At 41.8% G+C, this 139688-nt stretch overlaps 3 protein-coding genes and 1 long non-coding RNA gene across 16 annotated transcripts; 2 read left to right on the top strand and 2 right to left on the bottom strand.

The window, feature by feature from the left end:
• Positions 1-58066: 58066 nt before the first annotated feature.
• Positions 58067-91158, bottom strand: PTDSS1 (phosphatidylserine synthase 1). 6 transcript variants are annotated; one of them, XM_026060146.1, is made up of 13 exons: positions 90926-91158; positions 85730-85821; positions 84139-84183; positions 81773-81897; positions 78415-78573; positions 74798-74949; positions 72626-72767; positions 71659-71771; positions 69905-69970; positions 64644-64743; positions 63399-63467; positions 62774-62861; positions 58067-61445 (listed from the first exon to the last, which is right to left on the bottom strand). In XM_026060146.1, exons 1-13 carry the CDS (start codon positions 91102-91104, stop codon positions 61333-61335), a joined length of 1443 nt encoding a protein of 480 aa, XP_025915931.1. In that variant the 5' UTR covers positions 91105-91158; the 3' UTR covers positions 58067-61332. The 6 variants fall into 6 exon arrangements, with proteins under 6 accessions (XP_025915931.1, XP_025915932.1, XP_025915933.1 ...); XM_026060147.1 differs by having other exon boundaries at positions 58067-61442; XM_026060148.1 differs by having other exon boundaries at positions 62792-62861.
• A 144-nt stretch (positions 91159-91302) lies between these two features.
• On the top strand, positions 91303-116085 carry MTERF3 (mitochondrial transcription termination factor 3). 6 transcript variants are annotated; one of them, XM_026060096.1, is made up of 13 exons: positions 91613-91679; positions 92018-92096; positions 92306-92369; positions 94604-94756; positions 95776-95965; positions 101819-101966; positions 103017-103088; positions 105892-106053; positions 108244-108917; positions 109631-111566; positions 112883-112954; positions 114631-114797; positions 115845-116085. In XM_026060096.1, the coding sequence occupies exons 2-9, from the start codon at positions 92094-92096 to the stop codon at positions 108436-108438; spliced, it is 987 nt and encodes a 328-aa protein (XP_025915881.1). In that variant the 5' UTR covers positions 91613-91679; positions 92018-92093; the 3' UTR covers positions 108439-108917; positions 109631-111566; positions 112883-112954; positions 114631-114797; positions 115845-116085. The 6 variants fall into 6 exon arrangements, with proteins under 6 accessions (XP_025915883.1, XP_025915878.1, XP_025915884.1 ...); XM_026060098.1 differs by lacking the exon at positions 91613-91679 and adding an exon at positions 91303-91468 and having other exon boundaries at positions 92018-92369; XM_026060093.1 differs by lacking the exon at positions 91613-91679 and adding an exon at positions 91386-91468 and having other exon boundaries at positions 92021-92369.
• On the bottom strand, positions 102914-108592 carry LOC112963233. Its single transcript, XR_003252546.1, has 4 exons — positions 108506-108592; positions 106538-107767; positions 106208-106366; positions 102914-103068 (listed from the first exon to the last, which is right to left on the bottom strand). It is a non-coding gene; the product is annotated as an uncharacterized LOC112963233 (long non-coding RNA).
• On the top strand, positions 111483-116085 carry LOC112963232 (cytochrome b-c1 complex subunit 7). Of its 3 annotated transcripts, XM_026060102.1 has the most exons (5): positions 111547-111566; positions 112883-112954; positions 113185-113433; positions 114631-114797; positions 115845-116085. In XM_026060102.1, the coding sequence occupies exons 3-5, from the start codon at positions 113424-113426 to the stop codon at positions 115920-115922; spliced, it is 255 nt and encodes an 84-aa protein (XP_025915887.1). In that variant the 5' UTR covers positions 111547-111566; positions 112883-112954; positions 113185-113423; the 3' UTR covers positions 115923-116085. The 3 variants fall into 3 exon arrangements, with proteins under 3 accessions (XP_025915886.1, XP_025915885.1, XP_025915887.1); XM_026060101.1 differs by lacking the exon at positions 113185-113433 and having other exon boundaries at positions 111483-111566; XM_026060100.1 differs by lacking the exon at positions 113185-113433 and having other exon boundaries at positions 111533-111587.
• Positions 116086-139688: the final 23603 nt, after the last annotated feature.

Here is a 139688-nt window from a genome sequence, read left to right as displayed (position 1 = left end):
CCCCCCCCCCCAGTGGAAAACGTGAGCAGCGCCGCGGGCCGACCGAGCGAGGGCTGGCCCCGCGGAAAAGCAGGAACCTGGAAAGCCTCTCTCGCTTTAAGCAAAATCTGGCCTCTGCCGGGTGTTTTTACCGTTCTGCCGCCGGATTTCGCGTCTTTGCTCCTTCCCACCCTCYTGAGTTAGCCTGGAAGGCAGTATCAAGTGTTGGAAAAACAGGAGGGGGGAGGTTAAAAACGATACGGGGAGGGGGGCAATTTGGGATCCTCGATTGGCTTTCTGCCCCCAGTTCAGTTTTTTGGACTTTTCTCTGTCACCATGAGGAATAGGAACTTTTAGAGATGAGGGGGTGGTGAGCAAAGGAGAGCTGAGATTTGCACCTAGTTATATGGATCCAGCAGCTATGTCTTCAAGATAAATATTGCAAGAATTGACAGCACCAAGAATGTGTGCTCCAGAAACCAAAACAAGAAGTCTTGCTATGACTAGTCCATGGTATTTCTCTACTGGGGAAAATGGTGGTATTGCAGTCCTCAGAAGTCTCAGCCTGACACACTCGGCTATGCCAGCGTGTTTCCACCGCTCAGTGTGTCCATATATTACATCAGTCATTGGATATGTGAAAGCAATAACTGGGAAAGCAAAGTGTATCTATCAGTCGCACTCACAAATTACCACTTGTCTTTTAATTCAGAAAGCTGCCGGCTGCATTTTGTAGCCTGAGTCAAATGGTCACAGTGACCATAATGGTCTCTTTTGTTTTAACAAAGCCCATCCATCTTAGCGGACCACCTCCAGAGGAAGCAAGAAAAGCCCCAGGAGATTCCCCGTGCAGATGTTTGCACAACCCTAGCCTTGCTTGCCCCATGTTTTGCAGAGTGCTTCAGTCTACAGATAATCTTGGGATCCCATCCACCTTCAGTTCCCACTCTAGTTGCCTTCTTATCAAAAAAGGCATGCTGTATAAAAAAAAATAATAATAATTWAAAAAAATTAATTCAGCATACGCAATCTCTCGCCCCACTCATCGCCTTCCCAGTCCGTCCCAGTCAGCATGCATCCCTGGAGATCCCTGCACAGTCCCGACACAGGCGCAGCAGCTCTGCACTGTGACATGGCAGGGCCCCTTTCCCCAAAGGGTGGTGGCAGGGACTGGAGCATTCTCACTGTGTGCGACCCGGTCCCGGGAACATGATACCTCTCAACAGTTACCATGTTGCCATTTCCACATCCACCTTCCGGACATGCCCTGTCAATGATTTTTAGGCTGCATTCCCTGCTGAAATCTTACCAGATTTTCAATGATCTGCTTCTCGTGAGTGTTACGTGATGATCAGGGAGTTCTCCCCAGAAATGGACTGTTTAATATATTTGTTCTCCTTAAAGTGCACTTTAGGAGTTTAGCCCATATTTAGGACACAGTTTTGCATATCTTCTACCTTGGCAGGTGGCTGGATTGCAATCTGACTGAGCAATAATTTCAGCACTGTTTGATGCAGGTGGGTAAAATGCAGTGAAGTAAAGGGAGGAAAACTCCAGTTGGGCCATATCCATGGACATCTCATTGGCAAGAAGTCTGACAGGCGTTTGTGGGGTTAGGGGAGTTAAAGAGTGCTGCAACTTGCTCAAAGTCAAAGCAGAAACCAGAAATAGCATTCATTATGCTGGCAGGATTCTTAATAGCAGAAAAACAGAATGCAACATCAGAAACAAATAATATAGAAGAGCAAATGGAAAGACAGAAAAGCTAAGTACCAGAAGTATCTTAAGCTTTGTCAGAGACCATGGGGTAGGTGATTTACTATAGAGGGAATTTTTTTAGCATTCAGACCTTGCAGGCACATGCCTTCAATAAATAAACTAAGCTCATTTCTTCATTCTTGTTAAAATCCATGATTACCAGGGATTTATGCACTCAGTGAAATCTGTCACAGACCAAAACATAACCCACCACCAGCTAAGGCAAAGCGTTCCTCAGGTAAAGACAACCTCTGCTAATGGACTTCTCGCAGACTCCTGGTGCCCATACAGGGCTAAGTCCAGSCAAAGCTGCAAATGCCTACCTGTATCCTTACATCTACTTAGGTGCAATCCCTCCTACGCCAAGCATGAATCTCTACACGCGCTAACACTAGGAGAATCAGGACTGAAGACCAGAAGCCAGATAGATGATATGGAAAGGTAAAAATGAGTATGAGGGGTGAAGACAAGAAAAGAAATAGTTCTCATAGGTCACAAGAATGACAAAAGATTGTGCCAGGACCTATTTGCTGCCTCCGCACACTCCTGATGCCCTCCAGCCAGGAGCACCACACTGCAGTAGGAGCCTTCCCATGCATGGCCCCATAGAGAGCAGCTGTTCTACACCTGCTCCTCTTGTCACCCTGATTTTATAGGAATGGAGGCAAGTGGGAGGCCCAGCACGAAACTGAAACAAAGTGTTTTTCACCCAGAGGAATTACATGATAAGAACTACAATCAGAGGGTAATCAGAGACGGGCGATGTGACAAAGCTGCCAGGAGAAAGCTGCAGGTGTGGGATCAGACTGTCAGGCAGGAATCACCACACTGCCTCTGTGCCCGACCAAGCCCCCAGTCCTCCGACAGGCACCAGCCATCCCATCACAGCCCCAGGGTCCCCACGGATCAGGCTGGAGTGGGATTAAGATGGCCAGTGCACAAAGGGCTGAACTTCASCAAAGGCCTTTTTTTAAAAAATGTGCTGTAACCTGGAAGGACTAGGGAGGACCTTGAGTGTAGGATGCGTGATCTGGTTATTAACTGCAGAAAAGCCCAAACTAGAACCCAAATGTCCATCAAATCTGAAAGTCCTGCTCTGGGTCTCTCTTAAGGGGGCAATTAACCTCCTGGATTTGAAGCCTGCTCCTGGCTCTACCTCACCGGCACTGGCACAGCACAACTTCACATAAATGCAAATATTTCTAAACCAAGCAGGCRGAGCTTTGAAGGACCCTTTCAGTGGGATGTGCCATAGAGTTACAGGCATTTTGGGGAAGAGTCGTAGTCAGAAAGAGGTGGGAGCTATACAAAAGACAGAAAAGTTTGGAAGTCTTGGCAAAAAGACCTAAGACAATGGCTGTTAAGTTGCGGTTAAGGATAAATGTGCTTAACAAGTTCCCAAGCACTTCCCTAGCATTCATTTTTATGTGGCCAAGTCCTGCAGGTGTCTTGCACAATCGCAAGGGATAAGGCAAGAGATCAACACAAGGAGGAGAGCTCCTAATAATGCAGTTTCTCCATTAAGATTTGGCCAATAATTCAAGGTGAGATTAAGAGCACTTGGCCCAAGGCATCTGTGAACACGGCAGAACTGTACACCTCATGCCRCAGTCAAGTGGGTGGTGAGATGGTGTTGGCTGCAGCTGACATTTGCTGTATAAGTGATCAGTGACTGTATTTGTGCCCAGTTTGGGATAGCCTTGGCATCGCATTCAGAAGTAATAAGAGATGATAAAGTTTCCTCAATAACTTGTTCAAAGAAGAGCAGAACCTGTGAAAAAAAATAAAGTAGCTGACGTTGAATCTGTTTGAAAACATGCAGGTGATGATCTGAAATAAACTTGTTGAAATATGTTGGTAGGACGGTTCAGTGCTAGTATTATTACTACATCCTCAAACTACTGGTGTTTATGCTTCTAACCTAACAACAATAAAACTACCCATCTCTTCTAAAAAAAATCTTGCTAAATATTTGCAAGTACAGTCATGTTCATTTCCATATTCTAACCTGAATTCCGGGATGTGGTAGGATGGGATTGTTGTTCCTGGGACCATTTAAACAGCAGTCTTCTGAAACGTGGGAGATGTGGCATAAATTTTTGGTAACATGTCACTGAAAGATTCTTTTTTGGGTCTGTTCTTAACAGTGAAATTGTATAAACAGGCAACTTTATCCAAAAGCCTATGCCCTGGGACATCTTTGTTTCTTTTTGCTTCAAAGGCTACTTCTGCTACACAGCTTCTGATCATAGACTTATGTAGGTTACTTATTTTTCATTTTACCTATGTATTTTGGCTAGTTAAAATATATAGAATTTGTCTGTCCAGAACGGGATCCTCCCCAATAGCTGAAATGATGGCATGTCAGAAGTTGGTAACACCATCAAGCATCAAGTGCTTGTGCTTGTTGTGGTGGGTGGCACTGGGGTCGTAGGACTGAGTGCTCTGCTTTACACAAACACAGCAGAGCGTCTGAGCTTGGCCTGTGTCTTAGCTATGCCACCAATGCAGCAGGGGAATATAGTAAACAGAGATGGAGGGTGCAAGACAACAAAGAATTAAAATTTGATAGCATGGAAAGCAATGCTAGGACAAACCAGCTGCCTAACCATTGCCTCCCACTCTCTCTTTCACAGGCTCCCTGGAAAAGAGGAGTTGTAAGGAGGGAACTGAGGGAGGACAGCAAAGAGCACGCTTTCCTCCACTGGATGAGGAGTAGCACGGGAGAAAATAGGTGATAAAGGCTGTCATTGCTGGCAGAGCACAAGCAGCGATCTCAGTGCTGCATACAAGATGATGGACAGGATAAAACCAGGCCAGGAGCAGCCAGAAAATGAAACTAATTTGTTTGTTGTTTTAGAACAGAAGGAGCAAGTAGTAATACAAAGAGATGCAAAGATAAACATAGGCTTTTGGGCTTTGCTATCAGGAAGAAAAAAGTTGGAGGGTTGAATGCTTCAGGTGAGATTGCTGAGATTTTGAAATAATGTCCGACATGGCATAAATTGCATTAATAGGTTTTCCAGAAGGTTTACATTCAGAGAGTTGTGAGACCTATGTAGAGGGGGACATCTGAACCATTCACGCATCCAGATTTGAAGATCGCATTAAAATCCTGATTTGGCAGTGCTTCTAGTGCAGGTCTAATTCCCTGCCATTCAGCAAGTCACTGAAATGTTTAAATATAAAATAAATATGTGCTTAAAGTGCCTTGCTTATTGGAGGTCTCTTTTCCAGGTGGGATTCCTACCAAACAAGAAAAGCAAAGCAGATTGGCCAGTGACACAATGCTGACAGCTAGGGACACCAAAAAATTATGAAACTTTGAAAAGAAATTTTATATTCCTGACTGTGGCTCTGAATATTAACTTTTGTAGGAACTTAAGTGTGTCAGTTTGTGCTGGCCTCCTGAATATTGTATAATTTACCTACGTTCTGCCTAAATTCTGCCATTCTAGCCATGGCCATTACACTGTCTTTCTTATTAGCACAAAAAAATGTACCTTTAAAATACAAAAGATAAAGAATTATCTCTGCAAGTTTCATTTAGAGCCATAGCTCAATATTTGCCTGAGAAATTTGCATACCTGGAACCATCTCATACATGACAATCCCTGCAAATGAAATGCATCGTTGATTTAGTTTATTATCCCAAAAGATAGTATCATGGTTAAGGTTTGTATGCAGTACATCAGGAGAAAAATACAGAAGGGCTGAACTGGAATAGATTTTAATTCTGCCAGCTATACTGTTGAAGTTAATGAAAGTCGGTTAGACCTACATTTGGCTGCTGCTGCTAACTGAATAATACAAGTAATAACAGAGGCATCTATTCAATTCCTGATGAACATGAGTAATTTCCATTATCTTAAAATGTGTAGGAGTTATGAATTATGGGTGCAGAGATTGCCCAACACTTTTTCATTATTATATCTTGTTGTCAGTTGCTTATACATTTGCCAAAGTTTAATGCATCAAGCTGAAATTTCCTATGCTGGGTATCAGCCTCGGGCTGACTTTGTTTTTGTTTTGTTTTATTTTTGTTTTGCAAGTTTAATCTAAATGGTGCATCTCTGTCCAAGAGCAAGGTTAGGGGAAAGTATGTTATTTTGTCTACAGTAAGCCAAATTCTTTAAAACATTTCTTTGAGAAGATGTAGGACCTCCATGCACAGAAGCAAAGAATAAAAATTTGGCAAAAGGAGCCAACCAAACACCAGAAATTTACTTTTCAACACACTTGTGAAATTACTCCCAAATCTGGACCATGTATAAGCACTGCTGTCTTTGCAGTTTGTACATGCTCGGTAGAGACTTGTTAAATTCTGACATCTAAAAATCCCGTCAACGTCGGGCATGTTCCAGCTCAGAGCCGCAGAAATTTCTCTGTGGTTGGTCTCCAAATACAAGGGCTTGTTGCAGATTTCCTCTCAGCGCTTGCAAGACAAGGTCTGCTGTGTGTGCCTATGCAGTGAGGAGGGAGAGAAGGGAATTCAATTTAAATATAGAGGAATAAAGAGAGCAACAGTGGTAAGAAGAGTTGAGTAAGGAGGAATAAATGGATCAGGGTACAGGAGAGCATTGGCACAGGTGGAGCAAGCACGAGGGCTGCGGGGCTGCACAGGAGGAGGAGGGCGCAGGGGATGGAGACGGTGGAGGCAGAGCCATGGCAGGTGGGAGCCCTGGGCGCAGGAGGAGAGGAAAGCGGAGCAGCGCAGCAGCTCGGGCACCAAGGGCCGAGAGGCAGCCTTGCCAAGGATGGGGCCGAAGAGCCCATTGTTGTACAGCTGCCCTCCCTGCTAGACCTCCAACGTACCTCCCCGGCCCTCAGACTCCACGTTCCTCCGCTGCCAGCAAAGCGCTGTGGGAAGATATCTGTCTCAACAGTCTGCCCTGGTTGATCAGCATAAGTATTAGGCTGCGTAGTGAAAGATAATGCTGTCAGTGAGATCCAGGCAGCATTTTGTTGCAGAAGTTGAAAGCTATGGAGACAAAGACATAGAAGATTGTAATTAAAGATGGTATCATAAGGCATTAGCTTCAAGGACAACCTTAACTCCGATGCTTCTCAACGCTGAGCACTTTGCTTTGTAGCTTAAATGTTCTTTCAGCAAAGGTCTTCTTAATGCTACTGTTTAAATATAATGCACAATATGTCACACGTCAGGTAACAGATTTCTATTACCTGGCCCCGGAAATCTTTACCTATATGAGTAGTGCTTGCTCTATGAAAAATTTACTGGAATTAATTGACGCCACTTATCACCTGCTAACATATGTGAGTAAATAGATATTGCAGGATTTTGCCCATATAATATACCAGGCATGCTGAAGTTAGTCTAGATTTGTGTATAATTAATGAAAGCATTTTAATATGGAATCCGCTACCTGTTGCCTGCTCATACTTGGTGATGTTTATTGTTCAGATATAAATATATAAATATATTGAAAATAAACATATATTCCAACAGCAACTGGACATCTGTCTATGTCAAGCCTCATCGCAGCTATTTTAGGTTTTTGCATTTCTGTTTTTATGTCTGTTGACATTGTTTTGACCTTCTCATGATGGAACTGGATCCAGAGCCAAAAGAATAAAATAAAAAATGTATACATGTTTCAGTATATTTATTCCAGTCTCAAGATATACATACTGTGAGCATCAAAACAAATTAGTCTGCTGTACAGGGAGAGTCAGTGGTCTGATGATTTCTAAGCAAAACTGAAGCTAGACTTTTCATGCTAAAAAAGAAGTTTCCTTTTCAATCTTCAAGCTTTTCTTTTTTGTATGTGTAATTGCAAATTCATCAGGTACATAGAAGAGGTTGCTTATTAGGGGTGAGATGAAATACTCATATTACCRATGTATTTAAGTGTTTGTGGAGGCAGTCCCTGAGGGAAGTCTGACRCCCAGAAGAGATGAAGAGCCACCACCTACTGCCACGAGACACTGTGGTGTGGGGCATCCTCTTACCAGGTGCCATGGGAGACTGGAGCATTTCTGATTTGGGGTTTCTGAAATCAAAGGATAGCACACACATCTCGATAATGACCAACTTTCTAATGATAGTAAAATGGAAATTATGTGGTACTGCAAGCAAAGGACAAATTCTGAATGAGAGAAAATGAGTTCAAAGCATGTGATTAAATAGTGGTAGGCTTAAGGTCTTAATTCTCCTCTCACACTATGCAGAGCAGGAGTAACTCATTTGTAGTCAGTGAAGCTACAGAGATGTAAAATGGCATTGGAGGAGAATCAGAACATTGTTCTCAGCAAAACTCACTGATAAGACATTAATTACCAAAGAGAAAATGCCATCAAAAGGATTTTAAATGCTTTGCAGAGCTCAGGAGACAAACTCGTTAAATACTRTGTCGTACAGGGAATTAGTTTCAAATTTGTGAATGCAGAGAAGGCAAATGCTGAACTACAGATAAATGGATGATCATTTTGAAAGCCTATTTGGGAAGGCCTACTTTCTTTAGGAAAGGGAGCCAACCCCACACATTACATCCAGAGATGTGAAAGTTCCAGAAAAAATAAATCACCCTGAACCTTGGTCCATCTTACACACTGAATCCTAGCCAACTGCAGTTGTTTAAGGTTTGTAAAAGTTCACTGGACTCTATTTCCTGCCCAGCCTGTCCCCCCTTCCTCCTCTCCACTCCCAACTCTTGTCTTAGGTCAAACTGGGCTTGGAAACAGAAAAACTAAAATACCACTACAACAGCCTCACATGCAGTCTTCCTAACTGGACATGTAATTAAAGTGCTAGAAATCTTACTGAAAAAACGGGACAAAATCCCAGCTTCAGGCAAGCCAATGATAAAACTCTCATTTGACCTTTCCAACGGCAGGATTTAACCCTCATTGTCAGGATAATCCCTGGCTAGTTTTGCAGACCCCAGTTACTGAGATAGGATGACCAAGTATTATTTGAAGCATGTGCTATCTTTTTGAACAAAAGCTGAAGAGCCCCTTCATTAACCCTTCATTAAATCCAGCGTGGGGGAGATGAAGCGTATTAATAGGCAAGAAAGATGCAATACGCAGAGGAGCTATCAGTGAGCAAAGGATACCATCAGCATTGCTCCAGGCTGGGAGGGTGCCATGGTCTGTGGAAGAAACCCTAGCCTGCGATCCCTTTTCCATTTCGTCCTGCTCATGCTCCCCTATGGACTTCCCACTGTTTCTCATTCACACTTTCTCTCTCACGCTTATGCCTGTTGAACAGCTTCCCTGGAGTCTGAACAGCCCCTTTCAGGTAGCCTGCTCGATGCTCAGGTTTTTTTGGGTTATTAGGGGCCAGGTACCTCACTGAGAACTGAAAGCACAATGCCATTGTGTGGGCGTTCACAAGGGAGGTACCGCTGCCACAGGACCCGCTGCGTGGTGTGTTTGCACCATACCGCTGACTGTGGGGCATGTCCAACCATGACATGTCCATGTGTCTTCCTAGGTGACCCTCATGCATGTGGGGGGCCAAGGAGAGGGAGCCTCTAATACACCTCCTCTTCTGCAGCTCTGTGGAGTTGCAGCCGGGTCAGCCTCACCTCACAAAAACAAAGAGTTGGCAATATCTATTTTCCTTCAAATCCTGGAAGAGTCTGACCAGGCTCTTCCTCCCCCATCGGAATCTCTTAGCAAGTCAACTGTAAACAGGTACGTCAGATCACTAGTTTTCCACTCTTTTGCCACATTGCTTTGCTTGTGGGAGCATGTTCAGGGAGACGAGGTGGTTCTGCCTCATGTGTCGCCTGGTTTCCACCTGATGGGCACAGACAAAAGCACTGTGGCAAGACAGCGTGAGACAGGGCTCTCAGATCTGATGTCTGTATCCGTTATGTGTTGTAACATGCAAAGCAGGACAAGAAGATGCTCTTGTCACATAAGCCATCAAATAGCCTGTGTGCATATCACTTGACTTAGAGCAGAAGCAAGGTGGGGCACATATCCCTCTCATGTGACCAGGACAATATGTCCCTGACATCCAACCTGTGTGCAACACTATCCTGTGATCTGATGGGGTGACTACGTTCCTGTCACAGGATATGGTGTGAAGAGGAATGTCCTTTCAAATGCCCCCTACATCCTAGTTTTTTTCTTTTGTTGAAACCTGGCTACTTGAAGCAGGAGAAGGTTCAGACTATGGTATTGACATTATCAGATACTGATCACACTTTGGGAATGGTGGCAGAAGCTCAAAAGAATTATTCATATTCTCTTGAGCTGCCAAAGGGGAGGTCCGCTGCAGAAGGGCAGGAATGGTTCCCTGACTCATGAGAGGATGGGTCTGCCAGGACAGCAATGGACTCAGCTGAAGGACTTGCCTTGTCATCCCTGTCAAGCCCTGGGCACCTGCAGTTTGGATTCCTAGGTGTCAGGAAGCTTAACATGTACATATCACTAGTTGTGATAACAGTTTCACTCCTCAAAATAGGGACAACTTGTGCATAGGCCAGACACTGTCCTGATTATGTCTCTCAATGGATGGTGCCATAGCCTCATGGACATCACTTCTAACTTGAGTGGCACAGCAAGGCTGTCACCTTCCCATTGCACATTGGCCTGGATCCTCTCCTGCTATCAGATACTTAGAAGACTTCAGGACTCTCTTGTCCTATGTAGTCTTTGCTTTTCTACAGTTTGGATATACTTGTTTGGAGAGTTGTGGCTGTCAATCCTGTAGTATAATTCTGGACAATAGTGCGGATGATACAACCAGCAATTCTTTGGATCTGTTCTCCAACCGAGGAGATCAAGCCAAATCAGCTCTTTGTGACCACAGAGACTGTGTGTGCAGAATCATCAAAGGTGCAGAATCTTAGACACAAAACAGAGAATGACCTACAGGGTGACCAGCAGCACAATTTGAGGAGGACAGAAGATTTGGTTGTTCAGTTACAATGGTAAGGTTAAGTGTGACTGTCCCTATGTCAGACTATGTTGCTCACAGAGGTGGCACCTTACCAGGTTTACCAACCACAGTTGGTTAAGACTGTAGGTGGTTGCGAAGTGCATGCCATTAGCCAGAGAGCTGCACAGCAGGAGGTCTTTTAATGCAGGGGACCTTTGACAACCTGGGGTATGTGCTGACCTGACCTGTGCTATGTGTGATTCCACTGGAGGCAGCAAGAATGCACAATTACAGATTGRGGATGAATCCAGAGAAAGTATAAGTCAGAGGATCAGCCCAACAGTTCTGGGCAAGGTCAGAAGTCAAGACACATAATCAAAGGTCAGGAGAAGGCTTAGAAAGAGTAGCAATGGATTTATATCATTAAAAGTTGGATTAATTGCAAACACTGCCTGGAGTGGTCAGTCATCGTGCTAACCCTACTCTCCAAGGCTAGCTGAGAGAACTTCCTTAGCTGGCAACAGGGCTCAGATGGGGAGAGCACTGGTGGAAGGAACATTTTTTCTGTGAGCAGTATTCTTTCATTTCAATTCTACATGGGCTTTTTTAGTAATAAATTTATACTAAATCCAGGAAAATCTCAGAGATTTGCTTTCACACTATTTGCAAAGACATCTTTTCAAAACAGGCTGAAAAGTGGATTAGCAGTATGGAATAAAAAAGAATTAAAACAGCCAACATCAATGTCATGGCTGCGCTTCTGCAGTGTCCCATCGCTGGGCATCAGCTTGCTGGAATTGTGTCCGTTCCAGTGTTTTGTTAAAATACTGCATTGGGAACAGTAATTAAACAGATTCTGATGATGGTTTTTAACACATGCCAGCTGGCTCCCATCCAGTGTCAAAGCAGAAACATTGTGCAAACTCATGGTCAGTGATGACTTTGATCTTTGAAGGGCTTTGTAGTAGCAGAAGGAGATGGGAGGATAGGAGGGAGGGAGAAGGGTGCAGGCAGTGAGGAGAAAAAAGAGTAACATGCAGTAGAGTGGAAATTATCTCCTACACCTTGAAAAAGGCAGTGGGTGCTTTCTTCCTTCCCCTCTTTCTTCTTGTGGGGCAGTAGACACAATCATAAATATTGTCATAAAGGCCTAGTTTTGTTAATGGGAACCCACATGAGTAACAGAAACTCCTTGAGCATTCCCATGTGTGTGCCATTGGGATCGCTCTGTGAGTGACTTTCCTTGCAAGCTTGCTTGTAGGATCAGGCCCTGCCAGCATATTAATGTGCAATAGACACAGAACCATGTCGGAGTCCTTCAGGACAGAATGCAGGACCATGGCGAAGAAGCAGCCTTATGAGGCTGAGAAACATGAACACGTGTACTATCACAAATATCTGCTTAGATATTGTCTGAAATGTTAGAACAGCTCTTTAGGCACAAAAAAAAGATGTTGCTTCTGTCCCTTAAGATTCTCAGTTTAGATATCAAGGACTAGGGACAATGGACAACCAAGACTGGCATGAACGAGCAGTGGGGAATGTTTCTATAGTTCTGAACGTAGTTAGTTTAAATTCAGTATGAATTTTCCATGTTAAAWGTTAGCAACAGGCATGAGGAAGGAGAATAGCATTGCCTTTTTTAAGCCCTAGAGATATCCACATGGTTTAGGTAGATGACTTTGCTGATATTCCCAGGTGGAATCCTAGCTGCCTCTTGGTTGGCAATGAAGAAACATTCCCATCTTGTGCTGGAAGACCCTGGACCACTGATGCATGATCTTTCAAGTGAAGCTCACTTCAGAGAGCTCAGCTAGTTTTAATCTTTAATATTCTGATGAAATTCTTCACAAAAGTAGGATTGGCTTGGCAGTACAAGCTACAATGCTTCTGTAGTAGCATAGGAAAGCTGGAAAATGTCTTCACGTTAAAAAAAATCTTTATTTCCTTTCCAAATTCTTCACTAATGTGAGGTGGTGACACTTCTGATTTTTCCCTCTTTTGTCTTTTGTGTAATAAACAACATTTTAAATTCATTAACTTCCAGCTCAAAGAAGGACACATTTAGCAGCCCAGGGGTTTTGGTGTGACTCCTAAGAATTTCAGAGAAGAATGAAGTCCTTAATGAGTTTTCTTGTGCTTTTGCATACACAAAAGTTGCTGTCAGTGAGAATAACCTTTATTTCAGTTCAAGGGCTCCAGCACACAACTCAGTTAAGTAACTAACCTTGCATCAGCTGAGCTGCCATAGATGTCAATAATCATCTATGTGCACTCCTCACCTGCCCTAATTGCAAGGTAAAGCAACTCAACATGAACTCTAATGAGACAGTTTCAAGCTAAAGCATTTTATTCCAGAACTGAATGCCAGTAGCTCAGTTTTATATCTGAGCCACAAGAAARCAATAAGCTTGAAAAGATAAGTGTAATGTTTACAAGATATCACCTACCTGCTCTGAGAAGAGACCTTGTCCGCACAAAACTAGAATGTAGCTACAAGCAGTTTGTGAATCAGTCTTGTGATTCCTGTCAGTCAGAGCCTGTGTGGACGTATTTGTTTTACAACTGCCTAATAGCAAATAAATTGACACAGATCAGCTGTAAAGCAATTTAAGTGTGTGCAGCATAGTTCATCTGTTTAATTAAAATCATATTAATTAATGCAATTTTTATGTTTATGCAAACATATTACAAAGCTCTTCTGATAGTCCACCTTGAGCTCTGGCAGTAAAAATTGCCATGGAATTGAATCCCCCAGTAACAGTTGGAAACACAAGAAGTGCCATGCACAGAAAAAGGATCCTGGCAGCTACCTCCACCATGGGTTTATTGTAGGATAATTTCCCATGCACTTCTCTGATGTGCCTCACATACTCTAGAATACCCTTGCTTCTCGAATTTGTTTGGATGCAGAGATTCACAGAAGTGCTAAAGGGAAGACAACAGGAAATCAGAACTTTTTCTTCAGAATAACAGAGATCCTCCCACACATTCCCACTTGGTCTCCTTGTTGGCTTGCAAGAAAGAGGCCTGAAAGCTCAGCAAGCCTAACTAAACACACACGCCCTCCGTTGTTATTGCAGCTCTATGACAAAATCCTTGTTCATAAAATCTGGAAGCAAAGAACAACCATCTGCTCAACTCCAATCAGCTACCATGTCTGGTCATTAGTATACCAGCAGAGCTAGCTTGAGCACAGGCAAAGTTAGCGGCTGCCTTGGAAGTCAGGCTGCGGGGCCAGCAAAAGGCTCATTTTGCTGGTGCTGGAGGAGGAGGGAGTTGGCTGTGCAAGCTGAGGTCAAGCAGGGCTTCCCGCAGAGCCGACTCCTGCTGCCRCAGGAAGAGTCAAAGTGGGTCAGGCAGGCACTGCTGGAAGAGCAGCCTCTTCGCCCAGCGCTCCCAATGCCCGCCCTGCTCTTGCTCCAGCAGCAGCAGGAGCTGACTGGCTCCAGGCACAGGACAGAGCCATCAAATTGTGCCCACCTCCACAGGGAGCCGGGAGCCAGGTGTGCAGCCCAGACAAAGGAGCAGTTCTGCTGCAGGCTGTCCCTCACTGCCTCCCAGGTGGCTGTCCTGGCACAGCGTCTCCCCACGTGGTCCCAGGATGCTGCTTCCAACACTGTGGAAAACTACCAATGCTGCAAGGTTGCACTGTAGCTAAGATATTTGTCTCCTGCATTTTTAATTGGATTTCTCCCAGGTGAATAGACACATGGACACACACAGCGTAATGTTAAATAACTACTTTACAAGTCATGGATTAACCACATCTTTCACAGACATGTGCAGAATTTACAGCTTTTACAATAACAACAGGAGCTGATGATAAATATTACATCCTATGATGGGCTTCTGCTCTAATTACAGTAACATGGCTGCCATCATTGGCACTTTCTGAACATGTTCTTTTATGAATGACCCTCCACCTAAAAATAAAGTGATCTCATCCTACATCTAGAGACACCAATGGTAGCTTCCATTAACTTGAATGAGTGTGGGGCTGCAAGCTGCTAAGTTCATAACAGCTGCATGGGAAGGCATTTATAGTCATTTATCCATCCAGAGCTGTTTTACTACAGCAAAATGTATTTTTGTTAGGTAAAGATAACAAAGCAGAAGATCTTGGTTGGGAACAAGGACCTATTTACTGTAAGTGCAAAAAGGAAACRAGGTCAAGATTACTTTTTTACAGTCATGTGAAGTGAAGTCAGTTTGCTCCTGGCCAGGTGTGGTAGAGGAAGGGGGGAAGGGCCATTTATTGAACAGGGGTGCGAAGTCAGCTGTGCTGCTCTCAGCCGAGGTGAAATGCCACCCATGAGAGCATGGAAAGCTTGCATGGGGTGTCAGAGACTGCACAGAGCGCAAGGCAGAAGTAGGGGAGCAACAGGTACACATACTTAAAAACACTTTTGCCTCAAGACCCTGGCAGCAGACTGGGAGCCCCAGCCTCCAGCCTCTGCTTGATCACAAGTCTCTAGTGTAAGGCTGGGCCTTTGGCTGCACATGGAGAAAGCACTGAACTCAACCACTGAAGAGGGAGAGGCTACCATCTAGTAGGAGCAATTCAAGCACGCAGTAAATGTAGCCATGCTCAGGCTTTGCTGTAGGCCTGGATACTCAGGGCACTTAAAAATGTTGTCAAGGATACCTAGGGACTTGCCTTTGCATCCCAACAGACATTAGGCCAGAGCAAGACAAAACCCAATGGGAGTAAGATGTCATTACAATCTTTCCTTACTTAAGCATTATTTTCCGAAAGATGCCTACATGACATGATGAAACCAGAGTCTGTGTTTTCCTTGGAAACATGGATACCCAGATTACTGCAACCCTTATTCTGCTGAAGTGCTTCTCTGTCCATGTAAATGATGAAAGAGAGTTCCTAAGAGATTTTTCAGTCAAAGCTTAAACAGATTTTGCTCTTTTGGTTGAGTTTGGTGGCTTGCAAGAAGTTATTCCTCCCTTAATGRGCCCCTGGGGATCCAGTTGTGTATTTTTTCAAGATCTGTGATGCACATATGTATCTACCTGGCATCCACCCAAATCTTTTCAAAGATAAAATGTGAGATGAACATCTGGTTCGCACTATTACAATCTTTATTAAACCCTAATTTCTTCTCCAGAATAGCACCATCTGCCAGAGCTCAAGCCCCTGTTTTCTAACATGAATTTTTCTCCAGGAGTACACAAGGAAATAAATCTTAAACAGTTACAGTGTCCAGAATTTCCTGAGATGAAAAAGAACAGTGACAGTAGTAGACCCAAGAGCTTATTTGCTTCAAGAATCCTACATTATTATTTAACTCAGGAAGAATCTGTATTATGAAGGATACTAGGAATATCCCTTCACTTTCAGAAGAATTCACTTAAGCATTTTGATAAATCCATTGCTGAAGGGTTTGATGCCTTTTCAGCAGCTTAGAGCACTATGTCTTCAAGTCTTGGTAATCATGGTGCAGATTTTGTAAAATATCCCTTGCTACACACAAAATTTTCAGAGAAAAGAGAGAGCTTGTCATAGATACATAGAAAGATAATTTAATCTTCGCTCTAGTTCAGTCCCTGTCTTTATGATGTCTGTTCTTATGCCCATTAGTATCCAAAAGTCAGAAGAGAAAATACCTCTAAGTCAGCCACATGCAGGAAGGATGGAGTCCTTTCAGGGAAACTGATTCCCAGCCTTTTGCATGGTCTGTGCACAGTCCTGAGTAACTCATTTCTTTTACATGACATTTGGAGATTCACCCCACTCTACTCAGGAGCTTGAGTGTCTAAAAGAATTAYAGTCTCTTGGTCTCTAAGGTCCTTATTCCTACCCGTTACTAAAGCAAATCTAAATAAATGCTATTAAGAGACTAATTTAAATTTACTGTCTCTTGGTGTTCTCCCATCACATCAGTACAAAGCTCTGTGAACATTACCCTCTGCCTGAGAAACACCTTATAACTATTGCCTACATAGGGCTTTGTAAAGTGCAGAGTCCTTAATATTCCTATTTAAAGAAGGGGCTACTTGACYCAAGTCTAGTTGCAGCGTTCAGTGGCAGAGTTGCATGACTGCAAGCTCCTTGCAGTTAGTCATGCCTGTAGAAGGTAGGGCTGAATGAACACATTTAGCCTAATTTCAAACCCCCTCAGGTAGTGGCAGCTGAAAAGCCTTACGCAGAATGTGCTGTTGCTTGGCTCAATGTTGTTCTTAGGCTACAAGAGAAGAAGGAAGACAAAGACGCTTCTCACAAATCAGCGACTGCAGTGAACCAGTTCCCTGCTTCGTGGCTGGTGCGGGCTGGTTGCTGCAGCATGCTGGCCAGGTCCGAATTGYTATACTGCACTCACGTCTGGGCCAGGCGAGCTGCTGAGGGGCAGTCTCTCTCCATGGCAGGGAGTACAGGCTCTTTTCATCTGAAAAAACCTCCAAACCCTGAATTTATACCTGCCGAATGGCTGGTGTAGATGACAGGAGAGAAAACCAATGAACTCTGTGACCACCACACAATGACGTTTTCCTCTGCGGCGATGTCAGAGAGCAGCATCCTCCTGCCCCCAGCTCTCTGCAATGGCAAAATGTAGCTGCATTCACATTCATAAATTCTTGCTGTAAAATGTATTTTTCTGCCTCTGAATTGTGCTATTGATAGTGTGACAGCCCAGGCATCGTTCGGACTGTGGAGTAGCACCACATGAAAATACAGCCACTGAGGCTGGGCCTCATGCCATTCTTGATGAACCTGCTCTTTTGAGGTGCCCTCCACATATTGTGAGTGATGCGATGAGGCCTGTAATCTGGCACTGCCTTCATATATCTTACAAGAATTTTCTGGGGTTTATGATCATGACAACAACCAAAAGGAATAAAGAAAAAATACCCCTCCAGGATACAACTCCCCAGTGAAACTGTTAGAGAATATTCTACATACTATACTTCAAAAGTTATGCATTTCTAGTCCAGGCCTACTCTTTGAAGAACATTAGAAAAATGTACCAAATAGTGGCAACCTACTGGATGAGCAGTATGCCTTTTTAATGGAAATCAGATTAATCCCAAATGTTCTGTATCCAACATAACCATGCTTTAAAAAGTGCTGGAGAGAGAGAAATTGTTCAGAGGATTTTCATTAAAGCTATGACCTAGTGAGTGGAGGTTCTCATCTGTATTAGCTTTGCAATAAATTTCCAAAGAATGAGGGATAAGCAGGTAGTGACTGAGATTAGAGAGAGTGGTCTGACATAAGGGAGCCATAAGTGTCTGCTCACCCCACTGTGGCCTTGGGAAGGTACCTGTGACGCAGCTCTGACCTTAGGGAAGCTGGAGGTTTTCCTGCAGAAGTTCCCCAAATCTATGCACCTGGAAAGAGGAATGGATGAACATCCCATAGAAATGGATGCCGGCAAGGAGGATCCAAAGGAGACTCAGGCGGTCCATGGCCCAGCAAAGAATGACCTTTTCTTAGAGATTTATGGATTTCAGAAGTGTTTGCTTATGCAATCTTCACTTCCCCTCTCTAGCACCAACACCAGACYTTGAATGTCTTTAAGAGAGACACCAGGTAGCTCCTCTCCTGACAGACAAGGGAGGAAGATGTACAGACACCATAGAGAAATAGAGGCTTCAGGCTCATTTTTCCCATTCCTCTGACCTTGGTGCTGCTTCTCCACACAACTGGTTCCTCTGTGTAGGTACAGAGCATTCCTACCAGTGGTTTTAGTTACACCATCTGGAAATGGGGCCAAAACTACTGTGGGCACAATGCTGGGGTATCTTCTCCAGCCGTGCCTATTGCATAAAAGTCCTGCTGCTGCTGCGGAGAAGCATCCTTGCAGAGCAGCTGAGGGCTTCTGGCAGTACAGGCCAAAAGAGCTGGGTTGCAACATTATATCTGGTGTTAAAACTGAAAAAAGAGGGAGTGGGAAAATTTGCTTCAAGATGGCAGGAGATTACTGAAGACCAGCTTGGTCGTTAGCTTTCTTGCCAAAGGCAGTGGCGTCCAGTCTTACGGCTGGCCTTGTGCTTGGTGGCAGCTGTCCCAGGGAGCCCCGGACTAGGCAGCTACTGCTCTGACAATTGCTCAGCTGGGTGCTTTGCAGAGAGGGAGGTCAGAGGTGGAGGTCACCTGTGTCACCCTCCAGGTCAGAGATCAATCCCATGGCATTACTTAGAAAAGAAGAGTGAATATGTAACCCCAGTGATGCAGCCAAAATTCCTTCTGTCCATTAAACAAGCTGAAATAGGCATCCAAAGCCATCTGAGCCGCCGTGTCTAAGAACTGCCTGCACAATATGGTTGTGTGGCTACTACCATCTGATGAATTTGCACCACAGTTTTAGATACCCCAAGTGTGAAAAATGCAATACAAAGCCAAAGTCCTCAGGATTTATTTCACAGCAATCTTAACATTATGTGGCTCCTGCATTCAGGCAAGACAGGTGCTAGAAGGTGAAATCAAGGTGCGGGGCGTTTTGTCACATGAACAACACTTTCAGCTAGAAGCATTTTTTTTCAGAACCTATGGCCAAGCACATGCACAGACTGATGAAACCTGAAGTGACAAACTGTAAATGTGTTCACTGAGTCATTTGTGCGAGCCACTTCCATATACAGAGCCAGGAGATTAGGGGAACTTGCTGCACTGTATAATTCCAAAGGGGTATGAGAAGTTTTAGCCTATTGCCTCAGGATGATTCGGTTACTCTATAAAGCGTGTAGCAATTCTAAATCAAAATTTTTCACTAGGTGCAGCATGCTGCATGGGAACATCTGGCAATTTACAGAAGAAAACCTTGTGGCATTCAATGCACAAGTATCTCTTTTCTACAATCTATTTATTTTCATTTTATGGAAGAGAGACCCTATTTCCTGAATTTTYAGACTGTCTTCCTAACATGACTGAATTACCACGATTGCCAGACAACAATGTCAAAAGGTCCTAAAAGCACTTTCTAAAAGCATGTTCTGATTTTATAGTGAATTCCTGTTGCATGTTGAAGATTTTGTAAACACTTTAAATAACATGCTTTTAATCTAATCAGAAAAGTAAACAGAGTTTGCTTTTAGCTATTCAATGTATTTGAGCCACAAGCATTTTTCCAAATGAGAGGCTATGGGGGTTTGTAATGCAACTCAATCCAAACACCGAGAATATAAAATCACACTTGTTCAAACAGGGTTAGAAAGTTTATTCTAGCAGAGTTTCCAAGGATTTCAAAGAGAAAATAGCATTTTTTTTTTCATTTAGGGAGGTGGAAAATATGTGATACATGGACAGTGATTGTACTGCATAAGATCCCAAAGGTACCATGCAGTCCACATTCACGCTGTGTAGCAGGTCAGACATGCCATTCATTTTTCACAATCTCTCAGCCTTCTGCTGCTCTCTCTAGTTCTGCCTTTGCTCAACAATCACTTTCACTGTATTTTATTAATACAGACTGGAAGCCAACAAGGAAATAAAGCCTATTTCTGGCGTACAATATTTGATGAAAAACATAACTACTCCTTGCTTCCTCGTGTAGGCTTTTTGCAGGCAGTATATAACAAATGATGATAAGGAGAGGTTTCTTTATTCTGAAATTTGGTTTATAGCCACACAGTAAGGCACAAAACCTCAGCCCTTACTTGAGCAATAGTTCTTGCTCCCATGGATGTGCCACTGAGAAGAAGGACGCTTTCCACCCAAACTCTTCCTGCACTTTTTTTTCCTTGCTGGCCCTCCCAATGCCTTCTGCAAATCTCTCAAGCATCTTCCTTTTGCCAGGATTTGCCAGCAAAACTTCCTACCCAGTCCTGGAAACATCCAAAAGCATGGGGCAACAACCACCCTTCAGCTGCTTTCAGCTGCATGGCAATCCAGGGTCGCAGCCGTCCTCTCCCCTGCCGTGGCGTGGAGACCAAGCCAGCGTGGTGCTCATCCTGCGGCCAGGGACTCTCACTGTGAACTTGAGGGAGGTATCAGAGTGTCACGGAAAAGGACAGCGAAAACCTACGAGGACTCAAAATACTAGGCAACCCAGAGAAGTCACCGCAGCCTCCCCTAAAATTATTTTCTAGGTAACGTGGTCTGAGTTTTCTTTAATAATAAAGCCAGAGTTGTTGCTAGGAGCTGTTAATATTTAGACCCAGTCTGTGGTTAGCAGATCAGTTTGTGAGCACGCACCAATTTCTTAAAATGTAGTTGTTATTCATAAGTATTCATTGAATTGCTTGGACAGATGATTTTCAGATTACGGGTTGTGCACAAATTTTTTTGTTTCAGCTACTCACTATTCATTACTCGCTTTGTGTGATTGGCAATTTAAGTGACACAGTGTCATTTCTGATCCCGGATTAGATGGCTGAAGTATTCTAAAGAGAAGAGGAGAGAATGGCATATAGAAAACAATGCATTTCTGCTGTGAAGACACATTTGTTCTACAGTTCATGAAACTTCCAAAAGATTTTTCTAGGCATCAACAATTGTCCAAATACTGTCAAAATGTCAGTAATATAATTCTGCAGTTCATAGCAAACTGAATTCTGGGTATTAAAAAAGTATCAAAAAAGTAGATTTCTTGTACCATTTAACTAGCTTTATGTGAGTCCATATATGTGTGTGTTTGTTTAGGGGGTGCGTGCAGATGCACAAATACAAAAAGAAAATATTTACCTTGTGCAAATACTGTATGCACTAACAGTTTCTAGGCTTCTGCTGTGAAAATGCTTCATTTTGCAACCCTTTTGCAGAGTTTGAAGAAATGTTCAGTGTCACCAACTACCATAAAAAATCTCTGAATGCGCCCTTGATTTAGTGTTCTGTTAGTGGCCAAAACTCCTAGTCATAATAAGTCAGAAAGCTGGATTTTTATTTGTCATTGATTTCCTTAATGTCTGCATTCAAAATCAAATAACGTTCAGGCATTGTGATGGTACCTAATTCCTTCTTTCTGCTTTAGTTCAGGATATTGTGGTGCTCAAGGAAGTTTGGATAATAAGAGYGAAAATTTATGTTCTCATTTAAAGTTATTACTGTCAACAGAAACCCTAAAAGAAAATAAAAATATCCATTCACACAGGTATTTCCAAAAACAGTGATACTGACACCAGACATTTGAGTTCAGTGCTGCAATTTATGAGTATTTCCAGGGTTATCCCTGCCCGCTGGCCGCTCCTCGGCTCTTCCCCGTGAGTGCTGGGCAGTGGTGGCCCCAGGCAGCTTTGCCGGTGCTGAAAAAGCAAAATTTGCCGATGAGTCTTCGTGCCAGCCCGTCCCAACAGCGCTGCCCTGAGCGCTTTGGGGTGGCCCAGGCCWTTGGCTCAAACTCGCGCGGGAGGGAAGGGGGCCGGTGAGCCGAGGAGCGCTGAGCTGCGGAGCCAGCCCCCGAGCACCCTGGCCTCGGCGGGACGTCGCCCCGACTTYGTTCCCGCGCTGCTCTGCCCACCCACTGAAAGCAGTTGTGCTACCTCGCTGCTGTCACATTAACAGGAATAAAAGTTGAAATAAACAACGCGGCCACAAAACAAAGTTAGGTTTTGGGTGTGCTTGCTTCTGAGGGTTCCTTTTCCCCTTCTTTGATGATTTAATAATCACATTCATCTGATCAAACGTGGAAGAGTTTGTTTAAAAGCRGCAGGGAAAATGAATGACTCCACAGGAAAATTTCAATACGGAAGAGTTATTGAATATTTTTGTCAGAGGGCTGGAAAGATTGCCCCATATGACTTGCAAGATTATATTGCGAGAACACTACATATAAGGGTARTATTAGGCAATAATCGTATTTTTAGCAACCTTTTAAGCAATTTAGCAGCTGGAAGTGAGGAAAGGGAATCGATACCATGTGACTCACTGTAGGATTTGCTTTGTAGGCCACAGTTTGGGATGCTCTCTGTCACCAGTAGCTATTTCTGCACCACCCTCCAGTGCCACACCATGAATCATTTGGCAGCAACGCGTAGTACATGCTCATCAGTGCCTATCATTATCACAACCTCCTTAGAAATCTAGCTGTAATGGTAAAGCTTTTGCAATAGCATTCTGAGATTGCATCTCAACCTAGAAAATAGCCTTGTCTGTAAATCTAATGACAAGGACTTTCTTAAAGAGAACTATTTCTCATTTGGCATGGCATCCTAATGATGCTGGGGGTGACGCCATGAAGTCTGTGGCCCCAAACAATGATGATGGAGTGAATTAAACCAGGTAAGTTCTCCTGCTGTAAGCCCTCTTGCAGCTTTTAAATCCTTCTTGCTTGGTTACTTTTATTCAAGTAAGAGCAATCTAAACTCACGAAAAAATTACTGAGCATTTTGGAAACAGATTTCCAAACCTTACAGCCAGCTGATACAGCCAGTTATTTACAAAATATTGAAGCAATGCGATTCTCACTGTTTTTGTTGAGAAATGGAGGCCTTGGATAATTATGGAATTTATTTTTATCTTACCCAAACCATCAGCACTCAATGCCCAGTTGCTAACAGTGCTGCCAGTGAAGCCGGCCCTGCTGTGGGGGCCTGCAACCAAGAGCTGCAGACAAGTCCAGGAGCCAAATTCATCTCTTCTCCCCTCAAACCCATCATGCCAGCCTCCTCCAGCTCCTGTTTCTGCTGTGCCCCCTCCCACGCATGTCCCCCATCATATATCCGGCCAGACACCCTTGCACAGCAGCGGGGGTCTTTGCCAGCTTTGGGGAAGCCCTGGTGAGAGGAGGGGCAATGCAGGAGCTACGTCCCGCCGCCCGCCCCAGCATCGCCTGCGCACCCACAGCCTGCATGTGCCTCTAGTCACGGCAGAGCAGCTGTCATACAGTAAATTGACGTGATGACAGGAAAGGAGGGCCAGTGGAGACAGGGCTTTCGGGCTCCAGCAGATGTTCAGGCTGCTTATGCACAAGGTCCAGCCTGCTACCATGACATGACAAATTACCACTCTGGCTCGTTTTTTATAGTCTGCAAATATTATACCCCTTACATTCAGCTATTGCTCATGTATTTTTTAGATGAAAGCCCTGGTATGGTAGGGATTGTACCACAGTGAGAGCAATTAAAATGAATGAAATTCTCCTCTTTTGCAGCTAGATATTACGATATATATGGTACACACCACTGTGGCCTCCAACCAAGCCCTGACACAATAGATCAGTTGTGGACAGCGACAGCTAGTTAGGAACAGCGTGAAAGCTTTTAATTCCTGCCTTTTATCATTTTATTTCATTGCCTTGTCATTATTGAAGCATCATTTTATTGGTAAATTTTGGAAAGCAGTAAATAACACTGTATTAAAGTGGTATGAGTTAAACATTGATAATGTGGGTGGGCTACAATCTTAAATACCTCTGCAGACAATAGACAGAGGCAGGCAATGGGCACTGTGATGTTTGCATTTTTTTGTTTAAACTGCTGCAGGTTGTGTAGTTCATTTGCAATTAAAATAGCAAAGACAAAACGGCCCCAGGAATACAATGATTTTTGACTGTGGCAGTGAAAGACAAGAATGTTGTAATTTCAGCGAGTGTTACTCACAATCTCTTAGTTATCAAATGAACCACGCTATTTAAGGGTAACTAATGAATAAAATACGAATAAAGATTAAACTACAAAGGCTAAAAAGGATTATTTAGAGCATTTCCATTATGCAGAGTCCTGCCATTAATATATAGACACCCATGAACACTTACATAACTACAGCTTATTTTTAATGGTCTTCCGTCTCACTTTGTTAACAGGCTGACAAAATGTAATTTAGAACTGTAAGCTGTGAGCCCCACATGGAGAAGAAAAGCCTATAATTCACATCGTGCTCTGGCTTTTAAGGCTTAGGAGATGCTGGTGATTGTATGGCAGAATGCAGTTTGCAGGGCAATATCCATTTACATGCCATTCTAAACCTTCAGGCTACGAGAAGCACTGCAGAGTGCATCATCAAAAAAGAAAAAAAAAGCCACTTTAGTCACAATTGAACTGACATGATGGCAAATTAATTCATAAGGTAAGAGGAAGACAAGAAACCCTGGTTCCATCAGAGGGGCTATATACCCACTGACTTTGGCAGGTCTCAGACTTCACTTCACATCACTRAATGGTCATTCCAGGATTTCTACTTGTTCCATCATTATAAAACTGCGGTAAGGGGGCAAAGGATCAGATCCAGTGTTTCCCAGACACAGAGAAAGGCAAGCAGAGCAGACATTAAAAAAAAATAACTGTTTTGTGACTATTAGCAAATCAAGGTTATTAGTTAAAGTTTGTTTTCTCCTCACCCAGCCTGAGGTTAATAATTATTAAGCCTGTTTTGAGAAAGGTAGGGCTAGGGCTTGACCTATGTTAAGCATGCATGTCATAAGTAATTAGCCAGAATTGTATCTGATGTGCTCCCTAGGGACTCAGTTTGGGTGGCAAGCCATTGAGGTGCAGCTGGAACACCATAGTGATTTTATACACCTCTAATTTGCATTACTGCAGCTATTTTCTGGTCGGAGGCACTTCTTGTCCATTAACATTGTTAGCTGTTCCCTGAGGGAACCCTTCATACCACGTGTGCTCTTAGGCTCTAAGTGTGTCTGCAGCCTAACGGCAGGACCCAGGGCAGGTCGCAAACAGAAACAGCCACAAAGACTTCTTCTGAAGTTTAACAAACAGCAAAGGCCTCGATAAGGGTATTTAGTGCTCCAATTCCTTCCCTCCACAGCTGATCCCCATGGCTGCCTCCGTAATCACATTTCTCTTTTATGCTGTTTCCAGGCGAAGGACTCCACAGAAATCCAGTAATTGATATGAAAGACAGTCCAAGACCCAGAGGAGAGTGGGATGGGACTGCAGACATCACCTTCCCACGCACTTCACCCCAAATGCATGACACCCTCARAGAAATCCAGTATAATGCCAAGCTTTGCTCTCACTCCTCTAGCTCCGGTTTGAGGAGGTTTCCATAGCGGCAGTGAGCTGGGAGCAGTAGGTTGAGGACATCAGGACAAGGCGGCTGCCAGCAAGGAGAAGAGCCTGCCCCCACCCAAGGGTGAGGGCTAACACTGCTGCTGAGACTGGGGAGCACAACTGGAGAGTGGCTGGAGTGTCTTGTCATCTCCCTCTCAGTTAGTCCCTTCACGAGTGATTTCTCTCTGAGACTATAGTGGGGCCTTGGCTCCTTGCTTGCAACAGTTTGTTGCATTCATCTCCAATTTCGCAGCCACACTTCTTTTCTCTGAATTTCTGTATATAAAAATATGTCTTTCTATTCCAGGTTTTGCAAATGTTGGTTTTATTCAAGGATTGTAAGGAAAAGTGAGTGAATATAAAAGTAAGATGAAGGCAGAAGAGATGACCACACTTTATGCACAGTCAACATCATCTGCCATCAGAGGTAGAGCTGCTGCACTGCATCCTAATATCCAACCTCCTCAGCTGAGCTGTCAATGGAGACCCATAGCGGCATGTAAGTCTGGGTCTTGATGTTGTCTCTGGGGAAGATCTCAGACATTGTCCCCCTTGTCCACTTCCTGAATCTCCTAAGGAACAGAGCAGGCCTCTGGCTCAAAACAAGCCCTTTCTTTACCAAAAATCCAGAGCCTGGGCTGCTGGGACATCCTTTGCTTTWTGGACCATCAGCACTGGCCAGCACCTGACTGGTGAAAGATCAAGATGGTGCAGGGCCCACCTTGAGGCAGGACCCCTTCCTCCCTCTTCAGCCCGCTTCACAGGCGTTCTCAGATGGGCAGTTTGTTTTATGCAGACTTGGTAGTGACTGCTTTAGTCAACATCTTCCTCCTGTCCACTGTGACTGTTTCCTGGGAGGTCATAGGCATGATTATAGGCCCTTTGTTTGATCTCCCAGGCCTGCCTACCACCTAGTGATTCTCAAGCAGGCATAGGTGACCCATGCATGCCTGAGGCTTGGCTGCATCTCTAACTGCAGCCAAGTGCAGCTATCACTGATGCGCTGTGATGGAGACATTAGATATACCTCATTGGTTCATACTGCTGAGGTGGTGAGGGCAGTACATAGGTCTCCTTTGCTGGAGTCTTTCTTAGAGAAACAGCCATTTAGAAGATACTTGGTGATCCCACAGCTTTGCCAAATCAATAACTAAGAAAGTATAGCCCAYCTCTGCAGGTAAATATTTGAAAAGGCCTGCTAACTGTGGTAGTAGGCTAAAGAGAGAGAGTAACAGCCTTAGGGTATGGGCAAATTGCTAGAGTATTCAGAAGAATCTTGGTGGATTAGTGTGGAAGAGGGATGGGCACCCACACTACCTACAGGGGCTTCTGGAGCTCCAGGAGCTCTGAGTATTCTGACTACTCCAGGAGTACTCTTCACCTGAAGATATACTCAAGATTTTCCTAGGAGTGCACTACTTGGGTCATCCTAAACCTTGTCTAGTTCATTCAGGGAGCCAACTCAGGGGTTTGCTCTTAAGAGATGATGTGAGAGTTGCCGAGCTGACTCTTCCTGCGTTCCTGCTGCCAGTGGGTAACATGGGGATCTCTACAGGACTGACCCTCCCTTTGATCCACCATTGCTAGAGAGAAGACAGTAGGCTGATGGCTCTTTAGTGTTGTTAATGCAATAGTATGTTGTTGTATCTATGTGGATCACAACCATCATTCTGTTACTAAGATACAGTGTATGAAAAAGTGGCTGTGAGAACAAGCCACTTCAGCTGTGACCATTGCTGACTTCATTCTTCAGTCTTTGCTATAAAGGATAAAGCCTACCTATCCCAGCTTTTTCTGATCCTCAGCTTATCATCTTTACTGAGGGGAGTTGAGTCTTGAAGACATTTGTAATAGAGAGTGTTGTGTAGAGCCTTACCTTTCAGTTTTGGGGTCTCAATCTCTGACTAGAAGCTGAAGATCTTGATGGAGATGGGTGAAAAAAAAAACATTCCTAGTGGAAAGACTGGAAGCCCCAGATTTAAACCATGACAAGCAAAGGAAATAATTCACTGCAGACTTAAACTTAAAGAGGCCGGGCAGTGTTCTGGTACTGCAGTCCCACTGCAGACAATTCAAAGGGCTCTGTTAGGAAAGAGACATCAGGCAAAAAAAGTCCAGGGAACCTGAAGTCACATTTTACTCAGAAATGGCACCAAATTGCATTCATTGGGATAAGCCATACTGGCTGACATGAAGCTTGTCATTTGGAAGCTCAGGGAACACAACAGAGTAAACACGTATCAAGAGCATTACAAAGGGCATGATGCCAACCGCGTAGGCTGCTGGTGTGCACCAGCTCAGAGGACTGCTGGCTTGAAGAAATGGAGGATGATGCAAGACAGGTTGAATGAACTACTGGCCTTAAAGAAAATGGAACACCTCTTGTACTGAAGCTGGAAGAAAGTGCATGACGGCCTTGCTCAGACTGTGTAAGGATGTCACCTTGGGTGGGCATGTTTGCTGGGAAATGGTGTCAGCTTCTCCAAATCCAGAGAGAGAGGGAGGAAACACTGCTGAGACAGCTATTCTGCCTGAGATTTCAGACACAGCCGTAGCCAGTTGATAGCATTGTGCCTGAGAACATGACATGACATGACATTACATAACAGCTAATGAACTTACTCCCAGATGACAACAGGGAAAAGTTGCAGGTCCAAGCAATAATGGGAGACTGCACATAGCAGCAGCACTTGGGCAGCTGCTCCCTGCCATTTGACTAGGGGCATGGATCATATGAGAAATGCAAATTCTCAAGGGGAGGATGAGACAAGAAATTCCTTAGCGCACTGATAATTCCAGGGCATCTCAGTGAAACATGGTGAATTACAAGGTTGTTGTATGTGCTTGGACTTCTGTTGTGCTAATAAAAACGTTAGTGGCTTTTCACTTAAGCTGGGCTGGGAAAGGAAGATGATCATATGGCTACAAGATTCATGCAGGAGGTAATTGCTGTGGTGTGCAATGGGTCATGCTACACAATGATAAGTAGTTAAGCCTCAGACTCAACAGAAGCAGATTTCTGCTGMTTCTGTTGCTTTAAGTGGTTTCTAAGCAACACTTCTACAAACTGCCTATATTTTTATATATGTATATATAAATACATATACATATCAACACTTCTGCAATCTGCCTATATTTTTATATATATATAAATACATATATGCATCACTCCAGCACAGGATGACAAACTGTGCAAAAGTCACAGGTAGAGTGGCTGTGGCCTAGGCACTTCAACAGAGAGTGATTGGACAAGGCAAAGCAAAAGGAACATGCCAAGAGATGCTGGGGACTCCACTCGTTTTAAAAGGGCTCTTAGGAAGGTGATTGTCAGTGTTGTTTGTGAAAACAAGCTTGCTCATTAAAAGTTTGATGCTGCTGTTAATGGGTAAAACTAAAATTTCTTTCCTGTCTATTGAAGTTTGTAGAAGTAACATGGGTTAGCTGATGTAGGGAGGTCATCCTCGTAATATGGTAATACCCTACCCTTGTTAGATAAATTCAGTTTAGGGATTGTCTAAGCAACACGCTACAAAGGGACACATATTCTTGTTATTGAACATTTCTGTTGTTTGGGTAGTACTAAACAGGAAAATTGTTTAGATTTTCTAAGCAAAAAGTTGCGAAGAAAATCAGAAAACTTGTTGCTGCTTTTAGATTTTCCTGTGGCTCTTAGAAACTCTTGAAAGTCATAGAAAATCATAATATTAATTAGTAATATTTAATATTTACCAGCTGATAAAGAATAGCAATGCATTAAGCATGCTGTTCAATAGTGTTCTGCTGCTGCTTTGAATTCTCTTAATATAACATGCCCGTAGAGTTTTGAAGTAAACTGATCTTAAAGAAATGTCTCTTGGTGCCCTGCAGTGGATGGAGCTTTTGCTATGAAGGCTTGATCCAAAGCCCAGAGATACCAATGGAAACAACCCTGTATGCTGTTAATGAATTTTGGAACTGCCAAGGCACTGACTGGAACAGGCACCTTTATTCAGAACAAGAATAATTCTGCTGTGGTAGGACCTACTGGACAGTGTCATTCATTTAATTTCACTTTTGTCTCATTATTTTTAATGGGAGAGTGCTCTATTAAATATCAGATGACAGATCAATGATTTGTAAATTCTGTGTGCAGCAGAGAGCCTTCTGCTCATTTCTTGCATGAAGCATTTGTCGAAGCTTCAACTGTTTATTTATTTCCTACAAAACCTGTAGACTGGAAATTCAGATTTTTAAATTGAACATAACTCTTCCAAAACAGCAGGATAGCCACAATATTCCACACAAAACCATCTGTAGCAATAAAAATGCAACATAAGACCCAGTCCTTTTCATTTTCTAAACCCTCAGCTTTGCAATAGGGATATTCTTCACTAACCTCTTGCTTACTGGAATTGTGAGTCCAGATGGGTCAGTCACACTGGTTTAATTTGCTTCTTAGAATATGAAAAAAACTCCACTACAGGAGATACCTAGTCATCAAGCTGTCAAAGAAGGACTTTTCCATGGCATGACAGCCGCTGCTTTGTTCTGTCAATCTGGATTTTTAACCTCTTTTCTTATTACAGGCTGGATACCAAAGAATGGGGATTATTTTGGTGCTCTACAGACAAACAGGTTTCGAGGATATTTGGTTTTAAATTTCCCTTTCCTTCATGTCTTCTTATTTCTCAGAGGCCACAGGCAGTGAGGGCTTGGTGACTTGCTCTCTGGTGCCAGACCTCACAAACGAGAGCAAGCTCAGGCTGTCCTAGGCAGCCAGAACGTGTGAGATGTCTCTTCTTGTAAGGTCTGGACCCCAGCTGAGGTGTCCTCATAGCACACGCTTGAAGCTTCACAGAGTGTAGATGGCAAGTGAGTCTCCTTTTGGGAACAGACTTGGACTTGAGTCCATGAACATACCCCGAGTCCAGTTCTTTAGGCTTCCAGTAGGCAATTCTACCTTGGATTTCATCAGGGATTTGTCCTGAGCCTCTGCAGGGTCATTTCCTTGGTCATTTCCTTGAATTTATACATGCTAGTGTCAGGACTGTGGCTAGAGGCAAATAATTGATTCTTTGATGTCCTTACAAGCTAACAAAAAAAAATCATTGCAAATGCAGTTGAAAAAGAATTTTCTATCTCCTGTCAGCTTCCACCTTTTTATGCTAGATGATTCTGGYTTCAAATCTTTTTCCTGAAAATGCCCCAAAAAAACTTATCCCTTAAAATCAGGTAACTTGGTAAGAAATGAATGCGTAGTTGCAGCTTAAAATAAATGATTGTTCTAATAATGGAAATCTTAGCATTAGCTCATTTTTTATTTCCAAAAAAACAAGTTAAATCAAAGAAGGGAATACAGTCACTTTTCTAACACACAAAATACAGGAACTGATTTCTCTCTCCTTCTTACCCAGGTGGTGTTCTCCTGGATGAGTACAGTATCAATAAGCAGAAGACCTAACTTACAGGTTCTGATGCAACCAGGTCCGGAACTGTTGCTGTCAGTAGGAACGCTGCCATTCACTTCAGTGTGCCTAGGATCTGACTTTTAGACGTGTATTTTCCTTTAAAGTAATTGCACGACAGTTAATTGTTTGTGTGTGTAGGTATGGGTATGTGGACCAGATGCACAGATTTGCGGACCCAAGAGAATTTCATTGCTTTCAAAGGATGTGATGTAAAATTCAGTATGCTAAATTTATTTCTTCCCATGCAACTGTGTACAATCAGTTCTAATAGGAACTAGACACTTCCTGCACGTCTGTTTTTTAATGGAATCTAGTTTTATAAGGGCCATATTTAGCTTTGAATTCTCTTAACTGTTAACTCTATTATCATTTTAAGGAAGTCATTAACTGTTCACTAAACACTCTTCCTATAGTGGTTTTACAACGCATGCATGTTGAAATGGGGTTCTCTGTGGACTAAACAGCCCTTCATAGTAAAAGAATTAGTGTGTGCATATGTAACTAGAATAAATGAGGAGAACCTCTAAAAATATATGGCACAATTAGCAAATTATTTCTGCTTGTCAGCCTTCCAACAGCTCCTAACACAAATTCATATATTTAAACAATTTCCTTTGTACAATTGATCCTGGGATTATTGCTCATGCCTCCCAGAAATTATATTTTCAGTTACATTTTCATTTCAGTTTGAAGGAGAGAGATGATTTTTGTATTGTGACAGGTTTAGCATTTGCAGCTGAAGCAGTTTTCTTCGTTGCATCATTCTGGACTAGCTCCTACATTTCACCTCACCCTGTTCTGTTGTGTTTTCCATATACAAAATGGAACCATCAACTTTCAGCTCAAACGGTCGCTTTTAAGATTAAGGGGAAATAAGGAAGATGATAGGTGAAGTCTCCATGAAGAAACTCACTGCACTTCCTCTTCTGAAAACAAACTGGAGGCTGCCTCTGGCAAACAGGAGTTTTGTTTAAAGGTAAGTGTACAGCAAAGACCATAATCCTTGTACCTGCCACAGTCCTGTTCTATGAAGTCTGCATAGGGTTTACATGGTAGTTTTAAATCCAAAAAATATACTACAGAAATGAACAGTCTGTACCTCCTATTAGATAATGGTATTGTTCTGTGCTAAACTGCAGGTTAGCTTTTTGCTGTACTTCTTACGCACTTATCACCATTACATTCTTCATTTACCTACATTCACTTTCTTTGCAAAATCCAAAAAGGAGCAATTATTATTTTCCAAAGTATATATTTTCTTCCTGTGGTTTGTGGTCCTTCCTCCCTCCAGTTTAGATTCCTGGAAGTATGTTAGTGCTCATCCAAATGATTTCAGGCATTCCAAAGTCAGAAAAACTTCCCTTTCCTACTCTGCAGGACTCAGCCATTTGAGGTGGATGAGTATTAGCAAGAACTGCACACAAGCTCAGATAATCCATCTATTCTATTGGCCTTTTCTGTGGGCTTCTCCTCAAAGCTTAGTGATATATCAGTGACAAAGGTAAACTGCAGAAATGAGAAATCCAGTGAGGAAAAGAATTCTTCACTTTATGCTCTTGAGAATGTTGCCGTTTGGGCTGGGTTTTTTGTTTGATTCTGTCACATGGAAGGCAAGAATGGATAGGGTCATATCCAGATTTTGTGCAGTAGCACAATGCTGAGATGTGGGCGCATAAATAAGACTCAATATTCCAGTTGGCTGGCAGCATGTATTTCAAAGAAAGAAATAATGGGATGGGTGGAGGGGGTGAAACCTTGAAAATGTGTATACTTAAAACACACTAGTAATGAGCCTTGTGCAGGTATTCACAGGAAGTGTTTGTTAGAACGTGTGTCTACATATGGAGCAGGAAAGGAAGGAGAAAAAGAAGAGAAACATGAGCAAACACATAAACTGAGGAGAGCAGCTCACCAGGACCAAGTTTTAACAGTACTTACAGTCAGCACCAGGGTCTCCCAGTTCATCCCGGGATGCTCAAGGCACTATGACCTCAGTCTGGCTGCTCCCCCACGCTGTGCCCAGCAAAAAGTTTTGGGGCAGTGAAAAGGAGGTGACAAGTCTGGTCTTTAGTCTGGCCAAAGGACACCTCATGAATTCCCAGGCTGCGTGAAACCAAGGGGTCACACCACATCCTTCCTCCGAAAAGGGCAAATCCCAGGAGGCTGATAACTAGGAAAATACAGAGCAAAACATGTAGAAACTTTCTAGAGACTTTTTCCTTCATCTGCATTTTCAGGAAGCGTGACCAAATTCTCAAGGTTTTTAGCCTAACATTTGGCATCCATTTAAAAAATATTTATTTTCAACATCTACATAAACAAGATCATGTTTTTTTCCCCTTCTGAAAGGAAAAAAAAAAAGGCTGATGTATTTCCAGGAACCTAACAAAGAGTAAGAGTGCTCACAAACCTTTTTGAGTAATTTGGCCCCTCTCCAGCAAATATGTGTCTGTTGCCCATAAAGTTTTGGCTGTGCTCAGGTGCTTGTAGGATTTGTGCCTTTATGAGTGAAAACAAGAGTAATTATTTGATCCCAACATGCCTCAAAACAAATATTCCTGGAGGATTAATGTAAGAACAATGAAAAGGAAGTTCCTCAATTATTACAGAAAGTAATGGAAAAACTGCCTTTCAAAAAAATCCCATCTACGTTTTTGGAAATAGTCAGGGCTTAATTTTTCAAAAATTCAAATACATTTTCTTTTGCTGCTTAGCAAATACATCCCCCTTATGTAGCAAGTAAAATTTCAGAAATGGAAATGTGTGCTCCAGACATTTGATCTAACTCGCACAGAAAGGCCGTTGTCTGTACATTAGTCTTTTAGTGACATCCATGGAGACCTCATTCACAGCTAGGACTCCGCTGAACACGGCCTTGCATAAACTCACTGAAACACACAGAGCCAATTTACTTTTAAGAGCAGAAGTATACAAGTAGTTATTATTATATATCACAAAAAGGATGTAGAAAGTACCATATTGATTAAGGAGCAGTTTACCTCTATTACGTGCAGGAATAAATGACTACTCAGAGTACAGGGCAAGGGCAACCTGAAACTAGTTTTCTTGATGAAGAATTTTGAGTATAAACCCCAAAGTCTGGTGTCTGGGGTGAAGGTCCCTGTCCTGAAGAGGAAGCTCTGTGCACTGACATGGCAATAGATGCAGAAAATCAGACTGTCTTGTCAGGGCTCCTGGAGAGATTCATCGGACCACAGGGACAAAAGTGCTGTTAAATAACTTTTACACACTGGAAAGTGCGTGCGTCACGTGGCAGAGCTGGCATGCACCACTTGAATTTCCAAAAGAAATGTGACAAAACTCCTCACGACAGCCTTAAGGAAACTAAATAATTGGTTATAAGAAAAGAAACAAAATACAACTTTTTGCAACAGAGGAAGGTCACCTATGGACTTTTGCAGTTTGTGCTGGGACCTGCATTGTTAAATATACTCATAATGGCCTAGACAAGGAGGTGAGCAGCAAGGTGAGAACATTTTCTGATGATAATAAGTTATTCAGGACAGTAAGGACAAGGGCCAACTGTGAAGGACAGCAGAAGGATCTCACAAGACTGGGTGATGATGGCAATAAAATGGTGGATGAAATTCAATAGAGATAAAAATAAAGCAATGAACAAGGGATGAAAAATCTTAACCTCTTTAAAAAAAGATGGGCTCTGAGCTAATGACACTACACAKGAACTGGCTGCTTTGGGGTTATGACAGCCAGTTCTGTGAAAATTTCAGTTCAATTTTCAGTAGTGGTCTGAAAGTAATTAAGGAATTATGGAAGGAAGGAATTAAGAACAAGACAGAAAACATCGCTGTAGAACTCCCTGTTTTGCCCAAATGCTGCACCCTGGCGCAGTCCTTGCCCCTTCATTGCCAGAAGGCCCCAGGGAACCAGCAGAGGTCCAGGGGAGCCCAGTCCAGGGGAGGGAAGACGGGGAGCAGAGTTCTTGCAGGGGACAGCCCTGTGGTGTCCTCAGAGGGGACAGTCCCAGCCAAGCAGCCTGAGCCTCCTCAGTGTGCCAAGCGGTGTGGAAGGGCTAGCCAGGGATCACCGCAACCAGGGGGATACAAGCAAAGCGCACAAGGCTGCCCTGCAGGCACACAGGAGAAGGGAGTTCACCATGCAGCAAGGACGTGCCTGTGGGACTCCCGGCCAGAGAGCGTGTGGGCGTGAAAAGCCTCCCTCTCTCACAAGGAGGCTGGACAAGTTAATGGGGTAGAGGTCCTCAGAGAACAACTAAATCCACAGCAACCACATCCCACTCAGGAGGTTTCTGACAAAATAGCAGGATGCTGGGAGAGGCTGACTGCAGGTTAGCACCATATATGCCTGCCCTGTTCTTTTCTTCTCTAGGCTTCTACTTACAGCCACTGGCAGGGATGGTTAGATGAACCTTCTGTTCTTATGTTCTGTAAGGTGCTGTGAACCCAAAGATTACAGAAAAAGACACTCCACATACACCAGGGTAGAGCTTTAAATTTCAGCCTGGTGCATAAAGCACATGATATAAGCTCTTGAACGTAAATCTCCTAGTAGTAATGCTGGTAGCTTTGGATTGCCAATGGAGTGAAGAACACTGCTGTCTTATGTATAGCTACATTCTAAATGGATTTATTTCAGTTTATCTTTTAATTAAATTAGTATATGTAAGCTACAAAAATAAACACTTCCTGGGGACTCAAAAGAGCTGCGCTGGATGGAATGACATTCTTTGGTTTTGAATCAGATCTCACAGTTAGTGAGAAAGTATGATTAAGAAAGACTAAAACATCTGGAAAACAGCTGATGATGATGTCCCCTCAAGGGACATAATCAAAATATCCTGAAAGAATATTTTTGTTGCAGAAGCAAGGCCAATATTGCGCACAGAGAGAAAAGTGAACTTTCTTGGGAAAATTTAAAAAAAAAAGTCCTTATCCAAAAGGCTTTTTTTATCCCTCTCCATTAAAAAAAATAAATGGAAGCAGGAATTCCTCCTTTTTCGGACAATGAAAATAAATGCTTACTAATATGTCCATATTTAGACAGGCCAGCATACTTGGTGGATAGAGTCACTCATTTGGCATCAAAGGCTCCTTTGTTTGCAGAGGCAAAAATAGAATTCAAACAACCCTCATGGACACTTCTGYCTTCAAGCGTGACATGGTTGTAATACAAAATCATGAGTGATTCAAAAGCCCTTTGAAGTCAATGGCAAGAACCGGCTCTTTAAAAAGTCACTGGAGACACTGATTCTAGAATGGGTTGCAGGGTCTTTGTCAGCCAAGTCCTTCTGGGTTCAGCCCCAGAACTTTGCTTCTGGGTTGTGCAGGAGCTCAAACTATAGTCAACAGCTTTGTGGCGGGAGGGTGTTCATTAGCGTTGCTTTTTAATTGGACAGAGAGATAGCTGCACAGCAAGGCTGTAGCTCCTGTTCATGAAGGATGAGTGACCTGCCATTGTTGTCTTTAAGGCCTGAACTCATTTCCTGCCTGGCAGAGCCAGAGACTTATTTTTGTTAGGCAGTTCAGTGATATCAGCTGTTCCTAATACAGGGCTTGGCTCTGCCTCTCACAGCCACGTGCTGAATGAAGACAGCGTAGACAGTGTGCCTGGGCTGAAGGAAGGACCCAAGGCAGCACCATCCCCCCAGCACCTTTCCTCTTGCAGACAACTGTGCTACCTGCAGGTCCCATATCTGGCAGTGCCTCTGCTGTGCTGCTTCCTATCTTTTTGGACAATGCACACTCCCAGGGAAGAGCTGGGGGTAGGGGTGAGAAGCTGCAGATGTCATTGGTTCTTCTGTGGAGTATGGAAGAGCATTCAGGTGGCAGAAAGTAGCATTGGTTTCTAGCACAGTTGAGCCCAGAATGAGGAACAGAATTAATCATTGCTTGAGGTCAGTCTGAGGCAGGAAGAGCTGGCCAGGGCAGGGCAGGGCAGAAGTAGGACTTGAGGTCTCAGGAACCATGTCAGCATCACGTTGTGCTCAGAAAGGCTTCTTGGAAAAGAAAAGCTTCTCAGCAAGACCTGCTTGTCAGCAGCAATGACATGGGTCTGCTGACCCTGTGCTACCCTGACATGGTTGTGCCATTTCCCATTTGCTCTGTCAGTACTACCTCAGGTATTTGTGCGTTATCTGCTCTCTGTAGGGTATAGACGTCCCCTCAAAGTTTTGATCCCAGATTTTCTGTCAATCCACCTTTTGCATCATTTCAGCCATCTGCATTATCATCTGATATTGAGATGTCAGAGAGAGAAGCAATACTCAAAGAGCTATTTGTGCTCAAGTTCTCCTCCAAGACCTGTTCTGTAAAGCACAGATTTGATAGTACTGACTTGTAGAAAATCTCTCAGATCAGGGATGATGCTGGACAGCTTAACAATGAAGAGAATGAAAACCCTATATTTAGAAAGAGAGCCGAAAGGAAAACAATCTAGGTAATTTGAAAACTACCCCCCCCACAAAGTCTGGTTTTGGAATGGTGTGTACAATTTAAAATTCATTTGCAGGGAAAGGTAATTACAAGCATGRAAGTACTGGGAAAATGGAATAAAATGCTAGATGTGCAGATTTTTATTTAATAAGTAGTTGATCACATGGACGATGGAAATTTTGTGGATGACAGATCTCATCTATCTAGACTTCAGTGAAGCAACCAATGTGAGGACACAAGGGGAATTATTTGTTGAAATGGAGAAGACGGGGATCTCAATAAGARTTGCAAAGAAAATGAAACAGGTAATGGAAAAGCATGAATGGTAAATTATGAGATTAGAGGATAATTTTAGTAGAATTCCACAAGGGTCAAACTGAGGACTGATTTTTTGGGGGAGGGGGGTCGGGGGGATATCTTGGTTAATGGTCTTGACAGAAAACATAAAAGTGGCTTAAAAAGGTCTACTTGTGACATACAGCTACAGAACATTGTCAGGTTGGAAAGGAATATTGCACGGGAAGAACAAAGTCACTTTGAAGACCACAGGTGAAAGATGGGAATTACAGAAATCAAAAGGAAAGGTGGAAATTCAGGCATTTAGGGTCAGAAATGAGGATTCCTACAATAAACTAGGAATTAGAGGAACAGAGGAAGGAAAAGATGCAGGTGTCTCAGTTATAGACAGGCTATAAATCCCAATGCAATACGCCAAACAATGCAGTAAATACTGAGGTATTTCCAGTAGAAATGAGAATTCTTGGTACCATCTTTCAAGGCACAGGTAAGATGCAACCTAGAGATACATGTTCAGTTCTGGCTACCAAAGGATAAACTGAGGCTGGAAAAAGGGCAAAGGGCAACAAGCCATGTCTAACCTGTCAGAGCTGGGAGGACTTCCAGTTCCTGGGCTTAGATTCGTGTGCCAGTCACATCCCGCCCCCTCAGCGAGGCAGAAGCTGGCAGCACACACTGCTCCTGCCTCTGCCTTGGATTTTGGCGCAGTGAAACCGCGGAGCGTAGTCAGTGAGAGATGGGGCACAGCTGGGCAGCTCCTTCATCTGGGTGATGAGAGGAGTTACACCTCAAGAGTATCTTGCAGAGCATTCCCACCTCTCCAGCTTTCTGGCTGCCTCAGTCTCTTCTTATGAGACAGGACCAAATTGGCCTGGCCTCTCAAGCCTACCAAAGCAGAGCCTGAGTGAGTGCTGTCTACAAACTGCTTTCCAGACATCCAAAGGCAGTGAGGTTCTGGTGCAGCTCCCTAGTCACAGGAATGGGGACAAAAGGAGCTGATGATTTCTAAGACAGAGCTTGATTCTTTTAATAAAGGAGTTTAATGAGTTGGTAGACCACATCTTAGTGACCTGGGAGCCCCATGCCCCTAGGAAGCTGTAGTCTTCACATTTTCCCATCAGTACAGCACCAGTCGTGTTCCCAGAGGACTGCTGGCAGCATTAAACAGCCAGTTCCTGGAGTGTTCTGCAGAGATACACAAATGCTAGCCAGTGCTATTATCAGATATTTATCTTTGATAAATATCAACATCTTTGATGACGTTTAGTCAATCATTCCTCACATTATGGCAGCAAAAGATTCTTTTTTTTATTCTTGAACTTGAGTACGGCCTAGTTCTGCTCTATTTCTAGGATATTTTTCTCCACTTCTTTTACATTTTCAAGAAGGAAACCAATGAATCAAACGGCTTTAAAAAAACATTTTTTTAGCATGATATTTTTCTAGTATGTCTTGTGGGCAGTAGTTCCTATTACCAGCCTCTTGTGCTTGTCTCTGGGGCATATTTTTCCCCTCATAGCTATATTAAGTTAATACAATCATACCATTACTTGCAGTGTTTCCCAGGTGAGTCAGGTAGTTTCAGTGGGATCTCACAAGTAGGCATGCTCAGCTGCCACAATTTCTGGCACATTAAAAATACCACATTCCAAAGCATTGGGAGCAATTAACTCCACAGTGTGAAGTTAGCCTTGGTAACGAGGTAAGGGAAGTGAGAAAATGGCAAGAAAATAGGAGACTTGCGATTCAGAATTTAATGTAGTCAGGGCCATCTGAAATCCCATGCTGTGAAAGTTGAGAGAGATGTCTATTAGTAATACCATATGACTCAGTGCTCTGGTCCTTCTGCAGGATCGGAGTCTTCATGTCCTCGTGCAGCCATGCTGAAGTTGGGTACAATCCACATGGCTTCATCTATTTAGGTTTTCAGGATCTTTGCCTGAGTTTTAAATAGTTACTAGAATGTAATGGGAAATGTGATCACAAGGAGTCCAGTCTTGATAGATTTCCTATTTAGTTAATAATCCCATTTTTTTAGACTTAGTAATTTCCTGTGGTCTAGAGAGCATTTCCAAAGAGGAAACTCAAGTGCTGCTGTATAAATGCTGTCTATAACTACCACCAAAGAAAGAAAATATACAAGCCACTTTCATTTATTTTGAGATTCGGAAGTAATCACACTTCTTGGTAGTCATATGCCATTTACTCAGAGCTCTGCATGTACTTCCCCTTCCATAAGGTCACTTTCTGTTGCTAAAATTAATGCTTCCTAGATACAGCCCTCCGCCAGAAGAGCTGGTGACATCACCACTGTAACACTACTGCCCATACATTGCTTTCCCCATCAGCACCTCGTGGGACGGAGCCAGGCCCCCCAGCCTGGCCTCTGGCCTGCCCCAGGTGAAAGCACGAGGCTGCCTTGGAGGGGATATCCTGCTCCTGCCCAGCCCACTGCCACGTGGCCCCTGGTGGGGGGAGAGCCATGGTGTTTCCAGGGCAAAGGAATCCAGCTCATAGGCCAGAGTGGGCAACTGGGTTGCCAGTGGACTTTTTTTGGTATAACCGGGCGAATCATTTCACTTTTGGGGAGACACAGTGGAAACATGCTGTGAGAAATGGGTCTCTGAAGRATTTTCTAAATGACACGGGAGGGCCAAGAGGTCGACCAAGTCTATGTGACACAGTGTCATGCAGTGAGATCCCAGTGAGACTGGGTACCAGAAACAATCGTGGTGGCAGCACAGGGTTCCCTCCCCTCCCAAGCTACTGCACCCAACACTCTTCCTAATGACCCACTTTGCTTTCACTCCCTTAGCACCRTGCTGGTAATGTCTTATTCTGCACAGAGGTACCAGAAAGGACAACTGCATTACAGCCTGTCCCACTGAGCTGGGCACAGAACTGATGGCCGCCTCATTTCCAAACCAACACATTGTGAGCTAAATTCCCATCTAGCACTACAGTGACATTTATTAAAAACAGTAATGAAAACTCTCAAAACCATGTAGTTTCCTGTTGCTGTCCAAAAACAATCCACTTATGAAGAAGAGCATCATCTCTCAATGCTACAAAAATAAATAGAAAAGGAAAATTAAGTGGGGTATGTTACAACTGGTTGCCAGCTCCAGAAAGTTCACATTATTCAGTCAGAATCTCTAAGAGTTCATCTCTATAACATTGATTAAATCAGTTGYCAGTAATCAAGCTAAAGATGGCCTATGGGGTTGAGTTAGAACAGAGAAAAGAAAATCACAGCAATAAGGGTAAGTGAACCCAAGTTAATTTACAAAACAAGAATAAACCTGACTCCCCTCTTCAGCAGCATTAGCAGTTATTAAATTTCTATAGGATTATTGCAGGTATGTGTGCAGGACACATCAAATAGTTATAACAAGTTTTTGCAGAAGGTTCCAGCTGTTAATGCAGGGACATATGAGTGAAGCTGAAAATGCTCTGCTGTTCCCCACACGCCGCTGGCTACATGTGAGCCTACGCCCTCAAAAGTACCAGTTGGTTTGGAATGGGTAAGTCTGGGAAGGGATCTGGAAAATGATATATGTGTTCCCAAAGATGTTATTTAAGGGACAGAAATTCTGACCAGCAAATTTGTGGTCAGATTTTATTGTAACATGTGTATTTATTGTTTACTCAGAAAATTGACTAATTAACAGTTCTTCTTATAGCCACAGCAGCTGAAAGAATTTGTCCCACCCATGGTATACATGGTGACTTGGAAGCCAAGCTATAGTTCGCATTTATAAATTGAGACTCTTTGCTGAGCCCTTTGCCAATGCAGGTTTCAGAGTGAAACAACCTGTTGCCCTTCCTTTGGAAAGACTCTTTCCTAAGGCCTCAAAATCCCATCTCCTATTCCATTTCTCCTCCTTTTCCCACAGCCTCTCTGCTCAACCTCCACCCCGATGGATGCCTCGTGCCCACAATGAGCCCAACCTTGGCAGAGGGCAGCAGGGAGCACACGGAGCAGTCTGGAGCTGCAGCCTCGCACAGGAATGAGCTGCTGGGATTAAGCCATGCAACAGCAACTGACCCCGCACGGACTCCTGCCTGTGCGTGGCAGTCACCACCAAACTGATGAGGGCAAATGTTGGATGGGCCAGGCCTGCAGAGGTCCACAAACCCTTGGGGCTCCAGCAAGGATCAAGACCAAGTGCCTGCAGCCAGCCCCACATACGACTTACCTTTATAAATAAACAAGATGCTTTGTTTGGACCAATTAGCAGCTTTTGGAGCAGTTTAGTCACCTAGCAGTTTCAGCAGGCAAGTGGGGAGGGCACGCCGCCCACCAAGTACTGCCCTCCTCCTATCTGGGCAGCGGTGAACATTTGCACTCCCCTCTGCCAGCTAATGTGGCCCAGAGCCTCAGTTAAGTAAGCACACAGACGGCCTAAAAATCCTACGGGCAAAATTGGAGAAATATTGACAAATGGGTGGACTTTAATTTGTGAAGACAAACTCTCATGCCAGTGTGTAGAGAGTGATTGTGTACTGTTCCCGCTTTTCCAGTTAGACTGAGGACATTTCACTGGAAAGCATGTGTTTTCTCATGTGCAGGTTTTGGGGGGTTTTCTTTGAAGCACAGCCTGAGGGGCACTTGTAACTTGCTGTTACACCAGGTCAACTGGAAGTGTGCAGGCTGTCTCAAAGGGATATCCATGGGAGGAGAGTCCAAAGGCATTCTGTGGATGCGTGATGTTAGCAATGCTGTCCCATTACGTATGACAAAGCAGACTGTCCTTCCTCCAGCTTTCCACTGCATCACTAACAGTGGCATTTTGTTTGTGTTTTCAGCCGGGGAAAAGAATGGCATCGTTTCTCCTGGGAGCACCAATGGGCCTGGAGGCTGAGCTACAGTTTTAAAGTTAAAGCTTCACTTGGGGCAGAAGTCCATCTAAAAGGAAAGTGCAACTAGAAGAAACTTCTCCGATACTATCTTTGCAGTCTCCTTTTCCTTCTAGTCTGAGGTTTTGTATTTAAGCCAATTGTCAAATTTTTAATGGCTTTTGGATCTAATTGATTGGCAAGGGAGGAAAAATCTGCTGAAAACTGTTTCCTTAAAAAAAAAAACAAACAACTCTGGAGGAAACTGTTTTACAAACAAAAAATAATTTCCAGTGAAAATTTGCCAGGAGAACAACCCATCTAGTCCCAGTTTCACACTGATTTCTGGAGTAGTAACTCATACACATAGAAATATGGGCATAAAATGCTGTAGACAATCTGGTTTGAGGACTGTTAATCTAAAATATGTCATAAGAAGCAGGTTTATATGAGGAATGCTAAAACAGAAAAATTCATCAGATTTTCAGGCCATCATTTAATGCCCAGAATATTAAAAGGCAGCTCATTGTGTCCACTTTATGCAACAGAAAAAGAAAAAAAGCAACCAGTGATTGCTACCAGCTTCATCACACTTAAGACTGAAATCACCTCTACTCTGAACGTTGCTGTTTGCTAATGCCTTGGGACACATTACTTGCAAAGAGAAGGCGTGAAACAAAACTCTGCTTGTAAGATGTTTGCACGTATTAGCTCCAGAAGAGAAACTACAATGACAATYAGATTTTGCCATTGACAACAGAACAGCTAATCATTGAAGCTAAAATCAGATTACATGAAATGAAAGTCTGTTGCCTGGCTGCAGTCGAGTTTCAGATGTTCTTATTATAAATGTACCAAGAGGAATTGCAATCCTGTTATCCAAACAAGAACCAAAAGCCCAAATMAAAAGCCAGAAAGATTAAACAGTTACTTCCCACTTCCCCTCTGCCACACCCGCACGTTTCTCTGTTTGAGCTCAGCTCTTTGGCCAGGTTCCTGCACTCCGAGTGCTCCTGCTGGCGGGCAGTTGTATTCCCGTAACATCTCCATGCTCCACGCTCTGACTCTGTGCAACCCCAGCAACAGGCTCCAAGTCGATTCCCAACACCCAACCTTCCTTGCCTTTCATTTAAAAGAAGATGTAGATGTAAACTGTCATGATCTCAGTATTTTCTGTTGTTGGTCTCTCTTTCAAGCTTTTCCACTTTCTTTTTGTTCGCATATTGGCTGCAGAATTACAGATAAACTCAACAAGTTTTATCCTCTGCTAGACACCTGAACCATGGTCAGAGGCAGCGCAATGTAACACTGGCAAACATTTCAGCTGCTTGATTTTCTTGCAGATTTGCTAATATTCTGTCAAAGTTTGCAGAAGGGTTTAACTGAAAGGTCAATGAAAGAATATTTGCATATTGTAAATCTAATAATCAGGATAGATGTAATTTGTTTAAATTTAGGAAAAAGCCAAAGTAAACTCTTTAAAGAAATTGCTCATATATTTGAGGCTAGCAGTGTGGTAATAAAAATAGAAATTATGTACATAGGACCTATAGTGGTATAGAAACTTAACCTCCTCATATTGTTTGAGGCAGCTCTTGTGCCTGAATTAATATACGACTACCACTGACTATTTATCTTAGGAAAGTTAAATAGAAAGGCCATGAATAAATATAAAAGCTGAGATGAAATAGCCATCTGGACTACATTAGACCAAAATATGTAATTGAAGCAAAGAGAGCGTACATCCTTTGATCCAGTCATGCACAATTGAAATGAAAGTAAATGGGCAATTCCTATTATCTAATCATCACAGAAGAGTTTGTAACACATGTAAGTGAGAAGGATCACTGAAGGACTGCATCGTGGGGGCCACCGCTGCAGCGTAGGGACCACAAGCATGCTGGCCACAGGCGTCCCTGTGTCAGGCACAATGGCGGGGCACAACGYTGGCCTAAGCCCTCGTTGGGCTTGTGTTTATACTACTAAAACCACAGGCCAGGCCCCAGCTCTTCTGCTGTGTCCATGGGATTAGCAGCAGAGCCATGTAGCAGGGCAAGCCTGAACTCAGCTCTGTGCAGCTGGTGAGACTGGCCGGGGCAGTTTCATGGTGCCCCGCTTGTGCCTGCTCGCACCCTGCATCCTGCCCCGAGCCAGTGCAATCGCTGAGACAGCGCACAGTGAGCCAGCCGGGAGCTGATCACAGCTAAAGGCAATCCAGAAAAACACTGGTTCTTTGAAATCCAGATCAGCTTTGCAAGCAACAGCACAGAAGAGTGAGGAGAACAGGGACACCACATATCATGTCTCCATAAAGAAAACAAGGCCGCAGTGTTGTCCTGCTGCCTTGAAATGTCCTCCATTTGATTAGAAGTGAGGATGTGGGGAAGGGACTCCCAGAAACAGCTAAAGGGAACTAAGGCCCATATTTCAAGACCTGAATTTTACTTCATCTTTGAGCACAGGGCTGCCTGTTGGCAGGCTCTGGTGTTCAGAGCAGCTTAGCCACACTGAACGCCAAGATGAAGGAGTGGTTAGACCCGAGGTCTTCTGAGTAGGTGTCCTAAGCCCCTGGATTTTTCTCTTGGTCAAAAATGTCAGCCAGCCACGACTGTGTTGGCCAGGTCTGCAAAGACCCCTGGTCYGAGATGAATAATGATGTGTTAGCAGTCTAGCGATTTAACTGAGGAACATCAGAAACATTTCCATGGTGTGGCTGATTTGGTTCATGTTTGTGTTGCTAGCCTAGTACACCACCAGGCTTCCCCAGTACAGCTCTACCCATATCAGGAGAGTTTCCCTGACTGAATAAATGTACTCCCAGAGAGTCACTCGCAGATTAGACTTCTCCTCTGGCTTACCAACTAAGTGCCTCACTTCTGTGATGCTTTCAAAAATGGTGCCCTAACCCTGGCATGCAACCGAAACATGCTCACCTGCAATTGAACCACCAGGAGTGACAGATGTTTGGTCACAACTATCTTAAAGTGCTGATACAAAAACCCCAGCATCCAGTGATTGCCCCATCTCAAATGGGACTCATTAAACTAGTAAGTGCAATTCTACCAGTGTCCCTGTAAGATACCTGCACTCAGGGACAATGACATCTGGAGGCATAGGTGCACTATGGGGCTGTACAACCAGGGCATTGCGTGAGGCCAGGAGACAGACACCTGCTTGAGGCCATAGCAGAAATAAACTACCTGTAGGTTGGATTAAAGGCAGCATATTGCCTGAATGAGGAGTCAGCACTGCTCAGGAAAGCAGAGCTTGCTGAAGGCAGTTTCTAATTAGTTTTTAGCTCATTCAGGAACTGGCTGGGATGTCAACAGCTGGTTCAACCACACTGGACCAAACTGTCTCCTAACAGAGCCTTGTCTGGAGTGGAAGAAGAAGAAATTGTTGGATCAAATCAAATCATTTTTCAAGATCCCATTGTCAACTGCCAACTTCCTGAATAGCTTTTCCATTTCTCCTGTGCTTCTCAGTTCTGAGTATGTGGCTTAGTCCTGTGTTTAACATGATGAGCTTTGGAATGGGCAGAGTGTAAAGTTAGCTCTTCTGTACAGAGGGCAGCAGAGAATATTATTCTGGATAATCCCAAAACAGTTCTGTGGCCAACACCATAATATTATCCAGTAACTTTTCTTCATTATTTTCCCAGCTCACAGAGCTAGGAAAATGATTTGCAAATGTTCATTAATAAGTATATGCATTTTCTGACACGACAACATAAAATATTCACATGGAGAATTTTACTATTTCCCAAGCTCAAGCAGAAATGTCTAAGAACAGTTTGTCTGACCGACATTATGCAGGTCATTTCACAATGTTTACAAAAAAGGGATGATAATTCCATAAGAAGTGGGTGCCAGAGTCTGCCTATTTGTGTGTTGGGGAGCTTTCAAAAGTGAAATTTTCAATACTTAAAAAATTCTTCATAGAGCGACTTCCAGAGTGAGACAGATGCATTTAAACTAGCTCTTTTGTGCAGTGGCAAAGCTGGCTGAGTAACTGAGCGCAAATGTTCATGTATGTCTGATATGCTTCCCCTATAGGCTACCAAAAACTGTAAGATTAGTTCTGTGACATGCTGGTCATGATAGATGCTCTTTGGTAACTGCCAGCAGTGCAGTGAAGCAGGGTGCTTCTCTTAGTTGAGTTGAGAAAGTCTGCATGCCAAGCCCTCACACCCACAACAAGGACAAGGCGACACAGGGAGGGCAACTGAAAAAATATGCTACACCTTTGAATAACAGCTCGGAGTCATGACTTCTCCCATATTTGAATCAAATCTCCAAGCTGGAAAAGGGCTTCAAACAAGTTTTCTGTCACTGGCTGAATCCACCACTGTCCTGTATACTCTCTCACTAGAGGATGTTTTCCCTTTGCTTTTAACAGATTGGAAGAACAATTTTTTTATGGCTTGTATTTCACCAAAACATGAAGTTTCACAAGAATTCAGAGGAAAGAAGATACCTCGATATCCTGGGCACTTTCTCAGTCTCATGCAGCCTGACCACCCTTCTGTGCTATCCATCCACCAGGCAAAATTCCACATCTCAGAGACATGGGGCAGGGGGAAAGATTTTGCCTGAGAAACAGTGAATTTTCAGAACAAATACCAAATTCATATTTGTCAGGAACAAAAGGTAGAATTTACAGCCATGTGCAGCTGAATATAAATTAGTTTGCACAGATGAGTTAACCTTTATCCTTGCCTGTGAGAAAGAGATTTAGTTTAAACGGGAAACCACTGGTTAGATTTTTTCAGACATAGCCTCCGACTCACCATTTTATGTGCATGCACTTTCTGCGTGGTTTCGATCATATGCCAGTGGAACCTGTTATGGACCAACTGCATAATTATGGGTTTTGTTAAGAAAAGGCTGTACTCCAGAACTAGGGGAAAAAAATATGGTTTATGTCTTTTTTCACCAGGTTGTTCTCCAGAACTGAATTCAAGTCCACCCGTACTTTGGAAAGCTACCAAGAGCCCTCTGTGCTCTTACTTACCCAGACTTCATCTTGGTTCCATGAAATCCAAAAATATTGTCTGAAAATTAGGTCAAGGCAACCAAACTACTATAGGAAGGGTGTAGTCAGAGGGTGAGGCAGATCTTTAAAATGATAAATAAACACAATTGCTACCTTCTGTCTCATTTCCCAGTCAGTCTCCAAGCTCTGCAGTTTCTGGTCTGGAGATGTGACTTGAAGTTCCTGCTCTGAATTGACTTTTCACATGGGTATTACTCCCTTGATCTAATGTCATCCTTGACTCCTCTCGGCTGTAGATATCCAATACTTGAGTATTATTGCCAGTGCCTGGAAGTAGCTGGCTTTGTGCTCTGTTTCTTTCCTGCAGCCTCTGAGAGGCTTGGGGAATAATTACAACCTGCTCTTTGGGGTCCCTGTCCCTACGACACTGCCCTGCAGGGGTGGGCACAGCCCTGGTCTGATGAAGGGCGTGCATACTGCTGACCTGGAAACTCACCTGGAAGTGCACGTTGGAGAGGATGAAACTCACRGACTTGCCTTTACCTCTGTGACTCCAGCAAGTCTCACTGAGGTTTGTTCTCCTTTTCACAAAGGACAGCATGTATGCTGAACTACCACTCTAAAAGTCTTCAGACATGAGCTGCAGGGTTCCAGCATCCCACARATCAAACAGCAGCAAATCCTTTCACAGGATCCTTTCCATTACTCACTTGTTGCTGTGTGCACCAGGGTTTGAACAGCTGTAATGGAGAAGTGCACAAACCCCAGATGATCCCAGTCCACTTAGGCAGTGCAGAAAGGAGTGTCGGGGAGAGCCTGTCTGCCAGGGACACTGGGCACCTGAGAAGCAGCTGCACATGCAGCTTGCACCCTCTCTGCATGAGGAAGCCAGGGGAGACCAGGGGTTTCTCCCATAAGGCCCAAGCTCTGCAACCTCCTTCACTGCTTGGTGAGGACCAGCTGGAGCCAGAGACACTCTGGGCACACTGCGAGAGCTGATTAGCTGATGTGGACTTGCTAAAGGTCATGCATGGGCTGCCAGGGGAATGATTAGAGGATAGGAAAGAGGGGGAATACCATATGTCTGGGATTTGTCCTCTTTCCACCCCTGTAAATGTTGCTGGAGGCGAGCTGGAGAGTCCCATATGCTTGTCTGGCCACCAGCTGAGAGCAGGAGCGGCAGCCGGGCAGCGACATCCCCAAATCCCAGCTGTGCACTGACTCCGCACCCATGCTTGCAGAGCAGGGCCATGCTCTCCTTGCATGCTCAGTGTGTGCTCCTGCACACCCCTCTCTTGGACAGGGGCAGAAAGGCTGGCAGCTGCCCTGCAAGGGAAAAGCTTTTATGTAGCTGTAGGCTGGGGGAGCTGATTTAGCTGTCCCCATTGAACCTGTAATTTTGATATTGTTGGAGACACTTTGCTGTGATATGGGTTAAGTTTCACAGGGCCCGGGTGCCAATATGTATTAGACGACTTGCTCCCAATGAGAACCTGGTGTTTAAAAATCATCTGCAGCACAGGCAGTTTTTTAGTTCATTATTCAAATCAAGCCTAGTAAATTATGTGCCTAAAGAGGTAACTTGAGTGACTTGGCCTTAGAGTCATTTAATGGACAGATCCATCTTCAGCACAGTTCCACCAGCTTTGGTGACCTCCTGCTGGATTGGCAGTTGTCTGCATATTATTCCAGCTGCGTGACCATTGGAAGGAAGGCGGATTCAGGCTGTGACCAAGGAGAGCTTTGGGGATCTTTGGTCTGTCAAAGCCCACYGGAACATCAACTGGTCACTGCAAGTACATGCAGTTTCTGGAAAGAAGGTGGAGTTCTGGGTTTGGCAGAGAGAAGCTTGCACAGGGGGTTTTATTCCTCAGTCGCTAAGCAAGAGAGTGAAGAGGGGAAGGAAAAGTTTTTCACAGCAAAAAAAAAAAGTGAACTTGCACACATGATTTTTATATTGAGATGCACTTGTCAGGAGCCATGAAACCAACACTTCTCCAAGAAAGCAAAAGCAATGAGGGGGCTCATTTGCTGACAGGCTCAGACTCCTGTGGCCATTGAACTCAAGACCTACAGGGAAGTATAGTCATTTATACTGTGCAAAAAAACTAGGTTTATCAATGCCTGCCATGGGAATACAGACTCCTACAAAATTGGGGGTGTAGCTCAGATCAGCAGGCAAGACTAGAAAGGCAGGAATACCTCCCTAGGGGGAAAGGTATTTCAGCTGAAAGCAAAACAACCCCAAACCTTCAAAGACAGCCTAGCAAGAGAAACAGATTCCATGAACTGATTTCTGTAGGCACTGATTATCATTGCAAGTGCTGGAGGTTTCACACTTTAAAGGCTCACTTCCTTTACATCATTCACAAAAACGTCAGTAAAATAATAAACGATACTTTATCTTCCTCTCCCTTGTCAGTCATTATCTTCCAGTCTCCCATATGCCTTATTCAGATCATAAATGCTAACTGTTTGTGGGCTCTTCTGCAGAGTCACTCATTCACACATAACATCAGAACAATAAAAAATGCAAATGATTCCCCAAGGTCTATTTTCCAAGTGCTGTCAGGTTTTTTTTTCAACACCTTATAAGAAACAAGTAAAATGAATGTCCTGACCCATGTGCAGTGCTTCCTATAGCTCAAAGTGAGCAAGCTGTTAACTACAGCCTGTGCCTATCATTCTCTCTCCTACTGCCTCTCCCCATCCACCCGCTGAGGTCTCTGGAGGAGACAGTCTGTCCTGCTGTAGTTTGTCAGCCTCCATCCTCTGCCCTTCAGGCAGTCTGTAGATTGTCCGAAGGTGGCATATGAAACCATGCAAAAATCCCTCTGTTTATGCCTCCACACATATTTCCATTCGTGTGGGCAAAAAAATGGGAGCAAATACAAATAGTAAGTGAAGCCTCATAATATAAGGCTAGTTTGGTGGTACGTGTATAGCACTACACAAAATGGCTTGTTCCCTCTTTTCAAAATGATCATGTGGTCTGGGAGTGCCCAGTTTTGCATGTGTTTAAATCATCCTTCCATTAAAGAAAGATGAAAAACACTGCTTTATATGTTATGTGCAAAGGCAGGCAGAGAAGACTGGGCCCTCTGTATAAGAAAAACAACCTAAGAAAAATAGTAACATAGTTAAATGGAGTGATTCTACCCAACCTATTAAGAAATACAGTCATGACAAAAAATAAACTGCCAGCATCTGCAGATGGCATAACAAAGAGGACCTGAATTCCCTATATTAGCGTGTATGTTGGCTCAGTAAATTACCATTTTTCTATTTTTTATCTTTGGTTCCTGCCTATTCCACTACATTACCTTATGCAACAACAAAATGTATTCTAAATAAAGCTCCAAACCCAAAGACCCCACCCTGGATAAATTAACTGAAGAAAACAAGTGAGCAGATAACTGGAGCTAATTATATATCTGCCAGCAGCCTTGCTTTTAAGCATCTTAAAGGTGAACATTTTAATTACTTAATGTGCTCTATTGTTCTCAAATTAGATATGAGAAAAATAACAGTGATCCAATCCTTTTTTATTTTTAGGCACTGGAGTTGGAAGGCAAGTAGCTTTGTAAGGGGATTATGTGTGCATTAATCCTACTTTGTTTTGATAAAAGTTCTCTGCTTCCTAGTGTGATTGTTTAACTCTCTTCTAACAGCTGTAGCTAGCTCCTGAAGAAAGAAACTGGGGAATATGAATTACATCTTGAGAGAGTTCAGAGAAGAAAGAAAAGTTTGTCTCATATCTTTTCCTATGCTGAATACAGCTTATCATACTAGTGGGAAAACAGTCCCCAGCCTAGCAGGTACGGTAAGAAAGCAGGTGAATGATAACTTCATTCTGACCACAGGTCCATTATTTTCCCTTTTGATCCTTTAAGAGGCTCAGACTACTAACAGCATCCTACATGCAGACAGTGCCACACTGAAGAGGGGTGACTGAAACAGCATTAGTGTAGCACTGGTTACACACCAACCTGTCAGACAGGAATTATCCGTCATTAAAGTACAGCATTTCTGCTTGCTCCGGTACCCACTCCAGACTGACACACCAGTCCAAGTGTGCGCTCTGGGTTTCACGGTTGAGAGCTGGGTGGTTATACACAGCTGCAATGCTTTGCATTGGTTGCCAGAAGGGTATGAGTAGAAAGACGGCTCTAACACGTGACAGGCTCTTTAGAGCATTTGGAAAACAGCATCACACTGAGAGGACTAACCAGGAAAAGAGATGGATAGCTCAGGTCAATGGAGCAAGTCGGGACAAAGGACTAGACTCATCCCTTCTAATTTAGGCATTTCAGGAGGCACTTAGACGAGAAGCCTGGTGTACCTACACTCCTGCTGTTACCAGTGGAGGCTCCTTCTGGAGTCAGCTGCAACTCCAGAGTATGATTTAACCCATCTATCTGCCTAGCTCTTTGAAGGTGCCTACTGAATATTGCCCATTATTGACAAATAAGCCCACAGTGACTCTGCACCTAATTTAGGCACTTCTGTCAGTTGTCTCAAGTTGACATGAATCCGGGCCTCCAGTGGCTGTAAGGAGAGATGCTGGCTGCTGAGAAAGATGAATAAGAAATAATTGTGAGTGGAACAGGAGAACAGAGGCTGAACCAGACTCTCTGGGCTACCACTTTCCTCTGTCACCACTGAAAGGTGAGACCCTGTAGGATCACTTTAGTCCACTGATGGAAGGATAGAGATTAGCCAGCAACCCTGTTCAGAAACAAAAGGAATATGTTTTGGTTTCTTTCTTAAAGTGGTTGCCATCCTTTTATGAAGTACAAAAAGTAATAAGTACTTGATGAAAGATCTCTCCCTGTCAAGTCAGAAGAACGTGCCTGATGGAACCAAACACCAGGGCCCGACAGGTTCCAGAATAGTATTTAAAGAACAGAAGTTTAAACTTTTTCACCTGGTACAAACTCACTTGGGTTTTTAATCTTATTTACTCTTGCTTTAACGTAACAGGAAGAACAGTATGATGCACAGGACATCACCCTGCCCAGCAATTTTAATAAACAGAAAACCAAAGACATGAGGGGCTTAAAGTCCTGGTGGTGGTGGCAGGACAGGCTATGCCAAATTGCCTGCTTCTGCAAATTACAAAGTTTACTCATGCAGGTGCAAGAAGGCAATGCATGCCTGGGCATGCAAACCCATATGAAACAGGTTTCTCTGCAACACCATGGGGTTGCTCATTAAAAACAAAAAAAGAAGAAAGAAAAAAACTTTAAATTTATGTGGTGGCCAGAAGCCTGCCTGATCTCAGCTTTGGGCTCTGCAGACATCAGTGTCTTAAGAGAGGCAATTGCTTGGCACTGCAGTTTATTTATAGCACTATGTTTTTGAGTCAGCAGTTGCTTGGAAATACTACAGTTATCTGGTGTGGACTCATGGCCCATGTACTTAGTATGGTTTACATGCCAGCTTTGACAACCAGTGGCACACAAGGAGAATTCATAGCCATCTGTTTTTAAGTCCTTAGGCAGCATTCATGGACAGCTGGGATGGTGTTCACTAGAGCCCTACACAAATTCATGCCTCTGGAGCTATAGCCTTAGCTAGATTCATAATTGTACTGAAAATGCTAATATTCACACCTCCTTTCCCTCTGTAACCAAACAGGCATCAGTGGCTGAGAACTAAATCTGAAAGCTTTGCTGCACAGACAGATACAGGAGGGTTGTACTATCAGTTAATCACAGCAGCTTTTCTCAGAAAGGTTCACTGGAAACTTTTTAGGATAGAAGTCTGATGGTCAAATAAGCAAGAAAATAATTGCTGTGGAGGTCCACAGTGAGAAAACTTTGCAGTAAGCAAGATGAGAGACAAAAGTGATTCTGGCTTTATGAAAAATATAAGGTCCTGACGGATGTAAAAGGTCTGAAATAATCTCTCACCTCAAGACAGATATAGAACATCTCAACAGAGTACATGGCTCTGTGCAGTGAGAATGGGTACAGCACATCGTGTGCCCAAACAAACAGCAAGGAACCCAAAAGACCAAGACACAGTTTCTCATATTGTTTATTTTAAAACAGTTCCAAATACTATTGTTTATGTAGGTGGGGGCTAACAATGGGCATTAGTCTTCCTAAGCGCTAAGATTTCCCTACGGAATTGGTTCTGATTCAAAAACAGCATGAGAATCCTGCTCCCAAACTCTGACTACTACTCCTTCTGTAGCCCTGATTCAACTGCTATACCTTGGAACTGGTGAACTGTGAAGAATGCAAAACTGCTTGCCTATTTGATTGCTTGGAATGAAGGAAAGTCGAATGCATCAGACTCTAAAAGTTGTAATGAGAAAAGCACAGAGTGGCTTGTTCAGAACCACAGTGCTCTAACATGCTTTTACACAGTAGAAGTACAAATCACAGAGCAGCCAGAGTGACAGACAGCCACGTTCTAACTAAAAACTGGAGTCTGAAGTTCTCCTATTTCCCCCTGCACATTTAGCTACCTTTAGTAAATACTCATTTTAAAACAGCCTAGTTATTGATCATGAAAGCTCATGGGAAAAGGTAGGTAAATTGAGGTAACCTAGCAAAATACAGTGAAGTCCAGAATATATAAATGGGGGGGTCACCTCACTCCTGTTTCCTCTTTATGTAATACAGTATGTTTTCATTTTAGGGATTAAGAGACATGGATAACATTCTTGGATTTACTACAGAAGCTTTTTTTTTTTTTTTTTTTTTAGCAAGTCCCATGATAATTTTGTGGTTACAGCATGGGAACTGAGGGTCTGGGATCCTACTCTTGTCTTTGTCTTCAACTTCCTTAGGAAACGTAGACAAGCCACTAACCCTTTGTCTAAAGATTTCTAATCTTTAACATGAACTTACTGATCACAACCTCCATCAAGTTTGCAATGTCCTATGCATTGTTTCAAAGAAATTCCTTTGACATTGAAATGATGCAAGAAGAAAACTCTACAGCATGAAAGATCATTATTGGCACTCATGCTATCATGATTGTGAAAAGCAACAGAACTGAATGAAAGACATGCACTGCCTAAACATGGAGTCAACAAAAGGAACACACAGATATCAGACACTTTAGCCTGAGAGATGTTTTAGGATGTTTAGAGAACCTGTCACCAGGAAATTACCACTCATCTCTATCTAAGGCATCTTTTTTTCTTCCAGTCTCCATCCTGCTAATCCAAATGTATTTTAAGTGTGGGCAAATGGAATGTGTTGATCCAAATTTGTGATCCAAACATGTTGAAGTCAGCTGATGAGTAGAAATAATATTTAAAGCATCAGGGCTATTAAGATGATTAAGGGACTGGAGCATCTCTCTTATGAGGAAAGGCTGAGAGAGCTGGAACTGTTCAGCCTGGAGAAGAGAAGGCTGAGGAGGGAATCTTATCTGAAGTATCTGAAGGGAGGGTGTAAAGAGGATGGGCCCAGACTCTTTTCAGTGGTGCCCAGTGACAGGACACGAGGCAATGGGCACAAACTGAAACACAAGAAGTTCCATCTGAACATGAGGAAAAACTTCTTTACTGTGAGGGTAACAGAGCACTGGAACAAGTTATCCAGAGAGGTTATGGAGTCTCCTTCCTTGGAGATATTCAAAAGCCATCTGGATGAAGTCTTTGGAAATGTGCTCTAGGTGACCCTGCTTGAGTGTTGGACTAGATGATCTCCAGAGGTCCCTTCCAACCTCAGCCCTTCTGTGATTCCGAGATTTTGTGTCACCTACCGCTCTTACAACACAAAGAGGGGGAAAAAATGCAATGCCTCAGCTAACTTAATAAAAGGTCCTAGTCTTCTTCCAGATCACATATTTGATTGGTGGAAATATGCTTCCTTTAGCGGTACTTTTCACTGTATTCTTTCTCCTCTCCATTGATAGTTTTGTGAGAGCAACTACTGAAGCCAGGCTACAACAAAACCATCACAGATTTCTATTGGTGGTGACCCTGTACAGAATAAAATTCATAAGAGTAAGGGCTCTGTGTTTCCTCCTGCAAGAAGTGAGGGCTGTGGTTTCTTCTCTCAGCTGACCACATACAAGGTAAGTGGTTTGGACTTTTTTTCCTAAGCCAATAAGAACATCTCAATGTTAACAGATAGAAGCCATAGTAATTGCTAAAAGTCAGGTGCCCTGTTGAAGTTTGTGGCTAATAGGATTTTCCAAACCTTAAAAAAATGCTCAGCACCTATTGACTTTTAATGGAAAAAATGGGAATTGTTTGCAGATGGTAYGAAGTTCTAAATACTTACTGAAAGATACCGATCCTTTCCCAAATTCTGAGCCTTATAAAGGCATGCAGCAATAATAATTTGCACACAATGGCTTCAGTTCCCCAAAGAGGACTGAAGGGATGAAAAACAGGCTCATCTGAACAAGCAGACAACATCATGGCTTCATTACTACAGCCAGAAATTCAGGTTCCTATGAGAGCATGCAGTACTGGGGATTGTGGCCTGGTCCAGCAGAATTCCTAGGAGCAAAACCAAACAACCTTTTAAAACAGTGGTCACCCTGTCCCACCTTGGTGCCCACACAAAGGGCAGTGGCAACAGGAGGAAAGCTAGAGGGACCCTGCCCACAGCTTTCTCCTGAAGAGCTTCTGGACAGATTCGTGCTTCCTTCCAACAGAGGAAGGTACTTTGACAACAAATTGGTAGTGTGTGTGTTTGGTAGACACCAAAATAGAAGTTTTGCTCTTGCTTTCCAAAGACTAGAGCTATCATTTAACATTTTAATTAAAAGCCTCCTCAAAGCTACTCATTTGATTTTATTTTCCTTTGGTTGTTCTGCAGCAAGTTTGACAACACAGGCACTTTGCAGGACTGTGTGTATGGCACATGTAATTGTAACTCCTGTTGACTTTAAAGTCTTTAAAAATGAGCCAGCGTGGCTAAAGCTACCCCCAAATTAGAAACAACATTTGAAAATCCAGGTCACATTTTCTGTGTTTGTGTTATAGCATCACCTAGAGGCTACAACTGAGATCAATGCCTATTGCCCTGGACATTGTGCATGTACGTACACACTTGTATGCTTGCAAACGTTCACACACACAGTAGTCATTGTCACAGAGAGACAACACTCAATCAGGCACTGAGCATTTTGATCAGAAAGTTAATTTGGTAGATACATATGTACACACACACATACATACACACAAGTATTTTATGCATTTTTTTCAGCAAGAACCACTGAAATATTGAATTGAGGGTACGATAGCTGCAGGACATGCTTTGGATCAGGTCCATAGGAATGCTGCTGCTGTAAATTCCCCTACTCCAAAAAAACATTAAATAAGCAATCCAGTTATTTCATGTTCATCTGCAAGCCGAGACCCATGAAAACTATGAAAATTAAACCCATGTGTATGCTTAGTATAGTCTGGCACTTACATTTTTGCTGATAATAGGAATCCAATGTTTACAGTTTACATTCTTTCCCAGACTTTCTTTTTTCTTTTTTTCCTGAACTGAAGCAAAGCTTCACTTGGTCTTACCAGAACGTAATTAAGACTGTGGAGGGCAACAGGACTGCTCCCTTGTGAGATAAGAAATGCCCAAGCATGAGACCGATCCTGGTCTCTTTTTGAGAGATGGTGGAACCGTTAAGACATAGTCCAAATAAAGACTTAGGAAGGAGCTTGGAAAGAAAATTTGATCCCAGATCAGTCCTCCAAGTCCTGTGAAATAATCATGAATTTAAAGATGAAAGAGATTTTACTTACCTGAGTTTGAGGGAACTTGGATAAATTCTACTTGGCAGCTGTCCATAATAAATATACAGGTGAAAAACAACACTGCAGAAGACTGCAAACACTGCAAAAGAACAGCATCTGTTCTTCAAGATGCTCTGTGGATGCATAGCAAACCGTACATTGTCAAGGCAACAGGAGGTTTAGAATCCTCCAGAAAAACGGAAAAAAAACAAGTATTGGTTCTTCTTCCAGATCCTAACTGCATCCCCAGTGCCATTTTGGTAGTTTATGCACTGAATTCCCAAGTCTAGGCCAATTATTAGCTTGATTTACCATATAAAATGTGAAGAGCTGGTTTAAGACTGGAAACTACCTAACTATCTTCACGCTTTCACTGATAAGCCTTTCTGGACCTGAGTGTGCTGAGAAGTGTGAAAAGAGCTGGGGGCAGGCAGAACTGATGCTAAGTAAAGCTTGACCTAATAAGGTTAGTAACTTGCTAATAACCTGTTTTACTATTCTTCTACAGGAAGTCTCATTTCTCTTTGAGAGTCTGTCATGGGACCATCTTGTAACTCAATCCTCCCATTCAACAGTAAAATACAAAAAGAATAACTAAGTTTAAGGCAGAGTTATCCTGTATACTAGAATCCTGAAAAGAAGCAGAGGGCATATTATTATTGTTCAGATTTTCAGATCTGCTGCTCCAAAAATAATAAATTACAGCAAAACTTCAGTGTGCAATAGACATTGGCAAGGAACCGCTGAATTAGTCAGTGAGCGACAGACAGAATAAAATGTAATAGCTTCTAAAGGTAGTATGTAATCATTTCCTATGCCTTGCAGGTACAGACAAACACACATACCGGTGACATGGGTTGATTTACTGAGTAACTGCAAAATACAATACTTTGCAATCAATACAGAGCAACTCTATTCAAAACTATTAAATACATGGTTACACCTGTGTCCTCTTGTGACAACATGGTAAAAAGCAAGGTTTTAACTGTTGGAACATCAAATGACTATCTTCACAAAAGAGTAACAAAAGCACTAGTTGAAATCACACTCCAAATATTTGATTAGATACTGTATATGATCTACACAGTAACTTTAATACTGGAATCCAGTACTCATGGCTAGCTCTTTATACCTGCATCTTAAAACTCTCCGTTTCTACTTAATCCACAACTTAAAGTTCTTGCCACTGCCCTCTGCTTATGCCATGCTGCCCTGAATTAGCCTCCCTTCAATGACTGACATTATTGATGGACAGCCTCTGGATGGCAAATTCAGATCTCTCAATAGCAGAGGGGGGGATCACTAGAGGACAGAGTCAGAGAAAAGAACATTAGAAGCAGGAAAGTAAGGATAAGAGAACACAGTAGAACGAGTAGTTAAAAAGAGGACAGTGCATCTGTGACTAYTATAAAATACTGTTCAAGCAGCAGAATTCCTACATGAATGCTAATTACTAAACAGCTCAGTGATTTGTCATTTTAGGTGTTACACACATACAAAATTCAGCAATAGTGCAGTAAATGATAAAATTGGGATCACTTTAGATTTACAGCAGTGATCAAGAGCACCTTTCCCATGTCTGCCTGTTCAAAGTTCACTTCCCAAGAAGATGGGGCAGAAAATGCAGTTGTCAGTCAGCAGAGGACTCGTGAGAACACATGTGAATTCCAACCAGAACTGCTGACAGAGGACAGGAAGTGCCATTTTCCAAGAAGCACTTGACAAATTTACTTAATTTCCCCTCTCCCTAGCCCTCCCTCCTTTAAAAGTAATTTTTAAAAAAAGTAAGAAAACATCATGGGATGTGTTGGTGTTGTCAAACAACATTTCTTCAAGGTCTGTTCTGTTGTAACAGCATACAGAAGTCAACTTCCAAAAAGATGACACTTCATATTTGCCTTTTTAATATTTTTAGGGTGTAATTCAGCAGTGCGAGCACTAGTTCTACATTTACAAAATGTGTGCTTGTTCCCACCGTACACAGGCAAGGAGACATTGCACTTCAGCACCTGCTTGCACAGGTAAGCTTTGTATACACAATTGGTGCATATACACTTTGCAGTACAAAACAGGCTCTCACCTTTAAAAACCACAGTACTTAAAATATCTAAATCTTTAAACTTCCAACCTCTTGCTTTGGTATTGAATCAATAGAAAATTTACAATGCTGTTCTTCAGTCTTACACAGACTGAGATATTAACCAAGACAATAAAAAAATTAACAAGTCTGAATATCCAAAGAAAGCTACAAATACATTCATCAATACACAGCACACCACAAATAAAGACAATACAAAGGAATTGCTAATATGAATGAAAGCAGAATACTTGTAGGAAAGTCTGAAAATGTTCCTATCATTTTTCTCATGTAACATTTAATGTCACTTTAGCAACAACGATATGCCAGCTTCCACTATAAGTTAGTTCTGAAGTTGTACACATTGTGTTTGATTGAAAGAGGGGATGGGAAACAGAGGGCCTCTGAGGAGTTCAGTAGCAACACAGTAAGTGCATTGAAAATGTTGATAATCTGCGGCACATACAAATTTTATGGATTACATGGGCTACATTTTTCTATTTACAGTATCATACACTTGTATAAAGTCTCTGCTGCATTATTTTTTAGTACATACTCTATGGCAAATCACAGTAACTTTATTCATAGAAAAAGGAAATCCCAGTTTATTATGAAAACAGTGACTAATGGATATTATTTATCCRTGCTTAACCTACCCACCTCTCTGAACCCCATGAATCCCAAAAATCTAGTTGGCACAAAAGTGTTTTGATAACTTAATACAAAAACTGATTGCTCTTGCATATTTACCTCTGACTTAATCAGTACGTTCAGCGCTGGAGAATTATCCACTTTGCTAGAGGTCAGAATTAGTATGTTTCCAGAAAAATCTACACAAGGGAGTCACTTCGCTGTCGGTTATCTGATTGCATGTTAGGAAATACCAAAACAACGTGGTATATCACAGTAGTATCATGCTATCTCTTAGACACTGAACACTACAACAAGTCCTCAAAAATTTGTTTATAGGAGCAGTAGGCAACTTAAATTCAGTGAAAAACTGCTCCTCATCAGGCTTAGTAGGGTATCAGAGCCTTCAAAGCAGTTTCTAAAAATCAAAGGCATTGGGATTTCTTCATTCCAGCTGAGGCAGAGGCAAATCAAAGGAGAGTGGAGAGGAACTTTGTATAAAATGCAATACAGCTGAAAGAATGACACACCTGGTAGCTTGCACTTCAAGATGCAACACATACCTCAGTAAAAAAGAAAAACCTACTAAACGACATGACATCTGTCCTTGACGGCAGGAGGTACAGCCCTCTTTACTTTCCAACAGGTTTTCATACAGATATTTAAAAAAAGCTTAAAGAAATAGAATATGTAACAATCAAGCAGAAGGAAAATACAAAACAAAAGAACCATATTTGAAGGTCAATCTGCATCCTTTGCAGGAAACATGGACCCATTTCTTAGCTGGTAGAATTCTGTCACCAGGTTGAAAGAGCCTTTAAATAACAGTAAGCAGCTGGATACAAGTATGGAATTTTTATGTACTTACTAACTGTTGAACGGAAAAGTTTAGTTGTCAGACTGAGAAAGAAGGGCAGAGGTGCTTTTAGTCAAAAGATTGCCTACTTTTCTAGATAACAACTAAACAAAAACACAATAAAATAAAAAAATCCAACCAACCATGCCAACTGCTTATCAGTTTACTAACCTTTGTGTTTATGTCCTCAACTAAGATATTAAAAACTCGCTTGCAACACCTGAACGTAAAACAGTGCGTTCCTGCTATAACAAAACTATTTTTCTCTCCAGCATACTCTTCACTAGCTTTTGGTGCCACATGCTGAAGAAATTAGATTTAATTCAGTGAATGGCACACAACAGCAGGCAATGATTTGCAATACACCGGTGGCTCCATCTTGAAAGATACTAGGCTCTGTTCATTGCCGAAAAGCCGGTTGCTTACTTCAACAGCTCCTTTTCTAAATTTTAAATTTAAAATCAATCTCCCACTTGGAAATTCAGAGTCAGGTCCAATTTCCTCTGTCATCTCTAGTCACACTGCAGGACATCTTCAGAGACTATTCTTATTTCTTACCAATTCCATTGGTTACTTTTGATTTAGAGTGACGATTCCTCTTTCTAGATGAATGGCTTTCATTATTGACTGAATGTTTTGGTGGACTATTGTCAGCACCTGCTGAGAAATAAATAGTTTTTTGGCATACATATATTTGACATTCCCAAGCTCTTAATTTAAAGACAGTAAGGTTTTCTTGAGCTACAATCTTTACAGTAGGAATTATTTCAGGCTAATATGAACTGGTTGATACTTGTACTCCATCTAGTGGTCTAATTAAAAAAGGCAATTCTTAAGACTTCTGTAAAATTCTTTTTTCTCCAGAAAATATCAGAAGTTTGCTAGAGCAGAATATAACAGGGAAACATCCTCTGTTTTAAGTGACATCAGTAATATAAATCTCCAAACTTATTACTGGCAGGTACTACTATCAAGAATTAAGAACTGTGAAAGTGAGGTCACAGAAATGCTGGAGTTTCCTGTATGAGTACATTTCTTGTTTTCAGTTTTTCATATCGTATCCCACATTTAATTCTGAGAAAGCAAAGAGAGAAAATGGGGGATGAAACAAGTGTTCAAGAGCAAAACATGAAAGAAACTGAAGTTTGCAACTAATTAGGTAGCAGATAAAAATCAGAGAATAAAGAGTTCCTTGGCCAGATTTGCCTGGTATATCAAATTGGAAAAAAATATGTTTTGAATTAAAGCATATTTTCTCCAAAATATAAAAATCTACTAACTTACTAAACCAAGTTAACATCAGCATCTAGAAAATTCACATATGAAATATAAAGAACTCTGTTGTGTAGGTGCTTTTCAAGCATATAGTAAATTGGAAATACTTTTAAATAATACAAAGACACCTGGAGCATAAGCTCTGACAGAGGTAGTTTCTTGTTTTCTTCCAATAGGCAAGTCCACACTGAACAGGTAAAGGAGGAGACAAGTAACTTAACTGACCTCCAGTGTAGGGAAAAGAAATCAGAGAAGTGGGCTGCCTTTGCTTAGGACAGAGGAAGCTGTTTATGACCATCAGCACTGCATTGGCTAGGTAAGTGTCAGTAAGAACGTAAGTTCCAGGGCACATTCTTGATTGTTCCTTAACAGGCAGGAATAAAAGCACACTTCACATTCAAATGTTTACTAAAGATCAAACACACAATATTCAGGGAGAAAACCTGTTCAGAACAGTTATGAAACGCATAATCCCCTCACTCTGCAAAAATGGTCTGGAATAGCAGCAGAAAATGAAGCTCCTTCATTAAAAAATAAATACATTTTGCAGAGTTAGAAGAAAAAAGGCAGTAAAATCAGGTAGTTTTATAGATGATTTATCTGTATAGCTGCTGCAGGGATTTCTAAGTAAAACAAGTTGTCTCCAAGGTAAGTTTCTCAAGCCTCATTTCTTAGTGCTGACCCTTAATTCCAATATCACTTTGAGAACGTACATGTAAAAGCGTCAATACCTCTGCTGAATTTAGAATGAAGCCAGGAAGCATCTGGACTGTATGGGCTGTCTTCACTTTCTGACAAGGTCTGCAAAAACCAAGAGGGACATATGTCATTAGGATGTTGGTTCTTGTGATCAGCGCTTCTCCTGTCCAGATAAAGTAGGTATTAGACTGGTAAATTTAAACTATGGCAGAAGTCCTAACAAAATGCTCAGCCAATACTTAAGTCTCTTTCCTTCCTGGTTAAGAGGCATAACATTGATGATACAACAAGAACACATAATTTGCCATGTGATCTGTTGTGTAACCAAGTATTTTTAATATTCTTCTAGCGTTCCACCTATACAATGGGGACATTAGCTAACTATTCATCCCTGAATGCTTTGCTAAAATTACAGCCCCATTTTGAGTAACTAAGAGGACAGCATTCTTTAGAAGCCACAGTGTAATTTGGGATCTGTCCAACACCTGCCGAATTCAGAGTTCTTTCTACTGACTTCAGTTGGACTCTGGACCATCCCCCCCTCCCCACGTACACTAGCTTTGGTAAAGAATTTAAACATGTAGAAGCTTTGTAGTTAAACTTCTGTATAAAACGAAAACAGGCTTCCTAATAAAGTACCTTTTCTCGGTGGCCGTAGTATTCTGCGTACCAAACCATACCATATAAACACAGGAAAGTTGTAAAGGCCTAAACAAGGGAGAAGGAAAATAAAAAATGTCTGTAAAACTTTTTACAAATTCTTTGCTGGTTCAAGGTCATCTGAGTCTCTGAAGATTCAGCATTCAGAGCATGAAATTCTCTGTTTCTGTCTGCACCTTTATCAGGATGAAAAAGACCTGCGTTCCAAAGTTCAGGGTATGCATACATGGTGCCACCTTGGGGCATGCAGACCAATTCTCAACAGGAGTGTGAGAATACATACAAACCACTCACATACATACAGGATCCACTGCCAGTATGATTCTTCCCCCCCGACACYGTACCAGTCATCCTACAAAGGCGCTTGGTAAGCAGGTATGTTATCAGGAACATCAGGTTGTGAGGAAAAAACCCCAAAACATTTCTCCTTCCCCCTGCCCCATGCTTCAGGCTGGAGTACATATTTGGTTTTGTGGGGCTCTGATCTGAGAAGCAATTCAATACTTTTTCTCCTCTGAAGTTTTAGGAATAAAATCATAATGCTAAATAATGGAACAGTAAATTCTGACTTCCTATCGCCTGTTCAAACTGTCTTTCCAGCTAGAAGGGAGAAATATTTGTCAACCCATTATAAATGCCTTATTTTTCACTGATGATTAAAAATGTGTTTAGCATCAGAGTTACAAGTCTAGCAAAACAAACATACATTTACTGCTATGAAATGGACATTTCATGCTACATTTGCAGTAATCACACTGAAGTACAGAAAGCTGCAGGCTGAGCAAGAATGATTTGCCTGATAAAACAAGGTTGTTTATGCAATTTTAAGATGTCAGTGTGAGACAACATACATTACTTATTAGTGCTATTCATTAGCACCTGCTGGAAAGGAACAGGAGTTATTGGAAGCATCTCCAAAGTTATCCTCAGTTAAACTGGTATTTTCTCTCATAAAGATAAAAAGCTCTATAACTAGCATTAGTTTCATTGCTACCTTCCAAAGCACCAGTATATTCAGCTATGTAAAGACATGAGAAAAGAAAGTTATTCTAGTCGCTTCAAAGTATGTTCTAAATGATCTCACATTTGCTTTTTCTAGGACATGCATCTTTACCAGCACTCCCCCCCAACAGTTCCCTGCTGTCACTGTTTCATAAAGGAAGTTATTCAGAAGCTTTCAACACTTTTGCTGTGCTTTGTTTCACATGAAAAAATCTCACTCACCACACAAAGAAGCCAAAACACAACATACAGTATTTGTGTTTTGGAAAAAAGATCTTGTCCAAACTTTATGCACACAATAGCTTCAAGGAAAGCAATAACCCTGTGGGTAAAGGAAGGAGAGGAAAAAAGAAAGGTTACAAACACTAGGGATGTAACACACGTGCACAAGCCAAATTCCAGACTCTCAGCTCTAAACAAGCACTACTCTCTAACGAAGCATTAAGTGAAATTCTTTGGGAAATTTATTTTCTTTTTACATTTTAGCATAAACAGCATACAAAAAGTGATCGACTGGCAATCCACAATTCTATGAGCCTTTGCTTGTCTAGGGAACAAGCAGGAGCGCACGCGCAATAGCAAAGGGTTTCTGTTTTTCCCTACTACTGTGCTTCAGCCCTCACAAGATTAAAGTCTCATTTCCATGCTGAGCAACCAATAGACTCCCTGTTGGGTCAACGAAGAAACTGTGATTTGAAAATTTCTCYGTCAGACATAACCACCTTTATTTACTACAGGTCTACACAGGCCTTTAGATGGTAGCTACTCCGGTCGCTTTAGAGGGAATTTAGAAAGAAAATTAATGTGAAATGGCATTTCAAATCTCTGAGGTCCCACACATGTGATCTGATTTACATGTAAAACCCAGGCCAACACTACAAGAACAGAGGATCTGTGGAGAAATTCGAGAGGAAGAACTGCAGTATTTACTTTCCTGTCTGGCATTATAAGAATCAAAACAAGCATCTCCAGCTCTTTGATATCACCAGATAAATATATCTGTTGATATCAGAGATATCTCTCTGATAYCACCAGATACTTACATCTTTCAAGGCTCAAAGATATGGAGAAACATGTCCACACCTTCATGTGGAATGAGGGGTTACAAATCCAAAGCTTCCATCTCCTGCCATGGATATATATTCAGTTTGTATAGGTCCTGGATATAAAATTACATCTTTTTAACATCAACCCTAATAAAATTACATCTTTTTAACATCAACCCTAGTACAATATTACTTACTGGTGCAGCAAAAGCGTAGAACACAGACTCTTCTCAAGCTGAAGCAAATCATAAAGAAAACTACTTAACTTGAACTTAACTGACTTCGAGGTTGTACATGAACACACACATGTACACTCCTCAAATGTGTGCACTTACCAGCAGGGCAAGTTTCCTGGTCTCCCCAGGTAGACACTGGAGGACACATTCCCTACCAGCACTCTCCACAACCAGGGAGCTGCCAAAAGTAGCTCTACTACTTGTCAGACAAACCTCAGCTCCCTCAGTGAAAGAGGGATAAAAAATGTATGTGTGACAATCACTGGTATGGTAGAAATGGTCCTGAAGCAAGTAATACCTTGCAGCTATTTTTGTGCTATTCAATACGAATTGCAGCATGCTCAGTGAGGCCAGAGGACCAGCCGACTCTCAAAAGTGCCCACTTCCAATCTGGTAAGCAAACCTTGTCCTYGCTGAGCAGAGAACTGGAATTACTCGACAAGGCTGCCCTGGTAGTCTGTTCCCTTAAAGTACTACTCTAAAGTACTGGCTCTGAAGTACTACAAGGCTGATGGCCCAATACGCAATGAAAGACAACTTCTGAATCTCAGTCTCCTGTGTGTTTACCTAGGACAAAAGTTATGGGGCACATCTTAAATTAGGGTAGGTAAATTGGCACAGCCCTGCACACCTCAGATGATAAATACTATCTTATACAACACAGACCTCCAAATCTACAAATTTATAATAGCAGAATCTTCTTAAGAGGGGATTATTGAAGATGAGTAGAACATATTAAGTCCTACTCATTATATCATCTTATTTCCTTGCAAATAAGAATTCAGAAGAATAATTTTAAAGCTTTTTATACAAAAAAATTAGCACTACTAGGAAATTTTAAAGAAATTTATGCATGTGAAATGCTGTCATGGTGAAGTACCTTCTAATATTTGTTAGAGGTTGAAATTGCCAAGGTTGGCAGTCAGATCCACCTTTCTATGTTGTGGAGCTTTGCAGAATACATTTTAAATTATTTTTTCAAGTGCTTCTTGTCTGGCTTCTCCCTCATGAAAACCCTTTCATACCACAAATCAAAAACAGAGCAGTGCAAAAGGATCCAGAGGGGACTACAGAAAGGCACCTTAAAATTGTGAAAGTAATACCTAATTGACCAATACTTCAAATGACTGAGATGCATATTAGTAAAGACTTGACAGCTGCAGTACTCTGTAGGGTCACCAGTTATTTTTCTTCCTTGGTTTTACATAATTTTTACTGATCTAGCTGAGGAGGAAAACAAATAGTTAAAGTACAGCACAGCAACGGGAACAAAAAGTCCACTACCAGAAAACAAATATGGATATGATATATTTGATGCTATAAACAAAACAATAGGCTATTTCCAAAAGAGTGACTCTTATTATACAGCTGTTTGTGATGCATTTATACATTCTTCCTACTACTTCTGTCAAGAACACTTGGGCTTCTCATTGTTCAAAAGGAGCGGTATATACAATTAAAGAAACAGTAAATCACAAGACAGAAGAATGCTAATAGTGAAAGGTGTTAGTGCTCTACTGAAGGCTGATGGGAATCTCCACATTGTTTTAGATTCCTGTGCCAGAGAACTAAATACACTAAGTTTTTATTCAACAGAAAAGGTCTTTTAAAATCCTTACAGGCAACCCTTTTTGAAAGGCTTCGTCTTAATGAAAATAGTGCAGTTTCCAGCAGACCTGTTGCACTGGCTATATTCATGCCTTAAGTCATTTATTGTCCATCTGTTGAGAGTTACATTACAGTATACATTGAAGCTGCAGAATATACAGTTTAATATTAACACAAAGCTTTGACTTTAATTACTCCCATGGTTAGGTTGTTACAAATGCAATGTGTGCCTTTAAGTGCTTCATGATTTGAATAAGTTTTCGTATCAGTGGTGTTTGGGGAAATAATATTCTATATACTTGCTTTTAATAGCTTCATAAATTAATTATTCAGGGTAATTAAATTACTGGAAGAGTGCTGTTTTTCCAATAAACAGCAGGAACTCCTAGTTTAGATCTGTTTTTTCCTGGCAGATTACAGAAACAAGCAGTATCAAGGAGATTACTTATTCCAGGCTCACTTCCCACCATCAGATCAGACTGTAGACCAATATTCTATTACAGTTGTTGTTATGCAATCATAAGAAGATATCTGAATATCTATTTACTGACATAATATGCTGTGCTCAGTGAGAGCTTTGTACCAAGGGTGACAGCTGCTGCAACCCATAACAATTATTCATCGCCAGAAGGCAAATGCTCAGCATCATATTTCCCTTCATTTTGCAAAAGAGTAGTTTTACATTCTTTCTCTGGGATGAAACAGAGAAAAAAAAATCATCTTTCTTGATAGGGCAGAACTTAAACTCTCCCTCCAAAATTATAAAATTACTTAAAAAGTGTCTTTTATAAGACTCTAAAATTACCACCTATAGTTGAGAAATGTTCCTTTTTCATATAAACATCTTAATCCCTTAATCATTTAAAAACAGACTTCAGTAAAACATTTGCATTTAAGTACAATTCTCTAAAATAGTAATATAGTTGGTCTACAACTAGTAAGATGTTTATGCACAGAGCAAGGTTATTTGATTCTAATTGTACATTAAGTAGTCATATTAACTGTGTGATTAATTAGTCATCTTCAGTGCTAAAGCACCATCCATATCAAACCCAGAAAGACAGGTTACTCTGCGATGATCATTAAAAAGGGCCAGTGTGTTTTTAAGGATTACACATGTTACAGTCTCTCTTTAGCAGAATCATAATGCACACTTGTCTTGTTCTTTCTGGAATCATAATGCACACTTTTGATTCTTTGGGGGCGGGGTTCCTCCCTAAGTAAGGAGGCTTAGGCTTACAGAAAATATTATTAACTCCTACTTAACACCAGTAAAATTAAACAAGAACAAAGAGTTACTACCTTTTATATGTCCATTAGATGTTATGATCACAACTTGAAGACGGTAATAGATCCATCCCGGAAGGTGATAAGTCAGTGAAAGAGGTGAATATTTAAGTCCAGCCAAACCCAAGGAGACATATGCCATGTTCTCCAGGGTACATTTAAAACAAGAGTAGAAATCCCTTGAATTACATTGAAGCATGCTCTGATCTCATCTCAATTAACTGTTGAGAAAGGGGTGCTGTTTAAGGTAGTGTGGTGCACCTGGAAATAAGCCTTCCTGCTCAGCACTGTTCCTAAAACACGGCGACATCCCTGAGACTAACAGTAAAGATGAAAGAGTTTGCTAAAGCACTATCTTTAAATTAGATTTGAGCATTTTATGGCTCATTGAAATGCTATTCTAATTTAAGACAGTAATAGCTTCTTCTGTTAAACATGAAAATGGTTCAGACAATTCTGGAGATGAGAAATACACTAAACTTGAAAATCAAAATGAAATAGCTGTTTTAATTTAAAATCATACCTATCAGAAATGAGCTTCTTGAATAGGATATTTATATCCACACACACACACATGCATATATAGTTTATTAAAGATTTGATTTAACATCTTCTATGTTTGCCCATTTGTAAGCTTTCCAGCCATAAATCAAAATGGACTCTACTATATTGCTTATTTACAAGAAGCTTTTAAGATGCTACAACAGCATATGATTCTGGTTTTGAGAACAGTACATTTTAGTCAAGGAAGTTCCCACCAGATGCAATCTTGCAGTCTCTTCATTTAAAGGTCTCCTCTGAGAGACATGTTGAAAGAGATTGTAGCCAAAGTAACCACTGTTCGTAGTGTTCTTCTCTTTGAGAATAAAATAGAAATAGTTCGTAACTGTGGTTAGTTTCACTGTCTTTTGTTGCGAGTCCTCTAATAGCAGCAGCGCCCACCTTGATAGCCAGGTAAGCAATAACCTCACAACAGGTAAGGGGTAGTTGCAAAAGCTTTTCTCTTCTCACATGATTGAGAATATGGGCAGCAAGGCCAATGTGTCTCTGAAGAAGCCTAGCTTTATCCAGCAGTATCTAGTTTTTCCTTCTGTTCTTCTTCTTACTCCTACCATCGCTTTCCATGTTCTACCTCCAAATCTAGGATTTTCCTTTCCTCTGAACTTACAGAAAAATCTGTGTGTACCATTCTTTATATTAAAAACAACATTAGACAGGGACTGGCTTCATGCAAAGCCTGTTCCTGCATGGGACACATTCTTAACACTTGCACAAGAGCTTCAGATTTGTACACAAGAACACTTACCCAAACACCCAGCACTGAGTTCCCACCCTCTTGCACTGTGTATCTGTGAGGTAGGCATAGTATTGCCTGCGAAGGAAAACAAGAAAATTCTTTGATGAAGTTGAAAGTTCCCAGAATATTTACATTTAGAAAACTAGTTTATGTTACAAATAGATCTATACTGAAAATAAAATGCTGATGGTTGGAATCACATGCAATCATGCTGGAGGTCTACCAGATGACTTCAGTCCTAGTAGGGCAGATTATCACATGCATTGAATAGCTTGAAACAATACAGAAAACAGTTCTGAGAGCAAGAAGTATGAAAGGACCCAAACCAGCAGGCTAACAAAGCTATATATTTTCCTTCTGTCTCTCCAGTGACTTCAATTCTTTTAGGGAAAGTACAACAGCTTCAAAAGAATTAGAGAATCCCTCACTTCTTTTGCAATTTGTGTTTTAATCTAACAACTGCATTTTCTTGAGATACGTAGGTTTGAATCTTGGAAGAAACTGAATCTGGGTTTTCCACATCCTGGGCAAGTGCTCTAACCACTGACACCTTATCCTCTCAACAGCAGAATAGAATATCTGCCTTATTTTGAAAACTGTCTGGACACCATTCTGGTCTGTTCTTTACACTCCAAAATGTTTTGAGTATAGTGAGGGGAATCCCAAGGATGTGAGACCAAAGTTCCTTTTTCAGCCTCTGTGTCTCTGATTTCAACTGACATATGGGGAAGGCAAGTGTTATCAATCCAACAAAACAACATTGGTTTAAGGACAGAGACCTCTACAGGTTGTGAAGTACCATAAAAATACTTAAAAGCTCATCTATACAGAAACTTTTCGGATGTTTAAGGTGATTCAGCTAACAGTGTGAAATCACTGCCCGTAACTCGAGAGACTAAACAGCTATAGAAGATGCTGAATTTTAGGAATAAAGCAACACAAGACTGCTGTTTTATTGTCCAAGGTAATGTCACTTTACTCTTGAATGAGAATTTCCTTGGCTCTTTAACTTCAGAATTGCACTCATTCTGTCTACCTTCAGCCACATCACAGGAAAGAAATTTAAGAGGACTCTACTAACAGCGTGCATGACTAAAAGCATGTTAATGTTTCCACTCACTGTGTACTGAAGTTTACCAGCAAAAATAAAACACACGCTTTAGTACAATTTAGCTTTAGTCAACCATAAGGAAAAGAAAGAACAAGACAATTGGCTGTTTTAATAAATGCTAAGAACAAGCTTTCTTTCTTAAGCAGTCCATCTGGTCCTTTTGTCCTCATCATTCATTATATGCTGTTCTGCTACTCAGAATAAGGTAATATTCTACCTTTTCTTATAACACACTAGTATTTCCTAGCAGAAACAAGGAGCTCAAGTAAGAAAACTCAACAACTCTGCTTTCCCTCATCTGGACTTTTGTGAGCATCTGATTCATCAGCACAGATGCTTTGGCATGCAATCCTCAAGGATGATATTTTCAGCTAATTCAAAACACAGGCAGATGCTATACAAACAGATGACTAAACAGACAGGTTCTTTATCCCTATAAAAACATATTTTTATACAAATTTTACCTTATTAATGTACTGGGCAGAAAAAAAGCTTTACTGAAAAGTCATGGTTGTTTTACTATGGGTATGGCAGCAAAAGCATAAATTTCTTGAAATGTGCTGTGCTTATTTACAAACTATATGCAGTTCTTGGGCGCCTAGAAGTCAAGGTACTCCAAATGTAAGAAAAAACACCATGGAAACAAAATTACCTTACAGTGGGTGCTGTGATAATGCCTATGAAGAGAATTCTCCCCCAGCTTAAAGGGTGGCTTGCTTGGAACACAAAGATATGTTTCAAAAAGAACGTGTTCAACTCAGTCAGCTAAAAAGAAAGAGTCAGTTAATAAGGTTATATTTTGTGCTGTAGACGTTTGTGTTCAACTGACATGACTCTTATGGATTTACTATAGAAAACATGCTGAGATTAATATGGTAACTACCTAAGGACAACTATCTATGCTCTACTGTAGTTCTGCTGGTTGGACTGAGCATTTCAAGAGCCTAAAATTCCTACTGTAGGACAAGCAAGGAATATACCGATAAAACAAACAATTCTCCCCTAGACACCTCTACAAAAGTATTTGGTCTATTTCCAGAAGCCTATTAAGAGGCCAGATACTAATTTGAAACTTTTACATCCCAAATCAGATATGAATGACTGAGGCAAATTTGATAAGGAGCAGAAGAGATTATATCTATAAAATTCAAACAGTTCTGTTTCTCCTTTTAAAAACTAAATTCAGCAAATTGAAAAAAAAAAATCTGTTTTTAGTGAAGTCTTTCAGCATTTGCATGACTAAGCACACAAGCAGTTGGGACGTATTATGGAGTCTCGCTGGACCAAGGCCAGAATTCTGAGTATCAGTGATCCATCCAACAGTCAATGGAAGAAAAACCTGTCTAGCAGTTCCAAAAACTGTATCAATTGCAAAGAATAATCTGATGGCCAGGATAGCAATCTGTAACATTTGTTTTTTCCACAGATTCTGTAATTACACTCCTGAACTATCACGTAACTCATGTGAACAATGCCCTGACCAGTTCTGTATTATCAATTCATTTAATTGTGCGTTTCAATGACAGACATACATTGCATTAAGAGTGTCTTCTAGCCAAACACTGCCAATAAGTAACTGAGCTGATGGCAGCTTTGATTTCACAGAACTTATTTCCTACCTGCCAGATGATCATGAAAAGGTAGACTCCAGCCACTCTTTGAAATGAAGACTTCGGGTCAAACCAGCGAACATACGTCCAGCTGGCTGGGGTGAACTGTAATACAGCTCTTTTGATTTTCCCTGTGGTTGTGTGAATGTCCCTAGAAAAACAGAATGACTGGGGTGAAGACAAGGAAGATGCAAGAGGGGAAAAAAAAGCAACACCCATGTTACTGAGGTTTCAGAACAATCACTTTCTCCCTGGACAGCAAAGATCTTCACAGACCCAACTGTGCAACAGGCAAGGGTGAATTAAGCAGCATAATCTATTAAGCATTTCAATCAAGATGCATTCTGCTATGAAAGACCACCCTCCTCTATCTTGAGTCAGCAACTAAAAGCAAAATATATCTATCATTCTTTCCACAAAGGAAAAAAAGTAAGGAATGCAGTTCTTCAAATCTCTTGGAGAATCTGAAGGTATTTTCACTCCCTACTCGATGCTGCCATTGCTCTTATCTAAAGGATTCCTCATTCCAGAGCTCACTGACACCAATCCTTTAAGGATCTGTCAGATTTGTTATTCATAAAGTGTGTACCAGGCTGCCTCCACAGGCCTGAACATGCAGCATTTACAGCAYTCCCAACCCTTGCTATTCTGATGTTAGATTCACCTGAATCTTTTGCACAGATGTGATGGCTCTGTTATAAGCTAGGAGGCTTTTAAATTCCCCTTTGAAAGGGAATGTGAACGGCTTTTCATCTGACAGATGTGTTACAGTGCTTGCTTTTGATAACATAAATTGAGATGAGTTACAGCAGCCAAAGGACAGGGAATTTTAAGGAAAACTCAGAGTATTCTCCTCCAAAGGAGACCTAGCAGGGGTAGAAATCAGTTTTCAGCCTGCTATTTCCCTGGCCATTCTGGACAAAAAGGGAGATTCAGATTTGATACTTCTAATATTTGTCTTTTGCTTTATTTTAGTAGTGGAAGGTTAGGGGGATGCCTCCCACCCATTTTCTAATCTTTAAGATCCATATTTATTCAACAGGGAAAAAAAAGGCAAGAAAAGGGCACAAGCAAAAGCTTCCCACTCTGTGCAGATTCTCTTCATATTAAAGGGCCAAAGAGTTTACACATGCATTTAAAAGACAACATAAGGAAAAATTCTCCCATAGAAATAGTAAAGACTAGTCCTGCCACAGATATTAGAGCATATCTCTTGTAATTTTCAGTGAACTCTAAAACAGAAGGAGCATCAACTCTTTAGTGCTCATCATTGCTCCTGAATTGAGATATGGGAAAACTGAATTGAGCCTAAAGGCTGGATGGTTCTCAGAGGAATAAGTAAACTTGTCAGTAAGGGAAGGAAGCAGCACAGAAGTTCGTACAGGGTGCAAATTTGGAAGTCAAGGTTTGAGCTCCTTTTTCCATCACTGGTATTAACTCAAGGCAATATCCTTTGGCAACTCATTGCCCTTGATGCTGTTTCATCTTTGCCATTGGTAACACAGAGATAAAACGCTTACCATCTGGTGGCGGGTGAGAGGAGCAAAAAACAATGGAAGAAACCATAACCAGAAGAGCTAGCAAGGAAAACTTACTAGGCCACAATCTGTTGCCCCTTTCCACAACAAATGCTACTTTATTTTGCAATTGCTCCATTTATTTCAGAGAGTTGGCAATGGGGTAAGGTACTTCACAGCATAGGTGCAACCAGTCTGATTCCTCTTTTGCAACGACAGCTAGTGTTGGCAGATTGCCACACTAATGTCTCATCAAGCTGAACCCAAGTCTAGAGTTTAAAATGTTGTATAATGAGACAACAATTAAAATTAGGTTGGTTCACTGCCTACTTAAAAGTTTCACTTGTATAAAATAATTCACTGAAAATGCAAATAGCTTTACTACTTTGTACTTTCATTTGGCATCAATGCTTGTAACTTAGATTACAAAGGAAAATTATATATACAAAATCATATTTAGGAATATGTGCTATCCAGTAGCATCACTACTTTAAATGTTAAAATCCCACCTCATAAACATACAGCACCATTAGCACATTCAGACTGCACACTATTTCTATAACACATACATTTTACATATGCAGAGAAAAAGGTCTATTTCTCAAGAAACTGAATTTATTATAACATTAAACATTATGCTTATCAAGCTTTAATTTAGACCTACTTGAAGCTTGCCCAGTGATAGGTCCTCATCTCCAAGAAACGACAAACTACCATTCCCAACCAGATGCCACCCCCGTTACAAAGCAGGATGTCCAAAATGACTTGATCCCACCAGCATTCAGCAAAATTAGGCAGAAGATGCATGAAGAAGAGCTAAAGAATACAGCAAAAAGATTCTGGGTAAGGAACAGCACAGAATTCATATAAAGTTACTTTTTAAGAACATATTCAAAATTAGCTTTTCAGTAAATGTCATATTTCATGGACATGAGCGACAACCACTGAAATGTGATGGGAATTCTTCCATTGACTTCACAGTGCTTCAGATAGGACCATGCAGGATTTGAGAGATGTCCTTCTTCTCACCGTTTCCTACTGGGGCTATGCAGCATATAAGGCTTTAGTGCAGCTTTTGGCATCTAAGAGGACACATGGAATGTTCACAGAAATGCATCAAGCAAGCAAAATAGCTGCAGTTTTTGGAGAAATGAGGGTGTTTTGTGCTTTTCTTTTTTTTTTTTTTCTAAATTAGTCTCAAGAAGCTTGTTTTCTATACCAGCAACAAGATGCAGTAAGTAGGATGTATGCACATTTAACAACTGTCAATACTAAAGCACATCGGAATTCAAGACTTAAGACTTGTTCTAATTTAATGTACATTTCAGAACTCTTTCTTTCATTCACCTTTTAAGGGAATTTAGTGACTCTAAAAAGACTAAGAGGTCATCAGCATTTCAGACAATACAAGCTTTGCTTTGCTGTTATCCTTGATCCAGAGTGGCTTAGGAAGAGGATATTCCACTCTTCCTTCCTATTTGGTCTCTGGTAACCACTAACTGTGAAGGTGCTTTTAAGAGGAAGATACTGAAAATCAGGCCAGAAGCAAACCAACATCATATTGAAAAGCTTCCACCATCTGGATCTAGCTTCACATATTCAGCCCCTTAAAGATTTTCTCTGGAAAGTATACAAATCACTTACTTTTAAAGCAATCTGTTCCTTTCTGAACTTAATCCTCACCTTAACTGAGAACCACCATGAGGCATCAGTAAATCAATTAAAAGTATTTACAAAGTGGTGAGTTCACATTTTTGACAGAGTGAAGGAGGATGACTGCCCAGATGGCCAGAGTTAAGACCCCAGAAATGGATTCAACTCCTTTCATTCTACTTTAAAGGAAAACACTTGTCTTCTCTATGCCACAAAAAAAAAAAAAAAAAAAATCACATCAATCCCCAAACCAAAGATTAAAAAAGTTAGCTGTGTACTGGAAACCAAGAGGGCTGTATGTTAAGCAGCCCCTTCGAAATACTCAAGGAGCTGCTTAACAAAACACAGCAAACCAGATAATATTCTTACCTCCCATAAACACATTACAATTTTGTCACCTAATGTGTGTGTGTATGTATATACATATATATATATATAAATATATATATATGTAAAAATCGATTTGTGTGTCTGTGAAAGATTACTAAAAGGGTTTTATAACAGAGTATCTTTTTGTATGAATCCAAAAAATTCAAATGCGGGGAAAGGAACAAGAAGAATGTTTTTGGTATAAAGCAAGAGTAAATTGTAGTCAATTTATAATAAACTACGGTGATTGATACTGGCAATGACATTTCCCTTGAAAACCCTTGCAAAAGCAGAAGTATATCAAAACAGCTCATTTTCCTTGACCAAGACTATGTAAATTTCAACCTGTAGAAAGGAAAACTTGAATTTCTTCTCAGGACCCAAGCTATATATGTAGCTTGTTATCCTGCTACAAACGGTTTCCCTTTCAAGGTTTTAAGTAGATCTAATGTGAAAGGGGCATTAGGCTATGAATCTTAATCTACAATAGTCCTCAAAGACATCACAAGTTACAGCTAATAAGGCAGCAAAAAACAGCACAAGTGTTTACCAGACCATCTCTAAGGTGCTGGCTGCTCTCAAAACAAGGTCTGCCTGCATCTCAACTTAATCTGATAGTATGGAACGTGAGTCAAGTGTCCCATTTCAGAATGAGAAGCCAGTTGAAACCCATTAACGTTAATAGGAGACGCATGGCTAAATCCCTGTGTAATTGCCCTGATAACTTCTCTAGGTTTCTAGTGACTCTCCTGAATCAACTAATTCATTTAAAAAATACATTTGAGCAGTGATAAGCCTTCTATATGTTGAACCTTACCCAACCCATTGTGTATTCTGGTAAACTGCCTTTCAATGACAGGGAATGCTGGACAACCCACACGGTGTCAAATTGGAGACAATGGCAGTGCAATGATCTATTGAACGATAAGAGTGTGTGTGAAACATGCCCAAATCTAAACTTGTTTTCCAGAGGGAAAAACGAGTACAATAACTAGCAAATTTGTTGTGCTGTACGGATAGGTACTTGTGGAATACCAATTTTTAACTGAACAATTTCAGAATGGCCTGGAAAAAGAGAGTATCCTTGAATGTCACAGAATAAAAACATGTTTTGAAAAGGAGCTAGTGGCACCAATATTTTCAAACCCAGCAGTTTAATTTTAGAGAATTAGATCTTTATCTACATTTTTGAATTATAAATGCCTTGACAGATGGGCCAAACATCCTCAAGACAGAAAACTTTACAGAAAACTGAGATTTTAAAGATTAAACTCAGATGATTACATCTGCACTTAGTAGTTGGAAACTGACCGGTTAGAATATGCTGTCCCCAAAACTGATAAAAATTGGATTTTTTTTTTTCCTTGTCTGAAATGTGCATTTGTAGCATAGCATGAGCAACAGATCTGGCAATAAAGACCAGCAGTCTGAGCAAAGTCAACTGGCTAAACCAAAATAAATATCAGCAGTTATTTAGCTGAAATAGGATTTTAAAGTGATAACAGTTAACTGACTTAAGCATGTGCTTGGGAGAACTCTTAGCAAAAACAAGTTAGTGGTCCTCCAAACCACAGTGCAGGGGATCAATCTACACTGTGTGTGAACTAGCTCAGATCTGCGTCTAGTAAAACCACATTTTTGTGTCAGTGCACATGAATAAACTGGGCTTGTTGTGCATGATTTAACAAAAAAACGTGGCTATGCGCTCAGGCCTCAAGACCCAAAACAACACACTGCATGATGTCGTGTCATTTCATATGGACTTCTCCTCATGGGTCCTCATGTTTTCCTCAGGGATCCCCCCATTCCATTTCACTGTATAGTACACACATGACCACCACTTTACAAAATATTTAAATACTGTTGTATTGAGGGCAGGCAGTAGATCACAGGTATTGTAAGGTGGTAAAGGGAAAGGACTGCACTAAATCAGAGAATACCAGTTAGAATCTGAAACATCACAAGCGTTGAGTCCCGTAACAACAGAAAAACAAAGTATGGATGGCACCAGTGGACTGAATTAGATTTCCCTCCTACTTCAAGTATTAGTAAGCCATCATCTGCACAACATATCTAAATCCTGACTTGCCCTCTTCACTAATGCAACTGCATCAATTACTCTGCATCTGGTTTATAGGCTTTAAATATAAATCTGTATCGAGAACTATCAAGTCATCCTTCTAGTAATCTTCACGCTTCCTCGCAGAATGAGTAAAGTCTCATACATTTTCATATACTGGAAATAAGTGGGTGGCCTACCTCAGTGAGCTCCCAAGTGATGCTAATAGTCCAGCATAACCCATAGCTGCGGATCAGCAAAGCCTTCATGGCCCACCCCCAGAAATGCCCAAAAGCAAATATATCAAAGTGGCTGAGGATTCTCTCCCAAGTGATAACATGGCAGTTCACAGCATATTCCTGTTAATAACAAAAAAAAAAGAAAAAAGAAAAGAAAGCCTCAATGAACAGGTAACTTCAGAAACACTAGAATAATGAAACTTCTTTCTATCCAGTGCAACAAGCTTGAAATTATAAAGATATTAAAATATATATTACTGCCCTACCTTTTCCTTCTTATCAAGAAAACCTGCAATATCAAGTGTCATCATAATACAGTTCTAATTTGAAAGGAGATAGCACAGACCTTGGAACCTGGAGGAGCATGTATAACTTATGCGACCAAAGAACAGGAGGAGCAATAAAACAAATAATTAAAAAAACCAGCAAACAATAATAACCTAGAAAATTGTGTGTGTGTGAGTGTGAGTGTGAGTGTGAGAGAGAGAGAGAGAGAGAGAGAGAGAGATTTGAAATATCCACCTTTCCTCATTTTCCTGCTGACATCAGTGGCTAAACCTCATCAGTCTGCCTGGGACACAGCCATAGATGTGTTGTTCATCTCAATGTTCATTTGAGCACCCTTTTTGTCTTATTTTTCTCAACAAAGCAACTTCCCAGACCACATTCATATTCAGAAGGTTTAGTCACATGGCCGAAGTAAAAATCAAAATGAACCTGCAACTGTTCTATCACAGATGAGTGGCAGATTCCTCAAGAATATTAATTAATATTCTAGTCATTAATATTAAAGGAAATGTGTTCTCTCATCATATTATACAGCAAGTGCTAAAAAGCACTGCCCAATTAAAAAAAAAAATCTGTATTCCATCTGGAGGCTACATACGTGGAGTTTTGTCTTGTCACTGGGCACAAATTAAACAAGATTATTCCCAACTGTAAACAGACTCTAAAAAACTCTGCTCACCATCCTCCTAAAATATATATTGCCACCTGCAGGTGACAATACAGCACTGCTCGGTGCTGTTGCTGTTGGTGCTCTCTGAAGTGAAAGCATGGTGCTGCTTCTTGCACATGTCAGTGCTGATGATCATTCACAGAAAAGTGTATCACTTATCTTAAGAATGTCAAAGCTGCAGCTTTACTGCATGCATCCAGAGGTCTGAAACTGCCAAACTTATTTGCTGTATTCCCTGTACAGCTCTGGAATGGGGTACGCTTTTGCAGAATAGGGGACAAATCCACATACACTAGATCTGTCTTCCACATTTCTGCTTCTTTTGCTTCATTCATATATGCAGAAAAAGATTCAGGTTCAAACCACAGGAAGCTTTGAGCTGGAGTCATTTTGGCACCATGATCTATATACACACAAAGTCTTATAGCCACTGTGTTTCATTTCCTGAAGAAAAGGATGAGAAGCACTGAATGTACAATGGAAGGTGCAGGCTCCTAGTAGTAGCATGGTATCTGAGATTCTATACAGAGTGGACACAGTAAAGTTGCTCTAAAACTAAATTTCTTTTGTGGGGCTCTTGCTTTTTTGCTTTTATTATTTTTACCAAGGCTCTTCCCCCATAACTCCTCTTTCTAACTGCAGTTCTGCCAGTCATACACACACAGAAATGTGTTTAACTTCCTTCTATACTCAAACAACTTTGCTAGCCCCATGCAAGACACCAAGCTGTAGCCTTCATTGTTGTGCACCTTTTCCCACAAAAAATTTACTCCAACTTTAAATGACAGTATTATCAGGACTGTGAAGAAGTACAGAGTAATTTTCTGCTGACTGCTGTAGTCAGGGAACCTGCTGTAGTGCGGTTCTGTGCCAGCAGTAATACTAGTCCCCCCCCAAATTGAATCTATTTATTTCTAACTTAAACGACAGGAGAGCCAGGCGAGACTAACTTACAGATTCAGATTCCTCCTCATGCCAGCTCCTTCTGCTGCTCAGCAACATCACTAACCCCCGTGCTCAAGTTCCTTCTAGGAATGCGACAAGAGACAGAACTGCCTCACCTTTCCAGTTTTCCCACTACCCTACTCTACCCATAGCAGTGGGCTGCCCACTCCTCCTCACCACCACACACCTCCTGCAAAACAGAAGGTCCCAGTGCTGTCATGCAGTTGCACAGCATGTACTGTTGATCAGCTGAGGTGCAACACAAGCAGCATCCAGATTTTTCCAGGTAAGCAGCCTGCACATGGCCCTCGCTGTCAATCAGTTGATGCAAGCTAACTGCACTGCAAAGATTTACATTCTCTTTTACGTGCCACAGAGCTGGAGTTTGCAGTCACTGATAATTAGGTGCTGTGTGGTAGTTGTCATATGCAGTAAATGGCTATTTGCAGGAAGTGACCAGTGTATTTCCTTACTCTTGAGGCAAGAGTCTGAAAACAGCACCTACCATACAACAGGTGATTGACAGTGGCTGTTGTGTGTAGATACCCAAACCCAAGGACAAGCAGGCATGCTGGTCATGTGGTGGGCAGTAACTTGACAAAAGAGGAAGAGGATTAAACTGACTACTCTTGCCTCCCCCTGCAACAACCATCCTCTGCCTGGTGCTCAATTGCTTATACCCTCTTCTGCCTGCATCCAGACATACCTCACATGCTCTTCCCATGCCCCCCTTCACCAGCTCAGCCCCCTGTGCTAGGGTCCTTACCTGAAGGAAGTTCTCTGCACTGAAATCTCTTTGCAAGCTGTTTAACAGGTGGAAGAGCAAGCCTGGCTTTCTGTGCCACTCAAGATCACAGTCTGTGGATCTAATTTCCCAGTAGTACCAGCACAGGCTGCTTAGCTGGGTGGCTGAAAAGCAGCAGAGCCGTGCAGTTGCTGTTTTTGGCCTTCTACCTACTTGGTAGCATGACAGCCACATGCCAAGTTCAGAGCAATAAGGCAAAACCAAAGTTCTTTTAAGACAGCATTGTGGCAAGTCAAAAAAAACTGATCTGAGGGCCACATATCATGCAGGCCTCTTCTAGATACTACCATGATAAAGGTATTTCCAATATCCAGGTTCATATCTATTATTTTAAGGAATCCAAAACCATTCCAGTTCAAACATTTCTCACGCTCCCCACTGCACACCCATTTGAAAGCCTACCTTAGAAAGAACAGAGAGAAGGCTGGTTTTCTCACCCATTGATTTCAATGGAAAGAAACAGCAGTTGATATGAAAGGCTTGTTGACTCTGGTGAGTACAGACATCAACTTGTCCTGCTCATGCAATCAAATTCAGATTTATCCRTTCCCACCAATGTAAATCATATGCAAAGTAGCTAAAATGTGCAATACAGTGCCAAGGATACATACCATAATATCTGCTTCCCTTGTGGCATATCGGAGATTAGGGTCCAGCCAGTACATTACTGCTTTTACCTGCTCAAAGTTAAGGAAGAGCACGAACACCAGGAACAGAAAATAGAGCACACTGAGACCTGCAAAAAGACTCGGTTTTAGAAATGTGTTCACTGACAAAACCCCATGGAACCCCAAGAGTCCACAAAGCTGCTTTCAAACTGGAGCTCAAAATCTGCCGAGTTTTCACAAATGAGTTTTCTACATACAATGGCTACATGCAAAAAGCTTAGAGCCAAGCCAGAGGGTGATGTTTAAGCATTCAGCCCTTTGTATATTTCCCATTTTATGGGATGTTATACATGCTTGACTGCATGAACCCAGTCAAAACAAAATCAATCTAAACAATTTAGACATGAGTAGCACAAGGCAGTGCTCAGGAAGCCCTTCAGTAAGAGACACATTAGGACCCCACAATTGTACTGGCTCTATCCCCTTATTTAAATACTGTCAGTCTCACTGATGCAGGTCTCTAGGCCTATATGCAGATTTCAACGCAATGATCAGTTTAATAATCCCACCTGGCAATTCTGAGCTATGAGAGCAATAAAGAGTAGCTACAAATATAACCTAACAGACTGGCATGCTTGAGTTACTTTTGTGAAATGGAAAATCTGCTGTTTGAAGCTTTTAAAGATAAAATGGCTGATGATACGTTTTCAGACCATTTTAAGTTCTGTAACACTATTACATTTGGGACTACGTCCTCTCTCCTCCCCAAGTCTGAATATGGATTTTCTTTGTAAACTGATAAAAAGTSAAGAAATGTCCTAGGTGTGGAACTGTAGGTAGACGAGGCTGCTATTGGGAGCACATTTTTACATCACTGGCATGTTCACAGATCAACTCTCTCTCCTCCCCCCTGCAAGTCTAATAGTAGAAATTTAGAGGGTTTAACCAAGACTACATTTGGGAGTGGCCTATAAACACCGATACTAAATCCATATAGTCCAGGATTCAAATTTACTTGTGCCCTGCAGCAATGCTACGAAGGCAAAAAGGTTAACATGAGTAAGCTTAGTTTCTGCCATTCAAAATAGACTATAGCAATTCTAAAGAGAAATTAATACACTGTAAACAGACTCAAAGTGTTATTAATCGCCAGCATATGCTAAAGAACAAGTTCTGCTCAAGTACACAGACATGGACAGAAAGTATATACTGTCCTCTGCAGAGCAACTTAAAATCACTTCAGGTAAAGAGATAGCAAGCTACTACAGCAGGTACAGCCTGCCAAGACAGACACAGGCTACTCCTGCCTTTCGGCTACTGAGCAGGTCTGAGATTTCAAGCACAGCTGAATAAGCCATGCCAGAGGAAGCAGAATTACACATGAGAAAATCTTGCTTTTGATTTTGCATGAAGTCTTTGCAAAAGCCCGGGGGGCAAGCTCTGAACCTATCAGCACTGAGAATGTCCTTTTAACTTACAGTTACTGTAATCTGAAACCAGCAACAGGACCTTTCCCAAACTTCACAAGCAGCAGGATTCTTTAAAAGAGTACTATCTAATCAGCACTACCCTCAATGTCAACAGATGAGTAATCAGCTACTTTAGGAGGCTAGTTATTTTTAGCTTTAAAAGGTGGTGGGAGAGAGCTTTTAAATCAAACATGCCTAATGCTGTGACAATATGCTTAGAGTCTAGCCTATGCTCTGTGAACCCTGAATTATCTGAAAATAATATTTCCTATGTTTTTGCAATGTAATTCTGATGTTTAAGGAGCAGCATTTCACTCAGTATTTTATGAAGTTAATGAAATTATTTTTCCCAACTATGAATGTAATTAATGTTTACAGTAACTTTGCTGAAAGTATAAATTAAGAATATAAATAAATTCACATTAAGAGTACAGACAAATGTATGTTAAGCTATACAATCACTTTAATAGAGTAACAGCGTATTTTCCCACAAAATGAAAAACATCCAACTAAACTGGATTTAGTTACAAGTCAGCAAGTATCTGCAGTAGCTATTAAAAAAAAAAAACTTTTTGGGGTGGGAATAGATAGTGGTAGGAAAGGTGCAATGGCAGTTAGGAAGCACAAATACAAAATAGGAATAAAAAGGAATATCGGAATGCATACTCCTTGTCTGGTAATTTAGCTTATACCAGCCTGACAGAGAGGAACTCCAAAGACATTCCCAAATGCAATTAAGAACAGATTATGATCAAGTGCTCAGGGGTGGGAGGGAAGAGCTAGTCATTCACACAAGTTTGATGTGCAGTTATGTTTCATGACAATTCTGTTCATCTGAAAGATAAAACGGCCAATCCTGCAGAAGCACTGAACAAACCAGAAATACAGTTTAAAGCTTACCAAAAACCATTCTCCATAATGCAGGGTGGGGGCGTGTAAAAGGTCCTGTGGACAGTAAACAAAAACCTATTAGAGGACAGTCACCAAGAACCACAGAATCCATTTTTAGATTTAGCTCAAATGAAGAGCATTTGGCATGAGCACAGATCAGTTCTCCATCAAACTTTATAACACACCCAAAGTTTTGGGGCCCTTTTTTTATGTTAAAAAAAAAATGGTGACAGGAGATTTGGGAAGAGAAAGAGGGGGTCAGCAATTACTATGGGGTAGACAAAATGTTCGATTATTTCTATGGGAGTTGTCTACAGAACAGTACTATGGTGTTTACTCGGCAGACACCGTAACTCAAGCGTCACCTGAAGACCTCTTCATCTGGTTTCTAGACCACAGCTTAGTCTAGCATAGCTTGCCCCAAATTAAGTCATCAAATTCAAATTTCTGTGCGTTAGCAAACAAACATTGTGCTTAACCTTCAGATGGCCATGAACTGTTAGCAAACAGGCCTCCTAAAACTTCCAAATTGAATATCATGCATCTAACAGGATGCAAGATACCTATGCCCCTTATCAATATGAACATAGTTTAATTTCTGGCTATAAAACAAACAGACTTTATTAGAATAAAAAAAAMCCCCTCATAGTTAATGCAAACAACAGGAGATAACAGCCTGGCGGAAGCAGAAAATCTCTAAATATTAATCATAAATTAGGTAGTAAGAAGTGGCTGATGTTTTAAGTACACATTGTGGATTGCTCTTTCATCCCTGTAAGCATGAACTTCATTCTTCTCTCTCTGACATTCAGCTTTTCAGGGAGCACTTTGTGAAAACTATCAACTTATGAAGTTTAAACATAAGAAAGATACTTCACGACTTAGAACTAGATATCTACCCTAAGCACAGTTCATGTTCATCTATTTCTGAACAGTGGCAATCTTGACACAGTTTAAACTTGACTCCGAAATTATAGYCATTGATGACCTCAATAAGTAAAATTTAAAAAAATAAAATAGGGAAGCCAGCATTTCCTCTGCAGAATTTTAAGCATCACAAAGGCTTTTACACTTTCTGCTCCCCACACAGTTACTAAAGCTTTTGTCCAACATAAATTTATATTGAGCAATTGCAGTTTTACATCATGATGTGATTTAGACTTAGGCTTTGTATCCAACTATGTCACTGGCTTCTGGTACAGTGATTTATGTAAGGTGTTATACCTCTGAGAATCTCTAGAATAACACCTCTGTTTAAAACACACTGAAGAAGACTCCTTTAAAGCATTATTAAAGGACTAGGCAGCATCCTTACTTCACAATTTAAGTCGCAACTTTAAGCCTGCAAATAGGGACACTATGATTTTGAAGACCTGACTTTCTGTTAGATACAGACAAGCTATAAATAACTTGCATTTTACAGATATCTCCACTCAGTATGATTGCAACCCATTTTTAGACTGTTCTTTAACAGTAAAGGAATGCAGAAGAGTAAAAAAAAAGTACTTAAAAGTGGTACTTAAAAAAAAAAATCAAAATAAATATAGTGACAATAAAGAGAAATTTGCATGTGAGGAAGTGAAGTATGAACCTTACTCACCATTGGGAAAAGCTAGAACACTGATGATTAGAAAGAAGAAAATCACAGAGAGGATACCCCTCCAAATATTATCCTCTGGGACAGAATCATCCCTGAAGAGACAGACAATATCAGAGCGTTAAAGTATCATTTTGAGGATGAAGTCAAAAGACTGTCAAGATAGCACATTAATTAAATAAAGACTACATGGAAGTAAGTATAGGAAATAAGCATGCTGGTTGTGTACCGAATCAGGATGGTAACTGCACTGAATGGTTTTCCCTCTGTACTTCTGGATATCCTTTCTTAGAAGGAGAGAGTTAAACATATTATCATCTATACATGCAAGCCGTGAGCGTCGCTTCTGCAGTGACAATGCAACAATGATTATAACAAGGTGAAAAGTGTTCCTATTTTAATGTTTACAGAAACATCATCAAAAGTACTTTTACCTAGCAGAGAGAGACCTAGACAGAAACTCTGGAAGCCTGGATGCAGGGGGAAATGATTCCAATCAGGCTTTAATATTTTATCATCCCAGGCTCAAGCATCCTAGTCAAAGCCCAGAGACCCTCTATACTGGGCAGGGGGGAACCCAGAGAACAGTATCCTGCCCCACACAATGTATAATCTGTGTACAAGAGTGACAGAAAAACTTAAAAGAACCAAAGGAAAACATTAAAGTGCTTTGAGATTATTAAGGCAAAGCTCTGAATAAAATAACAGGTATTAGTTGTGCTACTGTTATATTACAGACAGAAGAGAGACCTAAGAACCCAGTTTGGAATACCAAGGCACACTTGACTGAGATCATCCTTTTTTTCAGGCAGGTAGTATATAAATAGTGTACAGCCGGGGGGGTGCGAGAAGGGGACAGAGAAGACTTCTGACCAGCAGTCAGCTTTTAGGAAACTTCAGTAATAAGGCTAGAAAGGGATAAAGCTCTTCCCAGTAAAGCGTCTGTCACATTTCTGGATGGTTCAGAAAAGAATCTGTGACAACATAAATGTGCCCCACATTATGTATTTGCTGTAGTCATAAAATCTCTCTCACCTTGCCAAATTATTTCCCTTTCCCTCAGATTTGAGCCATAACAGCTCCATAGCAGACTTTCTCCATTATGAAGCATCTAAGCACCGTATTAGTTCTATTGCATGTGAGGAAAATGTAAATTGAATGTGAAAGGTTTCTCTCCTGCAGAGTATTACAGACTCACATAGTAATTTTTTTTTTTTCTAAACTAGCTCAGTCCAGATTTATCAGCCATTTTCCAGCAGCAGGTCTGCACAGTCTGACACCTCATGCCAGCTATAAACCCCAAATTCCAGGGCCTAACTCCAGCTCCCTTAGCAACCGGAAGAGCTTCATGTCATCCAGGACACCTCCCAGCCAGAGTCACACACTTTGATGGCTCCCCCAACAAGCCATATTCCTCTGTTATAACATGCAAATAATACACACTCACATGGTATCACAGGTGCCACCAAGTGGGGATTTTTTTTATTTTAAATGAGACCATATTACTGAAGTCACATCACTGTCTAATTCAGTGCAGCCAAGTCAGAAGTGGAAGAGACCATGATCTTATCACTTAATTCTAGTGCCAGTTGGGCTGAAAGGGCCTCATCTTTGTACATCAGGATTCTGAATATTACTCAGCTTCAGGAAAGCTGTCCTAGTCACGCTGCCATCCTCTCCTCCAAAATCAACGCTGTCTAGCTTGCAATATTTTTACATTCCTTGTGCTTTCTCTATTTATAGGCTTCTGGACAGTCAAAATCTCATTCCAATAAGCCAAATGACTGGTAGAGGTGTTTTATTTTCAGAACAGCCTGGAGATACTTTTCAAGAGAGCTAGATGTCCTATCTTCTTGCCAGAAACGGGTGAAAAACAAGTGGGAGTGACAACCTCACTACTGTGCACTAGTTAGGATAAGAATTACAATACTTTCCTGGAAGAGCTATTTTGGGGAACCCCAAAACAAAAAGGGAAACAAAGTAGCTGTTAGAGGAAAGATACAATCTCAATAAGCTGCAATTAAGAAAATGTGCTAAATCATCTCCTCACTGAGCCTTCGGAACTTTGATGCTGACTTTGAAATATAAACATTCATGCAGCATGAAGTTTCTAATGCTTGCGTGGGAGGGCAGAAGAGAATTCTCTCAATTTAAACCTACTTCACCAATGCATTTTTCAAGTTTGGGGCTTTTTGGAAGAAAGACAATAAAAAACAAAGGACATCACAAACACCTAACCTTTTTTCCCTCTCTTGCTCTTCTCCCTGCTCCACAGCACTACATTACACTAGCACATTACTAAAAAAAAAATAAACCAAAGTCCACTATTACATCATCATCAAAAAAATGAGGTTAGCTGAATGAAAAGTGGTGGAGGTGGGGGAAAGGATCTACCATAATCTCCCCCAAACGAACCTAAATACATGATCATCCAGTTTAATCAACTCTATTAATCAAGGGATTTGAAAGAAGACAGTTCTACATCCTCATAGGTTTTACTCCTGCTTCAATAAACCCCTGCAGCTTCACACCAGAAGCTACCAGTCTGTCACCTTGCTCAGTCCTGCTGTTGTGCTCCCCAAAATAATCCCTCCAGCAGCCATCTGCCCCCTTGCTGGTTGCCTCCTGGCTCCAAGAAAGCCACATCCTCCAGGGAGGAAAAGGACAGGGAAAGCCAGAGCCGCTCAGCGCCTCTGCTCCAGGGCACAGCCTTGAAGGAAGGGAGCCTGCATCTGGCTCATTCAGCAGGAAGAAACCAAGGCAGCTGCAGCCACTGTTGAAATGATTAGAGGGATGTGCTTTAAAAACAAAATTGTCCCCACCCTAAAATGGAGAAATTAAACTCAGCATTGTCATTTCTTTTTCCGTATTATTGCTAACTAAAGATTATTGCTATCTGAGGTTCAGCTTTACCCTCATCTGCCAGCTCAAAGACAGTTTCCTCTGCTCTTGGTGATCCCAATGGAGACCCAGTCCCCAGGTTGTGGCTTGGTACATCCAAGGGAAGAGCGTTTCTAAGTTCATCTGAACCATTACATATTTCTAACATAAAACAATTACAGAAGAGGCAAGAAAGGCTTTAAAGGAAGCAGAATTTCCTCTGCCTATGCTGAGGTTCCTGAAAAAATAAAATTTACTTAACAAAATCAGTATGAATATATCACACAAAATCCCCTGTTGTGGCTTGTTCATCCTTACTTTAACTAATCATGAGGCACAAAGCAAGCCAATTGCATAAAAAGAAAAATCACTTGTCACATCATACTGGGAGTCTATGGTGCACTGTGCCCAGGAAGCGGAAATAAGAACACAGTTACTAGAGACTCATGCAAGCAGATGGGAATAGGAAGACCAGACCTGGGTGTACATAACTGGAAGCATCTAGGGAACTACCCACTCCCTGTTTGGCTACTCAAAGAGCATATATGGTTTGGGTAGTGTCCCAAATATGGCAATGGGGGCAGCATTCTGGTATCACCATGGAGATTAAGGAAACTCCTGTGATGGTTGGAAATAGTAGAAAAGGAAAAAAGAGAGTAGCTTCCACAATCTGTGAGGAGGAGAAACAAAGAGTTAAGGAGAAATCAATTGGTATTTAAACACAGGAAGTGAAGCAGAGCTGAGGGACAGACGGGGAAGAAGTGGAAGAAAATTAAATGAAAGAAGTCATTGGAATTAGAAAGAGAGCAAGACAAATCGAACAAAAAGTTAGCAATCCTCTTGGAAGAAAACCCAAAGCATCCCACAATGGAAAAAATGTTCTTTGGACCTAGAATACTCAATAGTTCTGAACTTGCTGTTTGGCTCATTCCCTCTCTGGAAGAACTAAAGGCAAATTCCTTTTCTTTCCTGAAGTTGAGTGATCAATTCCATTAATCCTTGAGGATGAAGTCTGGACAAGAAGTCCTTAGTATCTCACAAGCTTGAACCCAAACTATCCCAATGGAGACAAAAGTTATACAGGGACAGGACAAGAGGAGCACTCATAACAGAGATCTCTAATGAAACATTATAAAGAAGCATAGAGTCATGTCTGATTCATGAAGTACAGCTCCCCAGGACATTCTACCTGAGCTCAGATTTTGTCACCTGAGGAGAACAAGGGATGAGTTTACTAAGAATATCCTCCTCGGGGCCGTACGCAAGTAAAAACAAGAAAAGGGAAAACTCAAACAATTTGCAGTTACGCCATTTTTAATTTTCCTTATGCTCCTTTCTCAGCTCATCCCATGCTTGACCATTATTTTTCTAATTCATATAAACTATATATTTGTATTCTTAGAATGAGATGTAAGATTACACACCAACTTGTACATCTGCCCTAGAAATACCTAATGATATTCTTCCGTCAAATRCCCAATCTGACAAATTCTGTCAATTCTGTCAAATTTTTAATCAACAAGGCCATTGCAATGCATGATTTCGTACAAACAATGTCACCAAGCTGTAAACGAGTCCAAAACCTGATGCACTAGCACAGCCAAAACCTCTCACAAATCACTCTGCCCAGAGACTGCAGGATTTGCTCTAAAGGAGTATTACAACACCATCACCTTCACAGCCCCATTCAGTAGGGGGTAACACAAAGTATCCACAAGCAAGACAAATTCTGCAAGGCAGGCACCCTACACAGACTGGGCTGCTATACCCTTTGCTTACAAATAAGRCCCCTGAAAACTCTTAATTCTGTTCCTAGCTGTATTTCCATGAATGACTGCAGTGGTGAAGCCCACGAAGCTGTTCCTGTGGTGAAGCGAGGGATGTGGCTAAGCCTATCAGCACCGGGACCTATGCCAACGTATGATTAGCCTAAGCTAGCGCGTGTCGTACAGAAACGATGGCACAAAACAGTCACTCCTGCCCCCCGAAACGAACACTAGGTAAATAATCTACTTGAGTGATGTCACTGCTGGGTTTCTCAGTCATCTAATAAAAGCTATTCTCAGCAACTGCTCGAAACATGCACCCGTTTTTGTAAAGACCGTAGCAGAGAACCATAAAACGATCAACAAGTTCCAAGGCAAGGCAGCCGCAGAAAATAACGCTMCCCTAAAAGGAGAGCTCCCCAGCCGGCCGGCCGGCGTGCAGCCCGCCCGCCCGGCGCGTCGCGGCCCGGCGCCCCACTAGGGCCCGGCCCGGCGCCGCGCTGCCCGCCCCTGCCCCGGGACGCCCCCGCCGCGGCCGGCCCGCCCCGCGCACCTGGTGAAGGCGAAGGCCATGAGGCTGAGGATGGTGAAGCTGAGGAGCGTGATGGTGTGCGGCCGGTAGAAGAACTCCAGCGTGATGTCCTCCACCTGCTGCTCGTTGATCATGCGGAAGTGCAGCCGGTAGTTCACGTCGTCCTTGCTCAGGGTCCGGCTCCCCACGCACGACGCCATGGCGACCCGTCCCCGCGGCCCAGCTCGGCTTCCGCCGGGGCGACGCGGCGCGGCCCGGCGCGGCCGCCCACGCGCGCCTCCCGCTGAGACGAGGCGCTGAGACGAAACGAGACGCCGCGCGCGTGCGCGTGCGCGCCGCCGCCAGGCTCGCGGTGGGGCGGGGCTAGCGCTGCCGCTCCGGCGCGCCCCGCGCCCACGCGACGAGGGGGGGGAAGGAGGAGGAGCCGGACCGTCCCTCTCGCGCAAGCGGTGCGGAGTGTTTCCGCCCTGCCACCCCCGCTCCTTGCTTCCGAGTGGTCTCGCCTGGGTTGGTGGGGGGAACCCACGTGGGCTCGGCCGCGCGCAGGGGCGGCGCGAGGGGCAGGTGAGGCGTTGGCGGGCTCCAACGGTCGCCACGCTGGTGACGCGGCGCGGCCGGGTGCCCGCAGCCGTGGTCGGGCCGTGCCCACCCCACCGCGGCCGGGCGGGCCGGCGCGCCCTCGTGTCGGCCCGACGCGGAGGCTGCCGGGCTTGGGCGGCCTGCAAGGGCCAGGGAGCGCGGCGCAGGCTCCACTCGCCTTGTGCCAGGCTGCGAGGTGGCTGCTCTGCACCGGCTGCCCTGTCGCTTGGGTTGCCTTTGTGGGAGGGTTTAGGTCCTTGCTCGATTTTCTCCCCTGCTCCTCGTAGCTCGCCTAGGGGAATGGCTTTCATAAAGGCCAGCAGGTTGTGTTGTCTAGAGCCTGCTCTGCTCAGTTATGTCTCTTTTGTTTGGCTTGTATTTGAAGTTTCAAAACAGCTACTTAATGTTTTGTAGCTAGTAACTTCTGCTTTAATGCTTAGATGACTAACGCACAAAGGCCAGCTAATGCACTGCCTGGCCCGTGGATGAGGTGAGGTCAGCGCTTGCTTTATTCCTTGGTCTTTTCTCTTCTAGCAGGATGCCATACTGATGAAGATGGCTTTGTGGGCTCGCCAGGTCTCCCGGTGGTGTTGTTGGCTGAAAGGAGCCCATGGTACTGAATTTCCTCAGAGACTGAGGAGTCGCAGCAACACAACACGGACATATCATGCATTTTGCCCTCTGGCTTTGCCACCCTCTAGAAATGACTTTCTTTTGTGGAAATTGCAGACCTACAGGCCTTTATCTGTAGGGAGTTGTTCTCAGCCTGCCAGCACCAAGGATGGATCTCTTGCATCTCCCGACAGTAATTTATCTTCACAGGTAAACCAGAAACAAGAAAAAGCAGAAACGTTATCTGACCTGAATGCAAAAATACTGTATGAAGGTAAGAGGTCTTAGGAATATCATTTCTTCTGAATCCACAAATCATGTGTTCAGTATTACCATTGCCCCTTTCTTTTTTTTTTTTTTTTGCCTTGCTTAACTAGAGTATTTATCTGAAGTTTTTGAATTTTACTTGGTTTTAGCCCCATAGTTAATGCAGCCTGTGGTAGCTCTAGGAAATAGAGTGCCATTAAGCGGCAGTGTAATTATAATCAGTTGGGTAGAAATGTTGGGCTGGAGCTGCAGTTCAAAGAGCCTTTCTTTTCATAGCCCTGCCTGCAGCAGCTGAGTATTTGTCTTCCTCTCCCAGTTGTGCTGGTACAGGAGAAAGGCGTATATTTTCTGAGCAGGAGTGGAGGAGGCCGTGCTGGTCCAGCTCTCACAACACAGCTGCACAGCTGAGAGATGATTCTGAATGATCAGGAATGAACAGTAGGAGGCAGCAGAGTGTGAAGCCTGCTTATGCACTGCCATGATGAGAAACGCTTATCAAACTGTCTCCTGAGGAAAGGGAGATAAATGCAAGGTCTCCTTGGTCTTGTCACCCTGAGCAAGTTGCCTTGCTTTTTCTTTGCTCTTATAGAGATAAGTGAGAGTAAAAAATACCATCCTCTGAAAATACTTCTGGTATGCTGAGGGAACTTTCTTTGGAGTTATTGAGCAGTCTCGTATGTCCAGATTCAGCTCTGAGCACCGCCAACTTGGATGCTGCAGAGCTTATTTTTGGGGTGGTTCAGAGCTGCAACTGAGATCTGTATGTTTGTGCAGCTGGTTCCGGAAAGAGCGTTGCACCGGAACTGACAGGCCGGCAAGCTCATATGTGTCTGCACCTGCAGTGCAGTTTATGTGCCAGATTGTTATCTGCAAGCAGACTAACAGTTCTGTGTGTGTGTGTAGCACTTTACTCAGTTGGCAGTAATATAATGAAAGAAAAATAATTGCTAACTGTTTTCTTAAGATCTGTTTTCTAATAGGAGACTTAAAGAACTTGGAGCTGAAAAAAAGTGCATCCATGCTACCAGAGTGGGTATTGGTGTATATTGGTTTGGTCTTCATCAGGCTTAAAGGAAGTTTTTCATATCCGTATAGATTCCTAGAGAGCTCTTTTTGCTGTTTAAGGTGTAAACGTCACTAAAAACATTTTACTGGGGTTTTTTGTGTGTTTTAACTGAAGCTTTGAGAAAAAGATAGGCTAACTCAACACCTGTGGTGGTGGCTCTTGTCAGTTCTTTTATGCAACTCTTCCTAGTACAATAGATTCTTCCTGCTTATAGGAACTTGTCTTGGTAGCTGTGGTTTGTTTTTGTCTTTTTGACAAGGAATAGTATTACCCTTGTCTCTAGGAAGCCCTAGTCATTATGCTAAGGTACAGAGAAAATTCCYATCCTAAAGAGTTTAAAATTAGGGCTGTTGATCAGTTACCAGTTTGATAATTGAGGTGAATACTATGGGTCAGCCTGCAGAACAGCAATTTCAATCTAGCTTCTGTGAGCTCCTGTCAGTAGTGGAATAGGTAAGTTGAGTGTTTCTGAGAAAACATATTGAGTTTTGTGGCTTTGGACAGTCAAGAGGAAACAAGCAAAATGGTGCTCATTTGGAAACCTTATTGAGTAAGAAATGGAGCTTGGTTTCTTTAGCTATCAGAGGTGGTGGGAGTCAGATGAGACACTCATCTCAGCTGGAGATTGCTCACTAGGAGATTGCTGTGAAGTATCTTGAAAGTTAAAACAACTGCAATTCAGGCATCTGATTCAGAAGGGGGAGGAGGTAGGGAGGAGGTAGTGGGGATGTCAGCTTATGGAAAACGATCTTTGCAGTAGCTTTTGATCTGAATATGATCAGGCCAGAATGTATTTGTGAAGATATGAAAGAAGACTGTTTTTTCAAGAAGGTGATGTGATCCATTATCTGCAGTGATCAGGATGGGAGAATGTGAAGGCAGGCTTGCTGAGCACTAAGTTCAGATTTAGTTGTGTGATCAAGAGTTGATAGGCAGTGACAAGGAGATGTGACAGAGACAAACTTAGATTTTTAGCTTGTATGGAAAGAGGCATTTGGGATTGAAAAGTAGTAGCGGAATCTATGCTTTCATATATTTTCAAATGACCATATATTGACTGTTCATCTCTTGCAAAGTGTTTTTACATTTTTGAGATGGAATTGAAGAGCTCTCTTGTGTTGTGGGGAGCAACTTTATCTTTCACAAAATGCATCTGACTCTTCCATCTTTGTTAGACTGGGATGACATCCCACCTTCGTCTGCTTTGGAGGAGATATCCGAGGAAGAAGCCATGCGGATCATTGCAGAGCCACTTCTTCCCCTGAAGTCTTCCACACTCCGAGATTATGTTGACCACTCGGAAACCCTGGCAAAACTGGTACATCTAGGTATATGTGGTTTTGTTTAAGTGGTTTGCCTACACTTGGTGCTTTGGAGATTCCTTAGTTTGTGTTTTGATCTTATTGATTCCCTTGTAAACTTGAGTGTTGGAAACTTTGTAGGAACAGTGATCCACAGCTAAGGGCAGCGGAATGATGTGTAGGGTAAATGGAAAGAGGAAGAGGACTGCATGACTCACGAGCAGTGCCATATTAGTTGAAGACAAGATTGGCTAACCTTAGCCCCTTAGTCTTGTGGATGCTGGAAAGAGGCATCTCCCACAGCTTCTAGAGGGGTAGATAGCACCTTGTGTGATTTGACTGGTCTTTTTTCTTTTTGTCTGAGTAAGGATGTTTTAATTTGCTGTAAATGAAATTGCAACTCTCCCTTCCTGGAAGGAAGGAGAGTTGCTGCTATGCAGAGCCTTCAAAGTGGGCTATAGTAAACTGGGGAGGCAAGAAGGAAGGAATGGGAGAACACCTTAGTGCTCATCAAAAAACACTTGGATTGTGCAAGAAGGGTGGTTGAGGTCAAGGCTACTGGCTCCTTCCTTTTTTCCCAAAAGTTCAATGAAATACCAAAAAGAGAGTGGGGAAATCTGACCCAGTCCAATAGCATTCACTTTGTGTGAGCCAGTAACCAAAGGCACTTTACTGCAAAATTGTCCCCTTCACTCATGTGATGGATTTGGGAATTCCCCTGCACACATACTTCTGTGCAATTAAATCAGATCTATGCATGTGGCAAATCCTAGTGTGCTTGATTGCTCACAGGCAGGATTCACTGCAGAAGTTCTCTTTCAGAAAATAAACTTAGCAGTCACCTCTAAAACTATTCTGCTTGTTTTATCTGGAATCTTTCCACAAYATACAAGATATTGTGACCTTGCTATGTTGAGCAGGTGAAGTATGCTAAATCAGTGCAAAAAAAGGAGTAGCCCTATAAACTTCAGCATGCCGTTCTGAAATACTTTTAGGAAATAGGACATGTGCCTAATTAAAACAATATCTGATTTTATTTGTTGTAGGAGTTGATTTATCCCAGGTGGAGAAACATCAAAAGGCAGGCCAGCTCTTACTGACCTTGGACTTTGAAAAAGATATAAGAAAAATACTTCTGTTTCTTAAGGATGTGGGTGTAGAAGACAATCAACTGGGATCATTCCTGACCAAAAATCCATACATCCTTGGTGAAGATCTGGAAGCTCTAGAAACCCGGTGAGCCTTTAAAATAGCGACAGGCTCTTAAACCCATTGGCTCAAGATCTAGTTTAACAAGCAGCTTAAGCCTGTCTCAACCTGTGTTGCTGCTCTTTCCTTCCTTACTTGATCCATGGCTCCGTGTTTCTGTCCCTTCCCATAGTTCAGCATTAACATGTGGTGGTGGTGTGGTAAGTTAGAGTGACTTCCCTGATCCACCTGAATACTGACCATTAACAAATTTTACTGCGTAAGTTTTAGTCAGACTAGTGAGCTGCATGGCGTCTATGCAAGGGATGAGAAGGAACGTACTTCGGGAGGAAGGAAGAATGGGATAAGACCATCCCTTTTGGTAGCAGCTTGGATCTGATTTACCAAGGAGACTGCTTCTGGAATACTTGTTACCTAAAATCTCTTGTCTCGATTTGCCCATCTTTAAATATGTGTTTGGAACCATGCTAGGTCTACTACTTAAATGTACGAAACTCCTGGATGTGGGACTATTTAGCCACCCCTCTCCATGCACTTGCCATGTACTATTGGTTAATTAAACTATGTGGTAGGGTGGGTTGCAGTGGGAAGATCACTATGAGTTTTGAAAAGCTAGGTTTGTTCCAGTAGGTGAGGAGCTGTCAGGAGAGGGGGATATGGTCAGCTGTTGGTTGAGTATAGAAGGAACAGTGGAAGGCATCAGTAGTGCTCTGGATGAGGAAGAAGGAATAATATACTGTACCTTAGTGGACCCCAGCCTCTGCTGGCATTCACACGCTGCACCTCCACCCCCTTCAGTCCCTTTGTGAGGAGCCTGAACATTTATGAGCTAGAGAGTAGGGAAGAGAGATGGGCCAGGACATGGCTGGGTGGGGGGGGCCTTCTGTTGCTGCTCAGAAGAGAAGGGTCAGGGCTGGCCCTGGAGAATGTGTCTCCTTGTCTGCAGTGTCTGGAGGTGCAAGTAATGGCTGCTGCTCCTCAGCACAGTTCTCCCGCCCTCAGTGTACACACATGCCTGTACTTACACTGCAGCAGTTATCTGTTGTCCCATGTCACTGTCCGCCCTTGGTGGCATCGGGGTGAAGATGGGCTGTTTAAACTAAAGCAGCTGATCCCTGTCTCTCTGCCGTAGGCAGGGGGAAGCAGCTTGCCATCCTAAGCTGCTTGCTTTGCTGCTGTTGGCTTTGGTTACAAAATGATGGTCCCCGAGGCTTTACTTAATGGTTTGTAGAACCATATTATCCCCTTTTTTATTGTCAGACTTGACTGTGTGTGTAGTGCTGTGCAAGAAATGTTGATGATTGGCAGTGGTATTTACCCTTTGTCAGTCGTGTTTTAGAACTGCTCTTCTAGATGAAATGTCTGCCTATACCTTGTGAATTCTGCAGCAAGAGAAGCAGGTCAGATCTTTTCTGTCATTACTTGAAACAGCAGCAGAGGGTTTTGGAGACATGATTTTTGTTTTGTTTTGTTTTCCAGCTCGAAGTGAGAATGAGACCACCATGAACTTTTTTTTGTGTGTGTGTGTGTTCCCAGCTGTATGACATTAGACTGTCACTTAGTGTCATACAGTTTGTCCATACGTAAGGGTAAATGCCAGTCTCTTTGGTCTGAGATACAAGATCTTTTAAAGATTACTTGGTTAGTTGTTTTGTGGAGTTTGTTTTTAAAGCTTATTCTTTTATGAAGATAGAATTATTTATTTAAAAAAAAATCATGGTGTCTATGGGTATTTCTTCTGAGACCTTAGGGGGGAGAAAAAGCTGTTTTCTCCATGTACTGTCAAACAATATTAACACTGCTTTTGTTTTCTGCATTACCCCCTCCTACCCCTGCTTTTTTAAGGTATTAAGTCTAGATACTGTGTAATGCAGACTGTAGTTAATGCAACTAATTAAAGAACTCTTAACTTCAGAAAATGCTGCATTCTGAATATAAGGGCTACTTAAACTGRAAGTATGCACTGAAGAAATAAGATATGTGTACATATATTCCTCTTTCTCCAGCAGCATGACTCAAAGTGATGTGATTCGCATCTGAAGTTGCGTGAAGTCTGATTACTGTTTTCACTAAATTCAGTGTTGTCTGAATCAGGCTGTTTAATAGTGTTGCRCTTTCTCTGCCTGTTTGATTATGTCTGCCAACAGTGAGTCTTTCTCTTTAATGGCAGTTATTTTAGTAACATATCTGTCTGGTCAGCTGTAGAGATGTAACTGGATAATACTGGTATGAAGTAGTTTTATAAACCTGCAGCTAAGCTGGAGGGTTAATGGTGTTCAAAACAAGAATACTGAGATGTAGCAGATCTGCCTGGCATGGTCTAAGATGTTACTGATAGCAGCTGTCTGTTCTCCCTGTGTCAGAAATCAACCATCATCATAGTGTTTGGCCATGTGTGTGCAGGTTTTAACTGCTTGTGCAGTGGGCTTAAGCTAGGATRTTGGACTTCATATTGCAGTGGCTGAGATACCTATGCTGATGTCAGTCTGGTCGAGGTCTTATGATTTTAACCATGCATATTTATTTATAGAAGTGTGTCCTTAATGTTTTTGCATTGTTAATTTTGGAGGATTGGAGGATTTTTTTCTAGAACTTCAAAGAGGGGTGTTGCATTTGTGGCAGAAAGGCTTTCACTTTTAAAGAAAAACCCTCCTAAATTTAAATACCCTAAATTTAAAATATTCAAGATCTTTAAATGATGTATTCTAAAATACTTGGTTTGTGTTGTAAAACGTGCACACTTAAAGGCATAAACCTTTTTCCCCAAAAATGTTGCTCTATGATTCTTCAGTTAGCTGAAATAACTGACCGTGGGCTTTGAGCCTATATTTTTATGAATCCACAATCACTTTGTTGCAAATGTTCTTTGCCGTAGGGCTGGTGTGATGGCTTGTAAGTGTGCTCCTTCCACTCTTTCTCCTTGTTGGTTTATGAATTCACACAGGTTTTCTGTGTTCCCTTGCTGCACTACCTTCCTTTTTTTTTTTTTAATCTAAGCTGTCTTTCAGTCATACAGATATCTTAGCTTTTTTTACCCAGTTACATTTGTTTGTTGTGTAGCTCTAATAACACCTAGATACTGAAGGGGACTTTTTTTGTTTTTCTCATTCATACTTTCATTTGGTGCATTGATTGTATAAATACTGCAGTAGAATGGACTTTTATTCTCAAAGTCAGCTCAAACAGGCTTGTATTAATTCAACAATCTTCTTTTAAAGAACAGCTATTTTTTAAGTGTTCTTTGTAATGCACTCAAAACGTGCCAGTATTTAAAAATGCCAGAAGAGAAAGAGCCTTGCATGTAGTATCTGCCCAAACCAGAAATCTAAAAATACAGCTTTTTAGAAATAGGCACATTAGGAGACTGGTGCCTAACATAGACCTGACTTTTTTTTCTTTACCTTTTTCTGTTCCTTCCATCCTCTTATTCAGTAGTAAGTGGCCTTTCAGAAAAAGCATCTAAAAAGAATCTATATCATTTTGAAAATGTGCAAACATTTTGTGTGTGTGCAAACAACACCCTGAGTCCAGATTGTCCAAGTTGCTTATATCTTTCTGAAGAGTGTTTTGTTTTGTTTTTTGGGGGGGGGTTGTTTTGTTTTGTTTTTTGCTATGATAAAATTCTAATTTTCCTGTGAAGTCAGATTTGCTATTCAGTGGCTGTCCTGTGGCACTGTTTGGTTAGTGAAACAGGGGTTGAACAGGACAGTCCAATTTATTCTGAATATTCTACTGATTGATTTCAGTAAGTGTATCTGTGTCTGGTGTTGGTGAATGCTTTCCTACAAACTTTAAAGTGAGTTTGTGCTGCGGAGGGTGTATAGCAGGCTATAAAGTGAATGTGTCTCAGATAGCTGTCTTCTGAAAGCTGAGTATACCTTTGCATAAACACTTAAGTACAGATGGACATGGTATTGATTACATCATTCTGGAATGTTTTATTGCTATGGATTCCATGTTGCCAGGAAACAAAACACAAATTTCAATATATTTGGCATGTGACTTCAGACAAACACGGTAAAAGTCAAAACATTTCATAATTCATAACAATTCTGACAGTTGCAAATCAGTGTCTGTACTGCAGCTGCACCAGATGCTTTGTTTTATAGTATTGTTAATGATGGCTTAAAACGGTTAACATGCTATATGGAACTGCTGACCCCTGTAGTAGAATGAGGGCTAAACTTTGTGGCAACACTTACAGACTTATCACAGAGCTTTGTTAAATTGGTCAATTGATTGTGCCTCTTTAATATACCAGCTTCTGGAGTCAGGTGATCACAATCTTGCCATATCTCTTAAGTTTCTTGCCTTTCAAGGTTGTGAAAAAATATTTCAAGTGTGAATCTCAATGACTTTTTAACAGAAAACAAAGGAGGGGAGTCAGGAGAACCAAAGGATTTTGTTGTACTTGTAAGCTTCTATCATTTAGTTATGTTTCTAGGCTAGGGTGCTTGGCAGTTGTGTGCTTGACAAATTGAATGGAAGAAGCACAGTGGAGCCAAGCTGCAGTGGTTCAAAACATAATGGGATAATTCTTGAAGGAACAATTGCTTAGTTCTGTGTCCTGCATTTCTTTGCCCCTCCACCCCACCCCAGTCTGAGGTTCCTGCAGCCAGTTTCATTAGCATTGTCTAAAGCCTAGGCTGGTGCCTTCTGTGTTGGTTTACTTCCTCATTTAGAAGTGGGTCTCCTAGAGCTTGTTCTTAGACCTTCTGTCTAGAGACTTTTGGCTTATGATGATTTCATTCTTGAGGGTTTGTGGGGGAGGGAGGTGGTTGCGTCTGGAAGGTATTCTTACTCTTTCTCTCCCCAAGACATGATTTGACACTCCCCTTCCCCCCCCCCTTTTTTTTCCTCATTGCAAGAGCATCTTTTGCTGGATGTCTGCTTCCGCAAAACGTTCTGTGATCTATTTAGTATCCTAATTACTGTCAGATAAAAACAGTTCTTGTATGTCCTAAGTTCATCTGACAGCAGATACTTCTGTTTATGCTCATCTATTATCAAAAGAACCTCTACAAATTGAAGTACAGGGTTTTTTTGTAAATTATGGCACATGGGTTAATCATATCTCTCTTCTTTTTCTGTGCTATTCCCTCCCCCCCCCCCCCAATTCCCTTTTCTGGGAGCTATGGTAATAATCTACTGCAAGTAGTGCTTGAAATAGGATTTCACTTTCACTGAATTCAACAAAGTTTGGAAAAAGTCTTGAGTTGGAAAGGTAGAAACCTCTGTTAAACATAAAAACCTTGATCAGCTCTTCACCATTCTGACAACCAGATGTTTTGTAACTAAATCCTTGGACCAGTGACTGACAGTAGGGACCTATTATAACAAAAGTAAGTTCAGCTAATTTAGAAATGTCTTTTTGGATGGTGTCTCTACAGATGGCATTGTTGTATGATATTTCTGCTCCAGTGCTATTGGCAAAACAGAGATGTATGAGGTATAGTGCTCTGTTCTTTCAGCAGTAGAAATGGAATTCATTAAAATAGCAAAAGGCTGTGTATATCTTCATGTCCGTAGCCTATGATGATCTATTAATGTATTTGCAGTCTAGGAGACAGGCTGGTACTTAAGCAGATAACTATGTTAACCTATGTTTAAGTACAGCTGGAAGGAATTAAAATCTGTCTTCAGTATTGACATTCTGCTCTAAGGTTTATTTTGCTTCTAATTAATTGGAAGGGATGGTATTTTGCTTTTATGATAACTGCAGATTTTCTCCCCTAATTATTTTTGGCGGAGTTGCATGTTAATGCTAGAACATCTGTCCGTTTATAAGATATCACTGAGGAATTTAAGCAAGTACTGAATAAATGGAGGCAATAAAATTTTCATCACTGGATTTTATTTTGTTTTTTGTTCTCTTTCTAGAGTGGCTTACCTAAAATCAAAAAAATTTGGTAAGGCAGAAATTGCTCAGATGGTCTCAAGAGCTCCGTATCTGCTGTTGTTTTCAGTGGAAAGACTGGATAACAGACTGGGTTTCTTCAAAAATGAACTTGGCCTCAGTGTAAGAAAGGTAAAGACTATACACCAAAGTCTTTAGGTACTTTGTCAATGACAGTAGCAAGGTGTTGGAACATAGGCCTTGTGATGACCTTCAAACACTTGTACACAAATATTGCTAAAAACAGCAAGCAACTCCTTAACTTCTAGAAAACTAATTGGCTTTTCATCTCTTCAGGATACTGCAACGTACTAAAGTTATCAGTGAAAAATAGTCTAATGAGCAAATGCCATATCCATCTACATGCCAAACCAGGTGCTCAACTCACCAAGAGTAACCTCTGGGTTTCCTGGTGAGCGCTACCATGCTAAGTGCTTAGCAGGTGTTTTGCACCCTGCTTTGGGATCTTCTTAGGATCTAGCTTCCTGGAATAAGTGGGAAGTGTGTTAGTTGTTTTCCTGCAGTGGCTGATGATGCCCATAATTACCAAGGTCCAAGTGAAATGTTGTATTCTTCTGTTAACTGGACTTTCTCAGGCTTGAGGTAAGAGACGGTTCTGGCCAAGTGTTTAGTCACTGTCTTGTAGTCAGGGTGGACTGCAAGTACTCCTGGAGTTCAGCAGATGTGGGGTAATTTCTAATACTACCATAATATTATTGTGCAAACAAACCTGAGGTAGAGAAATAAAGTACTGCAGCTGAAAAATCTTTTCACAGCTTCTGTCAGGTAGTGTTTCCTTTACTTTAAGGAGATGGGCAGAAACAACCCTAAGCTCTGAGAAAGAGTCGGCGCTTCAGTATGCTTTCTACTTTTGGGGGGATGCTTTTACTTCTTCTTTCCATCTGTTTTACATTAGCTATGATTTTTTTTTTTCCCTCTCTCTCTCTAAATGGAACATGACATTTGAGTAACTTTTTGCTTCTTATTAGATTGCTGCTTCATACGAACTTTGGGCTGGAGATAAAACGAAATGCAAGGGAAAGCTCTCTTCCAAGTAGAATTAGAATTCACCAAAAAGAAAATGTTAATGTGAGATCTGTATCTTTCTTTCAGAGATTGATTCACAGTCATGCTTTCACCAATAATCTTTTTTTCCATGTATTTTGTTTTTTCTGATTGCAGACAAAGGATCTGGTAATTCGTCTTCCAAGGCTACTGACTGGCAAATTGGAGCCTGTAAAAGAAAACATTCAGGTGAGCTTATTAGTAAATGTTGAAAAAAACAGTGTACCCACACAGTTTAAGAGTCAGCAGAAGGTAAAACTCCTTGTAAGAAAATCCCGTACAGAAAGAATTTAATGAAATACTTATGTGAAGATGTAAAATAACTTTGAGCATTTTGTCGGACCAGTTCTTTCCTCTGTAGGAAGCTTACAGCAAGCTTGCAGCATACATGGAATGATATCTTATTTTATCTTCTAGTCTGATGCAGGTTAGAAACTTCATCTGTGCCCCTTCCTGCTGAAAGTTGCTGTTTGTTGGCACAAATGGTTACTCATTTCTTTACAGCAAGTGAAAAATAGGGCCTGCTCCCTCCCTTTTTTTATTATTATTATTTATTGTGGTTTTTTGCTAACTTGGATTGTCCGTGAGGATTTAGGAGCAAGAAATATGCAGTCAATTATTTTTCTCTTGGCAGGTAGCTAGTCTGCCAAAATGTGCATTTGACACCTATTGTCTGATAGCAGATGGTCATTATTAACAACTGTTGGGTAAATAACTTCAAACCCACAGGGACTCCTTTTGCCTTTGAAAATGTAACTGTATTGCTTTAATTATTGTGCTGTAAAGCCAGCTAGGCCAAACAGCATGATGTAGTATAACAATTTGAGAAATCCCATTATCCTATAATGCATAATTATGAATTAAAATATATAATTTTCAGACAGACTTACTGCTCTGAAACTATTAAGCACTGGGAATCTTACAATCTGGAATGCATGTGTGGTAAGGGAGGAGAATGGAAAATACCAGACTGTTCCAATTAATAGTGCTTTCTTTTTAATGAACGTTATTTCCGCAGGCTGGGGATTCAGTATATTATAATGAATGTGTTTTTAAGACCCTCAATTCTGTGCAACTATCTTGTCTAACTATCAAAAAGTATATAGTGTATTATTCTTATTTTTAACAAATGTTATGGAGAGAGGGGAAGGATTTTTAGGTCCTCACTGTTGGAATCTACTGATACTTAGAAGCTCCAGCTTCTCTGGAGGTTGAATGTCTCAGACTTGGTCAGGATTCTGTCCTGTATGTCCTAGGCGGGTGGTGGAAAAGTGGTACTCTGCAAGTGAAACCATGTGTGGGCTGTTACCATTTAGAAACAACTGCTACAATTGGTACTGGTTGTCAAAAGATACCAATGATGGACTAAATGAGCTCAGGGATGGGTTATTCCATCCTTTAAAGGTCTCATCAAGTCCAATTAGAGATCCACTGATAAAGTAGAATTGGAAAGTTTGCATTACCATTGCCTGTGGTAGGAATCATGCAGAGCATGTTGAACATTGCTAGGGCTTACACAGTAAGGATATCAATATACATGGTCTGAAAAGTTACTGAACATTAAGTAATTTGCAGTCAAATTGAGAATAATCAAGGGGACTTACACTTGAGCTCCATGTCAAGTGAGAGAATTATTGTTGTCCTGTTTCACAGAGCAGGAATTCAGGCATGTGGAAAGCTCAAGAGACTTGCCACAATTAAGTCTAAAGTAGGGGCAGCTATACGTCTCCAATGATTTAAGGTCAGGTCTTATTCTCTGTTTTCAGTGTAGAAAGTTATGACTGCTGGTTCAGATCTGTGGAAAACACCACTATGTGCAAACACATCTCTTTATACTTCAATGCTATCTGTTTGTTAATATTTCTTGTGATAGGCAAATATTTGTAAAGCAGATAAGGAAGAACCAGTAGCTGAAAGACCTGAATATAATCATGTCTAGAAACAAGTGTCTTTACAGGCCTGGAAGTCCTAAGGTAGCTTCAAAACCCAGATACCAAACCCTTCCCTTTGCATTTGCCAAGCAGTCTAGAAAAAGAGCTTTAGTCTTGGCAGATCAAAGTGGGCAAACAAAATGTACCACCTTCTTGCCAACTGAAGAAGCACCTGAGTTGGATTTGAAAGTCTGGTTATGTTGACTGCGAGCACGTTGGCTTCATGACTAAAAACAATCTGCTTGTAAATGTCACTGGAGGATAGAAGAAATGGATGAATTACCAGACAGACACTCTTGTATGCTAAATTCCTTTCTCTGGAACTCAACGAACTGCTTGCCATCCTGCACTTTGGGAGGAGTACTCATGACTTTATTGAAAAAATGTGTTATATTTTTCTTTTGGGAAACTGTAATTAAAGTCAGGGCAGTTTCTGAACAAGCAGTCTTACTTCAGGCCTTAACCAACTGTAAAATACACTGAATATACCAGGTATTCTACATGTCTCTTTCAGGTTGAACGAACTTTATGTCTAAGACTGCTGGATTGAAATCATACTCCTTAATAAAAAAAATCTGACTTTAATATATTAGAAAAGAAATAGCACATTAACAAAAGTAGTCATTAGCTATTTTTCATTGATTGCTGCATTTCACTGAATTCAACACCTCCACAACCTAAAAAGTCAGTCACTTTGGACAGCTGGGTATTGAAACTGATAAAAGATTCTTTGGGGAGAAGTCTTATGCTTGTAACTGCCCTGCATACAGAGACATAGCTGTTTTGTTTGTATATCAGACAAACTGAAAAATAGATGGCATTCATAGAAGTCATCTTTACTTAAAGGATATTCCACAAACTACACTTTCACCTGGAGTGATAAACAACTTGCACTCTCTGGCTTCAGAGAACTGAAACTGCAGGTACTATTGTGGATTGTTTCATATTGCTGAGTGACAAAGGGTAGAAGAATTTTGAGTTAGGTTAGTTTAAAAAAATCACTGAAATAAACTAAGTTTGCTGTAGCTGACTTTTGAAGATAAAATTGTGCTCTTTTTCAGGTATGTCAGATTGAACTTGGTTTTCAACGTAACGAAATTCAACACATTGTGTTTAAAACCCCCAAGATTTTAACTGCAAGCAAAAAGAGGCTCAGACAGACATTTGACTACCTACACAATGTCATGGGCATTCCCCATGACATGCTTACTCAATTTCCTCAGGTGAGCTGTTAATCTGGGGATAAACTGTAGGTGCTYTTTGTGTAACTGCTTTACTAGTTTGGTGCCAAAGGAGGATCCTCACTATATGCAGGACGCATGAATTCATCTTGTCTGGCTGTTACTTTAATTTGGGTAACTTTTCTTGGCAACTCACCAACTGTTGTAAATTCCAGTTTGGAAGTTCTCTTCATTCCCTCCCCCTCCAATCTAGTGAATATTTGTTTTTAACGGGAGTAATCATGCTGATCTCTTCTGGAGTCATGCAAGAGAGATTAGTGCCTGCTTAGGGATTCCTTGTCCTCAAACCTTATGTCTAGGTAAGAGAGAAGAAAGAAAATATGGAGCTCATTAGATAGCATATTTATAAACATTTCTCTTTCAGATTTGCCTAGTTAAAAGTTAAATTTTCCGGGTTCTAGGATCTGAAAATATCTTATAAAGGCAAGAAAAGTTTTCTCTATGAGGCAAGAAGATTCTTACTGACCTTGCTACTGCAAAGGCTTTAAAATAATCACAGGAATGAAAATAGTTGATATTCTTGATGGCTACTTTGTTTTTTCTATCTTCTCATTACAGTTATTGCCTCACAAATCAAGTTGAAAGCATTAGTCACTTTATCCAGTGCTGACATGCAGTCACAGTTGTGTAGCACCCAGTAACTTTTACAAGGGAAAAAAATAAAGCACACATTACAACTTCAGTACTGCAATAACTTTCTTCTTAAAATCTAACAGGGAATCTAACTAGCTAAAAAAGCGATATATTATATGGGGAAATAAGACTGCTCTCCAGGATTTTGATTACTTTGATATCAGATATATCTATCTTTACTTAGCACTGATGTTTGTTGTAATACCAATCTGTGTCTTGCTTTCGCCTGCCTTGACTTGTAAGTGACCGTAAGTCTTGCTCATTTCCTTCTCAGTTGTACTGTTCTGGCTTTGTGGTGCTTCATCTCATTATTTCTGCTCTCTGTTTGGAGGGGGAAGTGGAGAGATGCCTCGAGTTCTCATTCTTGCTGCAGACACCTCTCTTCCCTTTTCTTCCCTTCTATCCTTAAAACCAATGGGCTTCAGAAAGAAGCTACTACAACTCAGTCTTCTATATGGCCTGGCCATCAACCTGGATGACAATGATGCCAAAAATAAGAGACACACAGGATTTTTAAATTTTTTGTGAAGTCTTCTCTGCTGCTACAGCTGCTGATCATCCTTCCTGTTAGTTAAGTCCATCAGCAGTGATTGGAGGTTCTCTCCTCCCATCCCCCACCCCCTCTTCTGACTCTTCCTTAAAAGGCAAGCAAGGCAGAGGAGAAATAAGTTTTATTTTCTGTTCCAGTTCAGGTTTGTGCACATCCTCATATAGTCCTTCCTTCAGTAGTGCAGTCTTCTCTTTTTACTAAAAACTTTGCTCACTTTCACTCCCTCCACAATTCTTGTTGTCACTATAATCAGCTCTTAAGCAGCTTCTCTCTCTTTAGTTGTACTGCACATAAAAAGCAGAGCTCTAGCTCTGCATTAAGGCTTCTTACTATGCATCCATGATGCATCTGCAGCCTGCTTTCCTGTTGTCTTCCCACTGATTTCTTCCATGGTTTCCTTACCATTGTTCTTACCTTTGACTGCAGTTCTCTTGGTGACAAATGTCTTCAAGGGTAAGCACTGTTGTGCATAAGACCAGTGGCTGTTCTGAACTAGTGAACTGTGCCTTTTGGCTGTGTTACGAAAAGAGATGCAGCCACTCACTTTCTCTGTTGCCACTATACAATTCACTGTTTTGTATTATGTCATACAATCACCTCTCATTTTCCTCTCCATAACAATCCCGATCTGAAGCCTTATAAGGAAGTGTTTCTACCTATATACGCAAAATGCTTAGGCATTCCTGCTCCCTGTTTCTGAATGTCTCCTCTCCACTTTCTTTGCTGTGATCACACAAAAGTAATGCAAATAACTATCAGCCTATACGCTGTCATGCTCAAGAGAGTTATATTGCTCCCTGAGTTCTCGTTTCAATATAATAAGATTTAAATTTTAACCTCTTTCTGATGTTTGACATAAATGAGGGCAAAAGATCCAGATTGTTTTCTTGCTAAAACTTCAGGTTGTCTAAAAAAATGCTGCCGTTTTAGATTCATCAGATTCTGAAATTTAGACTACCTAAAGTTTCTCCCTTTTCTTTCTTTCTTAGGTTTTCAACTCAAAACTACTACGAATCAAAGAGAGACATTTGTTTCTTATGTTCTTGGGAAGAGCCCAGTATGACCCAGCACAACCCAGCTACATCTCTCTGGACCAGCTAGTATCCTTGCCCGATGAGGTGTTCTGTACAGAGATTGCTAAAGCCTCAATACAGGACTTTGAAAAATTCTTAAAAACACTTTAATTAGTAACACATGTAAAAAGGAATAGACTAAAGTTATGAAATAAACATATTTTATAAAACTACTCACTTTTTATGGTCTCTTAGCTTCTTAATTACTGGTTTAAGAAGTTGTTGCTTATGAAACATTTGTGGTGCATAAAAGCTAAGAATGTTCCTTATGGTGACTTAAAAAGTGTATTTCACAAGGATTAAGCAAATATATGTTGATTGCTATTGATGTAATCCTTGTAATTAATTGCTATTTTTTAAGTCAGAGTGAATGATGCGCTGACAGAAAAGTACATTRAAGCAGATTCTTCTACTTTTCTTTTTCAATAATTTCAGAGCTTTGGGAAAGGGAAAAACTGACCAGTGACTGACTTCTCTGCCTCCTCCTCTTCCTCCCCTCACCCCACCTCCCTCTAAAAATTAGAATAACTAGCCAGTGCAACAGCAAAGAAGTGGCATGATTACTTGTTCTAATCTCAGCAGCTAATAAGGTAATTCTTTTCTTTGTAGACAGAAGTACACTGTTACATACATGAAGCCCTTCATACAAAATAGTGTTTATCAACACTATTATCAACAGCTATCAACAGCAAGTTATTATCAACAGCTTATAACAAGGGTACTTCTTTGTGAGGCTGGTTGCTGAAGTTAATATCCTGAAAGCTGTACAGTGAAACTTGGTTTGAAATATAAAGGAAAATCAGCAAACTGAATCTAGGCAAAAATAAATAAATAAAAAGCTCCCCCTAGATTTCAAGGACATGTCTAGTTTTACTTTTATAACTCACTTTCCTCTCTGCCCCTTGGAGGGGAAGAAAAAAAAGTAGTTTTGCCCCATCCCTGATGTGGTCTGTATGTCTTCAGTATACAAGTAACCATGCAAAAAACAGCTGTAGTATATATGTAGTTGACACAGTTATCTTGCTCAGTTATAACTGAAGTAGATGGTAACATTAGGAATTGTAAGAGTATTAAAAGYGGTTAATGCTATCAGTAAATATATTAATATGGAATTATGAAATGCTTCACAGTGTATTTGGGCAAAGTGAAAAAAATGACTAAATCCAAATGCACACTGCCTAATAGTTTATTGTTTAAGAGTTTCCATTCTTTCAGTTAAAATAGTTCAGGAAACTTAAATCCAGATGTTTTCGTTTGAATTTAAGCTTATTTAATGAAAATGTCTCTTTTTTTTTTTTGAAAGCTTAATGTTCTTTGTGGAGATGCATAACAAATTTCATCTAAAGTGGTGGTCTGAAATGTGATGGCTAAACACTTCCCACCCCCTTGCTTTCAGATAAGTATACTAAATCTAATTCAAGACACTTGGTTAGATTTTTGACCCCATTAAAGCAAAAGGCAGGTTAAGGCTAATAAGCTAGAATCGTCAAATGATCTAATAAACTAATTTTTATAGCACAGTGTGTGAGTTCATAATGCCAAAGTAAAGACGTTCCTTTTTCAGGTCTACTCCTCTGTCCTCCTTAGCTACTTTATCACCATGTGACAAGGCATTATAATTTAAACTGTATTACATACAATATTTTCAGTGTCTTAAACTTTGAGCTTTTAATTCCTTTAATATGTTTAAACACAAATATGATTGTTGTCAGAACTAACCAGTCTTCTTGAAATTTTAAATGCATGAGCTTATGCCAAAATATTTTCCCAGAAATACTACAAAGAAAGGAAGCAAAAGATTTTACCGATGTGCTAAAAGAAAAGGGGAGAGAGGATAGAAGAGCTTTTTGGGAATCATACCAAATATTTTTTGTCTTTAAGATGAAAAAAGTCTTTAGAAGAAATGTTTGGCCTCGAATTACAAGTATTGTAGCCTGTTGTTGATAAAGGCTAGAAGCTTTTGATTAAGTTGGGCATGTTGAGCAATTGAGGCTTGCTGAATACAATACGGCAGTACTTGCAGTTTCTGAAGTGTTCTGTTTGCCTGCTTATCAAATTCAGCTGCATGTTTCTCCTCTTGGAACTGCCTAGTGTAATGGTATTTCTAGAATAATGCTACGTCAGGTTTTGCGTGTGTTTTGTTTTAATTAAAAAGTGGTCTATTTCTGAAAGAATTATTGCRGAAAGTCAGTGATCTGTACCTCAGAAAACAGAATTACTGATCCGATAGCTGTGCTGAGAACTAGCAATTTCTGCCAGGGAGAAGTTTTCTACTTCTTTCTGCAACTAGCTTAATGCTTTCCTTATTGTACTTTACAAACATAAATTCATTTTAGCAAGCATTCACCTTTAGCCTTCATGTAACAGCTGCTGGTCTAAAGTGTCTTTGTAGCACTCAGTTATAGCGGTTCAGCTGCCCCCGTTTGCAACTGGGTGTATCACTATAAACGGAAACCAGTGGTTGCCTGCGTGAGCTCTCCAGGCTCTGAGCTACAGCTTTATCTCTGGCCAAACAAAACTGTGGTAATTTTGGCACGGATAGTGAGGGCTATGTCTCTTAGACTGTGGTGGCAAAATTTTTCAATTTTTGAGTAGCTGTCAATTTGCAGAGACGCTCTGGTGCGGACAGTATCTACCATTAGGTGACCACATTATGTGCTTTATTTTAAATAAGCATAGATCAGTCTCTGCTTAACTCTGTTTTTCAACACTGTAATTGTTATTTAAAACCGTAAAAGTCATAGGCTTCACTACGCAATAAGGCTTATATCTAGTGTGCTTAAGTGTCTTGGTTGTTCTTCCCTCCGGTTTTGCGGTATGGAATGGGGCGAGTCCAGTAGGTGGGTGTACATAACGCTTGGTATTTTTGGCCCTGAGCCTTTGAGGAAAGGATACTCGCGTCCTCCAGAGCTGTACCAAACAGCTAGTCTTTAACCTCTGCCCTCCTGGAGATAGGGGAACGGGAGAGCCAGGAGGGCGAGGCGCGGGCCGCGGAGCGCAGAGCCCGCCCCGGCCGCGCCGCCCTCCGCAGCCGCCCAAGCCGCTCTGCCCGCGCAGCGGGAGGCGGTCCCACCCCGCGGGGCGGAGCTTCTCCCCGGGCCTGGGGCGCATGCGCAAGCACCGAGTCGCCATTGGCGGCCCAGGTAGGCCCTCCCCCTCCTGCCCCGCGCGGGGACGCTGCGACGTTACCCAGCAGGCAGTGCGCCTTTCCGAGGTCAAGATGGCGGCGAGGGCACCGGGTGAGGCATTGGTGGGCAGAGGTCGGGCCTGGGGGACGCGCCCGCGCGCCTCGCCTCGCCTCGCCGCCCCTTGGGGAGGCGAGGGGGGCACGGCTAGGGGCCGGCGGGCGCGGGGAGCTCCGCTGTCGGCGCCCGCAGCAACCGGTGGTCGGGGCCCGGCCCGGCCGGGCCCTTGTGGGCCGGTTTCTTTCCCGCCCGGCCCGAGCGGCGGCCCGGCAGTCTGGGCCTCCGYCGGGGAGGGCGGGGGGCCGCCTCCGCCCTGCGCTTTCCCCCGGTGCGGCTTCCCAAGGACGCCGGGGCAGAGGGTGCTTGGGAGCAGAGGAGCGCTTGCTAACGTCTACAGCTCGGTGGAGGGCTTCGGCTTTGGCTTCGGCTCGGTGTCACGCCGTAGTGCTGCCTTCGGGCTTAGGGTGTTTAATATTTTTCCTGCTCAGATATTAACAGTATGAAGGATAAGGTCTGATGAATTAATATACCAATGACATGCTGTGGTCACATGTAGCACTGCTCTTCTGAGGTGACTGAATAAGACAGCTGACTTAAAAGCAGAAAAGATAGGTTGCACGGTATTGTGCTGTTGTTCTGTTTCTGGATTTCTAGATATGCAGTTGAATTACTTTAATGGTATTTGATACTGAACAGAGCTTCATTGTCCGGAATTCATAGCTGTCACACTATAGTCCTTTGCTGTCCAGAATTCATAGCTAAGAAAAGATTAATATGCCATTGGTGTGTTTTTTTTCTTTAGAACAAATGGTGTTTTTTTGAGGTTCTAAGTGTTCGCTTTCGTTACTTTTGGGAGGTCTTGAAGATTTAGGATCTAGAGTAATATTTAAGTAATTGGAGAGGGAAATGGGAGGCTAACAACATACCGTGATGGCCATGAAATCATGCCAACCCATAGTGAGAGCTATGAAACTTGTAGTTATAGATAATTGATTTGAAAAGCACTGTGGTTTTGCTTTCTGTAAGGCATTATGTTCTTAGTCCAGGTAAGACTTATAGATCCTGAAATAATTGTTGCTATCTTTGATTCTGGGCTGTTAGCACTGTTCCAGATCTTAGAACAGTTTAAGACTCAAATTTAGTGGAAACAGGTTGCAATTTTTGTATTTACTGGTGCTTATTCTGAAACTTCCATGTCAGTTTAAGAACGCAGAAAAGTAGAGAAGCCAAGTCATATATGGTGTAATGCAAACTTGACATAATGTTGCATTACTGCATGTGAAGGAAGTCAGTGAATATGGCATACTGTTAGAGTAACATATAAATGTTGAATTGTGTGTTGCTCTTGGACTAATAACAGTCACTTTCAGTTTCAGGAGGTGGCCGCCTGTTAGAAAGCATTCGTAAGTGGTATTACAACGCGGCTGGATTCAATAAGCTTGGTAGGTATTGTTTCTGCATGTTTGCATATTCAAAAACTCTCACAACCTAGTTTTAGTTCATAACTGGTACATGCATGTTCATTTAACATGTGTCTTGTTTATCAAAGTTAGCTACTATTTTTGTTTGTGGAAAAAAGTTAGCAACAGCTTCAGTCCTTGTGATTGCTACCTAGTAATAAATCACTGATTTTTTTTCTTTTTTGTTTTCTTTTTTTCTTTTTCTGTGTTAGCTCTTATTTTCAGTGAAGTAACTTATAGCAACTAAGGTCAAACTGGAGCTGTCGAAATTTTTTTCACCAAGGAGGTCCTGAAAGCCTGGAAACCGCCCCCTGCCAAGTCAATTTCAGTGGTATCTTATACTCTTGTTACCTCTCCAAAGGCTGCCCTTGAAACTGGAGAGATTGCCACTGGTAGCAGTCAATCTAAACAGGATACTTTCTCCGTGTTCCCCCCACCACCGCCACAGCCCATGCAACAAGGTGTTACTTCTATGCTTTGTATCATCATGACTTTACTTGATGTCTCTCCGGCAGTGTGAGGGTGAAGGAGATGTAGAAACTGTGTTTTCTTAAGTGAAGGAGAGTGCTTTGATGCTATGGTCTTTTAATTTGTAAATCTGCCCCAGGGAAGTTAGTTTTTTCCTTTTTTCTGCCTAAGTTTACTCCTCTATCATTGTCTCACCAGTGCTTGGTTTAGGCCCTCTTCTTACCTGTCTGCTAAAATTCTTGAAGATATTAGTACTTCTTGCTGCTTTTCTATTAATGTGATTAAAAACCTGAAGAGAAACACCTAATTTAATCTAGAGATTAAACTAGCAACTGTGCAGCTTATACCTTTAAAATTTTTTTTTACAAAACTGAATTCTAGGATATGTGGCCCTTAAATGTATGTTTAAGGGGAGACTATTGCTAGCTCGGTCACATGAGATCAAAACCTTTATTCATGAAACAGTATGTGTACTCTTATAATCTGCATCTATCTTGGAATGTTACAGAAGCAAAACAAACTTTTTTTTCTTGTGTTGTTAATAATGAAACTTACAGCAGAGTTGATTGAATTCCAGAAATCCTTTGCTCCAAAAACAATGTGGGTCTGTTTTTGGCTTTGAGAAGACTAAATTTTTCTCCCTGTATTAATTTTTGATAGGAAAACAAACTCGGTCAGAGACATCTAACTTCAGGCATCCGTAGCTAGTTATAGCCAATGGAGATCTAGCCAGTATGCACAGTGGAGTTTAGAGAACAGTTCTTTGATACTAAAGTAGTCAGAGCTATTTGAGTGACTATAATATAATTAGTGCTTTTAAATCCTTAACTTAGACMATCATCTTAAACACAGGGATCTAAATTTGATGAATATAAGTGCACCCTTCATATCCAGGCTAGTTACTCTTCTGTATGTATTCTGAATACTCCTATGTAACACATTGAATCAAATATTCATTTTTGCTGTTCATTCTTAAGAGAGAGCACAACACCAAGTAAATCATGTATGTGCAAGTCAGCGCTTACAGTTGGTTCTCTGTGAGCGAGTAGTGATTCTCTTCTCTTGGATTGGTCTGTTTTTGCTTTTTTTTTTTAAGAGTTATTTCAGTGTTATGTAGAAACACGTATGTTAATCCTAAATGTTAATTAATAGTGTTTATTCAGTGATGTTGTAAAATCTTGCCAATACAGGGTTAATGCGAGATGATGTGTTGTATGAAGATGACGATGTAAAAGAAGCACTGAAGAGGCTTCCAGAACCTCTTTACAATGAAAGAATATTTCGCATGAAGCGAGCACTTGACTTAAGTCTGAAACATCAGATCCTTCCAAAGGAACAGTGGGTGAAATATGAAGAGGTATGTGCATAGAGTGTTTTCAGGGTGGAGATCTTAAATAGCACTGCTATGAACAGTCTTTGGGACTTTCTACCTGAGGGAGGTATATGCTTACATATTATTCATAATGAGTAAATATTTCAGTCTGTGTCTAATAGGATACCTTTGAAAATCAGAACTTTTGATCCCTGTTTAAAAATCTGTATTTTGCAATGGAAGTTCCCTTTATAACACTTTGCTCAAGATGACGAAGGCTTAAACTATAGATCAGACTCCTAGCAGTTCAGTTTGTATTCAGACGAAATATTTCTTCTGCATTGTCAGGTAAAGTAATCTACTGCAACTAGCTTAGAAATTCTTACAAAATATCTCTTGCCTTTCTGATGAGCACCTTAATTTTGTAGAAAATCTTGAGCCAAAGCTTTTATTCATAAAAATGCCAGGGAATAATAACTTAAATGAAAACCTTGGTTATGTTTTGGTAACTGCTGCATTGATCAACTGATTGCTTGAGTTACTTGAGCAGCAGTTTGATTTGTGAGTGTTAAACACAGCTGACTTCTGTTGAATCTGTTTTAAATGGTGTTTAGAACTAAAGTTCAGAAAAAGTTTCTCCAGTGCAAAGAGTATTTCTGTGGGATTTTGATCTAAATAAAGTGAATCTTGTACATTTCCACATCTTAGTCTGATTCAGATGCATTTATTTATTTTGTGGGCTTAGTAATTTGAGTCTGGCAGTCACTTAGGTGTCTTGGAGTTGCAGTTTAATGAGACTCCCCAGCCTCGTGCTTGGGATATTTGGCAAGAGAACATTATTTCTGAAGGTATAGCTGAAAGCATCACTGCTTGTTAATGTTCACGAGACAATAGGAGTTAGGAGTTACTACTCCACTATTTGCAGCAATTGCAAATTTAAGTTTACCTTTTCAGAGTAAGCAGTGTTTGATTTCTTTCCTTTTTTTTTTTTTTTTTGGTCAAATCTGAGGAGGAATGAGAGGGAAGTAATCAGCAGAGATTTTATTTGTTTCTGGGCATCCCTATAACTTTAAACATATACTTTTTTTTCAGGATAAGCGTTATCTTGAACCCTACCTAAAAGAAGTAATCCGTGAACGACTTGAAAGAGAAGCGTGGAACAAGAAATAACTATTGAACTACTTCGTGCAAGTGTCCACTTCTTTCTGATATTTTTAAACATGGTTATAGAAGTCTACCAGAGGCAAATGTGAGGCTGAAGGAGTACATATTTCAGCTTGTTCATTGAATCTGTTCATCCAAGTAAAATAAATGTGYCAAAGTATAAAATCTACTTGGAAGACTCCTTGGTAAATTTTAACAAGCTAATGTTACCATACCATAGTGGTATGCAGTCTTCATTCCAGTTTCTTGATTCCTACTGTTTTCATAGTACAGCTGTTTCTGGCAGCTGGTGGGGTAGGTAAGAAATAGTCAAGGCGGCTGATGCTAGCGCCTCTGTTGACTTATAAAGGGGGTGCTTATTTCCTTCATCACCTTTTCTTCATGGAGGCAAGAATAGTGGAATTGAGGTTACAGTGGCATCATGAGGCAGCAGCATGTAATATTCTGTGTATCTAAGCAGATGTGATATAGTAGTGGAAAATATAAGTGGTTTCTTAATCACAAAATTAGGAACTGTTTCACTACCTTTTTACACCAAGTACATTGTTAATGCTAAAAAGTWTATTTTCACATAAATAATGACTTTCACTTCAGCTTCTTGAGACAGTCTAACCTTTTAAAGGGTGAAAGTGGTATGTTGGTACCCTTTCTACAGTATAATTAATAAACTTCAGATATTTTTTTCCTGGCCTAAAGCATGTTGTTATTTACAGTGATTGGCTTGAAGTATTTTAATCTGTCAGGATAACAGGCTTAATGGCATTAGAGATGGACATGGAATTTAGTCTCTGCTTAAACACAGAAGCAATTCAGTTGTATCCAGGAAGTACTAGCCATTGTTGGCTGCAGACCTTGAGTTTGGAGTCTTCTATAGTTTAATGGTAGTTTTGAGACAGACTTTGGTGCCATACAATTGAAAATTTCAGGCCACGGTCTTGTGTGATAGTTACGAGTTTGTTTTTTGGCTGGCGGGAGGGGGGTACGCGTGCTTGCCTGCCAAATGCAAAAATACATAGATCAAGAGCCAGAGCAGTTAAAAAATGATTACATAAATATGGAGCAAACCAAGTCCATAGTTTGAATTAGTATGGTAAGATAGCACACTGTGTTAAAAGTTTGAAAAGCAGCATTTTTTTTAGCTTTGCTAATGACTGTTCCTAACCCTAACATCTACTTGCTTCACACTTGCTTATATCTGTAGAATGGATAGGGTGGTCCCTGGCTGAAATGTTTATTTCAAACTTTGTAGCCTGATGTGATAAAACAAAATGCTGCAAAAATATCTGCATCACCAATATTYGTTAACAAATTTAGGGGGAGCTACATTAAGAATCTGAAGTTGCTTTCATCACTTACAATTCCTTGCAAATTTGAGAAAATCATTTTTTTCTTGCTTTGTTAAGGTTATAGTAGAATCTTGCAGTTGAAACGTGCTAGATTTTTCATATGCAGATTTAGTGTTGAGAGCTTTCTAATCTATTTTTTCCAGACACAGATAAGACCTGAACATTTCACACTGCTAATGTATAGAATTATTAGAATACTTCATTTTCTAATGGAATTAGAACTACTTCATTATCTCTTAGAACATTAGAATACTTCATTATCTAATGGACATGGGCTTGGAACTTATTCAGCACCTGGAAACATCTCTGTCAAACTTCTATAAAAGGTTGGATTTTGCAGAAGGATAGCAACTGCTTATTTGTCTACAGGTTTGGATTAAGATTCATGTGGTTCAAAGGTTTTTCAAAAATATCTTGGGTTAGAGAAAAGGGTTTTGCTGGCATCAGACACTTTAAAGTAGCCTGACTTTTTTAGAAGTACACTGTGACCTGAAATCACTGAATTCTTTATACTCGAATTTAACATTTTAAGAGTCAGAGACAAATAGTAGAAGTTAAAACAAAATATAGGATTAATCTTTTCAAGTGCTCTGTATAACAGTTTATGGGGCGGAGGGAAGATGAAGCTGTCAGAAGCTGGCCTGTTAACATAGCTGAGATTGTTTGATAGCTTCCACTTAGATGTTTTCAGATGCTTCTCACTTGGACTGATCATTTTTAGCTTTAAGCTCACATGATGTACAGTAATCTCATGTGGAAGTATGATGAAAAATTTCAGTGAAGACTGTTAGGCTGTTTCTCAGAACAATCTTAGAGAGGAAAATGTATATTTTGTATTCTTTGAGGCATTTAGGCAAGGAGGCAAGAAGGAGGTGTAAGAGGGTTATCAGTGGCCTGGGAACTGGGAGTTGTTGCAGCTTTGTGTTACAAACTGTAAACTCTTTTCTAGAATGTGTGATGCGAGATCTGAATGCTTCTGTTACTGGCTAATAGTTGGAAAAACTTGGAAGGCATTTCTTATTTCATCCTCTGCTGTCACCCTGGATGTGCGCTAAGCTACTAGCATTAATCTGTAGCTAGTTGAAACATGGCATTAGTTATATGAAAAGTCTGAATCCTGCTGGTGACAAGATGGAGGGTCAATGTGATTTCCATTCTTAAAAATGTCTGGGATGAGAAGGAATGGACTTGCAAAAATTAGGGAGTTTCGGATCTATGATTTCTTTGTAACATTTCTGTTTCTCTTGTGCAGGTATCTATAGGATCCTGCTGTGTTCATTGTGCAGGCTGTGCACTGCTCTTTGAATGATATAGGATGGGCAGCAATGAGCTTGTTATCTGAAAAATTGTCTAGCATTTTAAGCAAAAGCTTAAGAACAGGTAAAGAAGGACAAATTGCTGGAGAAGAAAAGGTAGTCTGATAACAAAGGAAATGGAATGCTGTTTTGGAGAACTGGATTTTTTTCCTGCTTCTTTCATAATGTTCTTCTGTAACACTGAACAAGTCGCTTAGCCTTTTTGCAGAAACTTACTAAGCATTTTGCTAAATACTCAGTATATGGTGCTTGGGGCTAGATCCACAGAAGTGTGGAGTGATCATAGCTATGTCTGAATTCAATAGTTCTGAGAATATTAATCAAAAATTTTGGTATTCATCTGTTCACAGAACGAATATTACAGGTGGTGGCAGGAGTATAATCTTATAGGGATTTTGACAGTTTTGAAAAACATTTCATTCTCATAGTAAGTATAGAAATACTTATAATGAAGCTGATATATTTGTGTCTTGCCCACAGTGCAGTAAGGCTGAGCTATGTAGTGAGTAAGGAGAGTGAAAAGAATTTCTGAATGAGAGAGGGGATCCTACTGGGAAAAATGTGATTCTGTAATTTAAGATGTCATGTCACAAGGCAATGGTGAATTTTCCATTTCCTAACTTGACTTTGAAACCTTGATCTTCATAATGTAGATTTCTTGGATAGAAATTCTGTACAGATTCCATAAATTACTAAGGTCTTTTTGTAGTTTGAATTCACAACATTCTTGGCACAATTATATTATTTGTATGTTAATTTAAGAGAGAGGCTTGCAATTTGATATTTTTAGCTTGAACTAATTTTCAGCTCTTTTAAGTGAACCTGCACTTCACTTGAAGTTCTTTTGTTAAATACATAGTGAAAAATAATAATATGCTTTGGTTGTGAAGATCATGTTTGTTATGGCAGACTGATTTCTTTGAATTTTGAATCAGTTAAGAAACAATGGATTTTTGCAGCTCTGTAACAAGAAATGTGTTTGTTTTGCATCCAGCTTCCATCTGAGTGAGAACTACAACAGATATAAATCTCATAAGAATTTGGATGAAATATCATGCTTGTCATTATAATGGAACTGTTTTAATATGGTAAACACATTCCTACTTAAAGCATTTTCTCTCTAGATAGCAAAGGTAAAAGATTATCATAAGGATTTCACCACTAATGCTGCAGTATCCTTCAGGACAATTTTCATGGGCTGAAACTTCGGCCATGGTAACAGCTGCCTTTGCAGTGTGAAGCAGAAAGAACCTGAGCTGCCAGTGGTCAGTGGTGAGACCAGTCTTGGATCTCAGTGTCCCTCCTGGTATGCAGCTGACTTGAATGCCTTCAGTGACTTAACTTCTCTTGGTCTTTTTCCCCAGTTAGTCCAAGGCCCAAAGGGCTAAGCTTTTGAAAAATATTTAGGCAACTAGCTCCACTGTAATCAATTTGTGTTGGCATCTAAATGTCCTTGATAAGCTGGGTCTAATCCCAAAGCTCAGTTCTCCAAAACTCCTCTGCAGGCCATGCAGATGTGAAAGTTTTCCCCATTAAAATTTTGTAAATGCTTCAGTGTCAATAGCTCTTGGCTTGCCCATGAGCTCTGTGCTAGCAGTGCTGGGACTAGGTCACAGGCTAGTGTGACACCTCCAGGATGCCAGAAATTACATGTGCATCTACCTTCCTTGACAGATAAATGTTCTCAAAGCATGTCTGGAGAAGGAGTCCCCAATGCCTTTCACTCACTAGTGACTGAACACTTGCTTAGGCTGGTAGAATGGGGTTCAGGTCCTTTTTTCTTCACAAAAAAGTGTGGATCCACAGTTCCATTCATGAATGTTCTAATTCTCTACTTAACATGCTGTTTGGAGTGCAAGTGAGGTCTTCAGTCCCTTTGGCTGAGTCTCTTCTTTGAAAGGTATAATTAACTGTAGTAGGGAGAGACCATGTCTGCAGTAGGTTGGTTAGAGCTGTTCCATAAGCTGGTTTACCAGCTGCTTCAAAATAATGGCAATGCCTAATTCCACCTGCATAGAGGCATTTCCCTGCTCAGGCAATTTCTGCTCATCGACTGGTTGTCTTCACTCATGGCTTCTTCTCTGCTCAGCCCTCTCCCACGATGTCTGGAAACCCTGAGCCAGCCCTGGCATCTGAACCCCTAGTCCAGGAGAAGGAGCTAGACCAAGGGGTTGAGCAAGGAACATAGGGTAGGTGAAGAAATGGGATAGGCCCAGGGCTAGGAAACTATGTGCTGGGACTTGAAAAAAGTATAGGGGGACAAGTTAGCCTCAGTCTCCTCTGCTTGCTTTGGGTTGTGTGGTGAGGGATCAGATGGGGTTGGGGTATTTATATGTAGACCAAAAATGGATGGTGGGAAAAAGAAAGATAGGCAGCTGAGCATGTTTCGGGACCACTGAGTGAGATGGTGAGGAAAGAGTTATGTCTCCTGCACGTGGTTTGGCAAAGATGAGGGAGCTGGTGCTTTGCAGGCCACTACGGAGGGTGATGCCTGAGTGTGCTAACTTTGGGAACGCCCAGTTCATGGCACTCACTGAGGCTTAAATCTGCTCTAAAGAACATTTAAGTACCTTCCACTGAACTGGATCAGGAGTGAAGTCCAAGTTGTCCTATTGCCAGAATGCCCGGACACAACCGTAAGTATCCATTTCTTTCCATGAAAAACAGAACAGCTTCAACAGGATATCCCAATGGTTTCAATGTAGGTCTGAGTTCACATCTCTGTAGTGAAAGAACTGGATCTTTCTCTTCCAAAGCCTAAGCAAGTGCTATAATTGCTGTTGCTGTTTTATGAGAGTGTGCTGCTTCAGTTCCTACTCTGGGAAGGGATCTGGGGCTTGAAACCTGATCAGAAAGAGGTATCTCAGCACAGCTGGGCTATGCTCTCTTCAACATTTCTTAAAGTGGTTCCCTGCTGGCCTATGTGGATCTGGTTCTTTGTGTCTAAATCTTCTGGATTGCATGGGGAGCCTGGATAGCAAGGCATCAAGCTAAATGCTGCCATGCTCAGTATTACAACACCTAAGCCCTTTTATGAAGCCCCATACTCCCACTGCGGCCCAACAGATTGAAATGATTGTTTATTAGCAGCAAAGTTCAGAGTCCAAAGCTCAGATCTCTTCAAGGCACTTTGGAGGGTTTTTTTGTCTGCAAGTTGTGCTCCCTAGTGGAGTATTAGCTTAAAAAAATACTATTACGGAATAGTCATAAAGAGAGCTAGATATGTTTCGTTTACTTCAATTAACTAAAAATTCTCCAACTCCTTAAAGATTCTCAACTGTATCTGTCAGACTGAAGAAGACAAAAGAAAACTCTAATTTTCCATCAGCATATAAGCAGGCCTCAGCTGATGTTCAGAGCCCAACCTGCCCTTAGAGTTAATGAGACTGTCACATTAGTGTGAAGGTGACTCTGATAAAAAGCAAAATATATTCTGCTGCCAGGTGAAGTTTGGCTCGCCTCTGCTCTGTGCATTGCAAAAGCTGAGTTACCAGAGGAAAGGTGAGATCAGCATTTTAGAGCTTTATTGAAGCAGTCCTCTCTGCCTAGGAATACTTATGCTGCAGCAGGGCAAAATCAGAACCTGAGTCTGTACTGGCAACATAGAGATGCTTTACTTTTCTCAAAATACAGCATAAAAGATATTCCAGGAAAAATATAGCAAAGCATATTTACTTTCAGAAGTACAGCTGTCTTGCTGCTATTCCAATTATAGGACTGGTGGTATAATTATGACAAATTAGATGCTTCGTATTTGTAGTTTAATGTTTGTTTATGGTGGCCCAGGGTCACCTGGCTTACACCRATGATCATCATTATCTGGCCCATTTGTTGTCCAAGACTTGAGGACTTCATCTGCTGGGACCATTGCCTTCTGCTGGATTGTTTGTGGGTAGCAATCTGTTTGCAGCCCCTCCCCAGTGCTGGTTTTTGGCACACAGTTTGGGGTACAGAGTGCCTGGCTTTGCACAGCCTTGTTCTTAAGTGATTGCAGGCCCCTGCCCCTTTCTTATGGAAAGGAGGGGTGTAGCTGTCTCTGCCCCTAAAGCTTTGGGGGATTTCTTTGCTTTGTTTTTATGCTTAGCTTTTAATACCTATTTCTAACCCATTGGATATGCTCTGTGGCTGGACACCTTCAAAACAGGAATTTTATAGTGAATTAACAGGCTATTTCAAAAGGAATATGAGGGAGTATGCTTTGAAAGGGAACTTCTCTTCCAGCTGCTTCCATCCAGCACTTTAAAAACACCTAGGATACAATAAAGCATGTGTTGACATAAGTGATCATCAAAAAAAAAAAATTTTTGGATTATTCTGAAGGAGTATAAACACATGTGGGGAGAGTTATCATCCTTCACCCAGCAAAACAATTACATCAGTGCAACTTGGATTAGGATCTGCCTTAAGATCTCCCAGATGTTGCAAACAGCACAATTGCGGATCAGTTGCTTGGTGTAATTATAAACTGTTAAATGAAGGAGGAGAGGTTTGTTTTCAAAGAAAGAAATATAAAAGCCTTCTGGGGTATGCGATAGAAGATCCACTGTTTATAACTGATACCCAGAGCAGTGACCACCTCTGCTTATGCCTGGCTTTGCCAAGATAGTGACATGGTTGATCCTACCTTATGCCCAAGCTCAGCTGTTCCCTGCAGCTATGATGCCCTGCTTGAGGGCTGGCTGTGGGGTGATCCCCTGTGCGAAGAGCATAGGGCTGCTTGAAAAGGTGGCATCTCCTTGCTGGGGGAGAGGGAAGTGCCGCCCGCCCCACGGAGCAGAGTATGGCAGGTCCCGAGGCAAGGGTTGGGAGCTGCTCAAGCCTCAGAACAAGGGAGGATTCTGGAAAGTGCCTGTGCCTGGCGTTTCCCATCGCATAGCCCAGGTCAGGGTGCTGGCTCTCCATGATCCCCCACCAAAGGCCAGCGGTCCCCAGCTGCATTCAGCAGTGGCGTTACTGCCCCAAGCCATTTGCCCTTCAGCCTCCCAGGGAGGCAGGTGGCCATCTGCCTTCCTGCAGGCCAGGGCACCCAGCTGAGCTACTGTCTTACATCAGCCAGCTTCCAGGAGTATGTCAGGCTGTGAATAGTGGCGGGTGAAAATTGGAAATGCCACCATGCTGCTGTGGATGACATAACCTCTGGCAGGGGCAAGGAGGACGGCCGGGGCAGCAACCTCCTCAGATACCTTGGCTAAATCTGTCAGAGACTGTGAGAACCCGAAGTAACTAACTCTCCCCAGGTACTGCGGGAGAGTAAATATAGGCAACTAGCCCAGGGCTTTGGGTTTTATTCCATTTTACTGCATTATTGGGATTCACCTAAACAGCCTTGCTTACATCCACTGAAGAGAGGCGATGGTGGAGCAGGGTTTGCACCTGGGAGTTGTATTGGTGTATATGGGTGTGTATGGGTATATAGGTGCATAGGTCTATATGGGTACTCTGCTCATCGTCCTCTCGGGACCTTCCCACCACCAGAGTCGAATGCAGCTTCAGCAGTGGTGGCACGTGGGGGGTGATGAAGCAGGTTGGTTAAACATAAATGAACCGTTAGTAACTGAGTCCTCTTCCTGGTGCTTCAGCTTAAAAACAGGCAGGTTCATACTGGGTTAGATAGCAGCAGCAGAGAAAAACATTGCTGGGCTTGGTGCTGCCATAGGCCCATCTAGGCCAGCTCACACTGACGCCAGGTGGGGCTATGTTATAACATTACAAGGCACTACCAAAGTATCCTGGCATTGTCGTCTTCTCTTTTTTAATTTCATTCTTCAGGATGACAACACTTTAGAGGTTTATGGCTATCWGGAGAATTTTCTACTAAGTCATATACTGATGTAATGAAATCTAATATATGCTGTGTAATGAGTTATGAGATGTTATTTAGTTTCAGGGTTTTATTACTTCAATCAGTTATGACCATATTTCCTTTTATATGATTGCTCACTCTTTAAACATACCAGATGACTGTATAAAGAACACCTAATAAAGTCTGGAGATGTTAAAATATAAATGTTTTAATTTTTGCCATAATTTGTTTTAATTTGACCAATAGTGGCTTTTGCGTTGGAGGTAGTGCAGGCATTGTTAGAAGCGCAGACCTCATTAGTATGCCCCTTTATGGGGCGCAACTGCGTGACTCTTCTTAATTATATCTGTTAGAAAACACAGCCACCTATGCTTGCGCTTGGTGATAACACACAGAAACGTAAAAGCTTTCAGTATAAAACAAGAAAAACAGAAAACACCAATTTTTAATAGAAACTGTAGTCTTAATTATGTTCTAATTTTTACCAGTATAACTGCAATATACTCACTCCTGGGCTCTACCACTCTTCTGAAGAGGAGAATCAGGTTTTATGCTCTACCATCTACATCAAAATCAAATATATGAATGTTCTTCCCATGCATGTTTTGGTGATCCTCCTAATTTTCCCACATTTATGCACTGTATTTAAAAGTCATTCAGGGTAAATTCACAGGAGTGGAATTATATAGCTGTGAAATAAGATCAGAATAAAGTCTTGAATAAATCAATGTTTAAGCAAGTGAAGGACTTTACTGAACAATAACAAAAACAAAATGGTGTAGACTCCCACTCTTGACATGTTCATCCTGAGTGCTGAATTTTCAAAAAACATTCTAAAGTACATTTATAATGGTTAATAACTCTGTAAGAAGAACTCGTGGGTGTGTTATTACAAATATTGCCCTACCGCACAGTATTTATAAAGACTGCAGGTATCATAAAGCTCTAGTGTGCTGCCAGTTCCTAGCATGGCACAGCTCTGGACACACAGGTGTCTGCAGGGCTGCTGGCTGAGGCCTGCGTGGGCACCAGCCATCTGGGAGGTCCCTGGGCACCTCTAATCAATACACTCCGATTTCCCCCCACTTCTGAACCGGGCTATGTTGCACGTATTTGCTTAAGCCGATTAAAGTCTCCACTGCCTCCATAACTGGGGATCCTTCCTGCTTTGGGCCATGTATTTCCATCCAGGCCAGGTGCTAGTCCGAGTGCCAGGAGGAAGGGGGACTGCGGAGCCTGGGGTGGAGGAACAAGGAGGTGGCCCTCTTGGTCAGCAAACTTTTTACATGGGCTTAAGGGGAACAGTGAACAAACTTTTATATGAGACCTTAAAGACAGTCTTTGCAGCCAAGTTGCTGTATCTGCTGTGCTCATACAAGACTAGAGCTCTGGTGCCAAGCTAAAGCTGCTCAGTGACGCAAGAAAAAATGGGCTATGCAGTGCTACGCTGAGGAACTGAGCTGCTGCTTTCATGGGGAGAGGGGTGAGCAGGYGAGAAAGGAGCCAACTAAAGCTGAGCTTGCTGTAGATGCCTGTCCAACCTGCTTCAAGTGAAGGAAAAATCTACCATTTAGCTGCAATTAAATTTAGAATTTGCAGCAAAAAGAAGTATTTCCAGCATGTTTGGTGTGTTGAGGCTGTGGCTACCCTCTGTATCACGACCAAGAATGATTTTGTTTGGCATGATCCCTGCCRTTCTATTGTCTGCTCAGAAAAATGCCAGTAGCCTCCTCTGGCAGAGGTCCTCTGCCTCCCCTCTTCCCATCGCAGCCTTTGAGCAGCGTCCCTGGCCAGCCTGGTCCTTGTTTCAGATGTGGTTAGTATTGCTGCTCTCTATAAACTTCACCCTGTAGTTCTGCAAGGCACAATGTCTATCGCAGAATAGTTTCTCCGTACACTGGCTTATCGGTGTCATATTTTTTTGAATTATTCATATGTCAAGATGCTGCAATTCTTCTCCCAGAATTTATTCAATTATTGACAGAGATACTAACAGTAAGGGAAAACTTTTAAAAGATCCATTCTGTTTCTCCCTTCTATTAATACCTCTATCAATAATTGGATAAATTCTAGTAGAAGAATTGAAGCAAGTATGAAATAAAGACTTTACTATTCACAAATCCAGGATAATAATTCAGCTAAAGAGAATTATACTTTAAATGAATGTCCAAGCATACTTAAAATATGTCTTTGTAAAGTAACAAGGCACAATTTAATCCCATTAAGAAAATGTTGGCAGTGCCTCAGTAATTGGGAACTTGTCACTGAACTGTCCTGCTGTAACCTTGCACGTAGGAAAAGTTGAGACAAAGCAGTGTACTGAATTTGACACATCTTTGCCCTTTAGGTCCTTAATGATGCAATGAATTACTAATACGTTTAACATTATTTAGCTACAGAAATTGTCTTACATGCAGAAACTAAGCAATAACATGCTTCCTAAATGTGCTCTATTCACTAGTTTATAAGTAGAAATTATTTGCATATCCATAAAACACAGATCTCTGAAATGTCTCAAAAGAGTAAGCCCACATATTATTTTAATTTGCAAGAAATGAACTCTTTATTCCATATATTTTACTTCAGGGCTAAAAAGACAGGTATGTCAGTTTCCTACTAACCAAAAATCTAGAAACATTGTTTTCTTCACAGGTTTTATTTTTCACCCTGGTTCCTCTGCTTTTACTTTTTCCACAGTATTTTCAGTAGGATCTAGACTACTTTTTTTTTTCCTCCAGGTATTTCATATGTGTCACTCAGCTGCTAAAATAATCAACTTCTCTTCTATTATTTCTAATTAAGTAGGAATTAATATGCACTATAAAAGAGATAGTGTGGCTAGATGCCTTTCTGATGGCCACACATTATATCCTTGGAGGTTTAGCTATAGATCTCGGAAACAATAGTGTGCGGAAAGTTTAAAGCATTAATTTTTCAAAACAAAATCACAACTGATTAAGTATGGTGTAAGATTGACGGTGCCCTGAGGGGTCAGCATGTCATAACGCTCTGATGAGGAAGGCTACCCGCTTCTCTGCAGCTCAGCGGGGCTTTGGTCCTGCTCTCCTCACATAGTTTTTGCATGTGTGTGTATGGCAGTTCCTCGATTTCTGTAAGCATGGAAGGAGAATGAATGCTTTGACTGTTATTAAAATATGCAAATATTAAGAGTCAAAAGCATTAATATTCAACACTCTCTCCTAATCCTCTATGGAGGACTTGCCCTTAAAATATCAGTGTTGTGGATTTCCTCCACTGTTATTTGCAATATCATTTTGTTCTGCTGAATGAATTACTGACAGTGCTCCTTGTCTCTTTTTTGCTGTAACAACTTCTATCAAGATTCAAACTGACAGTTCCTTTAGTAAGGCATGAGGAAATATATTTGAACAGTGCATGTGTTTTATGGTGTGAGATCAGAGTACACATACCATAGAGCACAACAGGGAATAAGAGGGTAACTGTAGATATGTGCACACACACAAACGTGAGTGATTGCTTTGTATCTCTTGATCCATACTCTGGCATTCACTGCCCAGCCAAAAACCGTAGCTGCCTCTCCGTCCGTGTGATTGCAGAATGAGTCTTCACTCCGTGGAAYGAGGGTTAGAAACCTCAGAAAGCAGCCAATGTGCCCCATAGCGATGTGGTGGCCCTGTTTTTGTCGCCTGAGCAGCGGTGCTGAGGATGGCCCCTCCAAGTTGCGACCAACATGGTGTGACCTGCTGCTTCCCGTGGGTTTCCGAACAGGAGTAGAGGCGCTCAGCAGGTCTGGAAAGCAGAACGGAAAAGTGACGCTGGGGGTAAGGAGCCATGGGGCCAAATCAGGCCCCTCGTTCACAGCCCAGCCTGGGCTGCTCCCCCGCATTGCCAGGGCTTTCTCCCCGCCACCTCCTAGCGCGCTGCTGACACAAAATTCCTCACTGTCCTGTGCTCAGCACGAAAGCCATCTCTTCTGCCATCTGGAACAACTCGGTTTTATCGTTCTGGTTCATTCACACCTACAGCTCTCTCTGGAGCCCCTCACTTATCGAGGGACGACTCTGGAAAGCTTTTGGCCCCACAGCCACATAATAAAGGCCGTCCCATCTCCTTGGGATCAGCGGCAGTTTTGTTTTAGATATCTGTAGGGGCTGAAGTAGAGCCCAAAGCTGTATGAAGTGAATATACCTTAGGYGGGCTCAGCACCAGCGGTGTCTCGTAAGTGGCTCTCTGCTGTGGACAACCTTGCGTTGATACCGGGAGGGCAGCTTGTTGACAGCAGAAGCAATATGACAAAAATTTCATAGGCAAGAGGGATTAAAAAATGTACAATTGTGCAAAATTTGTTAAGCTCAATTACATGAGTCAGGAACTAATGAAGTGTGTGAAGACCTGGAAATAATTCCAATTTGTCATATTGGGAGTGCTCCTTCCCAGAAACAGGCTGTGTAAGCAGAGGCAAGTCCACCATATGGAGAGCAGATGTCTCAAGGGAGCTGAAAAGAAGATACTTTGCTATTACTAAAAACATTTGGTACTAGGAGGTGATAACAAGTGCTTCTAAAGAAGAAGCAATTATTTATCGAGTAGACAATTTTTACTGTTTCCTAGAACACAGACCTATGCACTTAAATAATCCAGGACCGTCACAGTGAAGAGGCACTGATTCACAGCTGAGGGCAGACTGTATAATAATAAACAGATTGCATGTCTTGTTTAACTGTGTTGCTTTTTAAAGTACGTTTTATCACAGGCCATATCACACTGAAATAAGTAGGGTAATAGGAATACAGTGAGTTACCCGTGTACAATTATTTTGATTTACAAAGCAGTATGGTTGCCTTTACCACTTGCTGGTTTGATATTTTACTTTTTAGCGCTTAACTTTGGAACAGTGTTGYGGAGATTGATTTAGTTTATAACCTCAGTCCTACAATCAGATTGTTCCTGTGAGAGCAGCCTCCAAGCACCAAACCTGCTTAAACTTTAGTAAGGAGGCTTGAGACAAGAACTTCATCACTGCCTTCAAGTATCTTAGCAGGTCTTTTAAGGAAGGATCCCAGCGAGYGAGGAAGCTAAAGTACAACTTGAGGTTAAATGATGCTCTGCCCATCTGGAAATGGAGCAACTCAGCTATGGATAATGCTGTGTAAGTACCAGCCCTACAGTGTGGCCACGTTACTCACGTCCCAGGTATATGTTTGTGTTTTCCTCCCACCAGAGTTGCTCTGCCTCCTGACTACCAGACCAACAGCTGTCGACACGGCTCCCTCAGCTTCTGGGGAGCTCCAAGAAGCTACCGCAGGGAAAAATAAAGCAAAGAAAATCCCAGCAATATAGGGCGGTATGGTTTGTTCCCTGGTACTGAGGTGAGACTGGCTATAATAGACCATCCCTGACAGATGTTTCTCTAATCTGTTCTTAAAAACCCGTAATGACCGTGCTTCCCCAACCTGCATAGGTAGCCTGTTCCYGAGCTTATCTTTGCTTAGAGCTGGAAAGTTTGTCCTAATATCTAGTCTAAATCTCCCTGGCTTCAAATTAAACCTATCATTCCTTGTCCCGCTCTCAGTGAACCTCAAGACAACTGATTTTCATCCTCTTTACAATAGTCTTTGARGACTGTTACCCTGCTCCCTCCAGTCCCATCCATCTTCTCTTCTCTAGACTAAACAACCCCAAGTTTTTTCAACCTCTCCTCACAGGTCAGGTTTTATAACCCTCTTATCACTCTTGTTGGTCTCTCGGGGCTCTCTATTTTGTTTACATCTTTCTTAAAAGGTGATGCCCAGCATGGGACACTGCRCTCCAGCTGAGACTTTCCCAATGCCATGTGGAGCAGAGCCGTCACCTCCCAGGCCTGTCTTGCCTGTCCCCATGGGCACACCAGGGACCTTCCACGGTGCTCCCCCACTCTGTGGTTATTCCTCATTAGCTGCCAGGTCCTTTCTGCTGTCTGGTCACTCGCTCCCCGTTTCAACAGAAGTCCTTTTGACCTGCTCGCACTCTGCACGTGTCTTTATTTGCTTCCATTTGTTGATTCTGGAAAACCTCTCCGATTTTTCGTAGCTATTCTGAATTTTAATCTTGGGCCCCAATAGGCTTACAATCCACCTGGCTTAGTGTGATGGGCAGATTATATAAGCATACTTTATTCCATTATCCAAGTTATTAATGAAAATATCAAACAGAAATAGACCCTGAACGGACCCTAGGTGACCCCATTAAAAAAGAATTTTCAGTCTTATGGTAAACCATGATAAATTCAGCATGTTTTTCAATCACCTGTGCACCCTCTGACTAATGATTTCATATGGCCTATATTTCCCCAGATGGGCTTATGAGAATGTCACGGGAACAGATTCAAAAGCCCCTCTATAGTCAAGATATGAGTTGCTGCTTCCTGCTTATCACCAAGAGAAAGGAAACATCCTTGTCCTTCTGTAATGGATTTGCCTTGACCATGCAGTGCCAGACTGTGAGGGGGAGAATTCCTGCTCTCTAGACAATAAAGAAAAAGCTGCCCAAACAGTAACAAAGCATAAATTTGGGGCAGGGAAGTCTTTGGTGACTGTTGTTGTAAAATTGCATTAAAAAATGCATCATAAGTACAGGCTTTTGCTGCTGATAAATGAGAAGTCTTATGCCGGAGTTTGTAACAATCGTGAGTCTGTAATATTGCTACCAAATATCCAAGTAAACGGATAAGAAAAGGAGGAGAACTAATTAGTGTCCCTCACAGCCAGCGACATGTCCCAAGGCTCATGCTCTTACCTTGCATCAGCATCTGGGTGAATCCACCACTCGCTCTGAACTGAAAAAGACCTCTGACAGTCAGTAATGACAGCAGTAGCACCTACAGCCCTGGAAAAGCTGAAGAATGTAATATTATTTCCATTTCAAGGTAAAAATCATTCTCCTTGACCAGAGTCCTGATTAGGATTTCCACCCAGCCCTTGCAGGGAAGTCAGAGAATAGGGAGGCATCATTTTACCCGGAACAAGAACGGTTGCTGCTGCAGGCAAGCAAAGCCCACAGAAACCCTCCTTTGGTGGAGAATCCGAGAGGGAAAAGGAAACCATTCCCAGGAGAGCATGGCAGAAGCTTGGCTGTGCTCCTCAAAGGCAAACTTCAAGAAGCCTTTCCAGGAGTGCCAAGGTTTTGTTGCTCTCCACAACAGAAACTAATTTTTGATCCCCATTTTGATTTTTTAAATTTTTCTAAGTGATTTCTGAGACTGGAAGAAGCTATTGGCTAAGTTAAAGCAGCCCTTCTGTGGAATTTCTTGACATGTGCTCAGTGTCACCGGGCAGCGAGGCATCATAATTATTTCTGCCTGCTCCCCACCTCAATATCCACAGCACTGACCCTTCCTCTTTGACTTGGGAGAATTACGTAAGTCTAACATCTCTTCTTGCCATGCTGTCTGTGGTTCAGACACAAGCTATGCAAGCAAGTGCTGTGAATGATTGAAACCACAGGGATGTTCATGCATGGAGTGGGTACGAACCGCCAGTGTCCTTGTTCAGTGGCTGCTCCCTGGCGAGAGAGAGCCAAAATGAAGGAAGGGCCAGCTGCAAACGTGGAGTGGTGGCTCTGGGCACATCCTGCCTTGGGCAGAAGAGGGGGGCAACAGAAGCAGAGAGGCTGCCCAAATAGTCCTGGCAGCACCTCACAGACCAGCGGTGGGAGGATTTCTTTCTCCCAGTCTGATGAACCATCCTTCACATCGGCCTCATGGCAGTGCARAGCAACCCGGGGGTCAGTGTCATCCCCCATGAAGGCCACCGTGCCTCGTCCTCTGGAGACTCCTCGGGGGTGTGAAAGCRGGGCAAGCGGCCGGTGCCCATGGGGCCAAGCGCGTGCTCTGTGCCCTGGAGGGCTCAGCCGCTGCAGCGTCTGGGGCAGAGCCTTTCATGCTGGTAGCTCTGGGCTGTGTATATTGCACCTTTATATTCAATTTGATACTGCCTTCAGCTTGCTGGCCCCTTGCCAGCGCAGCTGCAGAAAGTTTGGGGAAATTTGCCATAATGTGCTTGGAAATTCTTGTGAAAAGCAGGTTTCACCTACTCCAGTGGAGGTGGACACACTGAAGGGGCATGGGATGCTTTTTGTCCTGAAATGCTCAAACTTAAAATCAGAAGTAAGGTGGAGTTTAATGTTAAAATATTCAAGCTTGCAAATAAAGAACCTTTGGAAATCAGTGTTTAAGACTGCTCAGAAAATACACTGAATTTATGCCCCAGATTAAAACTCATGGAAGCATAGCATTAGTTTTGCTAAGATCCAGTCCAACTTATGTCGCTACCAGCAGAGAGATGATGTTCTCAACCTGGACTTCAGTGGACACTTTGGAAAAGCACAGAAATGTGTGGTCTCACTGACTTTCAGCCAGGACCAAAATCCCCGCTTTCTACAGGCCAGTGACGCACGGGCAGGAAGGTGTGAGCACCTTGCACAGCTCTGCCTACCCTCTGCCTGCGGACAGCCACACTGCCACCCTGGCTCCCAAAGTGAAATCCTACTGCAAAAATCTACTGTGTGACGAAGCATCCCAAATGGCTACACTATGAAACAGCAAGAGGTTTTCAAGCCTAGATGAAGATGATGCTAGGGCATACACAATTAAAGAAGGAGACACAGTGGACTTTATCTCTTTCCTATCAGTAAAAGCTTAAATGATGTTTTAGGTTTTCAAGAATACCCTTTTTCAGCATTTTGCTGCAGCAGGGTGGTCACTGGGCTTTGGACTGCAGCCCAGCCAAACAGAATGGGACTTTTCATCAGTTAAAGTCCAAGAAGGAAATAATGATCTCAGAGTTTTGTATTTATCATTGGATTTGGCCCACTGACCTGCCTAAGGAAAGGCAATGGCTTGAGACAATTTTCACAAAGCCAAGACATCAGTGACTACAGTAAAAATTAATTTTATCCTGATCTTTTTTTCCTTTTTTCCCAAAATACACTTATTCTTGTCATGTTTGGATAAATTCTGCCCCTCCATTCCCTCAGTGCATCAATGCAGCTCTTTGCGCTCCAAAAGCCAATGCTGGCCCAAAGACTCCAGTATCTTGGCAATGACTTGCACACCCACAAATGGGGTTATGTGGAGTTACGTATGATTCAGCAGCAACAAGTGTGAAAAGGATATTGCTGGCACTTGTCCTTTATCAACCTTTTCATATTTCTGGCATTCACTCTGATCATTGCTGGCTACAGACGTTTAAAGAGCAAAACAGAATGAGTGCTGCAGTTAACATTTTTTTTCAGTTAGCATTTTTTTCCTCCCTTTTGGTCATTTAAGCAGATTTGCCATTTTTATGGACATGAAGAGTTTTGCCTCACCTTCCTAGCATGAGCGTGTACCACCTTCTTCTCCCTGGAAGCCCCCCAAGGTGAGGAGTGATACTTGTTGCTACCTTGGTCCCCCCTCACTCAACCAAGCGTGTGTTTTCTGGGTGATGAAAGCACAGGCGTTTCCCATCATGTGGTGGGAGCACGCTGGGAGAGACAGGTGTACACATGGACGCTGGCTGAGGGGACAGGAGCATCTCACCATCCCCTCATACAACCAGGCAAGAAAGCTGCCGCACATGGAGACATCCCTGGATTTTGGTCTAATGACAGGCATAATTCTGGCTGGTGAACAGGGAAAGGGATGTGTAGCTCTCAGAAGATCCTGCAAGAAATAGGTTGTCTGCTTTAGCCAAAAGGCTGGGCATCACTGGTCTGTGCAAACCTAAAGACTTCAGCACAAAAAAACAAAAAAAAAAAACAAAAAAAACCCACAAAGCGAAAAAACCTGTGTGTTCACTGGGACTACAGCAGAAAAGGTTAAGGGATTTCCAGTGTGCTGGGCTTCCCAGTAGCATACAATGGACTGAGGAAAATTACCCAAACCTCCCTTGTCTTTACACATTCCACATCCTGAAGCCCTGTGTTTCTTGCTTCTAATTTTTTTTTTCAATTATGAAATAGGGTCACCTTTAGACCACCTAAAACCCAACTGAATTGGGACTTTGGACTCTACAATCCACTAGACCCTAGACTGTGATATTGTCTACCTGCGTCCTGGGGTTATCTCATCCCAAAAGGTGCCTGTAGCCATTAGGCACATTCAAGTTCCCAAAGTGCTTCACTTCTGGCACCTACGCACACTTCGGGCAGCCTGTATGCGATGGACTGATGGCTTTCACCCACCAATGACCACTGTATGGCTTGTGTTAAATGAATTTGGTGGCGGGTGGAGATTTTGAGGAGGGGTGTTCAGAGAACCTAAACCACCATGACAAGCACATTACTTTACAACTGTGTTGGCCGTCTCAGCAGAGCTGCCAAGGATTAAATGTTAGAGCTTGATTTATCTCCCAAACATGGTTTCTCCAGATTTACTGCAAGCCGCACTGCTTGCCGGTAAATCCAAGCTGAATTCACTTTTGGATGAAGGTGAATTCACCTACAGTTCTGACAGCAAAAGAAAGCACATGTTTAAAGACAAATGAGATGTATATTTGACTTTATTCCACTTTTCCGCAACATACATGATTACTGGCAAATCTTTCTTTCCTGTGCACAATCTTTTTTTCCTATTTATTTGTGCTGATTTTGAGTAACAGCTGCTTTTACCTATGAGAACCAGTTCACAGAGGCACTGCAGGATATAGAGCACATTTATGATAAGATACCTGATAAATCCCTTTACGCTCTGTATCTTTCCTGTAAAGCTGGTGGGGGGGAGTGAAAAAGGAGAAAAGCCCTGCTTTGGGATGATGTCATAGCTGCTGGGCACATCTGCCACAAATTAAATTACCATATAAAGGGTTTATTTCACAAACATATTTCTTTTCGTCTTGGAAGGAGACATAAAGCAGTGTATCCCTTCAGTTTGCATTTGGGGAGTCTATGAAAATTTGGGATTGCCCTTCATGGTATGCCAACAAGATTTAGTAGAGCTGAGTCTCTCAGGTGATGATGCTGTACAAGTTACATGAAAAATGAATCTTTCTTGGTTCCTTGATTAAGTTTTAACTCATAATAAATCTTCCAGAGAAATCAAGCCTGTCTGGCTAAAAGCATGAGAAACCTTTACATAGCCCTCTAAGAAGGTGTGAGAAAGGGATCTCACCTGTAAGAAGAAAGCTTGCAAAAGTAAACCTGTCTGAATTTTAAAAATCCATTCTAAATATTCCACAATGAAATATGCATGCATGCCTGAATTTGAAGACAAAAGTGCAAAAGACATTGAAAGCAATAACAGCTTTTAAACACACCAGGAACAAAACACTTGCAAATAGTTTGCTTTGTGCACTGGCATAAAAAATATGAATGGGAAAAAGAAGGAAGAGGAGAAAATGCAGGAAAAGAAGTTATTTAAAAAAATATTTTCTACGCAGTCTTTACCAAAGAAGACAGACGATCTCTATTCCTGGTGATAAAGAAGAGGCAGTATGAGCAAGCGGTGGGATCAAAGTGGGAAATGCTGTGCCAGGCAGAACCCAGTGTCCTCCCACTGACTGCTGGTGCGAACCCAGGTGTTCACAGTGTGCCCGTTGTGTAAAACCCCCATATGACAGCAGAGCCATCTCTTTTAGGTTTTGTCCCAGTTTCTGAGTGGACTCCCCTGCGACAGCCCAGTGGTCATGACAAAGCTGTGCCTGTGTGTGCCCTGTGCTGTATCAGAGGGAAATACCCGGCACTGCCTGGGCAACCTACCTTTCACAGGTGACAGGGATGCTCAAAGCAAAGACACTGCTGTAATTTTGCAGGAGCTCCACTGAAATCCATGCACAGGTCACTTGTCCATTGAGGTTACCTAGAAACTGGGTAAAGMAGAATGAAATTATGAAACCAGACCACAGCTCTTTCAAAGCACATGAAAGCCTTTTAGTCGTCTAGAAACTGTCCCCAGTTTTCTGTTGATGTAAATCAGCGTAGTTGGTAGAATTATGCTGATTTAGACCAGCTGAGGAACTGGTCCTACATTTTCACCTGGTTCATGAAGATTTATACACTAATTCCCTGCATAACATTAAAATGAAAAAAAGAGTCTTCTAGCTGGGTCCACAAGTCCTGTTTCACAAATAAGTTATCTCAGTGTTGCTGGGTCAGATCTTACTGAGAGGACAATACATTCAGTGCTGTCATGTAAATCATTTCCCTTTGAATACTTATGTCTAATCAACTTCAGACCTTGTTTTGGACACACTGTATGTTTCATAATCTGAAGAACTCTTTCTGATGAAATCCTTGCCTCCTGACCCCAAAATACATCTGAACAAAATTGTCCCATCAGGAGTTCAGATAATTGCTTGGCCTTTCCTGTCAGTCATAAAACAGACCAATCCAACTTTTTTGGACACTTCCCCACACTTTAATGTGCTTTTCAAACACATTCCGAACAGCATAACAGAATAGGAATGGTGCTTTTATAAATGTGTGGTACTTTATATGCTTAAGCAAAGAAATCAGAGACTCTCTTTGCTGATGCCATATGTATTATTGTGTGATAAAAATTTACCAGCATGTAGTTCTGCAATTATTGTTCTTACAGCTCCATTAGTCTTAAATCTTATTTATGTAGCATGAGTTTTTTTCTTTCACTGGAACTCCCAGGCTTTCCCTCCTCTTGCGCCAAAGCTTAAGAAGCATTGAGTAGTCCAGGCACAATTTTCGAGATCTCTCTTTCTCATCCCCAGAGCGAGTACATTTAAGAGAATTGCTTTTCTGCTCCTACACAGAAATTCCTTCTAGGTCAGCAGCAGCACAACTCCTTGCATCTAACAAAAGTCACTTGTGGTGCATGCAGCAGGACACTAGCACAGGCAGCTGAACAAGAGTTTGCCTTATCCGCCTGGCTATAGCAGGACAGGAGGTGGCATCCGGGATGCAGGGCTGTAGGTTGTAACAGGCAGAAGCCTGTGACCCCCCCTCAGTGGGGGTCAAGCTGTGATGTCCAGATGCTGCTGGGGGAAGCAGGGTAGGACGTGCATGTGGAAGATGTATTGTAGACTCAGCAAAAGCCAGTGGAAGGTTTTCTGTTGACTTCTGATGGGGCCATAATTTTCTGCCACTAATCCTCATTCACAGACTGCCTGTGTGAGCAGGAGGGGTCCCAGAAGGAAGACGCAGAATGAGGCCCAGAGAGGTAGTGAAGATTTGCTGAAGGAAGCACGGCACGTTCTGCTTGTGAACAGCCAGCTGCCCCATGCACTTGGATGTTGCTAAATCCTGAGCAATGAGAAGCATTACAAATATTCAGACATCACAGACAAGGGTTTACCGAGATCACAGTCTCAAGTTGAAAGCCTGGGAATTCCTCAAGGAAAAGGTGTGATCTGGGGTAGCACATGTGAGCTGAAAGCTTTCCAAGTGTGTCTGCAGCTCTGAACATCTGATGAGAAGATTAAGTTCATGGGCAAAACACACTGAAAATGGAAAGCAGACTGCAAAATTTACCAGTAAGTTAAAAGGACAAAACATACATGAATGATAGAAAAGAAAAATAATTAAAAGGATGTTCTATATCAAGAAGAAATCTTTCCCAAGTTTGGAAAATACAGAACAGCAGGGTTCAGGTGCCACTAACGAACCTTACTGCTGTGCCTGTGTCCTCACCGAGCAAGCATAGGCGCAAAGCAGATGCACCTTGTCTCACAGCCTGTTAGGATACCAAGCCTATATATCACACAGTTCTTGCAGACAGATAGGTTCTGTTAGACTTAACAGTGCCTGTCTAAGATGTTAGCTTCTCGGTGGTTTGCTGGAAGTTATTGCTACCTAGCACGGGTGGCAAAAATGAATGTAGTGTGACTCTGCATCTGCCACTATTCAGAGTTAAGCACTTTACACCATCAACAAAGGGTGATCTGGAAAGGTGTGAGTGGTGTTTCTGACACTGGTGAGTGATTGGCGCATACAGGATGGTTTTGAATCCAGCACAGCCTTATGAGAATATTCACTCACAGGTTTAGGAACAATACCGTAAGCATTACAGAACCACTGCTGAAGCTCATGCTGGCTTTATAATTTCACAGGGTACCACTGAGCTGGTAATCCCAGGCAGAGTTCTTGCAATGTTTATAAGATGTCCTGTGAGCTTCAAGGAAAAGCAGGAATCTTTGGAGAGTTTCTAATCTCTGTCAGGGTACTTTCCCTTTCAATGAAGGCCACAAGAGTCCTTTGAGTAGCTGTCACTCCCATCAGGATGACAATGACCATGAACCAATACATGGAACTGGTTTTGCCCAAACTTTTCGTAAATTCAGGACTTATGTTTTGTGTAGGAAAGTAACTTTCCATTTTCATAGCTTTGTATTTCTCCTCCTCGTTATTCTGGGAAAACCCCTTATCTCATCACTCCCCTGCGCTGTGAGACAGCTTTTGTGGCATCCAGGTGGGACAGCCCAGCATTTCCACATTCCACCTTCTTCTTCCCTCACCTTGGAAGTCTCTTTGTACCCACCTCATATCTCTTGTGTCACCTCTGCTTTATCCTTGAAGTGCAAAAGGCATGTATCGTACACAGAAATCACTCTGCAGGCTGTTTCTTTGAACACAGAAAGGAGCATACCTCAGGTCAAAGAGATTTTTGTGGGCTCTGGACACTTCAAGGTTTTGCTCATTCAGTTCCAATCCAGGAAATATAAAAAATTTGAGTGAACTGTGCTTAAAAAGACCCATGTAAATGTCACAAGGCATTTCAGCAAATTAATTCTTGTGTGTTAGGATATTTGCATGTCAGAAGTGGACTTATAACATGAAAAACAATCACTTTAACAAATGAGTACAGTTAAGCAACTATGGGAAAACAGTTTGCCAGGGGAAAAAAAGGGACTTGTTTTACTGGGTTCACACCCTACTATTATCTGAGTTGCCTGCGTAGTGCCTGGGTCAGCTCAAAGGGGCAAGTGGACTTTAACACTGCGGCCTGCCAAAGCAAATGTGTCTCTCCTCTAAACGCCCCAAACTAGGTACTGTTAGTAACATCCCTGCAGCTTAACCGCGGACCGAGCACTCGCACTGAGAAAGGTCTAAGCCTCCGAGGAGCTGGGAGCCGCCTCCCCCAGACCCGGGCTGCGGCGCAGGGCAGAGGCGAGGGGGCTCAGGGGGCTCATGGCGGGGACCGGGGGCGGCAGACGGGGCCGCCCGGGTGCGCCGGGGGCGGGCGGCCCCGCAGGTGCCCGCTGCACCGATGCTCTGCAGGGTGGTGGAGGTGCAAAGGCAGCGCAGCTGCGGCTCGGCCCACAGCCACGCAGCTCTGGCAGTGAAGAAGGGTTTTCTTGTGTTCAAGCGCAGCTTCCTGTGTTTCAGTTGTGCCCGTTGCCTC

This window comes from Apteryx rowi, unplaced genomic scaffold, assembly GCF_003343035.1.
Source record: "Apteryx rowi isolate R43461 unplaced genomic scaffold, aptRow1 scaffold_165, whole genome shotgun sequence".
Lineage (NCBI taxonomy): Eukaryota > Metazoa > Chordata > Aves > Apterygiformes > Apterygidae > Apteryx > Apteryx rowi.
This window is presented reverse-complemented; position numbering and strand designations above follow the sequence as displayed.

Bases quoted from the DNA above. Each gene is read 5' to 3' on its own strand.
- PTDSS1 (XM_026060146.1), bottom strand. From the start codon at position 91,104: ATGGCGTCGTGCGTGGGGAGCCGGACCCTGAGCAAGGACGACGTGAAC. The intron at 81,898-84,138 runs GTAAGCTTTAAA...GTCTTTTTGCAG, and splicing joins ATTATGGAGAATGGTTTTTG to GTCTCAGTGTGCTCTATTTT. The intron at 69,971-71,658 runs GTAATTTTGTTT...TTTCCTTCGCAG, and splicing joins ATCACAGCACCCACTGTAAG to GCAATACTATGCCTACCTCA.
- MTERF3 (XM_026060098.1), top strand. From the start codon at position 92,033: ATGAAGATGGCTTTGTGGGCTCGCCAGGTCTCCCGGTGGTGTTGTTGG. The intron at 94,757-95,775 runs GTATATGTGGTT...TATTTGTTGTAG, and splicing joins GGCAAAACTGGTACATCTAG to GAGTTGATTTATCCCAGGTG. The intron at 103,089-105,891 runs GTGAGCTTATTA...GCTCTTTTTCAG, and splicing joins CTGTAAAAGAAAACATTCAG to GTATGTCAGATTGAACTTGG.
- LOC112963232 (XM_026060100.1), top strand. From the start codon at position 111,548: ATGGCGGCGAGGGCACCGGGTGAGGCATTGGTGGGCAGAG. The intron at 111,588-112,882 runs GTCGGGCCTGGG...AGTCACTTTCAG, and splicing joins TGAGGCATTGGTGGGCAGAG to TTTCAGGAGGTGGCCGCCTG. The intron at 112,955-114,630 runs GTAGGTATTGTT...TTGCCAATACAG, and splicing joins GGCTGGATTCAATAAGCTTG to GGTTAATGCGAGATGATGTG.